This window comes from Aptenodytes forsteri, unplaced genomic scaffold, assembly GCF_000699145.1.
Source record: "Aptenodytes forsteri isolate BGI_AS27 unplaced genomic scaffold, ASM69914v1 Scaffold1, whole genome shotgun sequence".
Taxonomy (NCBI): Eukaryota; Metazoa; Chordata; class Aves; order Sphenisciformes; family Spheniscidae; genus Aptenodytes; species Aptenodytes forsteri.
The window spans coordinates 7,582,240-7,684,391 of NW_008795035.1; the positions used below are offsets into that span (position 1 = coordinate 7,582,240).

Consider the following 102,152-nt stretch of genomic DNA (forward strand, 5'->3'; position numbering starts at 1 on the left):
GTAGAGCATGGGAAGCTGAAAAGTCCTTGGCTAGTGTAAGCACTACTCAGCAACAACTAAAACATCGGTGTGTTATCAGCTTTGTTCTCATCCTAAATCCAAAACACAGCACTGTACCAGCTACTAGGAAGGAAATTAACTCTATCCCTGCTGAAACCAGGACAATCGATAAGATACAGATACTGACAGTGCTTTGTAACATGCCCCAGAGAAAAGAAAAGCTGGACGTGCTGAGATGTACTCAGCTGTGTTTTCTTATCCTGACTCTTATGGGAGGGTGGGAGCAGGATAGCTCCCAGACTCCACAGCCGTGAGGGTCCCATGGACTGTGTTCCAGAGATTTGGGATGTCATGACCTGGCTTAGCTCAGCTTATATGGCAGTCATTCATGCCTGGTGCTCATTTTCTACAATGAGAAGGATCATTATAATGAGTGGGATCACCCACTCATGGCTGAAAGCAGCCGTTTCTTAGGTGGAGCAGTGCAGCCAGGAGAGCAGAATATGTTATGTTCAACACTGGAGATGCTGGGAAAGAATCAAAACCAGTATGTGAGCCCTAAAGCAGTACTTTTGACTGAAGAAATTCCTCATGATGGCCAATGCATGGACACAGCCATCTGAGAGATGCCCTCTCCCTTATCCTGCTTCGTGGTCGCTGTTGTCCTGCCCAGGAGAGAGACCCAGCGCTTTCGCATGAGGACTGCGGCAGGCCTGATGCTGGGCAGGCTCCTACAGGAGATGCTGCAAGACTGTGTGGCAGCTGGTTCTCAATGATTTGGTGTTTCCAGTTAAACTTGGTGTTGTGCTGTGATTCACGGCAGCTTTTGTGGGAGATGGGTTTGGAGGAAGCTGGAATTCATCTGCTCCCAGCTGGGTGATGGATGGATTTATTCAAGATCTGGTTCCCACCGTGCTGCCAGCACAGCAGCTGCCTCCCTGGCCTCCCGTCCTCCCAAGCCGACAGCAAGGGAGAAGAGCAGGTATCCTCAGGACAAGGCAGCCCTGGTATTTCCACACAGCAGGGCCCTGGGCACCATTGCAACACGGAGAGTTTCCCAGTCCTGTCCTGAAGACAATCCCTGTGGGGTGTTTTGTAAAATGTAAGAGGGTGAGTAAAATCCCTGCAGGAGATTTTTTGACCATAGCTAAAGTGCTAAGAGAGCCAGCCTGCTCCTGCATGTGATATGTGTGTTTTACACCCCTCCTACTCTCAGGGACTGAGCTCCAGTACTGCAGTGGTGGGCTGAAGGCAGGTCCTCTGCCAAGACACAAGTGGTAACAGCCAGGGACTGCTTCCACCACATCCCTCCAGGCAGCAGGGGAAAACCTTCCCTGTGGGACATTTCTCTTGTCCTTATGGCACGTGGTCAGGCTGCTGCAGATTTGCCAGCTTTAACTGCTCTAATTATTGCAGCTTACAGGTTCCTGACCTCCTGAGCTCATACCCATGCCCTTCTTGGGCATGCGCGATGCTCCTGGTGTCTCCCCTCTGCCTTGGCACTCAAAGGAAACCCCTGTAGACGTGGTGGTGGTGGCTTCTTTGAGGAATCTTATTTATGTAGCAGCCCTACGAGTAGTGATGGTCCTCAAACAAGCCTGGTGACATCTAGTTTTGCAGCTACCAACCTCCCCTGAGGCACGTTCCCAGAGGGATTAGCACAGCCAGAATATGAGGTTAGAGGCAAATTGAATTGGATGCCTCCATGATGATGATTGAGGGATTGGTGAGGTTTGGGGGACAAGAATGGAAGTATGCAAAAATACTTCTCCAGCTGTACTTGGCACAGAGAATCTATTGCACTGGGTACTCATACTGATGGATAAAAGCTCCTTTAGATTTACAAGCTATCCCTGGGTGGGTAGATCCTGGGTTTAGTCTCAGGGCTATAAATCCAGTAAAATAAGCAAAATTCCTCTGGACTTATACCAGAATAACAGATACATGGGCTATTATGAGGGATGTGGCACCTCATAGTGTAATAAACACAAAACGTGATCATTCTGCTCTCTGTACATGGGGTCCAGGGCTCTCTCTGCCCTGATAGATGGGAAGGAGAAGAGGGGGTGGTTTGGGCTCATGGCTGCTTGGGGCCACAGGAGGTGTGGGCTTTTTCCAAAGCCCTGCAACAACTGGGAACTGGTTCTCAAATGCTTTCAGCCCACTGCAAGGGAGGAAATCTGACCCTAATTCCTCTCACCTACTTCCACTGAAGCTCAGAGTGGGCAGCAGCAAGATCAGCCGCTTCTTGGGGGGGTACATTTGTACCTACTCGCAGACCAAATTCACAGATATTTTAGCAGGGCTGTCTCATTGCAGGGATCTAGTGTGCATTAATTATGAGGCAGCAGCAAGATCAGCTGCTTCTTGGGGGGGTACATTTGTACATACTCGCAGACCAAATTCACAGATATTTTAGCAGGGCTGTCTCATTGCAGGGATCTAGTGTGCATTAATTATGAGCATGTGTAGATGAGGTGTTAAATGATTTATACACAGACCCAGATTGAGAAATCCCAGTGGTTTCTTCTCCTGATGTGTAGCTGCTGTTGGCAATTAGTCAAGCTTTCCTGGCATTCAGGAGGAGCTGAGGAGCCTTTTTGCTTGTGATACAGACCCAGAGTTGCCGGGCTTGGTGGAAGCTGAACCTCTTCAGTGAGCCAAGGCTAGTTGTGACCAACATGAAAGGAGCGTGTAGCCCATTTCCAGCAGGGTGGGTGCATGCATGATGAATCCTGCCGTCACTGCTGCTGTTTATTAGCCCTTCTGGGGACTGCGGCGATGCTCTGACGTCGCGCCACCCTTGGGAGCATGGGGAATGCCTTTTGCATTCTCAGAGCCAGAGAATGGCAAATCAAAGTGGAGTAATTTTAATTAATCTTGTATTTATTATTTATCACTAATTGAATGTGCTTTCAGTGCTTTTTTTTCTTCTTTTAGATAAGGGTGTTTAGGGTTGGTTATTAGTATCTGTTTTATAATGCTAGTAAGATAGGATCCTTTGTTCTTAGGAGCTCAGGCACTGCAAATCATCAGAGATGCTGCCTTTGCTGCGGCCTGCCCATGGGTGCCGGGCAGCACGGGCACCTCCAGCCCAGGGTGTCCAGCAGCAGGGGCGGGAGAAGGCAGAGCCTGAGGGGGCTGCAAGGGGCTGGGGGGGGTGCAGGACTCAGAGGCTCTGGTAGGAAACGCTCATGGACCATTTCTGACCAGAAGACATTTGGTATTTTGACACTTATGTTTTTGAAAAGCCAGCCATGACGACTGACTAAAGCAGGACACTTCAGGGGCTCCTTCTTATGGCTTTATTTTAAAGCAACGCTTCTTCAGCGTTGGGGCTAAAAGCAGAGGCTGCAGAGCCAACCCACTGAAGGATGGTGTCCTTTCAACCCCTCTCATCCCCCTAACACACACAGGACAGGCACTAAGGGAATGAGGAAAGATTAAGAAAAGCCTGAATTTGCCCACACACACTGCAAGTTCTGCAAAGCCTTGTCTGTAGCCAAGACTTACACCCTGCCTGCTTTAAAACCAGAAAGAAGTGGGAGAGAGCTCAAGTCCTGCTGACTTACAATTACAGGGCGCTGAGCACAGCAATTTCCCAGCCATCAGTAGGAAAGAAAGTAAGATTTACACCTGGAAGGCAGTTGAGAAGTTGGAAGAGAGGAATGAAAAACAAGGTGCTTCAAAGCCATGCTGTTTGAAAGCTGCCAGGGCTAAAGCAGCAGGCTGAAGCGGGGCTCCCGTTTGGCTTTCTACCGCAGCAAGTGTGCAAAGGAGGCGAGTGCTCAGGCTGGAGAGAGGCTCGGTGAGGACGGGAGCGCTCACCCCCCCTCGCCCGCTCTGCGCCAGGCAGCTGCTGCCAGTCTCCGCTGTTTCAGGCCATGCAGCTGATTAAATATTGAAAGGTTTTGGTTGCTGTTGCTTGAAAGCTTCTCTCTGGATGAAAATGAAGTTAATGTGAGGACAAGTTTGTGCTGGTGCAATTAGTCTCTGTTTAAATATGGCTGACCATAAACCGTCCAAAAATAGCTTTGTGGGTTTTAACGTAAAGGCGGTGTTAGGACGTGGGTTTGGGTTACTCCTTTTTGGAGCCAAGGTGTGGGAGAGCTCAGGGAGGGGGGTACTGCAGATGGGGGTCAGGCTGAGTTATCAGAGAGACCCTGTGGCATTCAGAGGCTATTACGGGTGCTCAAAGGCTGGTTGTGACGGGAGCTAACGCCTGAGGTTTGTGTGTTCACACAGCAGCCTTGCTCCAGGCTCACGTCCCACACACCCCCGGCACCCTGGGAGAGACGGTGATGGGTGGAGATGCAGGCAGAGAGAGGGGAGGGAGAAGGGATTTGTTATGAGTTATAGGATTAGGAAGAGGCAGGAGGAGAGTTGGGATTACAGATAGGGGCCAAAAGTGGACGGAGGGAGAGACGAAAAGGGTTGACATTTCTGGGAGGCTGCTTATAAACAATGGGAGCACTTTATGGAGGATCGGCCACCAGAGACCTCGACGAAACTAAGCGGTGGAAAAGGGAAGCCAAAGGTGGAGGAAGAAGGTCCTTTACCAACTAGTGGTACAGCCAAATCTCAAAGATAGAGGAAATGTTGCTTTCAGGTGGAAGTAGAATAACTGACTACTTTTCTGCTCCCCAGCCAGGCCCACTGTTGCACTCTCATCTTCTGAGAAGACATGAAGGGCATTTTCCAGCTTGTTAGCTGTGCACAGTCAGGGGCTTCCTAAACTTTATCGCTTGGTGCCTTCCTGACAGAGCACCGAAGGGTCAAGCCTTCATGGTCCCCATCAGTGGGTACTAGAGATTTCCCATCACCCCCTGAGCTTTTGGATAACCTGCGTATCCACCTATGGAGGTCCGAAAATCACTAGTAATACCCATTCATGCTTCCATGGGTTTGTACAAAATTGCTTCTTTTCTGCATCCCGCCCCAGTGAGGATGCAGCGATTTCGAGCTCTCAGTGGGCTGTGTACTGCAGGGAACATCACAGCAGGAGAGCAGCAGGGCTTGGCCTGAGACATTTAGTCACTTTGAGTAGTTAGAGAAGACACATCTGAGCTGGAAAAGAAGGTTCCCTTCATTGTCTGAGTGTCCAAAATAGATGTTCAAATCTTCTCTCCTGTCACCAGGGAAAACTTTGGTAAAATCTCTCTGATCTGGTTAAGTATAAATATATCCAGAGAATAGTTATCCACTTGATTTTAACGTTGCTGTAACCTGCACAGATGCAGGGTAGTCTGCGACCGAAGTACCAGGTCACCCAGCAGGCAGACAGGCCATCCAGCCTGGGGGAAAAGGGCAAGCTGGGTAAATAGCTGCTGGTCCCACTGGGTCACGTAGAGGTTCGGGCAGAGAAAGGAGAGGCAGCATTTCCATCCCCCCTGCAAGGGGAATTTGGTCCTTCCATTGGACTGCATTTGTTTTAATATATAATCATCACTGAAAATTGGTTTCTGGTTGTTTTCACCTATAAATTCAGTCAAATCTGCCGTAATTTTACTAAATATTTCTGGAGTTTGATGGTAGCATCCTATGGTAAGGAGTCCTGTAGAAAAGCCTGTGAGTAAACGTACAAGCAAAGCTTTGCTTGCTCGCAACCTGAGTGAACTGGGCACTATCTGCTAAACCCAACAAAGAATTTAGCAGCTATTTTTTTCAGTGGTCATGAAAAAAGGGATGATATTTATCTTTCTTGTTCAGACTAAGATGGTACATCTGCAGCAGAATTTGCTGTTCACATTTTTATTATTCTTTAGAGCTAATTGAAACTTGATTTAAAAAATTATATTAATCAGCTCAGCTTATAGTAGCCATTGATCAGTTCCTAAGTGTTTTTTAATGGTGTTACGTGACAATTGTTAATTGTACTTGATTAGAAGAACATAATCACAACAAGGCTGATGGTTGGATTCTCAGCCGAGCAAATCTGGATTAATCTACAGCCCTGAGGTTCTGATCCATAACATATTTGAAATCAAATTAAAAATCCAGTGTTATTAGAATGGGATGTGTGTTCATGGTGAAAGTCATATGATATAATTTTGGCATCTTTTTTGTTCTTTCAGAGCATCTAGTGTAGCTGTTCAGTTTCAATTATTTTTTCCTAATTGTTATAAAAAAGTTGTCTTTGCACTGGGAAGTATTCCATCTGGAAGTCTTCCAAAACAAAATATTTCCTTTGACATTTAAAAATCAAATTCTGAAACAGATTTTTATTCCTACTAGATTTAGATAAGCCCTTTGATTAAAAACCATCCAGAATTTCCATCTCCAAGCAGTATACTGTAAAATGCAGGACCTGATAGCAATTATTGAATTAACTATTGTTGCTGTTTTTTTCCTCATACCTGCTATGAAATAATACTATGGTTTTGGCAGGCTTACAACATCTGAGACCGTGTGGCTCAGCGGAAGTGTGTGACATGTAAGAAAGAAAGCGCAGTCTATTACATCTGTGCTACACAGCTTTTCCCTCAAGTGGGAAATAACGTAGGGTCTGCCAGCCCCAAAAAGTTGCAAAAAAGCTCCCCATGCCAATGGTTCAGACATTTCACAGGAGTCTTGGTCTCCTGTGCATCTTCCTTGCCCAGGACTAGCTGAACAAGAGGATTTTCCCCTTTTGATGCTCTGTGAAGGCAGCAGCCCAGGGGCTGTGGGATGGGGGCTGAGGGCAGAAGCTGAGCCCTGCTGTGCACAGCCTACCGCTCTCACCGAAAGGAGCTCTTTAACTGGTGGAGGACGTGGCACCTGATTTATAAGAGGCAACCTTTGTATTCTTTGAGTTTAGCAAGTCTAGTTGTTGTTCAGCTTCTTCCTTGCTTTCATTTCTCCTTTCTTTCCGTTTAAAGTGCGTGGAAGGGACCCACCATGGAGGGATCTCTCCTGAATGGGAAAGGCTATTGCGGAGGGACGGCTGCGGGAGCGATAGCACAGGGCTCGGGGCCATCCACCCACAGACATCCACCTCCCCGCCGGGGAGGCGGTGGGTGCTTCAGTGGCCTTTCAACAGCAGCAAAATGAGCAGCTCCTCACTCTGCCTTTACAGCAGGCTGGGCAGTGGCAGCTGGTGGATCCCTACCCCGTGGGGGTACAGGGGATAACGGAGCTGCTTCCTTGATTAACTCTGGCAGCAGCTGCTGAGTTAATTAGTGGTCAAATCTAGGGTGCTGGCAAAACGGTATTACTAATTTGTCCACGAATGCAGCTTGGAGCTGGGAGGGTTTGGAGTGAATTTCATCCCCACCACTAGTGAAAATAATTTTCAAGATCTGTTTCAAAATGAGTGTTTGAGCAGGAGATGCCACGGCTGTTTCCACTGTGAAATTCCATCGTGAGATTCAATCTACGTGAGATTTCAGTGCAGAGTCTTCCTACATGGCTTCATTTTGCATCCGTCTGGCCCTGTTTGCTCACGTCTGGACTGCCTTGCCTTTGCCAGGGGTGCTGATTCAGGTTTCATCTTCCCACAGAGGGGGAATCTTGCTTGCTCCAAGCGAGGGAGATCAGGTTAAGCATGAGAGGCTCCTGCGAGGTGTCTAGAAATAATTCATTTACTGTGGTTGCAGAAGCAGAGGCTTGCCCTGACCAGCCATGCATGGTTAAAGCACATAAAGGCAGAGACCTCTCAGGATCCAGCTCACATGCAAAGGACAGACGGGATACACGAAGCCTTTAGTAATTTCACAGGGAGCAACCACTCAGGTTTGTACGCACTCAGAGCATCCCAGTGAGCATGCCCTGCAGCTGGAAAAGAGCCGTTAACAAATGTTCATTACAATAGTAACCATTTAGCCATTAGCTTGTCTCCATGCTAAGATCTGTGCATCAGCGACTCTTTGTTTCCTGCCAGTTCCAGGTATACAGATGTTTTCTTTGGCGGGTGTTATGGAGACTGTAAAGGGTTTGGATCAGGATATTGTGTCTGTGCTGTGTCTGCTTTCATCAGATGCTCTTTCTAAAGGACATCGGAGACAACAGTCTTCTGAGTGGGTGATGGAAAAAAGGTGGAGTGAAAAGGGAGAAAAGTTGTAAAATGGAGTTGCTTGTTCAGTTACTGCTCAGTTACTGAGCACGGAGGAGGGTTTTTCTTTCTTTTTTCCCAGCAATTGCTGTGTCAAAGTGTGCATATCAAAGTTTTACTGAACAAGCCCTTTCTGCACCCTTATGCAAAACATTTCTTGCTTGAAGACGGAGACAATTACTGTGCATGTATTTACCCAGCTCTAGGAGCCTGCCTAGCTCCTATCTATATTTCATGAGTCTCGACACTCCCCGAGGCTTGCCGCACTCTGCTCTGCCTGCAGTGAAGTGCTCCTCAACTGCAAAAGCAATAATGACTCAAGAAAATGCACAAACAGATGAAGCTCTCTGGATTTACCTCCCCCAGCAGCCTTGGCCTTATCCCCTTAACGCTGGGTGGCATTTGGATGCTCTTTCAGAGCCTGCCAGCAGTCAGGCACACGTGGTAGCCACTGGCTGGTGCTCAATCTACCTGCCATTGGGCTGACGTAGAAAACAAGCTGCTCCTCACACCCTATGCAAGTTGGTAGCCAATAACAGTACTAACCCCCTCCTGCCATGCTCTGGTGTCTTTTCCATCTTTAATTCATAGAAGGGTTAAAGCAAGGTCTCTTACATCTTCTGGTTCAGCTGTACAGCCAGCGCAGGGCTCACACTTACAGGATACTTCCCAGCAGTTTGTCTTTGATTTTCAGCAACCCCAGTGATGAAGTTTCTGTCTTTCCCCTTGAGGTCCTGTCCTTCAGCCCCAGAAATATTGCTGTCGGGAAGCTTTGTCTAAACTTCAGCATCAATTTGAATTTCAGGCTTTCACATCTGCTGCAAATGCCCCAGCTCCTGGCCAAGCCAATCTCTCATTCAGCGTGACTGGGAATAGATGAGTAGGAATGCAGCACTCCAGCTCACTCCCCTGGTATACTCCCCATGCAAACGTAGCCAGCTCTGTTTGAGAAGTAGACAGGGTGGGGTTTTTTGACTCGTTGATTGCTTAGAAACTTTCTTTTCATTCCCAGTTGAAATGTCTTTCCAGCCAGTCCACACTCTCCTTTTTCTTGCATTCACGTTCGATTAAGAGCATTTTTTTGTCTGTTTTCTCTTCCACTGCTCTCAGCACAGCTGGGTCCAGCTGGACAGTATGGACAGTCCATTTACACTATCCAATGAAGCCAATGGGTTAATGTAAAAAAGAAGCTCCCCATCTTTCTTTGGAGTACATGCTTAAAGAATGTTCATCCAAACATTTTATTCTCAAAAGAAACAAGATCTGTTCTGGACAAATTGGAAATGTTTGAGAAGCAAATGTTTCCTTTTATTCATTTTCACTGAAAATGACTGAACCCACTGCAGAATTCTGAATCCTTGGGGAAAACCTGCCAAATTTTGAAGAAAAATATTGACTGATATGAAGAAAAAGTTTATTAGCATCTCTTTTTTCATAGAAAACTAGACTATTTTTTGACCCTTTCTCCCTGCTTTATCTGCCTGAATGAAACAGACAAGCAAGAAGCAGAAAACACTTCAGACCGATTTTTTTAATATTCAAGGTTATTCCACTAGTTTCTAGTAGATTCCCCATTTGCTGGGCTCTCTTAGTCAGAATCATGTGGAAGAAACAATGTCTGTTCCTTTCAGCAGAGTTGTATTTTTAGAAGGGATGCAGAAAATAGAGGTAAGGTTATATTTCTTCAAGTAATATGTGGGCTTTCCAATGGTGCTCCCCTTTTTTTCTTATTTTGAATTTACTCTAGAATTGAAATACTGTGCGTCTTGACTGCTATTTGAACCCAGCTGTGCCTATGTGATTTCATTCTATTGCTTTTATTGTGGAAAGAACAAATGACACATCAGAGTTAAATCTTCAGTCGTTGATAGTGCAGCTTGCTATTCTTCCAGTTGGGATCAAGCCAAAGGAATAATCATGTTTGTCTATGCAATGCATCTCTCTCAAATCTGCAGTTCACATTGCTCTGGGATCCAAACCCAGGTGATTTTATGACAGCTAATAACTGCTGTAATTAGGAACCTAATTAAATATCCTCTGATCTTACCCTTCTCAGAATGGATCAGCTCAGGGGGCTGATTTGGATTCTCCATCTCTCTCTTCACACAGTCTCATACAGCAAGTAAAGCACAGATGATTTTTAGCGTCCTTTGAAGTATTAGATACTGCTCATCAGCATCCCGGAGCTCAGGGATGAACAGACCAGCAGCATGAGCCGATGTGGTTAGTAAGTTCCCACAAAGTATATTGAATGTGTTTAAAAAAAATAAATCACAGAGTATGACTGAGCTAGAGAGGAGCCAGGAAGGGCAGGAATGCTTTGCCACCTTCCAGCAGAGGAAGTCAGCAGCGTCTCAACCATCTGTAGCAGCGCAGCAGGCGATTTGTCAGGTTGGTGTTAAAACAACTCTGAGAAGGATCTAATCTGTTGCTGGGGGCAGGTGCTGAGGGTGCTGTACAGAAGGATCAGCAGTTTTGCCTTCACTTGGCAGCCAGGGTTACTCTACCAGAAGAAATCAGCGCTGTCCATGAGCCAAGGGAGCTCTCTGCATGATGTCATGCCACAGGGGAACCCCTTGCTGCAGAGACCACGGGCAGCGCTTCCCTCCTGCAAGGCACGCAAGATGGGAGAAGCAGAAAGAAAAGTCAGGCAAAATTTCCCTGCCTGTACTGTGGGGCTGTGCGACCTCGGACTGGCTTTCAAGGAGAGGTGGGTACCCCGAATGAGCTGGGCAGAAGTGGCTGTCGATCTGGAGAAACAGCACTGTGGCACCCTTGGGCAAATGTCAGGGATGAATTTGGGTTCACGAAGCCCCACTATGTTTTGCAATCCACTGTACGGAGTAGCACACTTGTGCTGGCCACTCATGTCTGACCACACGGGTGTTCCCTGAGACCTTGTAACAGTCAGACACATAGCAGCAGACTGGGGACCCTCAGAGAGAAATTTTTTCTCAGCTTCCAACAAGTGAGGAGACTCATTTCTAAGAAAGCAGGTGGAGTTATTTCCCAGAGAAAATCCTGCTCATCTCACAGTAAAATTTCAAGGTACATCTCTTGCAAACAGGAAATGTCTGCAATCTTCTCAACCCTGCATCAAACTCTGGTACCCTAAATTCGGGCATTGTGCAGCTGGTGTTGAACAGAGACCTCCTGCAGAGCCTGGATCTCCACCAGCCTTGGAAGGAGAGTCCTGATAAGGACAGCTGGGCAGGTGACACTGAAGAAGCAGGTAAAGCTGTCACCTGCACTCTGTAGAGGATGGACTACTGCTTTTAGCCACGAACTTTTACAAGAGGTATGGCCTTACTAAAAACCAAAAAACACGATGGGCCAAATGCCTCACCTGGAGGATGTTGTATCTGGCTCGGGTTAGTTTGGAGGTGTAGTGTGGGTTGGCCTGGTTTTTGCTCTCTAGCCCTGTGGAAAAAAATATTGTATCTGGATCCTACGTGGTGGTGAACAGACTTGCACAGCAGTGCATGGCAATGGAAAGCAGTGAGCTGTGAGTATCCATGTGTCGTGTTGGGGCAGCTGTGGCATGTGGCCCATGAGCACCTCCACTAAGGGCCAGGGGCCAGCCCTGGAGGAAAGTCTGGGCACCAGCACTGCAAAGCGTGGAGGTCTGGGCAGGACCCAGCCCCAGTCATGGTTTATTAGTAACTATGGAAGCCTCCACTATCCGAGGCATGTCTGACCCTCAACTTCTCTACAGGGAAGCAAGAAACATGTTTTATTTGGAAATAAAAGATCCTTCCACAGACCAGTTTTAAACCCCATCTCATCCCAATCACAGCAGCAAACCCATTTACTGTTGAATAGAGACAGGCAGCGCTTGGCCCTTTTCCAGCACTGAGCTTAAAAGACAACAGGCACGTCAATGCCTTTTGCTCACAGCTCTGTGCCCATCACTAGATCCATTTGTGATTCTCACGCGTGCAGGAACTGCAGAGACTCGGAGCTGTCCTCGTTCCATATTCATTACCCGGATTTCTCATATCTGCACCTCGCAGGAGAAAGCTAATGGATGAATTTAGCGTTCAGGCAAAGCACCAACTTTACAGCCCTGAAAACCAACCTCCTCTACAGCACAAGCATACCAGTTTTCCCAAGCAACAGCCTCTGGCTGCCCTTGTCCAGCTGAGATACAACATTGTCTGCCTCTGTTCCCAAGCACCTCACAGCATATTTGGGAGGTAGAAAGCACTCAATCCCATTCCCAAAATGGGAAATAGAGGCAGAAACAGCAGTCACACAGAATTGTGTGACTTACAGAAATCCTGTTGCAGAGAAAGGACTTTGTATATAACATGTCCAAAACTGATACGTTAATCACGGGTCCATACTCCTCTTCCTACCATCACTTCCCTCCAGGGATCTCATGGTCAGAACTTGCCCCTTCTGCTTAGCTTGCAGTGAGAGGATCTGTTACTGCAGGCTTGGCACTGTGGGCTTCAGTGCTCTGGCTGCTTATTCCTGGGTAACCAGAAAGATTTTGCAGCCACCAGCAGATTTTGCATTCTTCACTAAAGTGCCATGAGAAAGCAGTCTTTTTCCCTAGCCGGTCTGGGTTAGATGAAAGGCTTGATATCCACTCGCCGTCTGCGGGCCATTCCCTGGCTCCCTGTCAAGTAAGTCTGATGTTACACTTTGACAAATAACTTTTGATCGTCATCTCCTTCTTGCCACTTTCTTCACCTGGGATATTCTATCCTCTTTCCCCTGAAGAGGCACTAGCATGATCTGCCTTGAAGTATTTGTTATCCCCTTGAAATTTGCCAGCTAATCCCCCCAGGCTCGTCATCTGGAGGACACCTGGTCTCACACTCCATTTCTTGCCTGCCTTCTCCTGTATATCATCCAGGATTCCTGCTTCTAGCAGAAGCCTTGAATTTATTTTATCTTAGGTTTACTCAGGGTGTGACAGACTGTACTTCTCTCCTCCCCCTCAGGAGGACAAGTCATTTGCTGTGATAGCACTATCTTCTGGTGTCATTTCTGTCTGAATAGTCCCAGTTTAGCTGGTCAAGGGAAGCCATTTCACAGCTTTTCTGTTACTGCTACCCAGGATCGACCACTCAGGGAACCCTCTAGTCTGGGATGCCCTCTCTGACAGTGGGCACCAGCAAATCCATCCAAGAAGCTCCTCGGTGGACAGTTACAGAATAGCCTACATCAGAGTGAAGTTCTCTTGATGTTTGCCTGATGTCTTGAAGAAGAACTTATTTCTCCCAGTAGGAAAAAAGGTTGTAGAAACTCAAATGAAACTCATGTCCTCCTTTCCCTTAAATACATCCAGTTCCCGCTTTCAATGCTGCCAAGGCCTTGCCTTTTATTCCCAGGTGCCCCACAAGTTAGTGTGTAGGTAGGGATTTCCTTGTGCAGGATTTCAATCTCTTGCCTTTCACATTTCCTGAATGTCCTTTTGTCTGCTCTTATGAGACTGCAAGTAAGTCCATCTCATTTACTGTTTTAGGACAAAGAGACTGATTTTTTTCCTTTTCTTCCCTATTGCTTGGAAACAGAGCCCACACAAGGGGTAAGGAAAGCAGATACTACATGCAGACCCTTCACCAAGCCTGCTGCCTCATCATGCCTTCCCTTCCACCCAACACAGGGCTCGGGTTCATGCTGATCTGGCAGCCGCTTGGCCGCCAGTGCCATCTGCCAGTGGGTGACTTCACCCAGTCCCGAGAAGGCATCTTGCAGAAGCGTTGCCAACTGACTTGGGGTTGAAGGAAGGAACAAAATAGGGCTCTGCACAGTGGGGCAGGATGTGATCTCTAAAGCTAGGTGGGGATGGATAGTATCAACAGTAGGAGTAAGTGTGATCAACACATTTCAGGCTGCACTGGGCTGCACACTGTCAAATTCAGGAGTTCCCCTATGAGTACTGGGAAAAGTAGGAGCTAGAGAAAAGACCATGCTCTCTGATCCCACTCGTCTGCTCATCAGAAGCCAGGTGGAGGGACACTGCTGCGGGGAGGGTTGGCAATACGTGTACCCGAAGCCCAAATCCTAGCAAGCAGTCCCTAGCACGCTTTTCAAGAGTAGCTTTCCATGCTCTTTAAGGCCCGTTGTGCCTGGCTCTGCAGCACACAGAGCATGGCCAGCTCTCTTAAATCTCAGGACTATCAAAATGACAGTCAAAAGGATGGGCAGTGAAAACGGCCCTGAGGATCCTGGTGAGGTTTGATCTCAGTGCATCAGGACGTGGACTGGAAGCTGGATAATAACACACTGACAGATTAAATCCTCAGAAGGGGCCAAGTGCAGCTGCCCACCACAATCCCACAATACTCCTGCTGACAAGAAGAGCTGTGCTCCAGCTGAGGTTTAGAGAGTCATGAAGGGGAGAGGGTGTCCCGGTGCCAAATAACGTTTTTGCAGGCAGGCTAACGAGAAGTGAGGCCAGCCGACTGTGCGGGAGCAGACAGCCAGCAGAGAGGCACAGCCTTGAGCCCTGTCTGTTGGTGACATGCACCAGGGCACATGGTGACAGCAGCAGTGGGAGACACTATATCCCTGTCTCCCGGCAGGGAGGAAGATGCTGAGTTCCTCAATGCTTCAATCTTGCTAAAAGCCATATTTCTCCATTAATGTCACTTCCAGGGAGATTGCAGCAGGAATTTCTGCTCTACAGCCCCTTGGCAGGCTTGAGCTGGGTCAAAGAGGGGCTTTGGGAGGGGGGAGAGCGATTCCCTTCATTTCAGTATCTGCAGGAAGAAGCATGTTCAGACCGGGGATGGTGAGGACCAGTCCCCAGGTCACAGGATCCTTGCCATCCCCAACTGCCAAAGCAGCTCCTTTGCATGGGGACTGCAGAGTTTCAGGATCTCTTTCCATTGCTTTTCCATTTTTAGGGAGCCTGATGAATATAAGTGTCTTTAACATGTCTTCTTTGGGTAGAGCTGAAATAAGAGGAATGGAAGGACAAGCTGGAAGTATTATTAATTCTGGTTAGAAACAGCATGTTGGAGGTCATTTGCAGGAGACTGTGCCCTCGTGAGAAAAATTTCAAGATCACAGTGGTTTTAGCGAGGACAATCTGAGTCCAGAAAGTTGAACTTTTGAGCTCTCCATCAGTGGTTACAAGATTCACTTTTCAGTTATGCATGTCTTTTTCCCTACACAATCTCTGACAGGTAGAGAAAGTAAGTTATTACAGCTATTTTGCAGACAAGGAACCAAGCCTAAGAGTAACTAAATGTCTTCTCTAAGGTTAATTTAGCCATTTGTGGCATTACAGAAAACTGTACGAAGTTCTTGATGCTGCCCAAGACATTAAGCCATCTTTCCTCTAACCAAACCTGAGTATGAATCCTGACAAACGGCTGCACCGGCATGTGTTTTTCAAACTGTTTTCTTACCCTTTTCATATTTTACAGAGGAATCACAGGTAAAACAGAAGCAGAAGTAGCCTGGATTCAACTCTTCTGGCATAAATTACACGGACGGCAATTTGACTTTAACTCCCGTCTGTACTGTCGCGCCCCTACCCACAAGCATGAGTCACACTAAGCAATAAATAATAGCTAAATCCTTCTTCTGCCTTGACAGGTGATTTTGAGGATTTTCTCTCTGCGTACACATGAGATATGGTGCTATAGCCTGATGATGTATTGTAGCTATTAATTTTGGGAGATCAAGCTTTCTCATCATTAATGTCCAACCTGAACACAGGAATTTATTAGGCTGTTTGGGAGGCAAATGCACAGCCTTCTCACCGCTATGGAGTGGTATGCTTAATTGCTTTTTTTGTTGGTTTGGTTTTTTTTTTTTCTTTTACTGGCTCAAGGCAACATTAGTTTCCAAGACTGGGTACTCCAGCTGCTGTTATGCCTTCTCCTCTCCCTTCCTTTCTGACCTTCATCCTCCCACCCCCTGCCTTGTCCTATCTTCTTTGCTCTCCCTCATGCTCTGCTGTTGCTTTCTCTCGTTCTTTGGCTCCTGCAGTATCTGCTCCTTGTTTCAGTAGTTTCCTCCTCTTCCTCTCCTATTCAACAGAGGCACGAACATCATTTCAGAAGACTGTGAGACAGTAGATGACCCATGGCACAGCTGAGAACCACATGCCTTTGGGCTGTCAAGATACTGCCCAAGCTTAAGGCTCTGTGTAAATGAGCTGCTCTTGCAAAGAGCTATCCTAAAAACTCCTGCAGAAACAAGAAGGGAATATGGGATGCTTGGGAAAAAGTACTGCCAAGCAATCCACCTTTCCATAACATTAGGGAGCCCACTATTTGTGCTCAAATTAGCCATACTCCTCTTCTGCTGTATAGTGCACAAAAAACTGCTGGGGGCTCTTTTGAGTTGAAAGCCTCCATATGGGTCTAAAACATGAGTATAAATGTAGTGTGGCTATATGTGAGGTTTTATATTACTTGTTAAGTCAGTGCCAATATATTCCAGGCCCTATGGCAATTTTAGTTTGTGCATCTAGTCAATGAAAAAAAAAATCTATTTTTGTGATTTTCTGCAAGATGCTTGTTTCAAAAGCAGGTTCTTCAAAGATCTGGGAATCTGAGATATTCATGGTACAGTCTCCCAGCTAAGACAAGCTTTGCAAATTGCCGCCTTACAGAAGAAAACATCGCTTTGTGGGTATGTTTTTTTTGTGCTGCAGTGATGTATGTGATGCACATAGTGAAACTGATAACCAGATAACAGAATCTGTTGAATGATCCTGGATGCTACAAAGTTCAGGTCTCCTCAGTAGCGTTTCATATCCAAAAAATGGTCAAACTAATCAAAATGCTATGAAAATGGATGGAGCAAAAGCAGTTGCTCCAGTATTTTCCCTGCTAAATAACCTTGAAGAGAGTCTCAGAGTGAACATCTCTTTAAATCTGCTGCTGCTTGCACTTGTATTTCTCCTCAGGCAAGGTGCATAACGAACAGTGCATTTGCAATTTTGAAAGCTCTTGTGGCCACAAAACAATTTTATTGGAGGGCTTACGCAAAAAAGAAAGGGGCTGAATTTAGTTTGAGAACCACCTCTCCTATTTGATCTCAGTCTTAGCATTGTAATAACTGTGCTCCTCAGACCTGATCGTCGAGCAGCCCCGAAGGGAAACGTAAGTAACAAACCTATTAAAAAGCATGATGGAAGCATAAGGTTGGCTGTGACTGCGACAGGCTGCGGCACAGGGGATTTCTTGGAATGAGCCTGAATTCTGGCAAGGCCAGTGCCTTGGTACACTTCACTGGAGCTGGCAAGCAACTGTCTCTAGAGACTGATGCCTGAGCATCCTGGGCTGGGAAAGAGCTGCTCCCCATAACAGGAACGGGTCCCTGCAGGGAGATCTCTCAGCCTGTGGAAATATCTCTGCTAGAGCCCTTTCTTAACGCGCTCCAATACCATGGTGGAAAACAGGAAAAAACAACCCTGAAAGGGCTGCTGTGAGGTGCATTAAATGGTTTGTCCTTCTGCCTCCAGTTTGTGGGGAGGTTTGTTTGTCCCCCAGCAATGGGAAGGTGACCCCGGACAGTAACTGAAGATGCTTTTCAGTATCTGAAACGCTGCAGTCATTTCCCATTTGAGATAGGAGACGATGAGACATTGCACCCTGGCCACAGCAGTGTGGTAACTCTGAGCAAAGAGTGATTTTGTGGCACAACACACTGAAGACACGTTGACTGTGTGGAGCCAAAGCAGGCTTTGTCAAGGCAGGAAGGTGGGAAGGACAAGAGCAGGGAGCACTGGGGAGGGGAACAGACACAGCAGACATTGGCGCCGCTCTATTAGCTAGAGGCAGGAGAAAGAATGAGGTATTTAATAAAGATACTCGCTCAAATAAAATCCCTTCTGAAAGAAAGCAGTGTTTAGAAATCACTCAGGGTTGCATCTGCTTTCATGACTTTGTCACTGGGGTAAATCTATTCATCACAGCCATGTATTAATGAATTAGTTAATTAAGTGGCCCATTATTTAATAACACAGATTGCAAGTGTGATGAAATAAAAGTCCCCTTTGTAGCTAGAGGCACATCTTTGCCAATAAGCTAAGCAGTTCATAGTTAATTGGGTGTGTTTGCTGTCTGACACAGGCAGAATTTGCTGAATTGCAGGCAGTTTATTTCCAAGGTTATTGCTTACACTCATCTCTGGGAGCTTGTCAGGGCCTCCAAGCCCAGTAAGGTTAGACCTAATAAGCTGTCCAAGGGCAAACACATGTAGAAACTCTCAGACTCATTAACAGGCACCAGGGCACCATTGTTTCTGAATCAACACTGAATTACCTATTGGTTTATGCTGCCAGGTGCAATGCTGATAGAGAGGTTGGCTTATTAATAAGCAGTAAAGCCTTGGAGACTCCAGCTCTCTGTGATATTTAAAAAGACAAGGACATAACAGAAACATGGACTGGGTGTTTGGCATTGATATGGCTTCCCCAGGTGATCTTGGGAAAGCTTCTTGATTTACATCTACACTGGGACATCTCAGAGTATTCCTTGGTATCCAGGTCAGGGTTTGTGCCTCAGCTCCACATTAGGAACAGATTTGTGGGGCAGCAATGCTCACCTTTACCTTGGTCATCATGTCAAAGATAGCTGGGTGTGAAGGTTGGAAGGAGGCCTTAGCTTGCTGGTCTACAGGGGCCGGAGTCTGGGGGACAGTGCACAGCATTTCCGTTTCAACAGTCAGGTGAAGCTTTAGTCTCTCTCTGCCTCAGGTCATGATGTGCAAAACAAACCTAAGAACTTTTCCCAGCCTTGCATGGGAGCTATAAACACTGTAGGCTGCTTAGGTACTACGATAATGGGAGAGGATGAGAAGAGGGAATAGGTATCTAGGAAAAGTTTAGAGACCATGAGTATTTTCTCAGCTAAAAGATTGTTAATCTCAATAAGATGGCCAAATTCCAGTTCAGGCATATGCATTTCTAAGTTTTCTTTGGGTAAATTATCATCTCCACAGAACTCTGGCACTTGAAACCAGACATGCCTCTCCCACTAGTCCTCCTGCTGTGATTCTCCCCCACCCTCGATGGTTTTGTTCTTTTCCCCTTCACCACCTCCCTTCCGACTGAGCTCTCGTCTGTGATTTCTCCCTGCTTTTGCTCCTTGAAGCAAGTCTGTTCATTATTTATTAGCTACCATACTTTTATACCATCTGTCTCAACTCATTACCCATATTCAGTTTGTCAAATTGACCTTTTATGGCCTTTCTCTGGAATCCTAATGTGTAGTCTGTCCCTCCTTATATAGCTTCGTGCTGCTAAACCATGCTTTCCAACTCCTACTGTTAAACATTCCTCTCTATATCTCACGAACACCCAACTTGCTAGTCTGTGTCCTTAACTTCAGAAAAGCTGTTTATTCTGCTTGACTGATGCTTGTTCCTTGCTTCATCTGCTACACATTCACTGTGCCAGCTTGCTACAGCACATACTGTCTTAGATATGACCTTTAAAGCATCTGCACCAACAGAATATCAGGCTTTAAGATATAATCTCCCTTTAATAATCTGGGGGACTTTCTGTCCCTTAGTTCATAACATAACATGGTGGATTACAAGTTAAGTTCAGCCCACAGCCACTTTGCTGTGAGAGTCACCACCACATAAGGCAACGGCATTTTAGCGCCCGATGTGCTGGAAACCAGAAATCTCCCCCAGTGCTCTCGGGGATGGGTTAGTATGAAAAAGTGTAATGGCATTAGAGCAGTACAGCCAGATTCTTACTTAACGTAAATCAGGATAGTTCAATTAAACACAACTGAACTATTCATGTTCATACCACGTCCAGCTCTGCCTCCAAATTCATGAGCTATTGTAAATGCCTCATCTTCAAACATTATAGCATCTCTTCACAGAAAAATGTATTGCTGTAGCAAAGTAATGCAGGGCTCCAGGACCACATTACACAGTAGGTATTTTGCCGTGGTGGGACAAAATGTACACAGTATGCGCGTATACAGAAATGTGTAAAAACCACCACAGATCAGTAGAGATTATCCAGAAACTGTAAAACGACTTAAGTTCAATAGACTCTGTAACAGAGAATTTTGAACTAAAATGCTTTCTCTGTTAAATAATTAGTATGATCTGCTGGTAGCACCCTAAATTGCTTCAGTTCTGTTTTCCCTGCATTTCTCAATATACCAGGGCTGCATTAACACCGATCTTCCAATCTACAGCATAGGCAAAGTGAATAAATGAGTCCTGTCCCAGAGACCCCAGCAGCATCTTAGAGCGATTCAATGATTTTTATACCGAACAGAGGACTTTTACCCTGTGTATCCTACCTATGCTGCAGGGGAGCAATCATTAGGTACCATCTGTACTGCTGAAAGCCATTCTTTGAACCAGATGATTTCAAGTCAATGACTTTCAAATATCTTGCTCTTCTTTTCACTCACAGCTACTAATACAGAATCTGTGGCACAGATAGCTTGCTTAATAAGCTCCATGGAGAGTTTTTGAACCTGTGTTACATATCTATCAAATAATTTCTTAATAATAAAAAAGTCGTCTCAGGAGAAACTTGTTTTTATCCTGAGTTTTCACTTAATGCAGCGCTCTCCTCTGAAGCCACAACAAAAGACACCTCTTTATCCAGAGTTCAAAGCAAACTCTTTTTAAGGTGGGCCCTGCTACAGACTTTAATTTTTAAATCTCTTGTCGTCCAGACCCAGTTAGCCTCCTGTAAGTATTTGCAGCCACAGTTGATTGTTGTAGCCATTAACACATAACTTTACACCTGAAAACCATATATTGACATGCCCACACACATAATCATGGTGTCTTTGGTAGCAAAGTAGCTCCTTTTTGCTTCCAGCTACCATGTCACTGATTAAGAAAATTAGAAAACTCACATACCCACCTTGGTTTTTCTGAACAAGAGCAGAAAAAAGACCTAAGAAATTACATCTGGAGCTGACATTCCTCCAGATGCAAGGGGTTTCCAACCTGGGACTGTGATATAGTCCTCCCTCAAGAACACTTAATGACCATGGTTTCTTTTGGACATTAATTGCAAGGACAAATTTTACCTCCAATCTTGTGAGACCGGAGAGGGAATAGGAGGAATCTGAAGGAATTTTTTTCCTAGTGGTGTATATAGAGCTCCCTTACCTGTCTACAATCATATATAAACTTGCATTCCAAGGACTGACCTGTATTTCCAAAAAAGAGACCAGGTCTTCAGCTGATTAAATCACACTGATTCATTGGCCAGTGTTCAGATCTGAGAACATCCTACTGGAAATTCCCCAGGGACTCGTTTCTCATCACCACCATCTGGTTATGCTATTTGATAGAAAGGCAAAGTAAGGAAAGTGACTGCTGAAGACCTGCAAGAGATGTGACCTATTTTGATACAATCCCCTTTAAATAGCAGTCAATTTTAATTTTTTTTTTTTTTTTTTTTTTTTTTTTTTTGGACTGAGTAATATTCCCCACAGCCAACTTCTTCCAAAAGTGTTTCGGAGTCCTGTGCTCTGAGACTTTTCTCCCTGTCTGGTTATTATTTTGGCAGTGAAATAGAATTGCAAAAAGTCAAGCAAGAATTAGTAAGGATTAGGGCTGAGCTCTAACAGAGGCGGCCTGAGATGGGTTTATAATCCTTAGATATGAAGGCGAGAGCTGCTATTATTACTAAGCAGTAGGTGTCATCTTTTTTTCCCTACAGTTTGTGGATCAATAATATCTCAGGGCTTCCATCCTTCCCTGTCCATTTCCCCCTTTATTCTGAGCACAATTTGGACCATTAATCCCCATCCTTGCTCCTTGACTTCTGATTTCACTTGGTTTCTACCTCTCTGCATTAGAAGCCCCTTTGTTTCCTTTTTCTAACTTCACTCACATATATATTCTCTCCAGATCTTGCCGCTTTTCCCTCTGCAGGATCCTTGCCAAGAACCCAGCCTTGCCATCTGTCCAGGAAAATGATGATACTGCTCAGCTCTCTCTGGATGTTGAATCGTGTGGCTGCAGCAGCAATGTTAATGTTAGCAAAAAAAAGAATAATCAGAGCCCTGTGGAAGAAAAGCCCTTTTCTGCCTCACAGCACAGAGGTCAGATACTTTTAGTCATGTGTGTATAGCTAGCACGATTACTTTTCCTATATTATATTTCTTTATATTGCCTTCTTAAAGATGCACCTGAGATAGTATTATATCCACAAGAGTAAATTGGAGAGTTTCTGATGCAATTTTTGTTAACAAAAAAATGCCAGTTTTTCAAAACCTGAATTTTTTAGGTGGGGGAAAAAAAAAAATCAAATTTCAACAATGTTTCTAATAAAAAATGGATCAAGCAGCTGACACGCTGGCATTTCTTAAATTAAATGTTTGTTTTTCATTTTGAAACAACTCTCCATGCACTTGCTTTTTTTTTGGTGCCAATGAAATGGGCAACCTTTTGCAGTATAAGATGAAACATTTTTAATGGACCTGATCTGAAAGTATTATTTTTGTGAATTATAGGGTTGCAGACTAATTTTTTTTTTAATTATTATTATTTATACTCATTGGAAAGAGGGAAAGTTTCAAAGTTCTCCTGAGGGAAAATAGCAGTTTTCTTGGTTAAAAAAAAAGGCTAGACTGCAAGGGTTCAGTGAAAACTTGACAAGGACTCTGGGCAAACCACTTACTTTTCCGGGACCTCAGCTGTGAAGCAGGGAGCACAGGGACCTCTTTTCTCCAATTTCTGGTTTATTTAGGCTTTTGGGGGCACAAGTTGCCATCTATTCATATAACCGCAGCTGCAAGGGGTTTGAGCAACCAATCTGCAAGTCACAACAGAGGAAGGCTGTGCTGTTCCCATGTGCAGTTGAGAGGGACACAAAAATGCCAAGAAGCCAAGTGACAGACCCAAGGGTGCTCAGCCTGCAGCAGAGAGCTGTGTCTCAGGCACTGCAAGACTTCACCTCCACCTAGCAACACGGTGATCAGACCTTGCTACAGTCTTCAGTCTGTCTAATAATATTTGTGCAATTGTTGGCTGCCTGAAATCCAGGATACTGCTCCCCTGGGAGCTGTGAGTTAAGCATCTCAAAAATCTGGTCCTTCATGCATACAAATGGATCCGTTAATTGCATGCTTATTAAGAGTCTGAGATTGGAACTTCACAAAAACCTATCTGCATCATTTCCTTTCTCCTTTCAGTGAGGAAAATTTCCTCTCAGGATTTTTTTTACAGTCAGCTTTGTGACTGCAGAGTGTCCTTATGGTCACTGTAGGATCTGGGCATCTTCCCGTTGCTGCCAGCAGAAAGCAGGTCTGGGAGTGAGGATGTTTTGCTAGAGGAGTTGTCCTTCAGGCAGAACATTAAACTGCTCTGCCATCTGTTTTACAGGGATTATTCTGGTGAATGCTAAAGATCCCTTGAAAGCATTTTTATAGTGTCCCTGTACTGCTCCTTCTCCTTAGCATTCATATAACCTCTCCCTTCAGCTGTTGACTCTGAGAGCTTTCCCTTTCTGAGCATGCAAAGAGAAGGATCTGGATTTCAGCTCCTAGCCTTGGCTCTCTCCCTGCTGCATACATATGTGCACCCACAGCTCCCTTCAGCTCTGGCTCCCACAAAGCAACAACCTTGCTCTTTTTACTTTTCCAGAAACTCCCTCATGCCCCAAAATTCAATATATTTCATAAGAAATCACCTCTCCATAACTGCCCTGCTCACTAATTTGCTATAAGGTCTGCTTTCTGATAGAGCTCAGCTCTAACAAGCCCTGGACTCCTGCACTTTCTTCATTTGGTGCCAGGTACAAGGAACTCACCCTTACCTGCATCCCCTCCAAGCTCTGCTTCCCTTCAGCCCACAGTTTATCATCTGAGCATGCCAGGCACCTCCCTTATATGCTCTTTCACAGGGGCAAATGCAGGTGTTAAGCTGCTCTTGTTAAAGGTCCCTTTTCCTAGAGTAGATACCTTTTCTATTATGAGTATATCCAAGACTTTAGGTTATTATTTTAATTTGCAGAGCTCAAACGACTGAATTCCTGGCTAAGCATGCAACATCTGAGCTGACTAAAGAGCTAAGGAGTGCAAGAAAACTGCAAAGTGAATAGTGTATATTAAAGAGTTGCTGTTAAATAAATTAGAGTGTGCAAGATGCAGGACTAAGTGAAGGATGCTTGCTAGCATTAGGATAACTGATGAGATAGACTGTTTGGTGTGGAAATAAGATTACGGTAAATATCAAGCAGAATATAGAGGAAAAGCTCTAGTGCAAAAATTACTTAGAGGGGAAGAAAAAGCAAGGTAATGTACTGAGAAATAAGTACTGTGCTATGGAGAATTACAAGGGAGGAAAGGAACTGTATTCCCAGGCACTTTAGGGTTTTGTGTCCACAGCTCAGTTTAACAGGCTACTTTGGGGAGACCCAGAATGAGACTTTCCTGCCTCTGCCCCTCCCTACCTGCAGACTCTGCCTTATGGAGTCTTGCATTTGTCGTGTGTTTAAACCTCTCTTGCACGTCTCAGAAAGGTAGCTGTCAGTTTAAAAGGGCCCAAGGTTGTAACAGGCTTGATGTGATGTGTATATTTGTCTCAAGCTCTCATGCATCACTGTGAAGGGTAATTATAGCAATCCAAGCCTGCAATCTTTATGAGAAGTCATGATTTCGCATCTAAATGCGAAATGGGGCTGCTAATATGAGTAAGTGCAGCTCAGCTTGAGTGAAAGGGTGTTAAAGAATCAAGTCGAGTGAATCAGCCTGTGCATATGTGGCAACAAAAGGAAACAAGTAGTTTGAAGTATCAAAGTAAAGCACTCAAGAGTCCTAAGTTACAGCCTGCCTCTGGGCACTGCTCCTTCTCCTCCGGTGATCCCAGAAAATATCCATCCTACAAACTGAATGGGAACCCAGTGACTATTATTTACCACGACCTTTTTTCTGAATTACACATTCGTCCTGATACAGGTGGCTGTCACTCATCTATGAGACTCGTCAGCTCATGCCATTATTTCCTATGCTGTCCAAGATGTAAGTGATCCCATACGGTAAATAACGATCTTTGTGTATCAGTGAAAGAGCACGGATGCTTCAGTAGGTCTTTTCTCAGCTTGTGATCTTCTTTGGTCCTGTTATTGTAGGAGGCAAAGAGCCCAGGTTCCAGCCTTGGCAGCTCTTTAATAGAGAATGAAAAGATTTCCAGTGCTTGGTCTTCAAGAACATACTTTCACCTTTTGAAAAAGTAGGTGTAAGGCCAGGGGTAAGATCTGTGGAGGCCCAGAATCTGATCAGTTCTGTTATTGATCATTAGTATTATTATTACTTCGTTTCCTAAGATGAGTTTTCAATCCACTTTTGTAGCAACCAGAAAGGGACAAAAACAGTGAAGTCACTGTGGTTCCTGCTCCGACGTTTGATGTCACTTTGAAACATAACCTGCCAACACATGATATTTAAAGACTTCGAAAGCAAGGACTAATGTTCCTTAGCACATATTGTTCTTTTTTCTTTTTTTTTTAAAAAGGCCCTTTCCCCTGCTTTTCAAAAGAAAATTTGTCTCCGTGGAACTACATTTTTACTGCCTGGGAGAACATGATGTTCAGTCATGACACAAATCTTTGTGTAATCAAGAACGTTACTTCAAGACTGGGGGGTGCTGAGACTCAAAAGTACTCCTGGATTTTTTAACCATCAGTGGTGACACTCCAGCATTGAAACAGGAGCTGTAAAACCCACCTAAGTGCTTCTGGTGGCTGTCAGAGGTATTAACTCCCCTGCACAATAACACCTCCATTGCGGATGCAAATACTTCTCTTTACTGCTACCTGCACTGTAGTCTCCTGATCCTTCTAACCTGATCAGGATGCCTTTGGGATTTTTTTAATTATTTTTTTTTTTTACTTTATTGATTGCTCTTTTTCAGCCCTGGAAGAATGCCCTCCTGCCTTTTTAACTTCATGCAAAATGTATTGTGTGATTCAGCACAAAGAAAGGGAAGAGGAAACACGTTGAATGCAGCGACAAATGGCAGAGGGCTCAGAGAAAAGGAGGAAGCTCTGGCAGGGCCCACAGGGGCCGTGTTGTAATTATGTGCCATAAATATATAGCTAGCTAAACAGAAATGCAGGGGAAGCTTTTATGAAGTTTCTTGGAGCAGCTCCCATGAACGGCATAGGCAAGGCACGGCCATGACTCCACGCAGACAAGTCAAGCCTCTGCTCTTTCCTTATCCTGAACATTTGGGCTGCCAAAAAATCACAGCATTTGCAGAACGAATGATGCCCTTCTGAGCATTTTGTGAGAGTGCTTCTACTGAATTTCTCCTCTGAAGTCATTTTAGCTGCATGCTGTTTAAACCCATACTGTCTGCCAATAAGATCCTGAAGTGCAGAGGTAGCACTGCCACTTACAGTGTGTGCATTTGTGTACACTTCTATAGGTCAACTGACTGTGTAGGTACCAACGCCCACATATACACACACATGTGCCTGCCCACGTCATTTCATAGCTCATTTACACTTTATTTAGGCAAGTAGCTCAAAGCTTAAAGTGAAGTCCACATTTTGTGCATGCCTACGCTGTGCTGGCTCCTCTAGCGTGACTCTACTCAGTTTCCCACGTGAGTCTCCTTTCAAACTCCTTGTCTACAGCTGTGTGCGGCAACAAATGCAGGAGAACACTGGAGAGCCAGCTGGCTGAAAACTGCTTGAAAAATAATGGAAATCAGGTGTCCAAAATGAGAATGTGTTTAGATGTGACTTGGCTTCCCTTGGTTTTCCCTGCAGAGAACAGTGATTCCATATTAGCTTTGTTTTTTGCTCTCTGTGAAAATCATCCTCCGTTGATGGTTAGATATGGGAAGAACAGAGCTTGGTGTGACTTTTGGTGACTTTATCTTGGCAGACACTGCATTTTAGTTGTACATCTGTCATACAGACGGAGAGACACTAGGGAAAAAAAGAAGCTGTTAAATAAAATTAAGTTTGGGATCTGGATGAAAAAGACAACCAAGTTCCTATTTTGTGTCATTATGATGTTAGCCAGTTGTAGGTACCAGGGATGAGTGTGCTCTGGGTAGATGGACAGAAACATATTTATCAACCTGAGAGCTCTGTTCCAGCAACCCAGCTCAGTACTGTTCTGCTCCCTGTAGAAACCAGCACCACATGTGGGTGGCAGGACTTCTGGGAACGACAGAAATTGGGACCACACATTGCTTTACATTCTGCTTTAGGCTCCCACTTAACTTGGTAAATTTTAATGCTCTTTTTTGTTCTGAAGCTTTGGGTTTTGATGATGCAAAAACATTCCTCCAACACTCTGTTGCCATTTTTTTGCAATGGAAAAACCTGTATTCAAAATGTGGGGCATTAAACTCAATGCATGTGTGCTTGCAAGCTTACTGCTGTCTCATTGCTATTGTTTCCTCTTTCTCAGGACATGACCTTCACCACCACAATGAATCAGGAAAAACCTGTCAAATCCTCCTAGCTCCCTGGCTGTGCAATTTGCTGTTCCCTTGCTGTAAAACCTGTATCAAAATGTGGGGCATTAAACTCAATGCATGTGTGCTTGCAAGCTTACTGCTGTCTCATTGCTATTGTTTCCTCTTTCTCAGGACATGACCTTCACCACCACAATGAATCAGGAAAAACCTGTCAAATCCTCCTAGCTCCCTGGCTGTGCAATTTGCTGTTCCCTTGCTGTTCACCAGACAGCAGCTCTTCCCACCCAAAGCACAGAAGAAGCCAGCAAGTCACAAATGACAGCTGAAAAGTGAAGCGTTATCAAAAGCTGTGTGAGACTCTGTCAGAGAGAAACTTTAGATAGGAATCCTCCTTCTGAGCCTGGGAAACTGTGTATCCCTTCAGTTCCAAAGAACAGAGAGAAGATATGTTCAAGTAACCAATACCAGAAATTGTACAAATCAATACATATATTACAGTATCTACACAGAGTGATCTACAGCATTTAGAAATCTCCATTCAGAATGGATGATGGATATAGAAACACAAACCTCTATCAAGGGGGCAGGGAGGCAAACCAAGTCTCAGATGACTACAGGTACCAGGATGGTAACTATGAAGGGTATGCACCCAATGACGGCTACTATCGTGGCGGGGATGAGCCCGCTCCTGAAGAAGATGCCCAGAGTGATGTTACAGAAGGCCATGATGAAGACGATGAGGTCTATGAGGGGGAGTACCAAGGGATCCCGCACCCAGATGACATTAAAGAAAAGCAGAAGCGAGCTCCTGCCGTGGCTGATGAGTACAGAGACCATGCTGACCTTATGGCAGAGAGGATGGAGGACGAGGAGCAACTTGCCCACCAGTACGAGAACATCATTGAGGAGTGTGGCCACGGACGCTTCCAGTGGACCCTCTTCTTTGTTTTAGGGTTGGCACTGATGGCAGATGGGGTGGAGGTGTTTGTGGTTGGATTTGTTCTTCCCAGTGCTGAGAAGGATATGTGCTTATCCAGTTCGAACAAAGGGATGCTAGGTAAGTGCCACTTGCAAACAGCTCTTCTAATGCAGCAGACAGTAGCTAGAACATCTTTTCCTAGTGACCAGCTGATTTCAGGATCTTCTGGTGACTCTCCTCTTGTATTGTATGTCATGCATAGTGATGGCTGGGTGGATCTGACTCAAGAGGGGTTTGCATGGTGCTGAGAAGGCGGCTACTCAAGAGCAGCAGAATTGCACCACATCTAAGCCCACCTTATGAATGTGCTGTGGCCCCAGTACTGGTCACTGCAGGCTGGATCTGAACAAGGCAGCTCGCAGTCAGCAGGTCCACAGGGCAAAACCCATAGGGATGTTCAGGGACAAATAAGTGAAAGGTTAAAGGCAGCTTTTCCTGCTTGAGGACCTAGTGACTCAGATTTCAATCCTTTTAGAAACTGAATTGTAATGAGAAGTCCACAAAGCAGTACTGCTTTGTATGTATGATAGTTATAAAAGATGGGTGTCTGTTTGATCTGGATCACTTTGCTGTTACATTGTGGCTGCTGATGCTGCCCTGCTCTCCAAAGTTTTCCACTTTGGCCAGATTCCCCTTTTCTTCAGCCCAAAGTCCCAACTGGCAGATCGGTTGGGTTCTGCAGTCGGTTCCTTCTGCACACTAACTTCTTGGTCAGAGCAGTTTGCTAATACGTCCTGGGTCAGAAGTAGCCTATGGAGGTTTCTTCTTAGGTCTGTGGAATGCAATTGATGTGCTGCATGGGGATTAAAGGCTGAGGCTACTGGCAACATCCCTTTTGCATCACCATTGACACCTCCCTGTGGTGAAAATACAAAGCCTTAGTTATTGTGAGTGAGACTGGGTGGAAAGGTTTGGATGAACAATTTTTTCCCTTGCACATTATAAGTCAAAGACGGCAAAGTCTCCCAGATCTGCAAGAATCAGGAAAGCATCCAACATGGCCCGTAGTGAGAACCAGCCGTGCAATAGTACAGCACATCTGGAAGGAAAATAAAGTAGCTCTTGGAAGAACTGCTTTAGGAGGGGGATAGTGTATCTGGAGAGACATGTACCAGGGTTGTAGGGGAATCATCAGGGCCTGATGGTATGAACCATCAGTTCATACATTCTGGCCCAGAAGCCCTGCCTGATGCAAGGTAAATGCAGATTTTGGGTTAGATCCCAGCCCTTGACTCCATTCTATTTGCATTATTTTCATGTGACAAATGCGATAGATAGTTATCCTTATATAGACCTCTCATCTTGGTGTACTGATGTCCTGGACACTTTTCTCTTCTGTTTCTTCTTTTTTCTTCTCTGAACTTGAAGGTGTTTATTTCCATAATTAGTTAGTTTTGTACTTAGTTTTGTGTCTTAAAGAGTTTGCTAACTTTTTTTGCTTCACAAACCACTTAAAAATTCTAGCTCGAAAGATCTCAGGTCAGGTATCTAAAAGCAAATTGCTCACAATTGGATCCTGATTTCAAAGGGACTTCTGAATTCACCAGGCTGGGTGCCTTTCCAGTGATGAGACCTTTTATGAAAAGCAGGTCATTTATTTTGGTGATTACATGAAAGCTGAAATCTTCTGAAACTCTGACCCCATAAATATCTATCTCCATAGAGCTCAAGCTCTGGCAGGCACCTGAGTCAGAAAACTTCAAATGTCACAAGAAAATCTATCTTTGAAGTATTTCTGGCCCAGCCACAGGTAAAAATGAACACGAAATCTCCCAAGAGAGCTTGTTCTGCTTTTTCCAGCTCAGCATTTGCAAGGCTGAAAGTTCAGAGTGTTCTGATAAGCTCTGAATAAGCAAGGAGACATTTGGGTCTGTATCCAACCCCAGCTCCAGCCTCCTGCGCATTAACCGACCTAATCTGGAATTGCTGATTAGGGGAAGAGCACTGTTCTTGCTGCCTTTCCTGCCCACTTTTAAAGACAACTTTTGAGAACCTGGTTTTGCAGAGCAATTTTCTCTGTCCTTAGCTTGTTTGTTCGGGGGATCTTCTCTCAAAGCTTGTATTCACAATATTTTGTGGCTTAAATATGAGGAAAAAAAAGAGTTTTCCTAAAAACAAGAAAAGTTGATTCATCTTAGTTTGAGGCAGAGAGGAAAGTGGGTATTTATGGTAGCACTCAATTGTTACTGATGGGCGTTGTACAGGAGGCAGGTCTCTGATTCAGTCCGTCTTTTTTGTTAAACGCACTTTTGCGTCTGCTGGATATTTCTCTACTGCAGTTTTCCTCTTGGATCTGAGGTTTGTGAGATGATCCTTTGTGAAAATCATAGAATCATAGGATCATTAAGGTCGGAAAAGTCAAGTCATCAAGTCCAACCGTCGACCCAACACCACCATGCCCACTAAACCATATCCCTAAGTGCCTCATCTACTCGTCTTTTAAATACCTCCAGGGATGGGGACTCAACCACTTCCCTGGGCAGCCTGTTCCAATGTTTAACCACTCTTTCAGTAAAGACATTTTTCCTTACATCCAATCTAAACCTCCCCTGGCGCAACTTGAGGCCATTTCCTCTCGTCCTATCGCTTGTTACTTGGGAGAAGAGACCAACACCCACCATGAATTAAGCTTGGCTTAGAAAGCTTTAGATTGCAGAGCGGTGCACTGATACGAGTAATGAATACCCAAGGGCATCAAGAAGTGAGGGTGTGAGGAGGCTGGCGTGGGTACAGGGCTGCTGGAGGGCGTAAGAGGGGAAGAGTGTAGATCTCTGGGTCTGGAGAGGAGGAGGAGAGCTTTCTCCCAAACTAAGGGCAGCAGCAGGGAGCGGAGGGTGTTGGAGGTTTGGCGGGCAGCAGGGCAGTGCAGAGACACGAGGTTACGAGGTTTGGGTGCAGACCTGCCTCCAGCACAGCCTGGTGTCCCAAGTACTGCCCCTGCAAGAGGGTTTTATCCCTTTTCTGAGCAGCTGTGGGTACACGGTGTGATAAAGGACAGCCAGATATCAGCTCCTGAAGGGAAAGGCTGGGGAAGTGCTATTGATGGAAACAAGAACATAATCTTCCTCAAAACCTTTCCTGGATTAGCTTTAGCACCCATCCAGCAGCAACTGGAAAAAGATGTCTCCTAACAAGGCTCAGAGCCTCCAACACATGCTCATTTCCCTCAGGGTTTCCATTCCCTCAACGGTCTATGGGTTGTGCTATTGCAAATTGATCTTGCTAATACTCAGGGTTCAATGATACTTATAGGTTGACTTGGCACAATAATGGGTGGCAATCAAAGAGCTTTTCACCTCAATTTCTGCCTAATGTGCAGGGACGATCTTGTAAGAGTGTGTCTGCACAGAACGAACGGAGGGTTGGTTAGAGAAGGCACAGCTTTCCCTCAAATTATCATGAGGTTTTGGGGATGCAGGGTCATCATCCACACATGAGTTACTGCCCCTTACCTTATCCCCATGTCCCAACAGATGTCTACAGACGAGCTGGTGTTTATTCCCAGGCGACCATTCGTCTCAACACGTTTTTGCTAAGGAAACATAATCAGGTTATCCCAGGTGGAGTTAAGGTTGCTTCCAGGCAGCTGCTAATATTTAAACACACGAGAAGGTCTCAGCCATAACAAAAGAGGCCAGGATGGAAAAAAAAAAAGGGAAATAAATCAGTTAAGTAATCAAACTCTCGCAGAAGTAGGAAGGGACAAATAAGAGAGCTAAAGTAGATGCTCCCTAAAGACCAATTTAGTGAAGTTCAGCTTCTGCTAAAAGGACATTAAATACTCTGTATATTGCATATTTTTCCTCCCTCAGAAAGCAAGCATGGAAAAATATCAAGCAAATTATGGCCAAATTATGCAAAAACTACAAATAAACAGATGCCCACAGTGTTTCATGAAATGTGTGAAATGAATATGACACATCTTAGAAAACGTTTACATTTTGTGCTGAAAATAAACATCTCACCATCAGATGCAAATTAACAGCTATTTTAGCCCTAAATATCCCTAGTGGGACAAAACATATATCTGGAGTTTTTCTGTTATGCAAAATGCTATTTTGAAGATGATTGTGGGGTATTACAGAAAAAAAAGAAACAACAACTGTATATATTTTAGCATTTTAGTTTAATTTCATCAGTTTTTAACAGTGGTTGTTAAGTTTGGTAACTTGTAACAACATTATTTTTACGTATTCATTTGATAAATCTGCTTTGCTGAGCTTTCACCAGCAGTAGTCATAATAATAATAATTCATTTCTTAAATTTACTGAAACAGAATATTCCTTTTCAGTATAATACATCCTGTCAGAAACAGAATTTTTTTATTTGCTAAGGATAATAATTTGAAGAGTCGTAAAATTTGTATTTACTTATTTGCTGAAAGGCACACATCATTGTCATTATTTGGAGAAATATCATATAAATGTATATCTTCAAGTGCTTTTAATCACCTCTCAGAGGACTAAATATTATATTTGCAAGTGTAGAGCAGTAAATACACAGCAAGTATAAAAGATGGTGTCATAGTAATGTTTTAAACTTTTTCACATCCTGCACATAAAAAACGCAAGGCACAGTTAAAGCATTTCACATTTCACAGTTCAGTAAACTGAGACAAGGAAATTTTTAAGGGCTTTGCCCATAACTGCAAAACAGCCACACCAATGCAGAGAATAAAATCTGTCTTTCAGGCACACAGCTCTCTTTTTCTTTTTATGATTTAATAATCATATTTTAAGGAGGATATCATCTTACAGACTCTTAGCCTAGCAGTGTTAGACTAAAAAAAATAGAGAAAAGATCCTATTAGTAATTATGCAGTTATGTAGCAATTCAGGCTTGGCTGTGTGAGTCAGGTTAAATAGGATGTGTAACAATATCCCTGCTTTTTGTTGTGTGAAGAGGATGTTTTATTATCAGCTGAGATAGAATCTGGCCTCAGCTTCTCATTGACCTGAATTCATCTGATATGACAGTAAATCCTAATCCCCTCGGCAGAGCTCAGTGGCTTTTCTTCACTTCTTTTTTTTTTTCTGGATAAGGGCAGACAAACCCAACCATGGCTCCCTTGCTCTGCCGTGACCCACGGCTGCCTGTTTTGCACCTCCATGGCCATGGACCCACAACATGGCAGCTGGCTAAACCCTGCTGAGACCTGCCTGCGTCCATGTCCTGAGCATCGGGCACAAATTCCTAGCTGCAGATTTGCTCTTGGGCAGAAACACTCCCGCAGCCCAAGGAGCAGCATCACCCCGAGCGGTAGGGACATGCTAGAGGAAAAAAGGGGCTTTTTAGTTTTGGGAACACCCCGCACCTTGTGCAGGTCTGATACAGGGATGGCTGCATCCCTATTTATAAACACTGCGGGAATTTCATCTGACGAGAGCCAGCACGAACAGGTTTTCGTTTAACAGCAAAGGATTTGTTTGGCTTCCTCTGTTGAAAACTTTGCTTTAGCAGAGGGGTTGGGTGGGGGGAACCAGATGGTCCCATGAATATTGTAGTGATGGACAAGTCCCGTGGGGGGACTGTGAAGCTGGCTGAGTGTAAACAGCCACCCACACCGTGCTGGCAGCGCTCGCTGAAGTGTTTGGTCTGCGTTGCCTTGCCAGTGCTGCGTCAAAGCGCTCGTGGATCCGTGCATCCACCTTTGGCTTTAATGTGCAGAATCTCCTTGATCTCAGTAGCCAGATTCACCCGATATCCGCCCCCAGATCTCTGAAAATGGAAAGCCGCCTTTCACATGGGCGATCCGTTTCTCAGTGGCAGAGCCATTAGCTGTAGATGAAGTCTCTCTGCTTGTACTTAATCAACAAGGCAAGTGCAACGAGACTACCCTTTCATTTGATTTCCATTTACAAGGTCAAGGAGATTCAGGGGGAAAGCACTAATAAGCCTACAAGGAAAAGCAGATAAGAAATTTTGGAAGAAAAGGAACAAAGGCCACTCAGCCCTCGGTTCATCCTCTGCTGAGACCATCCCCTGTTCGGGGACATGCTGGCCATCGCCAGCGCACAAGTCAGTCAGGACTACCACTGGTTTATTCCTCTCTAAATTACTTATGCACAATTGGATCCCGTGCCTTGCCTCTTCCATCTCCCAAATCATCCAGACCTGACTCACAAAATTTTGTTTGTGTCCATAAAGTGCACCCATGTATAACAGATGCTACAGCGGTAAGAGCGTTTGGATTTTGTTTTTATTACAGTTTGAATTGCAAGATACATAAGGTCCTAATCCTTTTGCATTGTCCAAATGCTTTCCCCCTTCAAAAGCCTTCTCTTTAACCATAGGGCTGTACTGTAGTGGCCTGGGCTTTGAAGGCAGGTAGGAGCTTCCACGTTCCTGTGGTCACTGACTCTGTGCAGACCTGTTAGCAGAGGTGAGACAACCCTGCACCTGGATCCAGGCAGCCTCCTCACCTTCCCGACAGCCCCAAGGACTCTGAGACTAATTCTTCCCATTGAGCTGGGTTTTTTTCTGCTCAAATTTTCCATTTATTCCCTGAGTTGTTGTTCTGACTTGACAGGGATTATTTTCAGATGTGCCTTATTTTTAAGAACTTTAATCCCATTAACTGTCAATGAAAGAAATTCATGCTTGTGATGGAGACTTAGGTAAACCTTGAATTTTTCATTGAGCTGGTTTTTTCTGCTCAAATTTTCCATTTATTCCCTGAGTTGTTGTTCTGACTTGACAGGGATTATTTTCAGATGTGCCTTATTTTTAAGAACTTTAATCCCATTAACTGTCAATGAAAGAAATTCATGCTTGTGATGGAGACTTAGGTAAACCTTGAATTTTTTGTTTTCTTTCTGAAACCCTTACTTCTAAATATATTGAAATAGTAAAAAGAGAGTTTAGCACACACGTAATCATCTACAGTATCCACCTTTCTTTATTCCTAGAAGTTCAGCTTTTAAGTCCACAATTCCTGTCTAACATGGAGCACACAACTTCAATAAAGGCTTTTCTTAGTGAGAGTGATGTATTTGTTACCTCTTTTCTAGTGGGAATAAGCCCAGTCAGTGGTCACATATTTTCCTTATAACTTCAACATTGGATGAGTCATAACCCGAAATTTATTCTTAGAATTTCTGTTCTTTGGTTTTCCACAGATTTTATGGGATGCTATTACAGACTTTCCCACAGGCATTCATTATACTCCATTACTCGTGGAATAGTCTGCAAATAATGGCTTATTCAGAGTTGCCCTTAACATTTCATCTAACCACTGCCTGTGTTAACTGGGAAGCTGAGCCCTCCTAGCACAGTCTAGGTCTGAGTGGTTTGAAGCTGAGGTTTGAAGTCAGGTTTCTGGTACAGACCATTGTGATGTTGTTCCCTAGAATATTTGGTGGACAGAAGTAACGCAGCAGAAGAAATACCATTTAGTGATCACTTTTCTTGGTCTAATTCTCCTTAAAATTTTAGTTTCCTTGATATGAGCTGGATCTCTTTCAGAGGTAACAACCATCGCTGTGTTCTCCAGAAGACTGTCTCTCCTGCATGGAGACTTTATGAGCAACTATTCCACTCCTGCCTGGGTCCCTGCCACCTTATTGTTAATCCAGGACACAGCAATCTGCAAAGCCTGACGTTGTTCTGCACCTTGGGTCCCAAGATCTGTCAGCTGACAGAGTGTTTTATAGCAGCTGCCCCAAAATGTTTAATTATATTAGCCAGAACATGCAGTCTTCCCAAAAGAGACCTCTCCATCATAATGAAGTGTCCTACTGATTTTGTTTCAGTCCTGAAGCAAACATTTCTGTAACTGGGATCCTTCCCCTCAGAAACTGGCCAAGCGGACTGTCTTCTGGTCATCCCTGAGGTTTCCTTTATTACAGATTTTCATTGTTTTAAATTTCTAAGGGACAATGCATCCATTGGTTTATCACATACGATAACCAATTAAAGACACATCCTCTGAGTTTGTGATATTAACAGCTCTGCTGTGTTTTATGTTGCTCACTGTTTGATGGATGCCCATCATAAATTTGGGCTCCTCAGTCAGAATCCGCAGGGGTTTGCCCACAAAAGCAGCTCCACTCCACTTCTCGATGCCCAGTTTCAAACACTGCCACATCCCATGCTAAGCCCACTCTTCCCCTGGCCAGAGAGCTGGCTGCGCTGCCACCAGCCAGGGTACTCGGCTGCAGTAAATCACCAGCTAGAAGACAGTAACAACCTCCTCCACCTCCTCCTGACCTGGGACATTTTCTGTTGTTAAGAGGATTTGGATGAACATCTGCCATCCAGGGATTTTCTCCGGAAAAAAAAAAGAAATTAACTCTGGCAGATCATTTTTTCTTCCTCATCGGGGTCTGGCGGTGTGGGCTGAGCTGTGCTGTGAGCTGCTCACACGGTGCTGGCAGGGCTCACTGTCAGATGGGTGGCTGCGATGCACCAGTGAGTAGATTCAGGGTGCACCATCACTTCCATTTGCTGGCTGCAATCAGAGCTGCTCCATTAAATGTAGCTCAGGAGCCAGGGTAAAAGCATTAAGCCTTACAGCACTGCATTAAGATTCTTCCTTCAGAAAGATTTTGGTCTGAACCAGTTTTTTTGCCTCAGCTCTCCTTTGTAATTTGCACTTCAGTGAACAAGCTGGAGACCAAAGTTAATAGAGAAAGAGATCCCAGATTCCCAGCTGCGTACGTATCTTCTCTGACTGCTGCAGGATCAGTATCTGAAACACCTTTATCCAGCTTCAGATCACCTCACCAGGACAGCTGGGGTGAGGAGGGTAGGGCAGGGAGTGTGGGTATTGATCGCACAGAGCCACACGCTTACGGTGGAGGTACAATTGTGCTGGCAAAATCCTGTGCCATGGTTCTGGTACAAAGGCTGTTAAGAGGCAAGAACGGTGTTTTTGCCTTTGACACACAAAATCCTGATTGCCCATTAGACACCACGTGGATAGAAAAGGAAGCAGAACCATTCACAGAGAGGTGACCCCACTGTCCTGCTGTGGAACGGGGGAGATTTCAGAAGTCCAAACTTTTCCACTTTTCCACTTACGATCAATGTGAGACAAGCAGCCGTCAAATGCTGCAGTGGCTCTCTGCTGCATAGTTTTTAATTTAGTAACGCATTTCAAATCAAGTGCAAGCATTCACAATCAAAAGAAAGACAATCAGCTGCCAAATAACTCTCTGCATTAGTCCTCAGCCAGCTTTGCTGGATGGCATAGAACAGCCTTCAGCCATCAGACTGATCGTCTTGTTTAAACATTAACGAATTGCAAAAAAATTCATCATCACCTTGTTTCCCAAGTGATGTGTTTGCCAGAACAGGTCCTGGGGAAGGTGTTGGCTCTCAGGAGAAGTCAACACTTGGTTCAAGGTGAGGATTGACCCTCCAAAGGAATGTTCTTCAACCATGCCTGAAAAATGTTTATTTTAGCTGCATTTCTTCAGTCAGCGAATAGGAATGTTTGTTATCAAGGCAGCGTATTTACTTGCTCAGCATCCGTTGCCTTCAGTGGGGGCCAGGGATGCAGGGAACACTGCTGATTTTCTTGAGTTATAGTGTTTCCTTCAACCACTGCTCAGGTGGGTCTTGAACCTGACATGGCCCCAGTCTCCAAGCACCTCCAAGCACCTCCAAGCACCATTTTTTCCTTCAGGAACCCCCTGCACTGCAAGTTCTGCTTTTTGACAAGCAGATATTCCTCCACCCTGACATAGTTCAGCTCCTCTGGATCATATCCAGCCATGATCAGGGCCATCAGGATCTCCACAGCAGGACTGTGCAGCCAATAGGCATAGACTACAATCCTGCCTATGGTGTCTGAGATGATATAGGTGACCTGGGAACAGCCTCTTGCACCTCTGTGCTCCCCAGGAAACACAGCGGTTGCCACCACTTTCTTCTGAAATGTGGTGATGGTGACACTGCTCCTACTCTGTGGACCACTAGCTTGCAGTAGACAGCTCTGAGACACACGCAGCTTGTTAGCCAAGGAGCTGCCAATGCAGTAACAATGTGCTTGGATGTGCTGCCCCAAACCCTTCCACGTCACCAGCTGGCAGAGCCATCAGAGCATGCTGTAAAGTCACCTGGTCACCAAGTGTTTTGGTCCTGCAGTGCTAAGGCAGAGGCAGCCGCAGCCACACACAGCAAGGGGACAAAGCATGAAGGGCTTTGTCCTTTGCACTGTGAAACTCAGAATAACTTCAGTAGTATAGATCTACCTGCTGATAGTCTGTCTCCTTGTGGTCTTGCCTCATCTGGGCTTTTTCAGAGGTGCCTTGGAGACTTATGCTCCTGCCTGATCCCTTCCATCCTTAAATCTTTCCTGACTCAAAGAAATGAACAGAGATCTGTTCACGGACAAGCCTAAAACAAAAATCTGAAGCCCAGAGGCCAATACAGCCTTCAAAGACCTGGTCCACGTGCTGCCAGCTGCTGGACTGATTAATTCTCAGATGTTATTCCTTAACAGCAGTGCAAATCATTTCACTCTAGCTGATCAATGTTTCCAACCCTTCAGCACTGATTGCTATTAGATTTTAAATGCTTAATATCTGATCCTGCTGTCCTTTCATATCGTAACTCCTTTAGGCCTCAACAAGAATTTTGCCAGCAAAAGGACCATAGCCTGTGGTTGTTCCTGGGAATATTCTTGCTCACTGAAGTCTCTACATCTGGAAAGTAGATAAAATAAGTGAAAAAAAAAAAAAAAAAAAAAAAAAAAAAAAAAAAAAAAAAAAAAAAAAAAAAAAAAAAAAAAAAAAAAAAAAAAAAAAAAAAAAAAAAAAAAAAAAAAAAAAAAAAAAAAAAAAAAAAAAATCCTGGACCTGTGAGCGGACCTGTGAGCATTATTAATTATTGCTATTTACACTGGCACCCAGATAAAGGAAAAGGCAATATAATAGTTGGCCCTTCTGGTGGCAATGTCAGTAGAGCCAAGAACAACTGACGTGTTTTCTAGGCCAGATTTGCAAGCATATAGTGAGCTGGGTACAGGGAGAAGAAAACCGTTCTCTCCTATTCAGCCCAGCACTAAACATAGTCACTGAAACTGTCTTTTGAGGACCCCATAGTAGAAGATCTAATGAAGTCAAGTTAAAAGGAAGAACCCATTTTTCTTAACAATGTCAGAGTGCTAACTCTCTAGAGCAAACTGTGAAGACAAGCAGTAGGTTCTCCCTTCTGAAATTTTCAGATCAAGACTGCACTCTTTTCTGTAAGTTATCCTTTAGTTAGATGCCAGATCTTGACCCAGTAACGAAGGAAGTAGCTGTGCTACACAAGGTGAGTCTCGGTAACAGGCTGATCCTTTCAGATAACGCTTGGAAAAGCAGAGAGTGAAAGAGATGATATACTGCAAAGGAAGCATGGGTAGGATAGGTAACCTGCAAAGAGATTTAGCCATGCTTTAGCAGTCCCTCTGCTCTCACAGCTTTCTGAGTATAAACAGTACCTGGAGAGAGCCTCCTCCCTACACATCCTCAGTCCCATTGCACTCAGGAGGGTTAGTGGAGTTAAGACATCAGAATATTGTTGTATCGTTGGTGGCACATAGCTAGGACACGTGTATCCTAAGCTGCTTATGCCTGGCCATTGCTTACGTGCAGGGGATATGTGAGCAGTGAGGTTGGGAAAGAAAGATGTGGGTCTGGTCAAATGAGAGTATGACTATATTGCATGAAGCAATGCAGTAGGGAGCGATGCAAGCTCATGGGCAGAAGATGGGAAAATTAGGTTTCGCCAATGGATAGAGTTTGTGGCACCTGAGACAGCTAATATGGGGGATGGGCGTATCTCTATTGCATAGAATACCAGGTCAACATCAGCTGCCATACGGGCACTTTAAAATCTGCTTCTACATTGCATACTATTTCTACCCATTTACCAAACTCATTGTCTCTGTCTCTATTCTAGGCTTGATAGTCTACTTAGGAATGATGGTGGGGGCTGTCATGCTGGGCGGCCTCGCTGATAAACTGGGAAGAAAGAAATGTCTCATCATATCACTTGCAATCAACGCTGCCTTCGCATTCCTCTCCTCCTTCGTCCAGGGATATGGATTTTTCCTCTTCTGCCGCCTTATCTCGGGCCTTGGGTGGGTAACTGGTGAATTCGTCCCATGTCCTGGAGGAGTCCTGTCACAGCTCGGCAGTTTGGGTGTGCAGGGTGGGAGAAGGAAGGCTGCTCTGGAGATGCATCTCTGGCACCGAGGCAGGACAGCACTGCTGTTTAGCCATGTGTGGTTGCGTTACCTCACTCTTAAAGTGTTAGCAGTAAGAAAGTTTGGTCATTGACATTCTTCTGGTACTGCCCAAATTGTGCAGAAAGGCAAATGAAACTGATGAACGTCCACCTCATTTTACAATCCTTACTGCCAGGGCCTCCAATGAGACCTTCAGCAGTTCCCATCACCTGCCTGTATTTTGCCTCCCTAAAATGAGTGATCACAAAATAACAACAGAGAAGATGTCTAGGTGAAGAGCAGGGCACTACACTGGCTTTATATAAACTGTAGAGGAAATTCAGCTTTCAGAGCATGAGAAGGATCTTGTCTATCTTTGATGTCTAAGACCAGTCCAGCCAAAGAGAGATTTGCATTTTCCCTACAAGTCTCACTTTTGTGCAGCACATCTGTGAGTGTGACCTTCCCTCTTCATATGTGCAATTCTAACTACAAAGACATTGAAAAAGACTCTTATTCTTCCCATGTGCTGTTTTTTCTCCTCAGTATTGGGGGATCCCTCCCCATCGTGTTTGCCTATTTCTCTGAATTCCTATCTCGTGAGAAGAGGGGGGAACACCTGAGCTGGCTTTGCATGTTCTGGATGATCGGTGGCATTTTTGCTTCAGCAATGGCTTGGAGCATCATCCCACATTACGGTAACTGTTTTGTGCTATTGACTTTTGACAACACCACATTCCTGCATCACTACACTACCCCAAAAGCCCACACAGGTAACATTAGTCAGTCCTTACACATCCCAGCATAAACAACACTGATAAATAATAGATACCTGAAGTGCACACAGAAGGTCTATAAACTGACTGCATGATTGATTGACTGATACTAAGGCTGTAAATAGGACAGATGAGGGCTGCTTTGCATAAAAGCTTCAAATACACCCCTTGAATTACACTGCCAGAGCCTGAGCTCTTAATCTAAATGTCAGAGCATTCAGGGAAAACTGGACTGAGATTATATTGCAAAAATTGATCCAGTTATCAAAAAAAAGTAACTTTAATCAGGGAATTACTGGGTGCTATGAATGATAGCAGTGAGCACAGCACACACTCTTTTCCTTAGCCAAGTGTCAACACTCTGGGGGCTGTGTATCTGGTGACACATCTCCCCAGCATGTGAGGCTGGAGTCACATCTGACTTCACCTAATTGGGTTGAGGAATGGCATGGGTTCCCTGCCCAGCGCTGGAAGTGGAAGAGAAAAAGTAGGTGGGTGGACTCTGAAACATATTCGTGCTCTGAGGAGCAAAAATCTGCATGTCACATGGTATTCCTCGTAACTTATGTGTATATCTTAGGAAAACATCAGAAACAAGTATCTGCTGGAAAAGATTAATTCCCTCAGTATCCAGTGACACCAGCTGTCGTGGTTTAATCCCAGCCGGCAACAAAGCCCCCCCCAGCCGCTCGCTCAGTCCCCCCCAGTGGGATGGGGGAGAGAATCGGAAGAGTAAAAGTGAGAAAACTCGTGGGTTGAGATAAAGACAGTTTAATAGGTAAAGCAAAAGCCGCACACGCAAGCAAAGCAAAACAAGGGATTCATTCACTCCTTCCCATGGGCAGGCAGGTGTTCAGCCATCCCCAGGAAAGCAGGGCTCCATCACGCCTAACGGTGACTTGGGAAGACAAACGCCATCACTCCGAACATCCCCCCTTCCTCCTTCTTCCCCCAGCTTTATGTGCTGAGCATGACGCCATATGGTGTGGGATATCCCTTGGGTCAGTTGGGGTCAGCTGTCCCGGCCGTGTCCCCTCCCAGCTTCTTGTGCCCCCCCCAGCCTGCTCGCTGGTGGGGTGGGGTGAGGAGCAGAGAAGGCCTTGACTCTGTGTCAGCACTGCTCAGCAGTGACGGAAACACCCCTGGGTTATCAACACTGTTTCCAGCACAAATCCAAAACACAGCCCCATACTAGCTACTGTGAAGAAAATTAACTCCATCCCAGCCAAAACCAGCACACCAGCTGTTTGCAAAATCCTGTTGGAGGAAAGTAGGACAGGCCACAAAGACCATGAAGAAAAACACTGACATTTACCTATCTATCAATTCATTTTTACCATGTTTAAAGTACACTCAGTATAAAGAAATGTTCACGCTTTTGATTGATATGATAGAGACTGTTGGAACAAATAGGCAACCTTACTGCATAGCGGTGTCAGGCTGAAATAATTCTATTGTCTACAACTACATTTGCTTTAAAAAGCACTTATGTATTTACATTACATTTATTTTTCAGATGACTTTTTGATGTTGTGTTTTTATAGTTTCTCTTTTTGATTTCCCATGTTGCCCTACTATTTTGGAACTTCAGGAAATGAGTAGAACGCCATGACGGACTCAGATGAGACCTCTGCAAGAGCCATTGCTTTATGATTTCCTTATTATGTGAATAAAAGTGTTTATAGAAAAAAATTAATTAAACATTCTTTCTGAGATTTGAGTCTAGGGAAAGTAAATGGAGCAATGTAAGAACGATGCTGTACTTTCTAGTCCTTAGCAGGGGAATAACTGACCTGGTCAGACATCAGGAAAAAAGCAGGAGAGCGGGAATCTCAAATGCAGGATTAGGATCTTGATTCTTCTAAGTTTGAATCCCAGCTCAGATTTTGTAGGTCTGGAAAAGAATAAACTTGCTTTCCTAGCTCGCTTCCATAAGAAGTGAAATACATGTGTGAGGTACGAGGTGGAAAGGAGCCGTCTCTAACGTGCCTCTCAGATCAGAGACAATTTAGCCTTTGTAAACTTTTTGCAAGATCACTGAGCTGCAATAAATTATGGCCCTGATTCCTCTACCCTTTCCAGCCTTACTTGCCTACAGCTGCATGGAGCTATTCTTATCACTAGGTGATTTCTAAACTCAAAGATAAAAGAAGGTTTTTAAAAGGCAGAGCCCGAGCAAGAATGTTCCATTTTCTGTAATGAACATGAGCTCACTTGCTGTTATCTACTGAGCATGCTATTGAGCCTCTAAGAGCCGTCATTACTAAGAATAGCAAACTTTCAACCTGTCCCGTGTCATACAGAGCTGTAAAGTTCAGAGCTGCTTTAGGAGAGAAGAACTCAGAATGCCTGGTCAGTTTTTTTTACTTTGTGGCTCTTGCTGTTTCCAGGCTGGGGGTTCAGTATGGGAACCAAGTACCACTTCCACAGCTGGAGAGTCTTTGTACTTGTCTGCTCTCTGCCCTGTATCGCCTCCCTGGTGGCACTGAAATTCATGCCTGAAAGCCCGCGTTTTTTGCTGGAGGTAAGATGATTCATCTGAATGTTGCAGTCTGATATTAGCAGAGGATAGCTGGTCCCTAATGTGTCACCGTTTGTCTTTCTTTGTCCCATCAAACACGTATAGCAGAAACTCAGAGGCAAAACCACTCCCACATGTCTACCCTAGCTCCACAGATCGCTTAAACCCCAAAGACTACAGACTACGGGGTCAATCAACGATGGTTAGTCTTTCACTGCCAAACGTGGTACAGAAAGAAGGTGGTGAGTGCTGGGAATTGTATAAGTACAGCAAAGGCATTTTGAAAACATCTCACAGAGTTTGGGCATGTCACTACTGAATCCTGGTGGAACAGCAAAGGATGGAGTACATTTTACTGAGTAAAATACATAAACCTCAGAAATCTTAAGCAAGTATTCTTTATTCCCATTTCACAGATGTGAAATGTGGCAATACCTAGCTCAAGTTAACCCTGCAAGTCCTTAGCAGAGGTGGGATTAGAGCCCAGGTCTCCTTATCTATCTCCTCTTCTTTTGTCTGATTTTAAAGCTCTGTTCCTGACTCCGCTCCTGCCTCAGACAGTTTTAGGGTAACTCCTTTCTTCAGCACAGAGATGCTGCCCTCTGTGAATACAAGCCGTGCTTTCAGCTCTTTGCGTTTAATGCAGCCAGTGCTGTATCTGTGCTTCTCCACTATATTGGACCCCTAGAATTGGTTTCTCTATGCTTTGGTAAATTACAGAGCTGGGAACTCCAACATTTGTTTTCCTTTTCTTTGGTGTTTTCAGATAGGTAAACATGATGAAGCCTGGATGATCCTCAAGCAAGTTCATGACACCAACATGCGGGCCAAGGGTGAGCCAGAGAGGGTGTTTACGGTGAGTTTAACAAAGCCACCAGCATGTAAAAAGAAAGGTTGGACATACCTTCCTTGGTGCAGCACAGCACCAGTTTATTCCTCCTTGAGACTCTTTCAACGTGACCTCCTCCAGCAATCAGAAAAAGGACTCTGAGATACGTTTTGTGCATTTAATGTAAGATGCCAGTCTGTTTTTCCAAGAATTAGTCAATCCTGTGAATTGCAGTGAGTACTCTTCATTCCTGGTGTTACTCTACAGTTTATAGACCAGTGATTTTCCAATTACATACACATTTAATTGGTCTGCTGTAAGAGACTAAAACCAAATAAGAGAGATATTAGTCATGTGGGAGATCTGAGTCACTCCTTTCTCCATTCTGGCTTCTAATCAAACTCTGATTAAACTTCATGTATCTTCTAATGAGCTTCCCAAACTCCACCTGCCTCATACCCAATCTTTAATCTCTCCAAGGGAAAGTGGGATGAGTGGCTATTACTCATTAGTCTTCTGCTTGTTGTGAAAAAGGTCACACCAGTGGACTTCATTAATAGTAAAATCAGGTAAAAGGTGTATGCTGGGGTTAGTTGCAAATTATTATAATTCAGTTGTAAACTCCCAGTGAGCCAGCCAGGGAATAGCTCTTGATTTATGCTTTTAAAGATGAAAGGACACGCACTCTTAAAGGATGGAGAAAAGGAGATAAAGTTGTGTGTAAAACATGTCTTTTTGAACAAGAAGGAGAGCAAGGCTTCATGTTCAGAAGGGTTGTCAGGAAACAGGGCCCCTCAGGAATGAATCTTCGAGAAAATTAAAGGTTAGTATCAGTGCATGACAATTGTGTGCAGGTTCAGGTAGGAACTTAAGGAGCATATGTTATTTTTAGGCTACCGACCTTTTGACTAATGTGAACCTTAATAGCAAAGGCGAGAGGGACTGTCTCTCTAAATCCCTACCTGGCTTTGCTGTAATGCCGAGCTGGGCTGGCCAGTCCCGCTGTGTGGTGGGGGGAAAAGAGGACTGAAACTCAAAAAAAAAAAAAAAAAAAAGACCTCAAAATAGGGCACTGTGAGAGTCTGAGCTGAGTAGGAGAATGAAGGAGTAGCTGTACAGCACCCGTTAGTGCTCATTACTCCATCTAACAGTGTCATGACTGCTACAGCATGAGCTGATCTCAGTATCGCACCTCGAGGTACGGCGCGCCGGCTGAATCAAGATTTACTGACATCTGTTGGCACGGGCGGACGATCAGTGCGGCTGGTGTAGCACAAACTGTCAGATTTTGTGTTTTTCTGATAGGCCAGAACTTGTCAGTTTGCGGTGAGTCAGCTGGTACCGGGACAGTTCCCAGATCTGACATTTAAACGGTGCCAGCAAGAGGAACACAGAGACTCCACAGCTGAGCCGAGGAGCTCATTCATACTCAGAAATTTATTCAGTAAATTTTCACCTCCTTCTCGTGTTTACAAACAGATCGTGGTTTCCTTGAATATGTCCTTTATTTAAAGGTACTGAGCAAATATTTTCTGGGACCCATTTTTAAGGTTTCTTGAGCAGTCTGGTTCAGGTGTGTGGTGTTGAAAAATCAGCGTGTTTCGGTGGAGCAATTGATTGCATGGTGTGGGCTCACTTGATGACAGGATGCATTTTCAGATTCAAAGATTCCCATCTACATGTTCATTTGTCATAGAAGTTCTGCCAGTGGTACTTAAAAGGTGCTGAATGAGAAATATTCGTGCCAGTTGTCTTTGAAGAAACAGATCCTGAGGGCACAGTTTGATGCGGATACAAGTGGCTGACCATGGAGATACTTTTTACGATAATTGCCTAGTCCTGATTTCTAGCGGGAATCTAAGGGATAGAGAAATAAGGTAGTGCACAGGCACATTAGCCAATAAATGAAAGATTGAAGTGGATTTGATGCACTTAAAATTTTCGGGGAAGAGGGGGGAGAGAGAGAAAGGATGGAGGGATGGAGGAAAGGAAGGAAGGAGTGCAGGCTTCTTTCTGTAATAAAATAACTTGCTGTAATTAAATCAGTTAGCTCAATTGCTAGTGATAACATTCAAGGAAAAGATAGTAAGGGATATCAGGTGGAAACATTGCCCAGAAGACAGTGGAATTTAAAATCCACCCAAGATCAATTCTGGAAACTTCAGTCCAGTATTTTTTTTCTCCTTTTTTTTTCTTTTCCAGGTTTCTTATATCAAAACTCCAAAGCAAGTAGATGAATTTATTGAAATCCAGAGCTCAACAGGGACCTGGTATCAGCGGTGGCTGGTCAGAATCACTACCACTTTCAAACAGGTAAAGAGAAGAAAAAATACCAGGGGCTTTTGAGCTTTGGGCTCTAGTGCCTCATTGCTTCAGGTCATCGTGTCTTGAAACCCTGACTCTCACTCAAAAAAAATCTGCTGGTGTTTGCGAAGGGCTGTAATCTGATTGCATTTTCTACGCAAATGTGTGCATCCGCAAACTGCCCGGCCCCCAAATGCCCCTGTGAGCTGGTAGTCCAGCTGTGCTAATGGCAGAGCTTCCAGGATGAGCTACAGCCCCAAGCACTCGACTCTCCTTCTGGGCAGATAAATATTGATCCCCTCTCCCCCAAGCCTAAGTGAATTTATCACCCGCAGTGGATTCAGAAGAGTGTTTGCTCCTTGCTCCTGCTGAGACTGAGTTTCTAACAATGTTATATTGTCTCTTCAGCTAATTTAACCTTTCGCACATGCCATGCTGCTTACCTATGCCCATGCAGAACTTTGTGGAAAATCTTGCTGGATCTTCTAGACTAGGAGAGTGAGCTTAAAGTAAAGGAGAGTCTTTATTAATTAATAGCAATGCAGGTGCTATATACTATTACTGTATTTATGTGGCGAGTTAAAAGCATGAAGAGTTACGTCCCCTCATGTTCCTGGCAGTATTTCCTGCAGCAGGTCAAGAAGAGCAGATCTTGGTCTCCCTCCTGCTCTGCTTGGCTTCATCCCTACCTGAGTTCATCTTAGCCCTCCTAAAATGCCAGCTGTGTTTGGGTTTTTGCTCTTCAGTGAGCTTTGGAGCTCGGTTTGAAAGCACCCCTGAGACCATACATATATTTGAAAAGACAAAATTGTCAGGGGGTCTGAGAACAGGCTCATATCCACACTTACTGATATAACCTGAGAGACACTGCATCATCCCAGCCCAGTCCTTGTCATGCACTCCAGCTCATTACAGAGAGTTCAGATCAAGTACCCTGGCACATAGCTGAATAAGTGATCTTTTTGTAAGCCATTTATCTCAATAAATATAATTTTCAACAAACGCTCAATATAAGCCACACATCTGACCTTCCCCCAATGAGCCCTTTTTACTGACATTAAATTTATGATGCACTCAGAAATTAATCTGTCAAGTGTTTGCTAGGGTTTCCTTGCAGCTAATTTCTTCTTGTGAATTTGTAGGTCTGGGACAATGTGCTATATTGTTTAACAGCCCAGTACAGGATGAACACACTGATGCTGGCTGTGGTTTGGTTTACAATGGCCTTAAGGTACGGTACTTCTTTGACTTTTTCAGGAAACCAGAGGGCCCTCAGAGTTTGAATAATTATTTACACATTTAAATAAACTATTACAAAATTAATCCTGGTCTTATTTTAACAAGTCTTTGTGTATTAAGCCTTGCTCTCCTACAAACTGTTGATCAATCTGATTGCTTATATGAGAGTGCAAGTGCTTTGAACAAATCAGGACTTGAGAAGTGGTCAGCAGGGCAGCAGTATATCGACTTTCTCACCTCTAGATATTTCATTTGACCTTGTCCACACAAAAAACCCCACAACCCTACCTGATTCTCAGCTGTTCCTTAGTCTAGATAAAAAATATTCAGGTGAGCCTAAATCTAAACTACAGGGAAGTTTTGTCTAACTCTCACTTAAACCTCTCACAGAAATCTGCCTTCTGGGGGAGTTTCCAAATTTCTTGCTACTCTGCTGGTCTCTTGGGCAGCAAGGATAGCGCATTGGTGTATTTCCCAGCCAAGGAGTCAATGTCACTAAAACTTAAACGAATTGTTGTGCTTTAAGTGAACAAAAATGGATCAACATGCTTCTGAGAGGAGCTGAGTGTTTAGAGTAGGGAGGCATTTTGCTCAGTCCTGTGTCAGAGCTGAGCAAGAATTTGTATTAGAAATGTATTTGCATTTGCATTAGGAATTGAACAAGTTTACAAGTTATGAAGCAGATCATTGGAAAAGCACTGTGATATTTGCAGTGCCAGGATCTTGCATCCCTAATGTATTTCTCCCATCCTGCTATAGTTACTATGGCCTTATTGTCTGGTTCCCTGATATGATCCGGTATCTCCAAGAAGAGGCATATGAATCCCGAGTGAAGATCTTTGATGAGGAAGAAGTGTCACACTTCACCTTTAATTTCACCCTGGAAAACCAGATCCATAGAAATGGGGAATACAGGAATGATAAGTAAGTGAACAGAACTTGGTTCGATGCATGTGAACTGAAATACATTCCTAGAAAGCTCTTTCTTTCTTTCTTTCTTTTTCCACCAACTTGAAAATCTCTGTTGTTCTTTGGGACACTCAGTCTCTCAAATCCCAAAAGCAGTTTTCCACAGACCAAATATCCTTTTTCTCCTGCTTTTCACACACTCTGCCTCAGCCACTCACGTCTCCAGACCCAAGGGGATGCATGTGAGGAGCCCTGCTTCCAGCAGCCCCTTGCTGGGAGCAGGGCGGTGGGCGCCCACCCACTGCGCTGGGCAGCTCTGGATGCAGAGGTGGCTTCTCTTTCCTTAGCACACGCTGACATCTACTGGTCTTGGGCAGCAGAGACCATCACTTGTCATGAAACTGCTCTGCTCCTGCATTTCCAAAATAAAAAACTATTTTCCCTTGAAGTCCTCGCTATGACTTACTCCGTCCTGCAGCCTGTTAGTGCGAGCTGTGTCATGGCCAGTTGTACTGGTGTGCTTCTGCCACACCAGCCGGCATCTCCCCACAAAATGAGTGTGTCACCTTCTCTTTTAGTGCTTTGAAGTCAGTGAAGTTACTCTAGCAGAATATCATTGCTTTCCTCCCTTTCCTCCCCTATTCAGGCTGGGCCTGGTGGTTTTTCTTCTGCATCCAGCCTGGACCCCAATCACTCTATGTTCCACAGCAATATAAATCCTAGTGATTTGTAGCAGGCCGTTACTACTTTTCTAAATCCCAATAAAATGGGTGGAAAAATACCCCTATGTAAATTCTGTGGAGATCCCGTTGCCCCAGATAGACTAGACAGGGTGTTGCTCCAGCTACCTCGCACTATGTGGGGAGGTCCCACTGGACGTTCAATGTTACACAAAACACTCATTGTTTTAATCTTCACGGGTGAAACTATACCTCATTGCCCAGCCAGGTCGTTCCTCTCCCCTCAGAAACTATTTGTCTCCATTTCCTTGGCGTATATCTGATAGACATTGGTTGGGGACCCCAGTATGTGTCCCCATGTCCTTCCACAGACCTCCCCTGCAGTAAGGAGCTGTGCTTGGTGGTGCAAACCTAGCCCCATAATTCCTATTGCCCTGCCTGTCGAGCAGCCAAACAAAGTCTGGTGAAAAGTGGATGGTGGTCAAATGTAGGGATTGGGGACCCTTTTCTTATGCCCAGAGGAGACGCTCAGTTTTCACTAACTTCATTGAGAACTGAGGATGCTCAGCACCTTGCAGGATGAAGACATAAAACTGTGATGTACATCACTATTCTCCTGCCTTGGTCCTCTCCAATTCAATAACTCAAAACTGATCAAGCTACATTCCAGTAGTACTCAGTAATACTCAGAGCATATCTCAATATGATTGATAGCTGCATTTTCCCGCCAGCCCTTGGCTGTGAGTTAAAACTCCATTGAACACCAGCACATTGCTATATGACTTTTAAAGATGGATGTTAAGAAAGCAAACTGTAGGAAAAGGGCTTCTAACAGCCTTTGGGAGTAAATACATCACAGGCTATTACTGAGCAAATGCAGAACAGCTTAAGTTTTGCTGTAACCTGTGAGACCTTCTACATGGAGCAAAAGACTTGAATAGTCTTCTTGTGGTATTTTGAGCATTAATAATATCTGTTAGTAGCTTTGGCTAAGAAGCCCTGCAGTGCTCATTTAATGGTGTAAACAGCTATCATGCGCGACTGTGTTGTAAGTGCTCCATTCAATTAAATTTCTGGGTATATGTTAGAAGGCTTTTTATGTGGTGACAGTTGTGGCCTCCTTAACTAGAGCAATAATGCTTGCTCTTAATAGCTCCTTGCATCTTCCAAACATGCCTATGCATTAACTAATACATCTTCTCAGTGTCCCTGCAAAATTTCACAGGTAAATCAATATTGTGTCATCCTTCAGGCAGGTAGGTCAGACATGCCAAGCTTCCCATCAGAGGAGGAATCAATCACCTGACACAGTTGATTATTTTTAGCGTAATCTGTTTTCATTACATGATAAGCAATAGTCCTCGAACAGAGATGGTTACAAGCAGAACTGAGATAATCTCCCCACTCTCTCTAGAAACTCTACTGCATTTTTGCTTAAAAAAATCACTTTGAGTTTAAACAACTGTCAGAAGCCTTTCACTAAATGGCTGAATGGGCTCCCGATAATGTCTGTTTGTATTTATGCTGGAGGAAGGGGCAGAATAAGGCAGGCAGCAAGGTCAGCTCACAAAGAAAATGCCATGCACTGGGTGAAATTATGTCTTCTTCAGATGGACTAGTACTGAAAGTGAGAGGATTTGTGTCCACTCAGCCTTAGAAGCACACTTTCTTAGATGTGACTATTTTGAGGACTAGAAAAACTGCCAGAAATCCTAAAAGGTCCATCTCTCTTAAAAAAACCCTCTTCAAATCCATCTCTCCTACTAAAATACAAAATATGTAAGCATGGAGTTGGAAAGACGGTTATGCATTCAAGCAACACCTTTTCTGTAAATGACCCTAGAAATTGCCATTAGTGCTCTGCCTCTTGAAAGAGCCATTACATGCTATATGGTGTAGAAAATACCTTAAAGCACAGAGTGAAGTTCTGTTTCCTGCCCCACAGATTTATCGGCATGAAATTCAAGGAAGTGAGATTTGAGGATTCATTATTTGAGGAATGCTACTTTGAAGATGTGACATTCAGCGAGACCTTCTTCGAAAACTGCACCATCATCTCCACTGTCTTTCACAACACTGGTAATGGGATTCCTGCTATGGTTTCATCTCCGTAATTAGAAACTATTCTCAGATTCTGGGAGAAAGGATGATAGGGATCTGTGTGTTTGTGTGTGTGCTGGGTAATGAGAGTGATGGTGGAAAAAAATAGGGTGATGCATTTGGAAGGAGGCTTCAGGTTGCTCCATCAGCATTTTTAACCACATGGCTTCTGGTGTCATTGGCTGCTGCATGGGAAATGCAAAAGTCTGTGCTCAGACCTTGGCAGGTTAAAGTAATGGCAAAATACCTAGCACTTTAACAGCTCGATTGAAAAAATTTGGCTTAAAATACAATTTTAACCGACCTATGGTTGATTAAGCGGTAAAATGTTAATTCATTTATCCCGAAAAAGCTTTTCATTCCTACTCTATTAGAGAACAAACCATAATGCCATGAAAGCAAGAGCCTGCATTGCCCATCCTTGTGGCATGGGGATACTGGTCCAGGTGATTCCACAAGTAAAAGGAGTGCATGAGCTTACACCCACCAGGTGCCAAGCATGCAGCTGGAGTCTGCCACTGAAATAAAAACATCCTGGCCATTTCCATTCGATGAGGAGTTCCTCTCAGATCTTTGATTTGGTTTTGAACCTGACTCCTGTTGCTGATGTATGGAGGGAGATTAGCCAAGCAGGATCAAGACTTTGCCTCTTTCCCTCGTAGATCTCTACGAACACATATTCATCAACTGCAGGCTCATAAACAGCACATTTCTGAAGGAGAAGGAAGGCTGTCACCTGGACTTCGAGGAGGAAAATGATTTCCTGATCTACCTGGTCAGCTTTCTGGGCAGCCTGTCTGTGCTGCCGGGCAACATCATCTCTGCATTACTCATGGACAAAATAGGGAGGATAAAGATGATCGGTGAGTGGGGATGATGGGTGCATGACACAGGTCGTGGGTGGGAGCTCAACTCTGCAAAGAGCCAAGGTCAGTGTGAAGGTCTTGCTGCATCTGCACACACTAACGCAAGCCGAGATGGCTCAGGTGGGGATGAGTCTTTCTCATATCAAATGGAGCAGAAGGGTAAAAAGACTCCAGGGTGAGGCAAGTGACCTGCTCTGTGGCAGTGGGCAAGTTACCTGCTCCACGCCTCCTCACCCTGCTTTTCTGTGTATCTGTGACATCCACCTTTTTTATTTTGGCTTTTATGTCAAAGCCTGTATGTTTATCCAGCTCTCAGCACAACAGGGTCGGAGCTGAAGCAAGGACCTCTTGATGCTGTTGAGTTGATGCTGATGTCCATAGCGCTCTGTATAAATAAATAAACACTTTGCCTGTAGCAATGAATATTCACAAGATTGTTTGATGTGGCTGCTTGACAGCCGAGGAGTTCCCTCTTTTGGTTTTCTGATTTTCAAATGATTTTACAAACAGATTCAGAGAGCATATGGTAGATTAACTGACTATGTCACAGCCAAGCAAGATGCTACCCTTTAGCGTTATGGGAATAAGTTATCACCTTATCAGCTTTATGATCACTCCGCGAATTTCTGGTGTTGTTTCCTCCAGGGTTCAGCCCTTGCTGTCCAGGTACTATGAGAATCATGCCTCGAGGGACAGCCAAGTGAGTTTAATAAAATCAGGGATGTGGCTCAGGGGTAAGGGATGACTTACTCTCTTGAGCTCACCTATCTGTCTCTTCTGAGAACAGAGGGAAGTTTAATTAGCATAGCCTCACCGTCAGACAGGTTAAGGTAAGCAAGATAACCCCCACCGGTGTGTCAGGAATGAATGCTGGGGGGGAAAATGAGCGTTCATGTAGTGAATTTGGAAAAGACCCAAACAAACCAGAGGGTCTGCGGGAAAGAAATTAAATAAAGCTGAATGAGAGTCAGATTGTCCACCCTGCAAACATGTCAGCATTTCAGCATTTTCATCTGGAATTGAGATGACAGCTGGAATCCTAAAGGCTTATTTCTTCTGCAGAATGAAAAGTACAGGACAAAAATTAGTAACAACATGTTGAAACATTTCACTGTGGAATTTTCAATTGAAACAGCCTTCTGGCATCCCACCCGTATCACTCTGTTGAACATATTATTTCTGGTCAGCTTAACATGAAATCTGAATTTCGCTTTTGCGTTATGTGCCTCGCTGGGACTTCAGTTCAGTTTTATCACGTGCCACTAAACCCCCTCCTGTGCCAAGTGTCAGATCTCCTGGTGCACACACGGTGACCCTAATGCTGCACTGTACCTCTTCAGCAGAGGGAATATCCATACTGCACAGTGGAGGATGTAGTTTGGCCAGGTACCTTGGAGGAGAAGTGGATATGGAGTCCTGCACGGCAGCTTTTAATAGGCAGGGTACCGCAGTGGCAAAATGCAATATAACATCCAAAATAAAGGATTTTAGTTCCAGATCAGCATCCAAATTATTTTGGATGGTGTCAAATTGATTCAAAAAACCCCAAACAAACAAAAATATAGTTTGGTTTCATGGTAGTAAATGGAGATATTTCAGCAACAACAGAACTTTCCAGTGAAAGATACTTTGATTTGGGAAAAATTGCATCTTTCAGGTGAAAATTCCCAATGGGGGAGAAGGCAGTGATGTAGCCATTAATATTTCTGAATCTGAACTGTGCCTAACTGAGCATGAATGCTCTCACTTTCTCCCTCAGTGGTGTTCATAAAATTATGGCTCCTGTGCAAATGTGCCATGAAATCTAATGATGTTCTTATAATTAAAAGAGACCTCAAGTGCTTCATACAATTGACTGTAAATTATCCTAATTGAGACTAGAAACGTGTCAAGTGATTTCAATATGATATGAAATGCACCAGCTCTTCACTCAAAACTCAAGTTGAAAAACCTTCACAACGATTCTTCCTCCTCATTGACTTTCATGTTTACTTGCCTCTGCTCTTCCTGGGTCCATCTGGATGACTGAGATGCTGGAAACCTGCCTGGAAAAGCCTGTCTTCAGAGTCTCTGTAGAGCAGGACTATCAGGAAGATCAGATGGTCATTGAGAACATTTTCAGGCTGGTTTCCATCATCAGAGAATGACAGATAGGCAGCATCAAGGTATTTTTGAATTGTTGCAGATTTAATTCGTTTTGGGGTGAAACACCATCACTTGAAAGTCATCTTTATCAACAAATCTGTTTGCTCAGCTGTGGACAGGGGAAACTGGTGCCAACATTTTTCTCTTGGTTTACCCCCATAGGTGGCTCAATGTTGATCTCGGCAGTGTGCTGCTTCTTTCTCTTTTTCGGCAACAGCGAGTCGGCAATGATTGGCTGGCAGTGCCTTTTCTGCGGGGCCAGCATTGCCGCCTGGAATGCCCTGGATGTGATCACCGTGGAGCTCTACCCCACTGACAAAAGGTGCTCAGAATATTTCTCCTTTTAGTCTCCACCCTCTGACTTTGGCCTCAGTTCCTGATGGAAAAAGTCAATGCTCACTCTAGATACATGTAGATGGGGGAGGTGTATTTTTTTTTATTTTCACCAGTCCTTAAGGGCTGGGTAGTCCTGCAGCTATACTGGATCAGCAGAGACATTTGCAAGCATAATTCTGCATGCACAGTGGCTTGTACTCAGGGAGTCGCGTGGGTGTATGGAAATTACAGGGAGATGAAATACGGAGTCTGTCATTTCCATGGATGTGCATGGAGGTCTGGCCTTTCGGACTGTATCCCCCAGCCTCTTGCCATAGCTCATCACTGTGACAGCCTTCTCCTCCCCAAGCTGGAGACAACCACGTGCACAGGAAACTTTGGGAGAATGTGCTGCAGATGAAATCTTTCCTTACGACATCATTATAGGCCTTTTTTGCCTTTTTCAGGCTGTTGGGTGAAGCCAGAAGGGAAGGAGAAGGACTGTGTTTTGAAGGCAGTGTGCTTTTAGCTGCTGTGCGAAGCAGGATTTGGAGGAGAGCCCGGCTTGTTTCTCTGGTGACAACCCACTCCAGCCAGTGCTTGGAAGGGCTTTGACAAGCTCTAGAGCAGGTTGTGTCCTGCTGTCTTTGGGGAGGGCAAAGACTGTCCTCTAGGGCTAGGAAGAAGCTGAGATGACAAGGAGAAATGAGTACACACAGACACTCTCCTCATTCACATAGATATGCAAAACAGCGACATCTATTTATCTATTTATTTATTCTGCCTGGCTTTACTTGCTAGAAGCGTAGCCTGGGCAACATAAGAGCATTCACAAAATTACCCATCCACATCTGTAGTTATGCCGAGAACCTCCCTCCTAACCATTGCTTTCTGCTTTGCTTCCCCGCAGGGCAACGGCCTTTGGCATCCTCAATGGGCTTTGCAAGTTTGGTGCCATCCTGGGGAACTCAATCTTTGCCTCCTTCGTAGGGATAACCAAAGTGGTTCCCATCCTTCTGGCTTCCTCTGCTTTGGTTGGAGGTGGCCTGCTCGCTTTGCGCCTGCCAGAGACTCGAGAACAGGTCCTGATGTGAGCAACTGAGGCCAGGGGGAACGGGGGCGGGCAGATGTAGAAGAAGAAAAAAAAAGAGCCATGTTTGGAAAAATCGAAATATCCATTTCTATACTGTTCTGTCGATACCTCAAAGAGAGAGGGCGGAGGGAAAGAAGAGCCCAAAGGGATAAAAACGAAACCCCTAGTTTCTGACCCTTTTACAGCCACAACTGGTGCATGCAGCTACCACACACCCCTTGCAGAGCTTGGGTTTAACCTTGCCTACGCTGGGAGTCTACCCTGTCCCTCTCCATCCCAGTGTAATGGCACAGGACGCGAACAGTGGCTTCGTGCATGTGTGTGCCTGCGTGGGTGCGAGCGTGTCCGATGGGAGAACAGATCCTGACCCCCTTATGCCTTTGCTGAGCTGTGAGATACTGCCTGCCTTGCCCAGCACTCCTCGGCAATTCATATCAGCTGTGCTCAGACACGAGGGCATCTGAAGGGGAGGCAGGTAACAAACCTACTGCAGGTGAGCTCCAGCAACAGGGACAAGAGCTACAAATGTGGGAGTGACCCTAGCTGTCTTGATTTTGGGGTCACGCCTGAACTGCCTGAAAGAGTGAGAGTCTCCTGATTTGTGGAGGATATGAGGGTGGGTGCTTGGCACTCTCAGAAGAATCAGGGTTTCAAAGCCCTATACTGTCTTCACTTGGACATAGAGAATTGCTAGGCACCTTCTTGGTCTGGGAGAGAAATATATACATAATTTTATATATATATATATGTATTTACACACACTTACAAACATATATACACAGATTGAAGTGATCAGCTATTGAAATTTATAATTTTTAATTTCTGCACCCTTCTTGGTCTGAGATAAATATATACATAATTTTATATATATATATATGTATTTACACACACTTGCAAACATATACACAGATTGAAGTGATCAGCTATTGAAATTTATAATTTTTAATTTCTGCACCCTTAAGAAGATCTTAAGAGAGACACCAAAAACTAATCCCACTAATTCAAGATTATGTGGAGTCACGACCAACTTAGTGACACTTCATTCTTTATATCCAGACACTGAATATTTAAATGTATTGATGGCTGGGAATATATATTTCTATGAACAGATTGAAGTGATCAGCTATTGAAATTTATAATTTTTAATTTCTGCACCCTTAAGAAGATCTTAAGAGAGACACCAAAAACTAATCCCACTAATTCAAGATTATGTGGAGTCACGACCAACTTAGTGACACTTCATTCTTTATATCCAGACACTGAATATTTAAATGTATTGATGGCTGGGAATATATATTTCTATGATGATTAAGAATTGTTTTCCTACAACTTTCACAGAGGAGAAATTGATATGATGTTGGAGCATTCCACAAACCAAATGTGTACATATTATCCAGTGTAAATAGGGGACTTTTTGTCTAATACCTAGAGTATGATAAGAGTGAATTTACCAGCATTTTAGCCATATTATTTAAAGAATATGATGCTTGATTTTCTTATATACTTGGGTCTCATTGAAACACTGTAATCACAGTTACTTAAAGCCATTTAAGTTGTTACACAGGGAATGCACGCAGCAAGCTTTCACTGTACAGAACATTAAATTCTCCACTAAGTGGCACAGTTAATTTTGATATCCTGTAAAGACCATTTTTGAAATTCATATGCCCTTTTGATCATAAGACTTAAGTCCTGTTGCACCTAGAAGCAAAGTGAGTCGTGTATTTTTGGATATACTTTCTTGGGAAGCAAGAATGAAAGGCATACTGTTGAATAACACACCAATGCTCACAATTTACTAGATAGCGCTAATTAAACCCTTTCAACAAGCTCAGCAATAGACGGGAATTGATCAGAAACTGTCACATAATGCAGGGAATTTGTCTCACCAGGATATTTTATGACATTAAAAATTCTTTTGTACTTTTGCTAATGATCTTCCTATTTACCTTTCTTTGGATCCCTCTTTTTTTTTTCTTTTTTTTTTCTTTTTTTTTTTTTTTAAGAAGAACATGCAGGGCTAGGCTGAAATCCAGCAGGACTGAAGTCTAACACCTCTGCCTTCAGCTGTGCAGAGGCAGCCTACACTAACGGCTCACACAGGGGCCAGCCCCACGTAACTGTGGGAGTCAGTGTCGGTGCTGCTGCTGAGGACAGATGGAGGACAGAGAGCGTGGTTAGATCACAAGAAGCAAATCCTTGCCAATGAGGCAAAACCCTCTAATGAGCATCACTTTTATCATTGTGTCAATCAGGGATAAACACTTACAGAGCAGCTAGGCTACAATGGGCTATTTGGGATTTTTGAGATTTATTCTGAGGTTTATGAAATTGATAAAATCACAAGCTGCTGTAATAACTGAGCTTATTATGCCTCATTTCTTCATTTTATAGGTAGCTTAGGGCCTTCTTTTGATTTGTCTTCAAAACAGCAAGGTTCCTTCTCTAAGGTAGGAGTGAATGTAATTATGTCCGTTTGCAGCGGTTCACAGCTTCTGTTGAGAATCACAGCCCAGAATGTGTTTGTTTCTCTAAGAAAGTCTGGTCCTTTCGCATGGTGAGAAGCAGATAAATATGTATTTCAACACAAAAGATCAACATGGCCTTTATGTTTCATCCATTTTGTTGGGCTGTGGACACCAATTACTGCATTGCAGTTTTGGGAAAAAAAGTTTGTTTCATTTTCTGGACTATTCTGTTGTGCTTCTCTGTGGAGCCAGAACTTATCTTTATTTATTTTACAAAGCACTCTTAGTTACATATCGTCCAATGCTCTGACAGCAAACCTGACTATTTGTGTTCTCCATTGACATTGTACAGTGACTCTAATGACATCATTTATTTTGCAAAACTTCTCTGTTAATTTTATGAGAAGGAAGAAATTGAGGTCTTAAGGAGATAGAAATGGTAGGGTAATATTAGGATATGTTATCAAATCTTAGAAACCTTTCTTCATTACAGAATGGCTCTTTCACAGGCTGCTAAACCTCACCTTCAAGAGATTAGCTGGGACAAGGTAAAGAGCAATAGGATCTTCTTGTCAATGTCACCCGGGGCTACCCACGTGACTGTAGAAACTCTTTGGACCCCTAAAATCCATGGGTCAGTCACTTGAGGGCTAGGGGATAATGTATGTGTGTTGTGACAAGGCTCCTATCCCTGACTTGACCTAATAGGAAAGGGCAAACGCACACTGCAGATGGTACACGAGGGCCTGGGAAAGGACTACAATGAACAGAGAAGAAAGGAATAGCTAAGGAGAAACCCTATCGCCTAGCCTTAGACACCTACGAGTTAGATGTCTGGATCTCTTGAGGGCTAGGGGATAAAGTATGTGTGTTGTGACAAGGCTCCTATCCCTGACTTGACCTAATAGGAAAGGGCAAACGCACACTGCAGATGGTACACGAGGGCCTGGGAAAGGACTACAATGAACAGAGAAGAAAGGAATAGCTAAGGAGAAACCCTATCGCCTAGCCTTAGACACCTACGAGTTAGATGTCTGGATCTGAACTCATCACCCTGGGTTCCCATTATTCTCAACTGAAAGGCATGGGCAAAATATGTGACCACGCTCAGGCACCATGCCGAGAAGAAGATGGGTTGCTCTGGATAGCCCTGCTCCTCTCCTTCCGTAACAGAGAAATCCAGGGCAACGGCTCCAGCTCAGGCATTTGCCTTTGTGACAAAGGGCTGACATCTCCCTTCCAACTTCAGTGTGAACAAGGCTTAGTCAATACTCCTGATGTGTTTGTTTATTGTCCTTGTCATGGTGTAAATCAGTGTAGGCTTAACACTACTGCTCTCCAGAGCAAAATGGTTCATGGGTGCAGCCCTCTCGGCACTGACTATGTTTTGATTTGGGTCTCAGTTTCAAGCTGTGGGCTACCTGCTAGGCTGAGCCTGAGCCACAGAGCCCCGGAGCACCGTGCAGGGGGAGATTTCTCACAGGGCACCTCCTCTGATGGCTCAGCTTTATTTCTACTGCAAAATCAGCATTACGCCTGCAGTGCAAGGGCCAGCATGCCTCCTACCCTGGCTCCCCCTGCCGACGTTTGCCACAGTGAACAGTCCTTGTCTTCGAGTTTTGATACACTGAACCATCCACAGAGAAGAGGAAAACTGCTGACCACTGACGATCCCTGCAGAGCAATATTTCCTCAGATTCATGAACTTTACTGCAACAGGGGCACAGAAGACCAAGACAGGGGACTTGCCTTAAATCCCAAAGATGTCTTCTAGAGGACAGCTGGACCTCTTCATGCATGCTTGGCACACCAGTCCAGCCACTTAGCCAGGGAGAAGGTGAGTCTAGGGAACCAAAACTGGCCTGCTGTGACTTAGTGTCTTTATCTGTGCAGCAGTGTAATGGGGGTCACAGGAGGAGTTCATTACTGAGCTTCTGAGCATGCAGAAGCAGACATTTAGAGGAACACAAAGCACTGTTGGTATTATTACAAAAGACCAGTGGTATTACGATAAGAGTTCTTATTAAGTTCTTATGTAAGCCTCCTTGTATCCCCTGTCGATTTAACTGGTTGTCGTATACCTATTCCTTTACTTCAGTTGTGCAGGACAGCTCCTGCCACTGCCTTTGGCTCTGCTACATCCTACTGGAGGTGGCTGCAGCTTGGGCTGGGTGGGGTGATCCCCTTCCATATGATCCTCATCCCCTTGAAATGCTATGTGACTTATAAACAGTGGTATATGGATCTTTTGGACTAAGAAAAGGGTCACTCTTGGAAAACCCATATCCAGAGCCAGATGTTCTGCACACTGGGGAGTGGCCAGGCAGCCCGATGTCCTTCAGTGATACAGGAGAGGTGCACTAAGGTATATTCCCTGAGCCTGCGAGCGGCCCAACCCCTGAGCTGGGTTTACACAGGGGCACAGAGCAAGGCTGCATGGAGCTGGGCTTTCTGCAGACATGCAGGTCTTTTCCAGGTCCTGCTTTGAGACCTCCAACAACAGAGTATACTCTGGTACCGTTAAGGAGGCACTAGGTCCATTTATGTTTCCTGCTTGTGTCCTTTGACTTTTCCAAAGTCAGAGAGTATATTTTTAGGTTTATGTAGATTTGAGCCCTATACATTATATTTCCATCAAGTTTCTCCTTCAGTTTCTCACCCTCGTATTAGCAAATGCTGCTTTTGGGAAGAATCAAGCCTGGGAACTGTGAAGGAAACAAAATGAAAGAAATTCTTTGCTGTATGTGATGCTAGTGCTGTATAAATGTACACATGCTGCAAGTTCCACTGTAAATAACACCCAGTGTTGTGCATTTAATGAAATGGTTCATTTAGATGTTCTGTCAGCTCTGTGTGTGAAATAGCCAATTCCAGTCCCTTGGTTCCTTTTCTTCATTTGAAACCTTTCTTCTTTTTTTTTTTTTGTTTTTTATTTGATCTGTGTCTGGTTGTCACTGGAAATTACAGCTGTTCCAATGGACTTTGTTTTTGTTCTTGTTCTCTCCGTCACATTAAAAAGCTGGAAGAAAAAGAATGACTCTTGTAGTGCTTGTATTTAATGGGCACTTTGAGTCCTTTTACAAGGGTGGTCGCGGGTGACTTTGTACCCTGACAATGAGGGGACTTCCTCTGATGTTTGCTCTGTGTACATCCTTGCTCTCTCAAACAATCCCACCTCAATTAAATCTCCCTCTTACCACCATTTTATCACACTGTGTACTTCCTAACATACTATATGAGAAAATCTATATCCTGAAAATTTTTCTGGTGGAGGAAGCATGAAATATTTTTAAGTGCCATGCAAAACTGGAAAGCTAAACTCTGCTTTGTAACAAGAATATATTAAAAATAAAAGTTTCTTCTTGTAGCTAGGGACAGCATTTAACCCTAGCATACACTGTTCTGGACGTATTTCTAAGGTTGTTTGTGCTTTTTTAAATTTGCGGATCTTTGTATAAAGCTAACTATCCTCCCCATGCTTTCAGAGCAGGATGATAGAGACCTGCACAACATCAACTGAGTGGGAAAAGAGCTCATGGCATAAGGAGTGGAGGCTGGTTGGCAGACTATGGGGTTTATGCATGAATTTCAACTTTATGTATTCTATAAAATGCAGCGATGCCTCTTCCCCCAGACCCACTGAAGGTCAGCAGGGGTTTGATTCTGAGTCAACTCTGGCTGGTTGATAAGGCATTCAGGTGCTGAAAGGTTGTCAGGTCTATCAGTGTTTAGTCCTCTCTTCATGTACACTGCATAAGCAACATGCTAAAGCTAATATTCAAGTGAGAGATAAAGAGCCAGAAGATATCTGAAACATAATAGAGGATTCATGAAGGCACCTCCGTCATCAGGAGACTAAATCAGGCATTTTTCCTCACCTCAGGTTCAGCCATGTCCCACAGGACCAATCTGAGCTGGGGTCCCACTGGGTGAACCAAAGCCAGCAGCAGGCTGGGGGAGCTGGTAAAGAACTGGTCTCAGGTGGGAGCTGCCAGGCGTGAATTTTGCAATGCTCGTGTCCGACTGTGGAGTACAGAGCTATGCAGTCAACAGTCCGTAAGCCCCTTGTGTGTGTTCTGCCTTTATGTAGGAAAGCGTGTATTAGCAAACACCGTCAAAAAGTGTTTTCTAAGAAGAAGTGGGCTTTTAAATAAAGGTCAGAGATTTGCAGTGAAAGCCTTGGAGGTGCATATGAGTAGTCCTTACTCCAGGCTAGTTGACATTCTGCGTAAGGCTGAAATCTTGGTAAGTAGGAAAAATCCCATATTTGAATGTGCAGATAAGGTTGATGATAAAACCTGTGCATAAAAAAGCCCTGACTAATTCTAAAGTAGGATGCAGGGAATTTAAAAGCAGGATTATGTGACATTGCTGCCTGAGATAGCATAGGATGGACTGGATGATAAGAAAACCTTTGCAAATCTGTTTCTATTTTTCTATATTGATGATTTTACCTTGACCATCTCATGTTTCTCATTGTGTGAAGTTTCTGGCACAGATTCTCGTAGCTACCAATAAATGACCCAGATTCCCTGGACGTGCAGGTTTACCCAAGCTGTCACAGAAGGTTACCCGGCAGAGGAAGAAGGCTGGAAATAACGGCATTTCCAGCAGCCACTAAATCCAGCAATAGGTCTGAGTGATGCTTCTGAATTGTGAAGTGACTTGATATTGGGAATATGATTTGAGTTAGATTATGGTAAGCTGGCCCACCATTTTATCAGTGCTCCTATATCTCAGACCCTGGTTTTGGGACTCTTAAAGTAGAGATCAGACTTGGCAATTTGAGTTCACATTGGTTCAAAAGTCAGGGGAAGAGCAACAGCTCTTGGTTGTTGGTGCTGGGACATGGAGCCCTGTTTTTCCAGCTTGTGGCAGAAATTGCTGGAAACTGAGCACCCTGCCAATGCACAAACCCTGATATGACTGTAGCTAATACCAAGTGAGTCTGTGTTTCTCAGACAAGCTTCTCATAAGCAAATGTGTATTACACAAAAAGAACTACCCAAAGAGGTTGCCACAGGTTTTTCTTTTTACTGTTCTCAGTGGGTGAGGAGAATTGACTGAAGAACTTGCAGACGTCTTGGCCCATGATAATAAAAACAGTTAGGGTTTATATATAATTTTTAACATTTTAAGTGTAATACAGTTATTACTGCACTAACCCTCAAAAATACTATTTGAAAAAATTACAAGTGAAATATAAATTTATCGTTCAGCACTTGTTTCACCTATAAAAACATCTGTGTATCTACATATATATGCACGCATATGCATTTATATATAAAACTAAATTATTACGCCTGACCTTACCGGTTCTGCCTCAGCTTTTTCGGGCCCGAAATTAGTCTCAATAAGACCAGAAGATGGCAGCAGTTGCACACAACATAGACTGCTGGTCCCTGCTCCTCAGGAACTGCAGTGCTGCCTGCAGGAGGCTGCACCCTGGACCAGGAGTCTTGGCCAGGACCTGCATGAGGCACAGCCAGGGCGCTGCAGCAGTGCCGTCAGGTACAGGTCACAGGGGTCTGACCCCCAGGAAAGCCAGGGAAAAGGGGATAAAAGAGCAATGATTAGAAAGTTTAGAGAAGAAAGGCCCTGTCTAGTGCCAAAGCTTTTGAAATGGGAGTTGTGCAAACCTGAAGCGAAGCAAATGTAATTATGGGAGAGAAAATATGAGAGTTTCTGCTTCGTGCACTTCGTTGCTTAGTGCAACGGTTTTCAAGCTTTCTTGGCCTTCAGCTCCTAAGTGTTTTCCAGTGGAGATGCAAATGCCTTGTCAAAATGTGGTGAGACTCCAGTTAGAGGAGAAGAGCTCTGGGCTGGCCAGTGCCTTACCCACAGACCTAGGAACAGGTCAGCACCAGCAGTGACTCCTGGGGCAGCCTGCTGAGATGCTGCAGTGAATGGGTTTTGTAGACAAGGCCCAGCTAATCATGGCAAGATGTCACCACCATTGCCTAACGCGTTCCTCCTTCTCCAGCCTCAAGCACAGGCAGAACCTTCCGCAGTTAAAATCTGAGCTCTTAAAATGAGAAGTCTCTCCCCAGAGCGGTTTCATGAATCCCTCCTGCATCCCTGTATCATGAATGTAAGACAAGGGACACCACACGTGTTTCTAAGTGCTTTGCTTATCACCTTGAAACAACCTGTGGCCAGAAATCCTTAATGCCTTCCCGATATGGGTAGTAGGTGATTCAGATCAGAGGACTGAGTCTGCTGAAAATTAACCAAATAACACCAACAAATGTTGCAGTTGCCCTTGTTACAGCTTGTAGAAACCATGGAGCCCGTCTTGAGATTTGTGACCTAGTTAAGCGGGGCTTTACCCTAGCCTTGCGAGCTTGCTCCCACCACAGCTGGATGCAGCTGCTGTCCACCATGGATTTTACATAGATGGTTTCTCTCTGAGAATCAAGAGGTTGGGTTTCTCTGAAAAGCTTTTGATTCACCATAGAAAACAAACAAAAGAGCTATCCAGTAAATACAAACAAACCTAACTGCAAGGAGACCAAAGCCAGATCTCAAGTGGCTCCGTTCCTCTCTTTGGTAACCCCAGCAAAGTAAAGAGACTTACCCCAGGGAGAACATATTTTCCCATGGTTGTAGCCCTTCTCTGCGGTGGAGTGCCTCAGGCAGGACAGCAGCTGGAGCAGGCTCCGCGCCGGCTGTAGAGTTCCAGAAGGAGCTGATAATATTTCTCCAGAGGGAGCCCTTTCTTAGCCTTGAAATCTTCTGCTTCAGACTGGGAAGAGAATATTGTCCTCAGCCTCTTGAAACACATCTTTGAATGATAAATTCAGCACTTTTATCCTTTCTTATTCAGGATAAGGACAAGAGCTTTGAAAACTTCCCAGCAGCCCTGTTCCTTCCCTTAGACCCCTGAACAACAAACTGCTCCACAGAAACCAGCCACGTACTGAGCCCTTAGGCCTATAAATATTTTAGAACAACTTTTTTACAGCCCTTGTTTGACCTTATCCAAAGAGACCATAAAGAGTTTGCAGCCCTGGCTCAGCCCAGCTGTAGGACCCTGCTAAGTCACTTCGTCCCCTTTCACATCCCACCTGGAAGAGGGCAGGAATAGTGTCACCTTTGTCTTGGGCTCTGTGTGTGGTCAACCTTGCATTAGGGGCCCGAGAGACCTTCTTTGGGAGATTTTCAGAGGTTTTGGGGTGCCAGTTAGTATTCAATGTCCTGAGGCTCTGTTACTTTGCTGGCACTTATCTCTGGTATTGCAGCATGTCCCTCCCCCAGGTCAGTTAAAACAGCGTTCTCTTTTAAGTGGTGCAAATTTAACTCCAAGTAACCAGTTTCCCTATCTCCCTAGGTCAAGGTTCAGTATAAAACTTGCACAGGAGAAATGCTGGTTAAGGAGAAAAAGGAAGTAATTTGGGGTGAATGCCACACCCAATACAGAAGGTTGTTGACACATCCAGTGCCTGAGATAGTGGCAGGGAAGGAATAAGGGCTGAGCTAAGCACCAGGCATATCTCAGCTAGGATTTCTTTGTGCATGACAAGGAACCAGCACAAGGTGAAATGTCTGTATCACAGAGATTTCCACTGCAATGGCCCTGCTTTTCAAAGGGCACAGCAGGCGTTCTCATACAACTGCACAAAGCATTAAAGCCAATGTGGAGGAAAATCTAGATCTTTCTGTTTGCCACATAGGGATCCTAATCTAGTTTAGTGTCTGCCCTTGAGCTGTTTTAGGGATAAAGCATTACACTTTTCTGTCCTGAGCTGCTCTGCAGTTGTAATCCTAAGCGATTAGTTCTTGTGTTTCCCTTTCCCTCTGTAACAAGAACCTGTTGCCTGACATTACACCTATGAGTAAAGTCCTTGGATGGGGGCCTGATTAATTGGGTTGCAAAATGAGACATGGGGGATGATGCTGTCAGTACTGATATTATGTCCTTGAGTATTTCTTACTACCTATCTTCACAATCACAACTCACAAGTGACTACTTTGTTTTCCTTTGGACATAATTTAGCTTTATTTATTGTCATCGTTGTTATTACTATTCATAAAAGAAATTATCAAGGTAACCTGGCTGATGGACTTTGCAGCATTTGGTAATGACGTCTGCAAATCACAAAGAAAAATACACCTTCCAAACTGAGGCATAAGCAAAAGCAGGACAAGGTAATGATGAGCTTTAAAGGATAGGTGTCCTTTCAAGTCAAAGATTCATTCCAGATTGAGATTATCATGCAGTAAATAATGCACCTGAGCCTGGCAATAGGAAGCAAATTTACCCTGTTGCAAATATACTAATCACTAGCCTAGCAACTAGCATTATTAGCTGAGAATAATTATTTTCTCCAACCGAAGTATAGACCTTCAAAGGAGATAACATCCTAAATCACAGCAAATTTTAATTTAAATTCAAAGTGTAGGAATGCACGTAATACCCCATCTCTCTGTCATCTGGCTGGGATGGTGTCATTATAGTGTTTTAAAGACAGCCCCAACCATTGAACTAAATACCTCCAGCCTAACACTTTGCAATTTCATTTTCTCCTTGTCAGACTGTGTAATTGATATTTGTACTGGAGGTAACAAAACAGAAAATGTGAAGGTGTTGATAACTTTGCCATTACTGTCTCTTAAACTGCCTGAGAGATGGTGAGAACTGGATGACAGTGAGGAACTGGTACCTTTATAATAGGATATAAATCCATTCACATAGCCCAAGCTTGTAGTCAGTGCCTGCTTGGATTGGGATAGGTATGTGGTCTGATGCTGGCTTGTCACAACATCTCGTGTGATCACTTCTGCTAGCACAAAGCCCAGTCCTGCAAAGAGCCAAGTCCATTGACTTCAGCAAGATCTCAGCTGGCTGCAGAATATGACTGGGGATTTGGAGATTCAGCCACTGGCAGGTGGCATGAAATTGGGCTCTCCCTGCAAACAACACCGTTTAAGATGCACCTGCAGGAACAGATGGAGGAAGCTGAAATATTTGCAGTTGACTTTGCTGTCTATCTTCAGTGATTCGTGGTGTCTCAAGGACTGACAGCTCCCATCTACAGACACGTCCGGGGAAGTGACTGATTCTGTTCCTTTTGTCCCCGACTCAGCACCAGGATAATGGGATCTGTTTCATGGGCTTTTTGCTGAGAGTCCATCAGGCGAATTAGAGCAATTTTTCTGCCTCTGTGGGAGTTTGTTTCCTCCTCTGAATGCCTTGCGTCCAGTAAGAGCACTTCCTCTATGGAAAATTGCTTAAAAGTGTCAGACTACGATGAGGGTCAGGTAATTACAAAACTTTTCTCCGAAGAAGACTCCCAGAGGCAACTCTGGAAGATTTTCACAAACACACATCTGAAATTACACAAGCTACACACTGCATTCAAGATGCTCAATTACACTCACATTTTATTCCCAAAACTAAGCACAAATATAAATAAGCTAGAGGAGCACATTCAAATGAATCCTGAATCTCCACTCATAACTCCAAGTGCCCTACCTCAGGATCCAAGGATTATTGCCTATTAATGGTACGTGTGCAATTGGAAGAGAAAAAATGTGTCCTAAACTCAGCACTCTGTGACCAGGCAGACCCCAGGAATTTCCTGTCTAGTGTTTGTGCGTCCTAAGGAATACAGAAAGCTGTCAGAAAGACAGGGGCGGAAAGACACAGGTTTAGAAGTGATTCCCAACCGATGTGCAAGAGGTACTTGGTTCATTGAAGACCTGGCTGCAGTGGGCTGGAGGCAGAAGGACAAGACAGTGGCTGTAAAATGTAGTTGGCAGGTGATCAGGGTTAAAAAGGTGACATTCTGGCACCACAGAGTTCAAATTCCTCAACTTTTCATATGACAGAGCTGAATCTAATTTTTTTGAGCTCATCTGTGTTTCTGAAGCTTGCAGCAGAATCCTTCGGGGGTCAGGTCTCTAAGACACCATGTTGACACAACTCCAGAAAACTCGAGTCAATTCAGTAGAGCACATTGCAAGATCTGTGTTGACTATATTGATACCGGTATTCCTCTTCCAACACTCTGGTGCTATCTATGCCCATGCCTGGAGAGAGCTGAACGGATGCCTAAGCAGGTCTTTTCTGAGGATTCAGCTGTAACATGTGCCATTCTCCCACTCCAGAGCTAATGTCAAACCAAAAGCCAGTACCCATCTGCAGGTGCCGCAGCCAGCTTTTCTTCAGCTGTCATAGCTCTGAAGCTATGTAAATGCCCAAAGACTTAATCTTCTCCATTGCTTTCTGATCCTTTTCCCGTTTTGCTTTCAAGTTTGTGCAACACAAAGTGCAATAGGGCTGATGGGTTGGGGAGATGCAAATGGCCTGCAGAGGTGACTCGAAGCCTGACGCCTTTGAAAACCAGGACTTTCGTGTTGAAATCACTCGTCGGGAAAACAAAACAAAAGAAAACACCACACCACCCCCCTTCAAACGTGAATCACTTGTTGAGAGCATCTTCCGGGGTGATAGATAATTGCTATCCATTCCGCCTCCAAAGCAGCTCAAATCAGCCTGGTGACATTTGTCACAAACGGAGGCAGTTATTAAGAGACTGCATACTTATAAGACTTCTTTACAATGCAAATTGCTTCTTACTGAGCTGCCTTTATCCCAGCTTTTGGGCCATTTTATCCATATATTCCTGACATCTCACTCCTCAATGACGTCTGATTATCCTTAGAGGAAAGAGGAGTGAAAGCCCAGTGGACTCCATAGCTTGAGGCAGCACCAGGAGTTCTGGAGATGTTCCAGCAGGGATGTAGGGACACTGCTCCAGCAAGGATTCAAAGGCCCTGGTGCCTGCCTTATTGGTAAAACAGTTATCAGAATAAGTCCCAGAATATGGCCAATGTACCTGTCATCCAATGCTCACCACTGGAGGAGAACAAGATGCTTGTACCCATCCACTTGGCAATGCTGAGTGAATAAGAAGTTTAAATTATTTGGATTTCAGAGACGCTTTGGCAAATGTAGAGTGGGGATCACTTTGTCTTCTTTTCAGCATTATAAGAAATGTATATTTTTAGCACTTGAGTTCAGAACTAATTTTTCAGGGATTTCCTGGCTTTAAGCCTCTCAGTTTGAAAAATAATCAGTAAAACATTAAGAAAGGCTGAGGGAACGTAACAGGGATGAGGACAGCTGTGAGCTGTTGTTGATGTCCCATGTTGATTCCTGTCTTCATCCTCAGTGTCAGAAAGAAATTTAGATAGCAAATACAATGCAGCTTCCAAACAAAATATGTAAATGCAAATCAGCATATAATAGTAGCAGTGACCCAGGGGCAAGCACTTGCTGGAGACTAGAGGCTTTCAGAATCTCAGATGTGATTTAAAATCAAAGTCCTGAGCTCTTCTTGTCAATAATGGATTAATGAAACAAATAGACACACTGTGTATATTATGGGAAGATGTCAGAAAAGTAAGTACTGAAATCCTGGCTGTATTTTTGTGTGCAGCACATTCTACTGAATACTTGCTCTAAGAACTGAGCTTTTGTTTTTTTGAAAACATGCCCCCCCACTGAAAAATGCCCCTATATTTATACACAGATGAAATTAGACTTACTGCAGTATGTATATTATATAAACAAACTCTGGTAGCTCTTGTGGTCAGATGTGATTTAGAAATGCAGATTACTGTTATTATTAATAACTATGATCATGACCAGCTGGGGTTTATAACCCAGGACACCCTAGTCCTGGCAGTCTATTACTGATGTATGTGTCCTGATCATTATCTTATAAAACAGCCAGCCAAAGTGCTATACTGCATGTAGGAAATCATCCCCTCTGCGCTGCTAAGTGAACTAAACGCATAGGTACCATTAGTCCTCCATTATGTACTCTTCCGAGTACAATTAAGTGCAGACAGGGTCTAAAACTGGGGCCTGTTGTTTTTCCCAAGTGCATGATGTAGGTGGAGTTGGCTTATTATGCCCATTTCAGTTCTTGGTTTTTTTAAAAAAAAATGCTAAATGGTCTCATTAAAACCTCATAGAGGAAATTTATTCATCCTACTGAAATATTTTTGGGCTTTTCCAAAACCAGTAATCAGAGTCTGAAGACAGTCATCTGCCTTGCTAATGGACCACAGTTACATGTGTAATTGATTAATTAAGGAAAGAGAATCACTGCTGAGACCAAGGGAGGAATCCACAACTTCAGCAGGCATTGAAGTGAAATAGCAGCTCCTCCTGGGCAAAGCAGCTGAGTTTGTTTCAGGTATTTATGTCCTCTTTATACCGCTCCGTCTTTTCTATACAGGTTCTTATTTGGTATCCCAGTGCTTGGTGTGTGGGTAAAGAATAGGGAAAACAAGAAATACTCCAACCCTCCTTTTCCACCTGGCAGAAGGAGCATAGTTTGATTGGGTTTTAGCATGTGTGTTTATTTCCATGTAGTCATTCATCGGCTTTGTGTGCGTGAGCAATTGTGTACGTGTAAAGAGGCGACGAAGGGAATTCAAACAAATGAGCTCTTTGGCAAGCTTTGGGTGAGCATGGTGACGTCTGCTATTCTTTGCAAGCTGTGTTGTCATAATTTGTCTCCCATGGAGGTTGTGCCTCCTGCCTCACTGCTTGTTTTACCTGTTCAGAGCTTCACTGGTGCCTCGTAGCAAAGCTCTTTCATGGGGCCCTGGCTGAGGAGAGGTTTCACATGTAGGAAGAGCCAAACATAAATATCTCGGCAGATATTTTGAACAGGGGAAGTGGTGCAAAGTAGAGTAATCTCTGGCAAGCCCATGGTGAGTGTATCGCTAGGCGGATGAATTGTGCTCCATGGGAGCTCTTTCAAGGTATAAGACTTCTTCGGGAGCAGAAAGAAGTGGGACACTGAGGGATGCTGCCTGCAGATGGCACGGTGAGCGCTGGGGTCTTGCTGCTTCCACATAATACCTGAACTGAGAGACTCCTTGCACTTTGAAAGGACTTTCTGGTGTTTTCAGTGATATGGGTACTAGTGGCTGCATCTAAGAGAAAAGGCAATATAAACTTAAATGTTTCCCATCACCAAATCTATTGCTTTTCTATGGCTCTCATAAACCTCCCATTCTGGGTGTGTTAGCTGGATCTTGCACAAAGCTCCAGGCAGATCCAAAGATCAGGCAGAGTTTATAGCAGGTTAGAAAGAGCCAGAGCGCTGAAAATTGATGAAGAGCCCTAAGCTTATCTATAGATAAATATCTTGAGCCCTCTAATAACCAAGCCATTGGCAATTCAGCCAGGCAGCCCAACCAAAGCCAGTTTTTAATAGTTAGAGACCGAGCTGTTCAGCTTGCTCTCTTCATCTGCCCATTAGACACCTCCCATTAGGCATTGCCACTCCATTTGTGCAATGGTCAATGAACTTTTGGAGAACAGATGGCTCTTACAAATACCACAGACAAATCTTCTTCAGATCAGAAACAGGCAGTTTGAGTTATTTTATGTTCTTGAGGATATGTAGACTGCAGGTACAGTTTTGGAGTCCTCACTCCCTGTACTCTGGCATAGGGCCTTTCATAGCCAGCCCACTATACATCTACAAGAGGTTATTTCTGCCATTGAAATGAACTGTTTGTGTTAGTGATGAGTTATCTCAGTTGGTCATGACAAGTCAAGAGAGTAACTGAGATACTGAATGGTTTCCACTCAAATAGTCTCATTAGATGATGACTTTCAAGTGTTGGAAATTGTAGGCAAGCAGCTACAAAACAGCATCCCTAGGTTACCTTCAGATTTTGTAATGTGTAAATTTAGCTTTTAGGCAGATAAAATTAAATGTATGGAAGCCATCTGAGTTTTATGGCAGCTGTGAGCAATTGCTATCCTGAAAACTTTAAAAGCAGCATTTTTTTGCACTTATTCCTCAGAGCATTTGTGGTTTTTTTTTTTTGTCGGGGGTTTTTTTTGAGAGAGAGACAGCGTGCCAAAATTGAGCCTTCTCCTCTCAGCTTCCTTGAACTTTTGCTTGTGAGTGGCAAAGATCTGAAGTTGGGTACGTTTCCTTAACTGCACCTTAAGGTATTTGCCCCTAACTACTATGAACAACTGTAATAAGCAGCTTTTTGGAGGTCATTTAGGTCTGCATTGCTATCCAGTGCCATATAAAGATTTGACAAAGCACTGCTCATCTGGGCTGAATTTTAAGCGTGACATTAACTGTGTTTAACTCCCCTTCGTATCAGCGGGGCTTACAATGCGTTTTAAATGTTTCACTGAATAAGGATGGATTCAAGCAGGTGCTTATTATTAAGCATGCACATAAGCACCTGACTGATTCAGGACCTAAGAGAGATAAATGGAGAGAGTTACAGAGCAGCTGGTATCTCTGCCTTCCTATCAGCGCAATTTCCATTCGCTGAACAGGTGAAAAGGGAAAGGAATCAGAAAAGAGAAAAAATAGATTAAATTAAAAAAGGAAGGAAGACAAACAGGTGTTGGTTGGGTCATGGGCATGTTCGGAGTGACACATACTGAACAGGTGAAAAGGGAAAGGAATAAGAAAAGAGAAAAAATGGATTAAATTAAAGAAGGAAGGAAGACAAACAGGTGTTGGCTGGGTCATGGGCATGTTCGGAGTGACACATTAAGTCCTTTTGACAGATCCCCTTGTATGGATGTGTCCTTTCTTTCTGAGGGGCTGTCTACTTTATGGTTATGAATGATGGCCTAATAGAAGGATCATCAGGATAAGTGCAATCTTATTCATGGTCCATAAACTAACAGAGGAGAAGCTCCTGGTCTTCTGATTTATGTCAGCTTTGAGACCAAGCCAGAAAACCTGTTATTATGGAACAGCTTTGTATGCATGTGCACGCATGTGTGTGTCTGTATGCAAAACCTGTCATTGTTAGACACAATAATGGCATTTTATTGGAAAGAAATTAAACTTCCCTTGTCTTTTTGGGTTTTGATTCATCTTGGAGAGGCAAAACTGAGGGACCTGCTGCCACCTCAGCTTCACTGACTTATGATTGAAGCTTATTTTATTGTAGATTTTGTTTTCTTACACATTCAGATGATAACATGGTTGAGAAGGGAGAGCGCAAGAGTGACATCCAGAATTCCTGGGTTATGGATGTCATAAAATTAATCCACTTTGCTAGCACAGATATAGCTGCTGTAGCTTCCCCTGGTAAACTGCACTTTCAGGAGCATCTCTCCTTTCAGATCCTCTGCGGAGGTAAATGCAGAGGCTTTCTGGCATTACTCTGTCTCCTGTAGAAGGTTTCAGAAGTGCAGACGAGCACTGAAACATTTTACAGCCCTGACCATCCCAGCTACATTGACAATGATTAGCAATGCTTTTCTGGCCTTTGTTAGCTCCTAAAAGAACAGAGAACAGTCTCCTTTGTGGCCCTGACACTGTTCAGTAGATCTAGGGCAGACATCCACCCAAACTCAAGCTCCACACAGGACTTCAGCAAAAGAAGCAGGGACACAGATGCCTGAAAGCTGAAGACTCCTATTGTTGTCTGGCTCCTTATCTGCTGCCTAAGAAATGGTGCAGTTACAAAGTATTTGTATGTTGATGGTAACCATCAAAAGCAGAGAGTATATGAAATACTCAACTTTGTAATTACTTACTGCAGTAAAATACAGTTAAGTGCCCAATTCCCCTCTAATTACCTCCTGCCTTCATTGTGCCTTCCTCACCATCCTGCAAAGCACAGTAAATTAACAGCTGAAAGGGTTAGGTCATAAGAATGTCCCAGTGGAGAAAATCCTAAAGCAGTCGATCACATTAATGTAGCTACCTGGGCTCAAGCATGGGCTGTTGCCTACTGCAAATACAATTCTCTTATACTTACTTGACACATGCAAAATGAAGTGCTAGATGACATGCTTAGCTTCGCTAAATGGATTTCATTCATTCATTGAATAATACCAACTTTTCCCCCTTTTCCTCTCATTATGTCCCTCCCAAAGTCATTATATATAGGGATGGATTATTATTTTGCAAGTAGGAACCAGAGAAAAAGCTTTTTGAAGATGTTGTCTTTGTCAAATTTATTTAACTGAGTTTTGCTTTTGCATAGAGGGCTTTGGGCTAGGAACTATCAGTGAGTACACACACAGAAACATTTTTGTGTGTTCCTCTCTCCCATGAAATATGCAGGAGTCATTGCTGAGAGGCACACGAGGAGAGCTGGTCCCACTGAGCTGTACCACAGGCAGGGGGGCTGCTTTCCTCTGGGCTCACTGCTGCTCCTTCGAGGTTCCTATGCCAAAAAACAGTTCTCAGCAATGGCTCAGAAGTAAAATGCTCACATGTCAGGAAATGTGTTATTAAATTTCACTTGTCAGCTTTAAGTCTGATGCTCGTGTTACTGCCTTAAAACACGCTCTTTCTTCATGCCATTGCTTTAATTGTTCTACAGTCAACTGATCTGAAACAGCAGTCAGACCACCAGGGACCATAATCACTGCTGCTACACCAAAATCAATGAAACTTTGCTGGTTTACCCCACTGGAGGTTTAGGTCATCTCTTCCATTTGTCCTAAACCAGCCAAGTCTCTGGGTTTCTATATCCATCCTGAACTGGCAGCGTGTTGCGGACGTCTGATGTCTGAAGTGTAGTGCATCCAGTGTCTTGCAAACCGAGACCCTGAAGAGGTACGTTCATCTGACAAACATAATATTTGGTATCTGCTAACACAGAGACTGACTAGAATAGACTGGCTACTTAGGCAGAGAAAATATAAGAGATTGTGTTCAATGTACTGTATACAGGAGTCTCTTTTTCAGCATATATCCTATTAAATTAACTGGAAATGAGTGTTCATCAGTCTCTAAGGGAAAGAGCCTGAAGCCTTTTCTTTTCTCTTCACATCAGACATTCATCAGGCCTTTGATCTTACTGCTCGTGACTACATTGGCTTACAGAAAAGGTCAGAAAACAGCTCTGCAAATACAAGTTGGATTTCCAAGGGCCAAATCCTTTAGTCCTTAGGTGGGAATTTTTCAGTAAAATAACGGTCAAATTCAGCAGGTCAACCCTATTCTTTTTATTCAGTCAGTGCTGTTGGGGTTGGCGTGGAGACTTCAAATTCCCCATTGCTTCTCTCTAAAAGCAGAATGAATTCAGAATCAGGGTAAAGTTATCTTATTTTTGCATGCTCAAAACCTTCAGCTCCTTCTTCTTACTCCACGAATCCTCTTCAAGAAAATTCACACTGATAACTGTCAGATATTCTTCCATTTTTTTGGCAAAGAGCTAAGAATTTGCTTTAGGGAAAATGGCTGGCCTCAGAAATCCTTTTGAATGCTTCTTGTTACTTCTGGTGGAGAATGAATGTCCTCTGCTTTGGTGACAAGATTATAGATACATCTAGAGCCATTTGCCGTGACTCCATTTGCTTTAAACATGGAGCTAAAGTCCAGGTTTGGCTTTGTTAGTGTGTCTCATTTTAGTGCCTCTTGTTATATGATACTGTACTATACATAACAGTACTTGGAACAAAACAGATGCTTTTTGTCATAAAACTCTGCTCTGAGATAGGTAAATCTCACCTATGCTTTTCATTGTTGAATTTGGTGGCAGAGTCCTTCTGCAGAAAGCAGCCCAGCCCTCCTGCTTTCCTTCTCCAATTTATATTTCTAAAATAGATTAAAAGTAAACTCCTGAACCCAGACTCAGGAGAGAAGTTTAATGCCTCACTTGCAATCTGCATGTCCCCAGTTTGGGGAGGGAGAGCCATCACGCAGGCTCCGTGGCAGATGACACCTCCTGCAGTTATGCCATCATAAAGGGGCCCTTCTTGTGCCTTGTGAAGCTTTTCCAAGTGATAAATGGTGCTTTCCTGTCTCTCCATATCCATTAAAACCTCTTAATGAATTTGATTGCGCTCTGAAAGTGCACCATTGCCATAGGAGTGAATTAACACCAAGGGGAAAAGTCAGTTTTCCACTAATTCACATCATTTTTTTTCATTTGTCACATTATCTCCTCAGCTTTAAAATCCCTAGTGCTCTGGGTATAAGCTACTGATCAATGACATAAACTTTCACCATTCATCTATGCAGTTGTATAAAGCATGAAAAATGCAAGGCAAAAATCAGACCATCTACAGAGTTTCTCTACCCTACCCTTTAGTCTCTGCGGTGACCTGCACAAGCAGATGTACTTTGTGGGATGTCATGGGTAAGTTAACAAGTCTGAGAGATTTCAAGTGAAAGTTTGTCATGAAGCTGAAGGAAGAACACCATACTGTCAACTCCTTTGTTCAAAGTGAGGACGATCTAGCCCAGTTTCCTTCAGCAAATGCAATCCCGGTGATACAGCACAAGAAAGGCTGGCTCTTGAGCTGAAGATTTGCTCTGAAGACCCATAGAGCCTTCAGGGCAACCTTGAAATACTTCCAGAGCAAATCCTCTGGCAAATGCATATTTGCATTAACCTTTGCGATGGCTTTTTCTTCTCACTAACTTCTTGCATGCAGAAATCTGTCTAAAAGTTTGCAGAAATCAAATCTAAGGGAATGCAAGCACTGAAACAAACACTTCTTCTTCCAAGGGAAGGGAGCAGCGTTTCCCAGACTCCAGCCAGGAGCAATGTGTAAAAGCATACATAACAGCCCAGGTTTTTGCCTGCCCTCTCCATAGTTAATACTCAGAACACCACCCAGACTTTGAGCCACTGCAGGCCGCCTTATTGCTGGGCTATACTGGTTTTATGGGAAAAGGAAACTGTAAGACAGTGATACTTGCTCCCCTTATCAGATGCCTCATCGTTAAACAGCCCTGTCTTGCTTAACTGCTCTGAATTATACTTCTGTTCTGTCACACTGACTGATGGGCACTGTGGCCATTATTTTCACTTTAAACTAGATCCAAACTCAAGTCTCCATGGATGAATAAATGAATTAATTTATTTTATTGCAGTGCTCAGTCCTCAATAAAATGTCAGAGGTAAAGTGGGATTTTTTTTTTTTTTTTAATGTTCTTGGATGGGGATATTCTGGGCACGCGCTGTACACATGCTTCCTGGGGAAATTAATTATTGTTATTTTATTATTATTACCGTTTAACACTTGTATGGTGTTTTACATCTTCAAAGCACTTTGCAAACATTTAGCTAATTAATTAAAGTGCATTTCATGCAAATTGTTCCATTTCCATCTGGATTTACAATCAGCCCTCCTTTATGGGGAAATTATGTCACATATAAACTAAACTAAAATAAAAAGCCGGCTGTAGCTAGGAGCAGTAGCTCGCGTGGAGCAGTGGGAGGTAGGAAGCAATGATGCCTCTACAGCTGTCACCCTCGGCTGGGGTCCTGGCGGCTGCTGTATCGCTCACTGCTCTGGCCAGCCCCTAACACCAAGAGACCCGCAGCTCACAGCAAGACGCACACCCAGTGCAAGATTTAGAGACAGCCCAGTGGCCTTATTTCAGAGGAGAGTTTTGGAAGTGTTGACGGCCGCCCATTGTTAACAGCATTCCTTTGTCCTGTTTTCATCATAGGATTGACAGCAGTTATTTCAGCCTTACCTCCAGTCAGAGTGATGGCAATGACATCCTCTAAACATCTCCGTCCTGGAGATGAAGGTAACATTCGTTGCAAAGACTTTTTTACCCCTGTTGGAGTTCAATGAGGCTTGAAAGACACTGAGTGCGAGTGACTAAATGGGAACATTGCTTTTGACAATGTGGCATTGGGGAACCTGTGGCTTGTTGGTCAGCCTTCTCCAGCGCCACGTGACAGGTCTGGCTTTGCCTGCCAGCCCGTCTGTCTCCCACATCAAGCCGTTAAAGGCAGAAATGTGCTCAGCCATTTGGATGAAGGGAGGAGAGACGGTCCTCGCTGCACTCAGAAATGCCTTTGCTGGCTCACAGAGGATCAGTCCTGGTTACCTCCAGAAAAGGCTTTGCAATGACTTTGAAATTCTCTACAGCATTTACTAAACAACCAGCGTTAATCCCCAGAAGTACCAGATACAACTCAGTAGATGCAAATAGGGTCCTAAAATTGCTGTCTCAAATAGATGGGGCCAGAGCTACCACTCAACAGCCTAGGCTAAGGGCTAAGGACATCTTGGTTTAACTGGCATACTGCTTCAGCACCAGCTGCTAGAAACTGAACATATATAATAGATATATATATTATATATACACACAATGTGTTACACATGGAAATTAAGAGGTCTGGACAACTATCACATCAAGAACTGTGGAGAACTGATGCGAGAATGAAAAGACAGCAGGGAAAAATCCACAGCTGGCAGAGCTCAGGAATTATTTTAAAATGTATCAGGACCGAAAGAAAGTTTAACAATGCAGACGACTACTAGATTCGTGTGTGTGTGGTTCTGGAGAAAATATTAAAAAGAACAAATGCCAAAATGCCAAAAAAAAAATCAATTTGAACACAAAATGCAAATTTTTAAACAGGAAGAGTCATTAAGCAGCCAAATAACTTGTGTCACAGATGTTCCATCTTCCATGGTCTTTAAAACAAGACTGGATGCTCCATCAGAAGTTTTGCGTTAGCCGAACAGCAGTTTGCACATTCAGTTCAGCTTAACTGGATGAAATTTAGAGATGTCTGACATCAGAAGTCTGACAAGAATATCTAATGATTTCTTTTGTCCTTGAACTCTGCAAATAGCGTAGTGCAGGACACCTTTCACGTAGAAGCTGATGTAAGAACTGCCTTAGAAAGCATTCAGTGCTGGTGGGAGGATTGCTCAGCTGACAGAATGACAGAGCACCGCTCCAGATCAGCGGTGCCCAGGGCTTTGCCAGGCTCGTGCTGCATCGAGGGGCTCCAGCTCCTGTGCGCAGGAGTTAAACTTGCAGGGGTGAGCATTTCTAGGGAAACAGCAGCATTGGGGAGGGATGCTCTGGAGCAGTCGAGGAATAGGAGAAAAGGAACACAGCTTGTACCAGTGACCTGGTAAAGATAACCCAGAGGAAGAGGAAAAGACTTCACCAAAGAGGAAAAAAAAAACATTTTTGTCTCTTTTGTGAGAAAGATTTTTTAATAGTTAGATGTTGATTTTCTTGCAAAGATATTTTAATTCTTTTTTCCTGTTCTGTATTAAGCTGAAATTTTGGCAGTCAATGGCCAGTATTTTCCAGCTGAAGATCAAAATATTCTCTTTTGGGACTCCAATTATTTTTTCAGAACATGCCGAGACTTGGAAGGAAAACATAGAAATGTCTTTAACATTTTTCCCTGCAGTGAAAACAAATGTTCTCTTAAAAAACAGTTTTTAATGGAAAACCTTGATTGCTGTAAGAATCTGTACAGTCACGGTAACCTAAGAAGCATGGTAAATTGTGTCTCTCATAATTTAAAGCTATCCTGCTTCTCTCCTTGTGTCACTGCTATTGGGCTATGTGGTCATACCCAGTAAAACTGTGGCTGGTAGTAATTTTACTGTAGTCCCAAGTCCATGAAAATCCTAATCATTCACTTAAGCAAGAGCAGAAACCATTTTTGACCCCTGCTGCAGTTGAGGTAGCTGTGCTTTCCTTTACAACCTGTTAAACATGTATAAGATCTAAGAGGAGAGAACTAGGGTGAACGAGATCTCAAAACAACCAGAAGCTCATGGCTGTGTTTGCTTTTTGAATTCTAACACAGAAACTGTAACGTTAAATTCTAATGTACATTTTCCTCAAAGGATCAGGTTAAAGTTAGCTGTGAATAGGCATTTTCTGTATCATGGCTGCATTCTAAAGGAAGCCTCCCCCCTCCTTCTAATGATGCCCTTTGGCTCTTTAGTTTTTATCTATGTTGGGTTTTCCCTTTTGTAAATATTTTTTAATTGTTGCTGATAATCTCTAGTCTCTAGAATAGAACTTTCCCAGGCTGGGAAGTGAGGTAATCCCAATGCTCAATGCTCAGGAGGAATTCAGAGTTTCTCATCTGAATATTTTCGAATGCAGAAAAGTTTATTTCTAAATTGTTGCTTATTATTGTAATATCGGTTCTTTGCAGAACGCTTCAAGCAAGATGTTTTAAAATACAATGCATAGACACTGTATTAACTACTACTGATAATCTCTAGAATGCCTGCAAGAACTTTCCCAGGCTGGGAAGTGAGGTAATCCCAATGCTCCTGCAAAAGGAGGAATTCAGAGTTTCTCATCTGAATATTTTCGAATGCAGAAAAGTTTATGACCGAATTTTTATGTCTTCATAGGACAAAGCAGGACTCCTCACACTGAGACCTGAACTGGCTCCAAGGACCGCACAGAGCTACGGCCTTGGCTCCTGGAGAACCACAGCAGCTCCAAGATAGGTAGCAGCCCTGGAGGTTAAAGGCCCTTTGTAGAGCTCTGCAATTTGGCTGGGCTTTCTGTGCAACACATGAGGTGGGAGAGCAATTATCTTCTATCCATTCCCTCTTCAACTCTACTGACAGCTGAGCATCTCATCCTGGTAGGTGGACATCTCAGTGGCACCAAATGATCATGCACTGACTGCTGCCCTCAAGATCATTTATGTGCGCAAACCATGGCCCAGACTGAGTTTCCTTTCCTCCAAGGAGGGAAGGACTCCCCCTGCTACCAGAACAGCCAGCAGGATTAGTCATGAAAGAAATTGCTCAGCAATATAGTTCATACTTGACTGCTGGGTGCTGGGGTTTCAAAATCTGCCCCCCAGGGGATTACTTTCCTAAGCACAGGAGGAAAGCTATGCATGGATTATCTCTTGGCAAACACTGGCTTTAGCTGGAGAAATCAAAGGGGAAGATATTTAAGAAATTATTTTCTTTTCCCTCTGTGCCTGGCTGCTTTCTTGCCTTCCTGAGACTCAATTTCTATAGCTGAGCTTCAATTTTCAGCTCTGTGCCACTTCTCTGAACTACAGACTGAATTTAGTGCGATAGAATCAGTGAAGAGAGATTGACCCATCAAGTTCAGATCTTGCTCTACATTCATGCTTCATCCTGCTTCTGTGTTTTGGGGTAGCTTGATAGTTGAAATGCCTGGCAAATTTTCAGATTGTCAAAGTGCAGTCCAAGAGGCTTCTTGCTCCTTTCCCCACTTCTCAAGTCCAGCTAAGGTGTTTCTTGTGTATGCTGTTCCATTGGGCAAATGATTCTAATGAAGATTCATTTTAAGCTTCATCAGTATTTTTTGAGAGATGGAAGAAATCAGCCTTTACCAAATGCAGGGAAAAAGTGACTTTTCAAAACCTGGAGGGGATCAGGGCTTAAACAAACAAACAGTCACTGAAATTAAACCATGCAAATGTACTTGACAGATTCCCTGTTCAGAAAATGGTAATGTATTTTTTCCCCAACAACATCATACCTTCCCAAACTGTTGAAATCAGCCTGCCCACCCAGGAGAGGCAACTATTCAGGCTTGAGGTTGCAGCAGGTTTGAAAGGATGGCTCTAGGTAGAGACTGAAGCACCAACATGACCTTCTCCTTTGTCCCCATTCCCATACTTCACCTGCTTTTAGGTTTTCTTGAACACCGATTGAACACTGCACATATCTTGTTCACATTTGACCCCTCTCTAACAGACGGGGGAGTCAGTAAATGAAGATTTCAGTGGCCCACACTCTGCTTTTCTGTAATGAAAACACATCACATGGGAAGAGTCTTCAGTGACTGATGCCATGGTTGGTTGGGATCAGCTTTACAGATGTACCTATGAAGGCATCCTTTGAAAAAGGGACTTTGTAAATCATTCAGTCATCACCATCTCGATAGCGCTCACGCATCCTGACCACAGGGCAGGAGCATGGCAGCGCGGGCTATGCAGAAGGTCTTATTCAGAGGGTTATTTTCATTTCTTTAGGCTGCCAATATCCTGTAACATTTCAACCACCAAAGAACTATTTGTTCTTGGGCACCATTTTCTGAACAGGGAATCTGTCAAGTACATTTGCATGGTTTAATTTCAGTGACTGTTTGTTTGTTTAAGCCCTGATCCCCTCCAGGTTTTGAAAAGTCACTTTTTCCCTGCATTTGGTAAAGACTGATTTCTTCCATCCCTCAAAAAATCCTGATGAAGCTTAAAATGAACCTTCTTTTTCAATCCAAAACAAACAAACAAAGTTTGTGTCCTTCCGTACTCAGCTGCCTACCGCGTTCTTGGAAGCAGGTTTGTTGGTTAGCTCAGACTCCCGGACTGGCCGCCTTTCCTCCTCCAGCACACGGTGAGTGCAGGCAACAGTATTTTCAGGGCTGGCACGAACAGGCTTCCTAGCAGGACTTCTTGGTGATAGATGAAGAAAAAAAAAACCCACATGAATTTATGAAACCTCTTTCCTGCCTTTTGTGTCTGGTGTTTGGATTATCCTGGTTTTGAGAGTCTGGATTGCAGCTTTTCCCATTGCTGGGATGCTAATAATAGCTCTGTTTTATGTTGATTCTCTAGTGTCTAATAAGGAATGAGGGTTCAGCCCTAGTATCAGCCTGAACATAAATACAGATGCTTTTCTACTTGCTGGCCTATTTCCTTCTGGGAACTTAGCATCTTTCAGAGTATTCACATATCTGGTTCAAATCAGCCAGCAGACATCATGATTTTTAGGGAGCCATAGGCAAAGAGAGACAGTCGCATACATAGCATGGATCACACAAACCTCACTTTCCCAGGTACACTGTCTAGAAGCCATCTTCCTTTGCCTGGCTGCAGATTCATCCAGGCCTGCAAGAGTTCTTTGTCATCCCTGTTACATTCGGTGATCTCTTCTGCTCTCTTACCTGTGAATTACAGTAACCCCATCAGTCATTGACTTTTCCACCGCCGCTGTGGTGAGGAAGGGCTGTGGTTAAACAGCCTCGCTTCTGTCCATCTGAATCCAGTTCTTCTAATCCATTGTCTTTGTAAAAAGAAAAGAGCGAGAATCCCTGGCTCCCTTTTCCTTTGGTCTGTGTTTCTAATTCATTCTTAAAACAGCAGCAAATCCCACCCTCCTCAGCCCCCCCAGGCCCCAGAGGAGCAGAACACTGTTAATTAATTCTAATGAACATCAGACAGTCAGCTCCTCTCTCTCTGCATTGGGACAGGGGTTACTTTTATCTCCATCATTTTCCTTCCTTCATCTGATTTCCCCCCAGCTAAATTAAATCTCCGTCCTCTGTTTCAATTGATTTTTCCATTCTTGCTCTCTTCTTAACTGAAATAAGTTTACATAAATGCAAAAGTAACAAGACAAGGTCTCGGAACAGACACGTCAGCTGTCTAATGTGGTCCAGGCTGTTGTAAATCAATAGTAGTGTAGTTTATATTTTCATAACACTTTTGGTTCTCCCTCCCCTCTTCCCCTCTAACCCTGAAAGCTGTTTTATTTAAATGTCACCAGGCCCTGGGAGGCTTGAATGGAGCTGCCTGGCCCATTGGACCATTCATTTGATACAAGGGCCATGAAAGACTCAGATTTATGTCACAGAAGCAATATTTCTTGCATTAGCTATTTATGCATTTACACATATTTGCATTTCTCAACAGTAAATAAAATAACAGGCACCGAAGGCCTGGCAGCATGACAGGGACCTTTATAGGATGCAGAACAAGGACAAAATTAAAAGCAGAGAGAGTGAATAAATCTGTGGACGGGGCTTCTGACACTTGCATGGGTAATTGCTGCACTCTTTGCATTACAGTCACCATTATATCTGCATGGGGTGAGAGGGAGTAGACATCCTCTGGTGAGAGTGAGGTTTTTGCTGTAATGGAGACCAGCCTCGCATAGGAATCTGGTGTGGACAACCACCTGGGATAAGACAGGAAACAGATGGAGGGCTAATGGTACCTTTGGTTATGAAAGCTATTTTTTTATGTTCACCTAATAAATTAGGAAAGACTTGGCCTTGTGTAGGCAAATGTGACAGCTACCAACAGTAAGCTGGCTTAATTATTTGAAAAAAGCTTTGGGGGTTATGGATGAAGGGCAATGTTTGTATCTATTTGGATGAAAACATAATAATAAGCGATGAGGGGAGACCTCATCGCTCTCTACAACTGCCTGAAAGGAGGTTGTAGCGAGGTGGGGGTCGGTCTCTTCTCCCAAGTAAGAAGCAATAGGACGAGAGGAAATGGCCTCAAGTTGCGCCAGGGGAGGTTTAGATTGGATGTGAGGAAAAATTTCTTTACTGAAAGAGTGGTTAAACATTGGAAGAGGCTGCCCAGGGAAGTGGTGGAGTCCCCATCCCTGGAGGTATTTAAAAGACGTGTAGATGAGGCGCTTAGGGACATGGTTTAGTGGGCATGGTGGTGTTGGGTTGACGGTTGGACTCGATGATCTTGGAGGTCTTTTCCAACCTTAATGATTCTATGATATTTCAACAAGCTTTCTGGATTGTGGACAAAATTCAAAAGTGTTTACCCTGTCTGTTGTGTATCATTCAGAGATGGCCAAGGAAAACCCCATTGACTTGTGAGACTCCTCGAAGAAGGGCACAGCAAAACTACTCAGCTCTACGACTGCAGGATTTGGCCCTATTTGCATACAGCACCAGCAGTGCATGGGAAGCGGTGATGGAGGGTGACAGTTTGCACCAGTTTGCCCTACCTGGCTGCTCCTGGCTTTCTGACTGTCCTTGAGCTCCCAGATTTACTAGGATAATAAGGTTCCCATCAAAAAGCAAGTTTCAGCATGTGCTTAACTTTCACCACATTCAGCTTAACTCCGTGGTCTTAAGTTACTGCAACTTCAGTATGCGTTCAACTGCCATGTTGAATTCAGGCCTAAAGCCAGAACAGATGTGTACACACAAACAAATATCTATGTGCATATATATACACCCACATTTAAAAAGCATATAACATTTGCTGTCACCATAGCAACAGAATGTCTGTGTGTTGCTGATGCCTTGGTAACAGCGCCTGTGTATGTCTGCACATGTGTGTATACGGAGTTGCCATGGGATTGTGTGTGGCATATACTTAAATAGAATAAGTTAAAAAAAGTATAGACATAAGAAAACCTGGAAGACCTCTATCTGCCAAATCTTTATCGCTTTTACACATCTCCTTACAACCTCTGCATACAGATCTGCTCTTTGTTATGACTAAGGAAGACTGAAAAGTCTTCAGAGCATCCTTTTTTCCCCTGTGCTTGTCCCCAAAGCCCCACGTGAACTAGACAAATGATGGATAAAATTTAGAGAAAAATAACATCATTACAACACAATAACATGTGGACAAGAATGAAAACTGTTTTCTTTGGTGAATCCTTTTCCCTTGAAGAATGAGTACAACAGAGCACCAGTAATAATGCACGAGGGAGAAGGAAAGCAGTGTGAAGTCAAATATATCTACTTTGGTAAAATTATGCTCTAGTCCAAATGGTAAGAAATTCCTGTTACTCCACAGCAACCATTAACAATTAGGGATAGTTCTGTATCCCTGATTTTCTAATACAATAGTTAACACAAAACAGTGATACAAGCATTGATACCTAAACTACTGCAGTAAGATTAATAATTTTGTTGGGTACCTTCTGAACAGAAATAAGTCAGGCTGCTCACATTCATAGCCAGAGTTCAAGGGAGTCATTGCTACCTTGGCCCTTTTCTAAAAGCCATCTTCCATCATTAGATTTAGATGTAGCTACGAGCTATCTTGAAATTAAGCAGTTTTCCAGATTTCAGGATAAAATCCTAAATCCTAGACACTAAACACCAAACACCTGATTACTGCAACAAATTTTACTTGCCTGTCACAAGAATCTACCAGAGGCCTTAAAGTTTTGCAAGAGAAAAGCAGAAAGGAGATAGACCTGGAGGAAAAAAAAAAAAAAGCACAGTAAGCCTTTAACCTATAATCCTGAATTTATATCTTGTATGAGATCACTTTAAATTGTACTGTACACAATTGCCCATTGACCTGAATATCTATAAAAGCCTTCTTTGAATCAACCCCAAATTTTAGAAGAAAACGCCTTGACAAAGAAAAAGGCTAGTGAAATGTACTGGGCAGAGAGAGCAGTGAAGGAAGGACATTCCTGGTATGAGGTCACCCTAATGGGAGTAAGAGGCACTGATGCTAAAAAGGACATTATAAAACAGCACTATAGGACAACTGTCATTGTGTGAGGATCATGAGAACACTGTTCATATAAAAAAACCCACAAAGCTATCACTTCCATCCTATGCAATCATGCCCACGAATTCAGGGATCTTTGCAATTCCCCTCCTGCATTTTTCTTGCATTGGTTTAACAAATCATTCTCACTGGTTTTATTAAACTGGAAGTGTAAATCCTGGCCTGACTGCCATTGCATCTCAGTCAGTAGGTAATTGTATTTAGCAGTGATGAAATTAATGCCTGAAAGGACACAATAAACAACAAAGGAAAAGTGAGAAAAAAAAATATCAGGGAAGAAAAAAAGAAAAACACAAAAAACCTAAGGAGCAGGGTCGCATTAGGCTGTGTTTGATTGCAAATTGCAAATAAGACTCTGATGGCAGTGCTCCGCATATTGTTCTTCTAAGTATTCATGCAATCAAAGTGTGGGAAGTCTCCCTTTGGAACAGGGACGAACTCCTCTGCAGGGCCGTCTTCAGCCCTTGCTGCATATGAAATGGATTTTTTTTCAGGTTTCAGAAAGTTTGATTAATAGTGCCTGTCTCCACATCCCTGCTCGTACCAGCGACAGCGTTTTACAGGCAGACTCATTTGCTGACGAACCTGGCTGAGAAATGCTGCAGACTCACTCCGTGTGGGCCGGTGAATACCCAGTCCCCAGTGCTCTATTTCATTTACCATTCCAGTTCTTGTTAAACACCAGCTTTCCATAGAGAACCATGTGCGATACCCAGCTCCTGGGAGCCTTTTCTAGAAGCTTATACCAGCAACGTACAGGGCTGGAGTCTAACCAAAGCCTGGTAACAAAGGGCTCTGTAAGGTAATCCACTGAGCCTCGCAAGACCTCATCTCTAACATGATAGTATATTTAAAAGTCATGAACAGTTATATGAGTATTAGGAAATTCTTACAAGAATGGCTGATCTCTGCTAACTTCTTCAGCTCTCATGGAAAAATTCTATAGAAATCCACAGGAAAAAAAAAACCAAGGTCTCTGAAAAAGTTTGGGGTGAGAAGGTTAATAGAAAAATGATATCTCTGGTGTGGAATTTTTTTTTTTTTTTCAGTGCACCTCAGTATAACATTCTATAGGACAGCTAAAAGGGAAAATAAAAATCTATCAGAAAGTAACGTTTTCTATTCTAGTTGACTACAGTTCTGCCCTGCGAAGAAATAAAGACTCTCTCATCCCATGAATCTAGCAACTGTGAAAAGCAGATAAGAAGTAATTTGTCAATAAATTTGCAGATATCAAATGGATACAATAGGTTAGGGCAAGCACACACCTCTGCACAGAACCATAGTTCGTCTAACATTTTCTTTAGCAGCTCAGGAAAAGCGAATAGTTTTCCATGAACCTTTTCAGTGGAGGGCAATAAAGAAACAGGCCCTCAGCAGCTGCTGCCTTTAGTTGCTTTTCAGGTGTTTTCAACACTGGCACCTCTTGCCTGCAGCACAGACCAGAAGCCAAAGGAAGATTTCAAGTAAGAGTCCAAGGAAAAAACAATTCCACTAGTTCAGAAGGCTGTTCAATAGGTTTAATGCTGAAAACAGGGTGTACTTTTTCAAGGTTTGCATTTGTAAAGTAAACCTAGGCAGCCCAATGGCCAAAAAAGTCAGTGTGGGCACCTAATTCCTTTGGCCTCTTGCGAATCAACTCTAGTGGATCCATTGATCCAACAACTAAGGGAGTGCTGGGAGTTCATTCAAGCAACGCTCTGATTTAAGCTACTATACACCAAATTACAGCAAACACTCCAGTGATTTCATCTGCCATGAAAAGAAAGTCCTAAACAGCAGTAAATGCAACAGGCATTAGCTTTCCCTGGCAGTAAGGTTTTGTGGGTTTATTTATAGCCGATTAGCGCTCGTGGAAGGTAAGGAACAATAATCTAAAACAGAGTCAGCAGTTGTGCTGCCAGAGTTAGACAATCAGCTGTTCTAACAATATAGCTTGCTTCTGGCCCAGAAAACCCTTACCTTGCCCTGCTCTCCTGCCTGTCCATCCTCATGCACTTTGCCCCCTCACATGCCCAGCTAGGCTAAGGAAAAAGAAAATTTGCATTATTGCTGAGCAGTTTTAACCAAAACCTGGAGTGTACAGAACTATTGAGAGAGTCCAGAAGGTGATTGTTCTCTCCCAGAAATATTCTGGTGGAAGTAACACTTCTCCTCCCTTTTGGATCCAACTTTGCTTTGCAAAAACCTCAATATTTTAGGTGAAAACTATTCTGTTTCCATAAAAAGGTCTATTCTATCAGAAAGCCCTGTTGAGAGAAAACAGACAGCCTCCAGAGATGCTCTCAGAAATACTATGAGTAGTGGCACAGTATTATCAAAACCCCAGCCCCTACCTAAATAACTACCTTTCTTCATGCAGCAGCCCCCAACTCCAGCTTTCTGTTCCTCCATTTGCCTGTGAGAGAGAGCAGGGGGGTGTAGGGAAGCTATAAATAGATCTGCAACAGGAGGCACCAGCCTTCCTTACGATAGGATGAAAGAAGAGTGCAGTCGTTCTTGATTACTAATTGAATAACTGAATTACAGGCTCACCAGAAGCCCCAGACCTGGTTTAAATGATGGCCAGGTGGTGCTGTTTGTTGTGGAGGAGCTCTCCTCTCTGTCCTCACCTCCAGGAGAACAGAAAGGAGCCCAATTCCCAGCAGCTACTGTCCATAAGCACTAGGCAGCAAAGAGTCAAGGGAGAGAGAAGTTCATTTTTGCAGTCGCGGCTCTGGAAGAGACGCTGCTGAGTATTTAAAGAGTTGGCCTCTCTGGGTAGCTGTTTCCCCTCCTGCAGCAGAGGTTGGATGCAGTTTGTGGGCCATGCTAGGCTTGGCCATGTCAGTGCACCAAGTGATTTTCCTAGGGGTGGCAGTGAAGATGACTCCAGACTCAGCTGAAACCTGCTGGAGAGCTTCAAGAAGAGAGGAATAGCAGGAAAGAGCTGGACAGCTTATACACCTGTTTGATTAAGGTTCAGATAAATGCTGTGCATGTCTTTACTCCTGATTTTCTAGGGATACTTAAAGCTTTAAATAATACTAATGATAGTAATACTCAAGACTTTCCTATTTCTAATATCCGCCTCTTCTATCTTGTATTGGGTCTGAATTGCCACCCTTGGCTGGCCCAGACCAGTGTTACACAAGGTTAGTTAGAGCAGCAGCAGAAAAATGAGCAAGGAGATGCGTTCCCCTTCTCCGTGGACTGGAGTAAAGCTAAATACCTGGAGTCTGCATGCTTTTGGCTTAGAAAGGGGACAGAGCAGCTGTACAAAGCAGATTGTGGAGGGCTCCCTGTTGTTGTTCGGAGAAGCTGTCGGATGAGAAGCGTGTCAAGGACTGCAGAGTCAGTAAAGAGAGGAGTCCACTGGTGGAAGAAGGGCTTTAAGATCTTATCTATGAGAGTGGCAGACAAGGATTGACAGGAAAGGGCTGACCTGTAAGACCACTTCAGTTTAAACAAGAGCCGCCAAAGTGGAGTGATTCTCTCCTAAAACCATCCTTTAGCAAACTGTAAGTGGAAAAACTCCCCCAAGCCTTGGCTTTCCAGAAAGGGGGAAGTTAAAAGAATGTTTTAAATTCCTGCAATGCAAACCTGCTTTGACCATGGGAATCCAGGTTCCTGAGACAAGGACTTGCACACATTACCTGCTGCACAGCAAAGAAAGGTGCTATAGGCATGCTGTGTTGTCAAGAATGTTGCAGAACCATACCCCAGAAAAGGACAGAGTACTAGATAGGCACTCTGCATGTGTAGACCCATCACAGCACGTGGGACAAGACAGAGATGAAGAGTATATGTTGGCAGAACGGAGGAGACCTGCAAGACAGCAGACTTGACTGAATACTAAAGAAGGGATTGCAGGCCCTGAGGTACAAAGCACCATTGACTTCAACACCTAGAAGATCCATCCCATGCATACCTGGGCTCCTGTGCAATCCCCAAAAAGCAATGTCTCACTCCCTAAATTACAGCAGAGGCAGGAGGAGACATCGCATACTGAGCTACAGCATGAAGGCTCAGCTGTGTGCTTTTATTCCAGAAGATACTTATACCACATGCCAAGGCCTCCAGAGTCGTTCTTAACTTCAAACTGTCCTCTTCCCTCTCCCACTAGTGGGAATAACCCTGGCTAGTTTCTCTTCAGTACACCTGATTTTTCTTTGCTAGAAGTCTTCTCAGATTTGGATTGTCCTGGAGCTCAGAGTTATCTGGCAGGTTTAATCATGAGGTATGCCACATATAAGATGTTGAGCTTGTGGAGGAATAATGCTGAAAAGGGTGGCTGGGACCCAGATTCTGGTGATCAGTGTATAATATGTGTGGCCCACAGAAAAAAATGCTTTGGCTGCTCCCATTTAAGCAGCAGTGAGCAGCAGAGCACAAGGAAAGGAAATACAAGGTCTTAAATGAATCCAATTCCTCATGCCATTAATTTAGATTTACTTGAGTAGTTAAAGCATGCTAAACAAACAACAATTGATTAGTTAGATCATGTTCATTTGAAATTTAACCACGAGTGGATGGATATTTATCTTACAGTCTAATTGTAAAGGTTTGCCAATATGTTTCTGTGGTATTTAAAAGGAGGCCACTCAGACTTTTTCATCTTGGGTTTGCAATTATTCCCAGGATCATTTTCATCTGCAAGCCTTTTTCCCTGGGTAAGTGATAGTGCTGTAGTGATGACAGGTGTAGATGACACTTTTTTGCATGTTGCAGTCGAACTAGACACACGCACGGAAGAGTATATGTGGAATGAACCCTGAGGTTTGCCTCTAGCTCATGTGAAGATCAGCTACTGCTCACAGAAGGAGCCAACTCTAATTTTTACTCTTGAGGGAAAACAGCAAAGTATTACGTGAAACCTGCATTGGTTACAGCAGCTGTAGCAGAGAGAGAAAATACAGTCTTCACGGGCTTTGCAATGAAATCAAGCTAAGAAAGAGCTGGTGGAGCAGACACGTGCACGCTGAAGCAGCTGAAGAACAATAACTCATTTCACATCGACTACGTCACATGTATTAGGTGGTGGGAAAAAAAATCTGGATGTTTTTATTTAGAAACAGGGAAAATTCCCCTTCTTCCCATTTCCTCTTGATAAAATCAGTCTTCCCCGTAACTCAAACACATCTGGAGGTGGGCTCCTTTCTCTTTCCCCACATACACAAAAAAATAGAGGCAACTTTATCCAACGCTTCCCTATGACATGTCCTACCTCAGCCTTTTCCCTATGTAAAATACAGTGAAGATTATCTCCACTCTGAATTGCTTTAAGTACTCCATCTCTGACAAAGAAAAGAGTGAGAAATCATTTCTTCTGGGACTTAAAATCTTAATCTGAACCCAGGTAAAATGATTATAAAGTAATGTGCTTCTTAACCACATTACTATCAATCAGCCAACATTTCCTATCCATTACTAAGTTTCTGAGACTGCTGCATGGATGAAAATGGAATTTTTAAAATAATTTATTATTTCCTCCAGTGGAAACAGAGTTAGGAAGTAGGTACATGTAAAACCAGAATACTCTCTTATGTTCTGGGGGTCTACATAATCTTCTCTCTGGAAGGTACACCCTGATTTTTATCAGACATTTGTGGATCTTTGGTTTTTTCTCTCCATTAATTCTGTATTCAGTTCCAGTCAGTCTGGTTTCTGTATGCTATTTTTATAATAGAAACACGTTGACAATATTGAGATAAAGCAGAGTTCTCCCAGCCGTGCAATATTTGTGTAGAGAGCACAGAATATTAAAATAAGCTCTGTATTGTGAATCACAGCAGCATTCTGCCCATGGCTTATAGAAAAGTAAAAAAGGTTTAGATGGCAAAACCGGGCTGTTTCTTTGCAGATTTTATTTGCTTCTTTCATTTGATGGTCTTCACTGTTTATGAACTCAGTTGTTTTTATCTTTGTCACTTTCCATGTCTCTGCGTGCCTGAGTCAGTCTTCTTCAAAGAATGCCTTTGTAAATGAAATATTATCTTCTCCAATGCATTTTTAAAGAAATCAAAGTACCCTCAAGTTCCTACTTGGAAAAAAAACTCAGAGCTGGCAATTTTGAAATATTTCAGTTGTGTTGGGTTGTATTTCAAGTAGACAGCTCTATGTGCAGTCTTCTAATTAAAATTAGCAGATATTATCAGCTTATTAAATTAGCTTCCCATCTGCTAATTTCACTTTTTAAAATAATATCTTTTCTGCTTAGAAAAAATCCGAAACCAACACAACAAGTGCTAAACTGATCTTGATACTGCCAATGCAACAAAGTCTTCCAAAAGATGAGGGTGACACTGGTGCAGGGAAGAGAGAAGTTGATAATCCTCATACAAAGTCTAGTAGTAGAAGATGAGGACAACTTGGTGAGGAAGGGGGTGACAATGATCCTGAATGTTTTACTGACTCCAGATCGGTTTTTGTTGTAAGAATTTTCCCTAAAACTCCCAGCATCCCCCTTCCATCATCCTGTGAGTCCTAGGTGAATGACTCCTATTCTAAATAGCATGAGTAGATGTAGAAATAGATGTATCTTATTAATGTATATCACATATGAATATTTGATATTCTAAAAAGGAGGGAAAGATCAGCTAAATAGTCAATTTATTTTATGCAAAGCCATTCTCACATCCCTTAATCCACTCTTGGTATCTTCTAGCATTGGCAGCAGTGGGCGTTTGGTAGATGAGGTGTGGGTTCAGGTTTTCAGGCCCAGCCTCAGCTTTGTCACTGTGTGTCCCCCCACCAGACAGGGATGTCAGGAATGTAGCCTCCTTGCAAGCTGTGACACTACGAGCTGCCAGTGCTCAGCCTGTGCTCATGCTTGCCCCTGCCAGGGCCAGTAGCAATAACACATGCTCCAGACCAATCCATGTCATTCTCCTCTGCCTCATCCCTGTACGAAGGGATGTGCCAAGAGCCACTTTGCTGCTGCCTTCATCTGCCCAGGGACAGGCACCCGCCGTGGAGTGCTGCTCCCTGAGGAGGACAGCAAGAGGCATTTCTTTTCAGCTCTTATTTCAGGGTGCCCTGACCTTTTTAACTGAAGGATTTGAAAAAGAAATAGAAAGAAACAAATTCCAAGGACACTCTGATGCAGTGTAGCTACATGAGTTTTCACTTATAAAAGCCTAAAATAAGGCTGAACTTTGAATGCTCTTTAATTGGATTCATTCTTCGCCATTTCATTTGTTTGCATCCATGGGAATTTGTGTATATAGCTGAAAACCTCTTTTTTTCTTTTCTCTTTCTTCCTCTCATCTGGAAAATCACTTCCCGATGCCTTGAAGACTCCCCAGGACTGGAGGCTCATGGATTAGCAAATACTGCTCTGGCCAAACAAGATATTAGAGAAGAAGACCAGCTCTATAGTCATTCATACACATTTTCACTGCCAAAACCGGGGAGGAGGACTGGATAAAATAGGGGTCCACAATCCTGAATGTTTTATGAATGAGAGGAATTTCTGGGAAAGTAAAATCTAATAGATAGCATCTGCTGTACCTGGCAGCGGTAGCCTAGAACAGATTCAAGTTCTTACAAGCTTAGTGCATATGACTCAAAGCCACCCTCCTGAAGATGCAGAGGCCGTAGGGTCCGTGGGAGGATGGGCTGGAACCCAGCGCACCAGTTCTGGGCAAGCAGGGTGACAGGATGCGGGCCAGGTTACGAGGACAGATCCATCAGGTCAGTGGTTCCCATTTTCTTGGCTTCCCGCTGCCTGGAGTCAGTAAATAAGGAGCAAATTTACAAAGGAACAGCTACGAACAACCATCTGCTGGAAGAGAAAGGAATATAACTGGACAAATTACTCAGCTGGCTGCAAGAATAGCTTTTGGCCAAAGTTCCTCCCAAATGGCTGTGTTCGCTTCTGAGAATGGAGGTGCCTCAACTGAGACCAGAAAAAGTGACTTAGCATGTTGGACAAGAGCAATCCCACCCTGGCAGCACAGCCAGGACCACTGTGGTCACTCACTGCAATTATTCTCCTGTGTTAAACTGTCAGCAAGGGGTAACAGCACAAGCTGCACCCTGACTTGTCAACAGATTTGGGAAGATTTCTGGCTACACTGATCCTCAAGATAATGGCTAAACCAATTATGTCGTTTACACCACTGATAACTGTGACCCATTTTTCTCATGAGGACAACCCACTGAGATTTCTATAGCAGCTTAACTCTGAGTCGCCCTTAACAAAGCCTTCCACTATGTCAGAAGAGCCATTGTGGTGTGTTAAGGGAAGGATGATTTTACTTCAGCTTTCTGTGCTTATAATACACACAACGTAAGAAATAATTAAACCTTCTCTCTTTTTTCCCTTTCAGTGCGTGCCTCCATGCAGTCGTAAAATGGGTGCAGATTCAGAAGAATGTGTCTCCTTCCAGTAATGGGTCTGGGATAAAGACCTCATCAGTCTGATATCCAGTTGGGGTCCTGGCTCAGTAGTGATGAGACAGTAGCATTACTGTTGGATACCAAAGCAAGAAAGAGAATTTTAGCCCTTAAATTACTGTGTTTGGCTCCCTCCCCAACGACCCTGCCTCCACAGAAATGGGGGGGGCGGGGATCAAAAAGAGGAGCATTTTGTTAGCAGATGAGGCAATAAATTCAATACAGATGACATTTGCTTTGCAAAGCAATAAAATAAACTCAATCTGTTTAACCGTTAGGTACTTTAAGATAGGATTTAGCACAGAACACTTTCAAAACCCATAGCAATGTTAAACAGTCAGCCCTTAGGACAGATGTGGGGTGGAGATGAGGAAACGGAGGCAGAGAAGCTGAGAGATACACCTCGAAGATGAGCCATGGCTGAATTGCAATTCGGACTCTTGGGCTTTGGGGGTTTAGCCCAGGAGCAGAATATGTCTAATCCTGCTTTGCTGGGTGAGGTAACCAGCATGGCAAAGGCTAATCAGCATTTCAGCAACAAGCTGGGCATGTTGAACTTGTGTTCTCCAACAAGAGGGTGGTGGGACCTCAGCGTGGTGGTCCTGTATGAGCAGGACTTCCCAGCCACGATGGCTCACACCTACCCCGCTGCTGTGACTTCTTGGGTCCCAGGGCCACGGAGCATCTTGTGCTCCTGTCCCACCAGTACTGTGTTAACAGCTGTCAATGTCTGCAGCCCTAACGAAGGCACTCCTGCACGTGACAGCGATGTTCCTGTCTCTGCTGCTCATTCTTCCAAGACTCAGAACACCAGAATTCTGTTTTAAAACGGCAGATCTTTTCTTACTTCAAGCGAGTGTGCCAGTGTTTAACATGTCAGGGCTAGTCATAGCCACAAAAGTGCACATCCACTTTCTGCTGAGATAACATGAGATCCACAGCTCAGGCCTGTGTCAGGAAATAATTAAATTCTTTGTAATTAGATTCAAAGGGTAACTGCTCCCACTCCTCTGCGTAGGTCAGTGATGTCCAATGAAGGGCTGCCAAGAAACCAGCCAGATCAACTAGGACGTGAGCACCCAATCAGTTACTGCAAAGTGGCCTAAAATATGAAGCAGAATAAAGCCTTGGCACATGCTATTTCCAACGCAAACAAAAGCTTCCGATTAATATTGGAGCAGTATGCAAAATACCTCTCACAGCTTCATGGATATTCAGAAACAACAGCTGGTCTTTTCATGAACGCGTGTGGTTGAGATCTAGCACAGGTTAAAAGTTCATTGTTTCCATTACACTAGATGTATATGTATACATACATAGCTATAGATAAAAGTATGGTGAGGGTGGGCAAATCTATTGGCATTTGCTTCCTAGGAGGGGTGCCTGCCTGTATGTATCTGCGTGATGGAAAGGTCTTGTTCATTAGCTCAGGATGCTCATATTATGTATATTCTATTAAGCACATATTAAATATGCATCTCATTTTCATTTCAATTAGGATCTGAGGGCTGATTTCATTCATGACTATTGATTCCTTCCAGGCCATTTGCATTTTATTCTGTTCATTATTATTTATATGCTCTGTGCTCTCTGAGTAATTTAAATATACCTCTCATGATTGTCCCCAAGTGATGAATTATATGCCCTCCTTCAAAAACCAACACAACAAGCCCCGCGTTAATCCTCTGATTTTTCTCTGTGTATTTATGGGGCTTTCTGCACTTGGGCTTTAGTGCCTTCCACTGAGTTAGGAGCAGGTGATGCATTGCACAGTGAAGACGATTTACTACATGACAAGCTATCGTACCGCCTGTAGTTTTCCAGCAGAAAGACATATTTCGCCCCCAGCTCTGGCGGATAGTATTTCCCTGCCCTGTCAGGGTGCTGGGTCTCCAGGAACAGTTGACAACATGACAGCTGAATAGCAGATACCTCCTCTGTCTAGAAAATCACTCCAGAGTTTTGTCCCTGACTCGTGAACCAGGACAACCAACATTTCACTCCCAAATCCTCTCCCTCCCCAAGCACACCTTCTTGCCTGACATTTCACAGTGTCATAGGATTAATTAAATGTTCTCCTCCTGGTTTTATAGGAAGCCTGTGTCCTTTTAGGTGAGATACTGCGGTTTAAGTTTTTTAGAGAGAGGTTTTAGTTCAGTGGTTTGCATATACAGATGTGTGACTGAATTTGCCTGGTCCCTGAACTCCACGGGGCTGAGTAAAGAAGTGGAGATTCTTCCTGATACATGGAGGCTCCCCAATGCCTTTCAATGATTTGACAGGTACTGTCTGAGATCAAATTTGCAAAATCCTTAGCTTGGAAATGAACAGACAGGAAACTTCAAAAGAGCCGAAATTGCAGTTTAAATTGCAAACAAATCGTGTTTTCATTGGAAGAGCTATGCAATAATTAATTGCTTACTTAAATGTAGGTCTACATATGAAAAGGCTTTTGGGGGATTTAAGAAGGTCTGCACGTTAAATCTGACAGGAACATATGCTCCCATATTGTTTTGATCTACCCTAACAGAGCTGGAAGGACACAAATGTACAATAAAAATAAAATACAAGCTGAATGTTTCTAGGTGTAGAAAAAAATTGTTTGCTTGATTAGGTTTTGATGCAAAAGGATAAAAAGAGGAGAGAAAAAAGGGAAAGGAAATTCTTTTTTCTTTTAACAAATTAACCCCTCTGTCCACAGTTCAGGCTTTCATCCATCCATCAGCTAAAGCAATAACATCACGCCACATGTGCAGTCTCTGTTCAGAAAGGAAAGAATGAAACCCTGGCTATCAGGTCTGCTGTTGCTTTTCTCCACTCCCTTGGGGAGCCCTGTGCTGTGGTATCAAGGAGTAACAGAAGACAGAAAGTCCCAAGACACTTCTCCGACACGCACGTATTAAGGACAGGTTTAAGTCGGACAGATGTTATCTAGAGATTACATTTTTGGCTCTCCAGTCACCAAATTAACTGATTAATAATTAGTGTTCTGGCTACTCCTAGGGGTAATCAACATGGAAGGAAAGGCCTCACAGTGCAAGTGCAGTTTAAGTGCTGAGGATTCGCATATAGACAGCAGCAGTGGGGGCAATAGCAGCTCCTCAGCCCATCAGGCACGTAGCGTAGATGGATAGGAGAGAGAGGTGTAGGGGAGATAACAAAGAGAGAAGAATAGCAAAGTTTTCCAAACTGTACTAGGCATCCTTAAAGAGAACAGGGAGGATGAGATGTTGGCCAAACTTTTAATTTCTTACAGCAAAAGGTGTCTAAAAATACATATACTTGCATTTTTCCCAGTAAAATTATTTTAAGGAAGCAAAGTAATACCTTTAGCAATGTATGTTAAGGTTGATGATCGAAGCAAACCGTTTCACAGTTTTCTGTATGTAACTAGGTGGAGTTTCAGCTATTTATTTTTATCTGTAAAAGCTCATCTGCCTTGTGATTTGCACATATGACTGATGGATGCCCTTTCTCGCCAGGCTGCTGAAATCAGCAGAGCCCTCTTAGCTGAGCTTTGTTTAGCTCTTTTCCTTAGAAAAGAAAGTTTGAAATCTGTCCTGTATCTCATTGGAAAGGTGGCGCTATCTGCACCAACCGGCCCAGCCCTGGAGTTATTTGTAGCTATTGACTCTACTTCCTCTGTACTTCAAAAGACTGATCTGAATACATGGAAAATCTGAAGTATCCTAGCTGTAAACACAGGCAGAAAAGTGCAGATTTTGTCTTTAACCAGCAGATGACAACGTGGACTCAACTGCCGGAGTGGGACAGACCTGTAAAACTTTTTATCTCTTAAGGGGAAATATCTCAGAAGCTGAAGGACACCCTTTGGTAAAGATTATTTTCAGGACCAAAGACCTGATCCCATGAGTGGTTGTGGACAGGCAGGTCTTGCCCCGATGGAGACTCCTGGCGTAAATTAGAATTGGATCCCAACATCTATCTGTATTCTGAGACAGAGCTCCATCCCAAGCACCTAGCTATAGGGTTGTCTATAAATTACCAATGACATTGTCAAAGCTACTTAACTGACTCCCCTACCGCAACAGAAGCGGAGTGTACGCGATGTACAACACGCAATGGAATAAATCTCACCCTTATGTATCATTGCCTGCTACCTGCATACCTCACATTAAGACACTTTCATGTCAGTGCACCAAGATGCCCAAAAACCTGTCATGAGCTCAGAGAACCTCTAATAGGGGAAAAGGAGGGAGCAAGGGCTTGATAAGATGCCCCTGGGGTGTGCTCTCACTCCATCAAGTCAAGGAGAGTTTGTTTCTAGAGTTCTTGTTGCCAGTTGTCAGACACAATCCGCTCTGAAATCCAAGCCAGTTTCCAGGTCACATTTGTGAAGAAAACCATCATTTTATCTGGCTTTTCAGGGTCTTGTAAACTGGGGCAGCCAGCCTTAATTACAAACTCCTGTTATAAAAGTTGCTTATTCCCAAAACCGTGGGAAGGGAGGATTTATTTCCAAATAAATCACAAACTTTGCCTGTATAGAGCTGCAGTTGAGAAGCTCGCTTCTTTTCTACCAGCTTCTGGGGTGTGCCCAATGAGTCCCTGGGAAGATACATTTCCCTATTTCATTGTTGTAAAAATAAAAGCCCATTTAGCTCAATGTACAAAAGGACCTATTGACACCAGAGATTACACTTGATGGAAGTCAATTATGTTGTACTTACCCCTTAAAAAAATAAAGGTTCATGCTTCTTTCGTATGTAAACTGGGTATTCCCTAATTTATCTTGGAATAAATGCTATTAAGCAGCAGAGCAGATCAAAAGGCTCTGGTCCTCGCCTCTCCGCAGCAGCCACTGAAGATGCCAGAGTGGTACACGCTCCCCAAAAACCACACTGCTCAGTTATTTCACTCCTTGAGTCTAAGTTACCACCATCGTCTACAAAGGCAAAGCTGTGGGCTGCACAATGGAGATAAGACCCAGAACTGAAGCACTCGCGGATGGCAGTCGCTGTAGAGCAGCACAAAGGATTCTTTAATTAAGTCTTCCCTTCCCCTTATTAAAATTCAGGAAAGATTACCAAGGAATTTGTACTGTATCTGGAAAACAAATCATAACAATTACAGCAGGCTGCCCCAGGCTGGCTAGATTGTAGCTTATTATTCCACAAAGGCTTGATAAATGTGTGAATTTATATAGAAGGCTTCTGCATGTCATCATCACTGTGCAAAGACTCCCTGCTTTCCATATCCAGTTTTAGAAGGAAGACCAGCTGGCTAGAGTCCCTTGAATTATTTGCTGTTGTTGCTGAATTTTTAAAATACATATAAATTATGTCTCCCATCTACAGTTTATCTACAAGCTGTCAAACTGGGACTCATTCATGCTCTTTTTGATGCCTACTGAAAAGCCGACTAACAGCTCAGTTAACCCTCTGGCCCCACATCCATTAAACATCACAAAAAACAATGGCTTTCAGATTCTAAACATGCTTTTTTAAATGCCTCAGGCTACTCTTTCAGGAAAGAAGCAAACTTTAAAACATAATTGTTTTATACCTATGAGCCTAATTGCCTTATAGGCATAAACCAGGTTGATTTGCATATGTGCACATCTGTAATGTCAGCCTGTGTTTCCCCCCTAATTGATTAAATGGTGGGTCAAGGAGGGAGGGCTGGGTGAGCCAACCATTATACGCATTTCCACTTAAAAGGAGAGCTTTGAACAAAGATCAGGGCTAGATTTGTTCCTCTTCATTGCGTCCTTTGCGTACGTGATTCCGTCGTGAAGTCTGGAGTGATGGCATGAATTATTGACGAGGCTTATGGATTATAATGCCGGAAGGGACTGCCGAGATCATCTCAGCCAACTCCCCTGTATAAAACAGACCAGAAAACATCTCTGGATTAACATCTGGATGAAGATCAGAGGTTTGGAAAACATGTCCACTCTTAATTAAAACATAGCCAACACTGGATAATCCACTAACAACCCTGGGGAAATGTTGCTAGTGGCCACGTTGTTTAACAACCATCTCTTAGTCAGAGGGCAGACAGATCCAGCTTCAGCTGTTGGATTTTGTTCTCCTCTAGCCTGCAACTCTGAAAAGCCCTCAATTCTGAGTTTTTCTTCCATCTGCAGCTATTAGAGATGATGATGTGTTGCCTGTTAGGCTCATCAACAATACGCTAAACAGATTAGATGCCTTTTTTTTTTAAACAATTATCAGCTTGCTCAATCTTCACATGTTTTCCAAACCCTCTTTAATTTTTCAGTGTCCTTCTTGAAGCAGGAACATCATACTGGGACAAGGCATCCACCTGAGCCAATGTCCATGCCTGATACAGTCTCTCTACTTTTACTATTCTCCCAATTTTATATTTGAGACCTCAGGCTATAGTGTTGCACAGGGAGCTCCTTCGCTATCCTCTCACACATATTACTATTTTTGCAAATTTGGAATCATTTATATGAAGCTGGTTCAGTGTGCAAGATGCCTTATGGTTGCTCTAGAAAAGAGGAAAATGTAGATTTTTGAAAGATAGTGCTTACATGTTTTGTTTCCCAAATACAGCAAAATAAATATGACGTCAGCTTTCTAATAGATATGTTACCAGGCACCTTTGGCTATTGCTCAGAGGTCTCACTGGAGATGTCTTCATGAAAATAGGGTATCTGAATTTTGTGCTTCAGTAATCCTTTCTATTCTACTGTGCTGGTTTTGGCTGGGATAGAGTTAATTTTCTTCACAGTAGCTAGCATGGGGCTGTGTTTTGGATTTGTGCTGGAAACAGTGTTGATAACACAGGGGTGTTTCCGTCACTGCTGAGCAGTGCTGACACAGAGTCAAGGCCTTCTCTGCTCCTCACCCCACCCCACCAGCGAGCAGGCTGGGGGGGCACAAGAAGCTGGGAGGGGACATGGCCGGGACAGCTGACCCCAACTGACCACAGGGATATCCCACACCATATGACGTCATGCTCAGCACATAAAGCTGGGGAAGAAGAAGGAAGGGGGGGATGTTCGGAGTGATGGCGTTTGTCTTCCC

General features: G+C 43.7%; 1 protein-coding gene across 2 annotated transcripts; it reads left to right on the forward strand.

The window, feature by feature from the left end:
* The first annotated feature begins 27,925 nt into the window (after positions 1-27,925).
* On the forward strand, positions 27,926-56,297 carry SV2B (synaptic vesicle glycoprotein 2B). 2 transcript variants are annotated; one of them, XM_009276583.1, is made up of 12 exons: positions 27,926-28,439; positions 40,252-40,432; positions 41,066-41,217; positions 43,686-43,819; positions 44,583-44,672; positions 46,848-46,958; positions 48,092-48,180; positions 48,948-49,112; positions 51,723-51,856; positions 52,540-52,740; positions 55,051-55,210; positions 56,114-56,297. In XM_009276583.1, the coding sequence occupies exons 1-12, from the start codon at positions 27,926-27,928 to the stop codon at positions 56,295-56,297; spliced, it is 2,115 nt and encodes a 704-aa protein (XP_009274858.1). The 2 variants fall into 2 exon arrangements, with proteins under 2 accessions (XP_009274858.1, XP_019326875.1); XM_019471330.1 differs by lacking the exon at positions 52,540-52,740.
* The last annotated feature ends 45,855 nt before the right edge of the window (positions 56,298-102,152 follow it).

What these genes read in the sequence shown, in the direction of transcription:
- SV2B (XM_009276583.1), top strand. Translation starts at nt 27,926, where the DNA reads ATGGATGATGGATATAGAAACACAAACCTCTATCAAGGGGGCAGGGAG. An exon ending in GAGCATCATCCCACATTACG is followed by an intron (nt 41,218 to 43,685) that starts GTAACTGTTTTG and finishes TGCTGTTTCCAG; the next exon opens with GCTGGGGGTTCAGTATGGGA. An exon ending in GGGGAATACAGGAATGATAA is followed by an intron (nt 49,113 to 51,722) that starts GTAAGTGAACAG and finishes CCTGCCCCACAG; the next exon opens with ATTTATCGGCATGAAATTCA.